Here is a 127689-nt window from a genome sequence, read left to right on the forward strand (position 1 = left end):
GATATTTTCTATTCTATATTTATATAATTGACCTTCTACTTTCCCACTATTTTATATGTACTCTTAATATTTGAATGTTTTCATAAAATATAACACATTCAAAAGTGCGTTACAAAAATGAAAGACATTAAGAAAAAGGCATTTTAAAAAGTCATTAAAAAGCAACACAATTCTTCCTGCATTGCAATTACTCTAAACGTGTAATAACGTGCTTTAACCAGTAGGAGGTTTGGGTTAAAATCATAGGTTAAAAGGCTGTCAAGTTTACAGTGTTAACAAAATAAAATATACTGCTGTTTCCGGTTTAGTTTACGACGAATATTATTTTGTTATTGTTTTGATATTTGTAACACAAAAGCGATGGGAAAAACCCATAGCAACCAAAAAAAGATGGTATTAACATGACCCAGTCGTCTAGTAGTTAATAAAAAACAATAATATCAAAACAAAATATTACTACTAACTTTATTGTGAAATTAAAACAGAACGGTAAAAGAATAGTTTCTGGTCTATAGAGAGGCGAAGTCCCTCCCTTTCCGGGAGCCTCCATGACACCGGAAGCGTAAAATTATACATTGAAGTCAATGGAGAGAGAAAGGTTATCTTTTGATCCCGTTTGAATTGTGCCACGAATGACACATGATGTTTGTCAATTTAAAAGAATATTTGCAAGTCAAAAAAATTAAAATGTGTCGTAAAACTGTGAAGTTACACATTTTTTTGTGTGAAACCGCTGAGTGAACTACAGGTCTCTAGTCTCGCACAATACGCGTCACCATCACAAAGATGGCCGTCACGTTAGCAAATTTAACCTGTTTCTTTCAGAATGAGAATAAAAGTATAAAACGAGGTGACTACAAGTCTGGACACGTTGAGAGCTGTACATACACGAAAGGGGAGTTATTCGGTTCTGTAAGAGCAGCGGGACCGGCTTTACAAGATGTTGGTGAGTAATATGAGTGCAATGTGTAACGTTAATGTCAGCTAGCTAACATTAGCTAACAAGGTACACTAACGTGTTTTGTTTCAGTAACTAGTGTTCTCCTTTAGAACTTCGTGGTCTGTGTGTATGCTGTGGATAACATTAGTGTTCACAAGAACAAGGTAAACTCCCGTGTTTTGTTTTAGTTGCTCTTCAGATTGAAGCGGCCAGTTTTATATCGACTATACTGTATGTGTGATCTCCTTTTACATCTCGTTGTGTCATTTGAGTTTATTTGCTGTGTGTAGATTCAAGGGTTTTGGTTATCTTGTCAATTTGTTTGGGTTATCCAGGCACAGCTGTGCGTGACTCCCTCGGGTACACTGGTATGTGTTTTCCTAAAGTAGAGAGCATTGATTAATTAATAAACTACACACTGAGTCTAGATCCTGACCAAATCCTTTTTTATTGTTGATCAAATGTTTTTCAAAAATGTATTCATACACATTTAGAAAAATACAATGTACAATCACAACCAGTACAACACACATTACAAAAAATACAGAAAAAACAAACAATAACAACAATCAGACAAAACTATGGAAAAATAACCCCTCCCACCCCCAGATCCGGACCATCCTTGTATTATTGCTGATTCAATCTATTATAGCATGCTAACAAACATGGTACTTACTTTATTTGTACAGATCTGCATGGGAGACGATGGCGCGATGCAGAGCGCTGTCTGTGATTGTGCCCGGGGGATGTACAAATGCAGCCACGCTGCAGCATTGGCAATATGTGCCATGTGGCAGATCAGCTCCACAGATGTCGAGTGCCAGTGGAGGAAGCCTGGCACTTCCAAAGTAGTCCAGCCGGTGTCTCAACTTTACCAACAGTGAGAGGAGACATACAACCCACTGGCCAGAGACATCGCCACTCAGGATGTAGACTGGTTCAGGTTTGCACTGTGGGGCGCACAGTGTGGCATGGCATGGCTTTTGTCACCTGAGCCAGAGCCGCGGCCTCAACATCAGGCCATTGTCACCGTGAAGGGGCATGGGGGTCGGTGGCTTGAGGCAATTCTTGCCTCAATGCGACCAGCAAGACCAGCAAGCTGCCATCCAGACAGCCACCGGAGGACAGCGGACAAAGTGGCAGTTACACAGGCGGGGCAGGTTGACAGCCAGCAAGTTTGGTGCTGTGCTGCGGTCGGGACTTTCATCCACTCCATGCGCGTCCCTCATGAAGAGGGTGCTCGGGGGGTACAACTTGGACGGAGTCATGGCTGTCAACTGGGGGGTTGTAACGAGGCCGAAGGGGTGAAGGCTTTTGTGCAGGCCTATCAGGAGACAGTGTTCGAGTCTGGTCTCTTTGTGAGTGAGTCGGTGTTTTGGGAGCATCCCCCGATGGACTTGTGCAGCCATCTGCCCTGCTGGAGGTGAAGTGTCCACCATCATTATATAGGATATATATATATATATTTGTATACATATCTGTAAATTGTATAATTTTATTTGATTTAAAAGTATTTTTGATCTCTGTCTATAAACACAAACTGAGTAAGATTGACAATAAAGTTGACTTTGAAAAATATATATATTCTTTATGAAAATAGTTGACTGTTGGAGAAATGAATCCAAATGAAACGTTGGACTGAACTACAACTACGCCTTTAAATCTCTACGGACTGTTTTTCAGTGGGATGGCAAGTTCCTATCTTTAAACATTTATTAGTTTGTTCTCAGAACAGATTTGATTGAAGTTAATTTAACTTTGCCGACCATGTAAGGTCATTATTAAAAAGGCACAATCAATTTGTTTAGGGTTGACTAAAATAATGATAAACATTTCATTTGGATAATTTACTGACAGAATAAGAAACTCAATAATGCTCTACTCACCTGTTCCTTTTTATAAAGTGAAACAGTTGAAACGATAGATTTTTAGTAAACTTAAAAACAACCTTCTTCAAAAGCTATCAAGGAATATACCGAATACTTATTTTAGAACTTTATTACATATTATTTGTATATAGTTTGAATGATCCATAATTGACAGAAGCTTGTGTTTACACTGACCTGTTACTCATATATTAATGTCTTTGTAACTTCTTTAAACCACTACCTCACTAATTTCTTTCATTCATCACGGTTCAGTAAACTAAGTGACACATGAACCAGTTGAATCATTATAATAACGTAGGATTGCAACTCTTTGAAACTGTAGGTGGCTCTTAAAAGAGCCGTTGTGTTTGGGTGTGATGGTCTCGGGTCAGTCTAAGCCCTCTCTCCGCGGATGCAGCTGGATGTCCTTGGGCATGATGGCGACCCTCTTTGCTTGGTTCATCTTACTGGGGGCAGCTACATGGATGTCGGTGCAGTCCACAGTCATTGTGCAGTTGAAGGCAGAATGAATGTATTATTGACTCCGAATGAAGCACAACTTCATGTCATACAATACATTGACTTTATTTGTAATTGTGTGAAAACATATGAGCATTGATTAGCAAGCAGGACCTGCAGGAACAGAGCATGGTGATGGATGGAGCTCGGAAGAGAGAAGAATAAAGAAAACAGATCAACTTCATTTTCGGATATTAAAAATTCAATTTCAAAACAAGTTGCCGCTCCTACAGTTTTCTAGTGTGTAAAGATGATTTCACTTGACCTATGCACAATATCACACTCAATACATGTGTGTCTCTGGGGGGTGCATTGTGCCTTTGATGTATATAAATAATATACCATAACCAAATACTATTACGTACAGTGGAAATCAGGTTGCCAGAGCAGGTCAGTGTGCATGTTCCTCAGGGTCTCAGCAGTTACAGGTGAGGGAAAGGAAATAAAAGAGAAAAAGGTCAGTAACAACACTTTAAAGTAACACAACAGTAACACTTTGAATAATTATCCCTTCTAATAATTTTCTCTCAGTAATCACTCAACTACAGTCTTTCCAACAAACAGATTGACTCACCCTTACTGTCATCACAATGAAACACGTCCAGAAGAATCTGTCATGCAAAGCTCCCTGCCTGCCTTCGACTCTCCCTGACTGCTTCCTTAGCATCCGGTGGATGGCGCAGTAGGCTACTCTTCAAATGTTTCACGAAATACTTACCATCTACTCCTACTCTTCATGTAATAAAATAATAACTTCATGGTAAGGCTACTAAAAATGACAAGGCTAAGTAATGTAATGCTAACTAACGTGCTCGCTACTCGTCGCTACTAGCTAGGTAGCTAACTTGACTATATGTTCCATGCACAACATGTGTATTACCTGATATGTCTGATCCAGCGACTCCTGGCCCTTTCATCAGACGGCAATCGATAGAACGAGCAAGTGGTTTGATCACTTATGTGATTACAACCTGGTACAAAGCACACATGCATCTTGTAAAAGTGAATTTATTTTTAGCAATCTCTTATTTATTGGAGGGAATAAATCGGTTATGAGATCTTCTTCTTCGCTTTAATTACGAGTCGCAACCACTTGGAGAATTATCGCCTGTGACATCACTTACGCGAGCCAGAATGGGATTTGGGATTTGTAGTCTTTGTAGTCGCGTATTTTTCATAGTCTTATATTTCAACAGTTTTACGACAAAATGTGACTTTTTTGACATGGAACTTATTGTTTAAGATTGACAAACATCATATGTGTAGTTCGTGGCACAATTCAAACGGGATCAAAAGATACGTGTTCTCTCTCCATTGAATTCAATGTTAATTTTTCGCTTCCGGGGTCCCATGAGCCGGAAGTAGATGGGCGTGACTTCGCCTCTCTATTCTGATGCCCGATCTCTGTAGATAAATAAAGAACTAAGACAGATGTGTAATATTTAATGCAGCCAAACCATTTATTACAATGCATTCATGTGATGACTATCAAAGAGTAAAGCAAGCACTGCTGAATAAAGTATGATTTTCTCTTTTACGAAACGTTTTTTTTCATATGGAATGCAGTTGGAGGTCAACCAATCAAAGAGCTTGCGGGCTGATCACGGGGTTCATGGTGTAGTCCCAAACGATAGCTGAGGATTCTGGGTAGTGTAGTGTCTTCTGCCGTCCAAAAACTCCGAAAAAATATTTGTTTCTCCGAATCGAAGGGGGAAAATACAAAAGCATTGCACACAATTCAAACCAATCAATGTTGTGTAATTAAGGACAATTTGGTGTTTTTTAGTCGATGAGTAGTGCAGATATCACTGTAAAATCAATCGACAGTAAGGAGAATAGGCTACTTAATTCCGGGTGTAAAATTCTCTGTTATCCAATGGGAATGGACGCTCGTAATACAAGACATGATCATTATCTTTTAAATAACGTTAACTAAAGGGAACAATCTATTTGACACAGCTGAAGCTCTGGCCTTCCTTAAAAACAAACTAATTTAATAAAATTAACAGTTGCATTACACACAATGCACTGTTTTTTGAGAACACAAATTCGTAACTAATGTAATTTTTACATTCTGACGAAAAATAAAAATAATTATGAATACAAATAAAATAAAATAAGCCTACTGAGTTACTACACGCTATAAAGTAGATTTAAAAAACGTTGTATAGAATAAAAGCTCACTGCGGGACGTTGTAGAAATGCGTGTGTGCACCACGACAAAGGAGCCTCATTCACTTTACATTGGGGTTGTTTGCGTGGTGCCGACACGCAAATGTAACAAAGTTCGTGACTCCACCACGCATTGTGGTGTTAAGGAGTCGTGGTGGAGTCACGCATTCTGGTGAGATCAGGTTGAGTATGCCCGTGTGTCATCTCCAATAAATGTCTTCAACCATCCTTTAAACTCAGGGTGATTCCCACTCCTTTCTGTAGTGTTTTAAATAAAGGCTACAAACAAACACTTCAGGGCCACCAGGGGCCTATACTACGAACCTGGTTCAACCTAACCTGGATATGTTTGAGTTAGCCGGTTGGCCTAATCCAAAACATACGCGCTCTCGCTAAACTGTACTACGACGCTGGTTATCAAGTGGATCGCTCAAGCCAGCCGTGTCCTATCTAGTTAGGTGCGCGTTCACATGAAAGGGGTGGTATCTGGAGCATTCGACCAATCACAAACATGGAGAAGCGCACTGGCGCAGCGTCATACTTCCTGAATGAAAAGTGAACTTTAATACTAGTCAAAAATGAAGAAGTTAAACTTTAAACATCCATGACTTAAACACTTTATCCAGGATAAAAGCCACATAGCTGCACCTGCAAGGTGAATACAGCTGGTAACAGAACAAGTGTTTGAATGCGTACATTAACAGGTTTATGATATCACTGCCCCGTCTAAAACACGATCTGACTTCAATTACATTTGTCTCGAGTGTTTCGTCAACTTAATGTGTTGCTTAAAATAATACTTCTGCATACAGTATGTGACACTGTGAGTGTTGCACGGCCAGATACGGCTCAGCTGACTCAGATAAGGAGATATATGATACATTATGAAGTGATATGCCGCGGACTGTACTTAATGTACTCTGATCCGGTTACTTATGTTGTGACCGATATTTAGGTAAGCTTTCTTAACGCTAATGTTATAATAGTCAGATTGCTCTGAAGATGGAGGTGATATTCTATTCATGTTCACGTTCACACAGTCGGTGATTTTTGCCGGCCGTCTTTCCTGCGACAGCAGTTTTTCTGTATTTCCTTTCTCCTGTAATATGACTTGATCGCTTTAAACTCCGCACACTGAGCTCTGATTGGTCAGCAGGCGGTGCTTTCACTGAGTTGAGCTCTTAGCCTGCAACCTAACCTGGTCCCGACCAGGTTAGCTGCTTAGCATATATTACCATGGAGATCTAGCCTGCTAAAAAGAGAACCAGCTTCGGATGACCGGAAAGCCGGAGTTTTCCCTGAATTTAGCTGGCTAAGCGAAAATCCTGCTTCACAGTATACCCCCCAGGTGCTAAGGGGGCGGGAGGTATAGGCTAACGCCACATTAGCATCGGCGATCTTTTCTACTTAATGCTATCTGCACACATGGTTAACATTGAACATTAAAAGATCAGGCAGTTCAGGGAGAGTCGAAGGAAGGAAGGCAGGCAGGCAGCTTTGCATGACATTCTTCTGGACGTGTTTCATTGTGATGATAGTGAGGGTGAGTCAATCTGTTTGTTGGAAAGACAGTAGTTGAGTGATTACTGAGAGAAAATTATTAAAAGAGATAATTATTCAAAGTGTTGTTACTTTAAAGTGTTGTTACTGACCTTTTTCTCTTTTATTTTCTTTACCTCACCTGTAACTGCTGAGACCCTGAGAAACATGCACACTGGACTGACCTGCTCTGGCAACCTGATTTCCACTGTACGTAATTTGGTTATGGTATATTATTTATATACATCAAAGGCACAATGCACCCCCCAGAGACACACATGTATTGAGTGTGATATTTTGCATAGGTCATGTGAAATCATCTTTACATACTAGAAAACTGTAGGAGCGGCAACTTGTTTTGAAATTGAATTTTTAATATTCGATAATAAAGTTGATCTGTTTTCTTTATTCTTCTCTCTTCCCAGCTCCATCCATCACCGTGCTCTGTTCCTGCAGGTCCTGCTTGCTAATCAATGCTCATATTTTTGTACACAATTACAAATAAAGTCAATGTATTGTATGACATGAAGTTGTGCTTCATTCTGAGTCAATAATAAATTCATTCTGCCTTCATTCATTCTGCCTTCAACTGCACAATGATTGTGGACTGCACCGACATCCATGTAGCTGCCCCCCAGTAAGATGAACAAAGCAAAGAGGGTCACCATCATGCCCAAGGACATCCAGCTGGCCCGGAGAGATGGCTTAGAGTACTGACCTGAGACCAGCACACCCAAACACAACGGCTCTTTTAAGAGCCACCTACAGTTTCAAAGAGTTGCAATCCTATGTTATTATAATGATTAAACTGGTTCATGTATCACTTAGTTTACTGAACCATGATGAATGAAAGAAATTAGTGAGGTAGTGGTTTACTGAAGTTACAAAGACATTAATATATGAGTAACATGTCAGTGTAAACACAAGCTTCTGTCAATTATGGATCATTCAAACTATTTATATAAAAATATGCAATAAAGTTCTAAAACAAGTATTCGGTATATTCCTTGATAGCTTTTGGAGAAGGTTGTTTTTAAGTTTACTAAAATCTATCGTTTCAACTGTTTCACTTCACGTGAGTAGAGCATTATTGAGTTTCTTATTCTGTCAGTAAATTATCCAAATGAATGTTTTTCATTATTTTAGTCAACCCTAAACAAATTGATTACCTTTTTAATAATGACCTTACATGGTCGGCAAAGTTAAATTAACTTCAGAAAATAAAATCTGTTTTGAGAAAAAACTAATAAATGTTTAAAGATAGGAACTTGCCATCCCACTGAAAAACAGTCTGTAGAGATTTAAAGGCGTAGTTGTAGTTCAGTCCAACGTTTCATTTGGATTAATTTCTCCAACAGTCAACTATTTTCATAAAGAATATATATATTTTCAAAGTCAACTTTATTGTCAATCTTACTCAGTTTGTGTTTATAGACAGAGAGATCAAAAAGACGTTTAAATAAAATAAAATGTACAGATATGTATAGAAATATATATATATATCCTATATACACCATCATGTATAATGATGGTGTATGATGTAGAAGGAAGTGTGGTGGATAACAAGTAAATATAGAGTTACATACAGATCCATGTTACAGCAAAAGATGGAATAACTAAGAAGCACGCAGTATAATAATAATTACATGCAACAATTAAATAACTGCTCAGCATCTCCACCACAATCCCAATCTGCTGTGTCCTGTTTTCCTCCCCTCTGCATAACACCCCATCACACATACGAAACACAACACAGAGTCAGAGGGTGTTAAGAGTATGTTTATTTAAATGTCCTCCTCTCTACTGGCCAACACATATATGCTGGGTGTAGAATTTTTCCAGGAGGAGGAGATTTCCATGCCATGCAGGGTCTTTGGGGATGGGGATGATGATCGCCTCCTTCGTGGTTCACACAACAAAGTAGCAGAGACTCCGGTCTGTGATGTGCAGCTGCCCTTGGACCTGGTGCTAGTATGGGTGATTCTCCTTGAGAATATATGACCCATCCTCCTCACGGAGACAGAAGGATGGTAACTGGACTGCCTCCGCGATGGTCATGTTCCTCTGGCTGTGTGGACACTTCACCTCCAGCAGGGCAGATGGCTGCACAAGTCCATCGGGTGATGCTCCCAAAACACCGACTCACTCACAAAGAGACCAGACTCGAACACTGTCATTTGATAGGCCTCCACAAAAGCCTTCACCCCTTCGGCCTCGTTTACAACCCCCAAGCTGACGGCCATGACTCCGTCCAAGTTCTACCCCCCAAGCACCCTCTTCATGAGGGACGCGCATGGAGTGGATGAAAGTCCCGACCGCAGCACACGGTGTCCTACGGTGGCTGTCTGGATGGCAGCTTGCTGGTCTCTGCTCAGTCGCATTGAGGCAAGAATTGCCTCAAGCCCCCGACCCCCATGCCCTTACACCAGCTCCGGCACGGTGACAATGGCCTGATGTTGAGGCTGCGGCTCTGGCTCAGGTGACAAAAGCCATGCCATGCCACACTGTGTGCCCCTCAGTGCAGACCTGAACCAGTCTACATCCTCAGTGGCGATGTCTCTGGCCAGTGGGTTGTATGTCTCCTCTCGCTGTTGGTAAAGTTGAGACACCGGCTGGACTACTTTGGAAGTGCCAGGCTTCCTCCACTGGCACTCAACATCTTTGGAGCTGATCTGCCACATGGCAAATAATGCCAATGCTGCAGCGTAGCTGCATTTGTACATCCCCCGTGCACAATCACAGACAGCACTCTGCATCGCGCCATCGTCTCCCATGCAGATCTTTAAAAATAAAGTAAGTACCATTTGTTAGCAGGCTATAATAGATTGAATGAGCAATAATACAAGGATGGTCCGGATCTGGGGGTGGGAGGGTTTATTTTTCCATAGTTTTGTCCTCTTGTCTGATTGTTGTTATTGTTTGTTTTTCTGTATTTTTTGTAATTTGTGTTGTATTGGTTGTGATTGTACATTGTATTTTTCTAAATGTGTATGAATACATTTTTGAAAAACATTTGATCAACAATAAAAAAGGATTTGGTCAGGATCTAGACTCAGCGTGTAGTTTATTAATTAATCAATGCTCTCTACATTAGGAAAACACATACCAGTGTACCAGAGGGAGTAACACACAGCTGTGCCGAGATAACCAAACAAATTGACAAGATAACCAAAATCCTTGAATCTACACAAAGCAAATAAACTCAAATGACACAACGAGATGTAAAAGGAGATCACACATACAGTATAGTCGATGTAAAACTGGCCGCTTCAATCTGAAGAGCAACTAAAACAAAACACGGGAGTGTACCTTGTTCTTGTGAACACTAATGTTATCCACAGCATACACAGAGACCACAAAGTTCTTAAGGAGAAAACTAGTTACTAAAACAAAACACGTTAGTGTACCTTGTTAGCTAATGTTAGCAAGCTGACACCTCTTAAGCCACACCCGAGCTCAGGTCCGAAAATGCTATATATGTAGCAACATTGCTATATCTGAAGTGTCATTCATGAAACTATTAATATTCCATACCCATCTGACCGGAGGAAACTTGGCTAACTGACGATACGAAAAAAAATCTCACAAGAAGCCTCTAAATGAGCCCATGGCAAAAACGGGCAATTGCTATTTCTGCTCATAACTCATAAAACGATCATTTATAATTCAACACAAACAACACATTTTCTGAAAGCTGAGATCGAGGTGAAGACACCTGTGTACTGCAGGAAGTGTCAGGTCCCTCTGTGCTTCACTACCAAAAAGAACTGTTACAGGGCATGGCATGACTTACTGGAGTAATACTGTAACATTCAGGGTTTGTATAAAGTTTTTTTTTTTTACCCAAAAAATGCTTCTTGTATAGTGTGTTGCTAATTTTTTTTAAATAAATCTGCTCCAGTTGGAGTCAAATGTTTCCTAAGTTTCCTAATTTTTATTGTGCAAGTATACATGCATCTCATGCAAAGAGGGAACTTCCCACACACACACACACACACACTTAATTTATTTAAAAATGTTAACAATAATTTTTTTATTTTTATGGAATGAATACCTATAGTGATAATTAAATGTTATACGATGATTTTTACAGTCTGGTACCTGAAAAAGGTTACATGGCACTGATAGAACCAAATGTGCCCAAAGCTTAGTCCACTTGGACTTTTTTTTGCTAAATCTCTCTAAAAAGGCCAATTCTCACTTGTTTTGCCTCAATCTTGATACAGGGTACTTATTATATGTTATACTTGGGATTGCTAAAGCTTTTAGGCTACTAACCCATCATTCAAGGGTGGTTTTCACTATAAGTAATGGGTTTTATTTGGGCGGAGACAAGAATTTACACTTTTTGACTATGTTCCATCTGGATTTACTCTGACACTGAAACATCTTTATTGATTCTGACACTTCTACATCCAACTCACAGATGTGACCTTGCTTTGATAAAAGAAATTATTCATATAACCCTTTTAGAAGTTAAGTTATAGTCCTTTGTTTTGGGAATGTCATTTTCGAGCCTGAAACCTGAAAAACAGGCTTGGGGCTTAACAGGTTTCGTTAATTGCACTCATATTACTCACCAACATCTTGTAAAGCCGGTCCCGCTGCTCTTACAGAACCGACTAACTCCCCTTTCGTGTATGTACAGACTCAACATGCCCAGACTTGTAGTGATGTGCACCTCGTTTTATACTTTTCGCCTCATTCTGAAAGAATCAGGTGAAATTTGCTAAAGTGACAGCCGTCTTTGTGATGGTGACGCGTATTGTGCGTGACCTGTCATTCGCTGAGCGGTTTCACACAAAAAAATGTGTAACTTCACAGTTTGACGACACATTTTAATTTTTTTGACTTGCAAAATGTTCTTTTAAATTGACAAACTTCATATGTGTCATTCGTGGCACAATTCAAACGGGATCAAAAGATCACTTTTCTCTCTCCATTGACTTCAATGTATAATTTTCCGCTTCCGGGGTCCCATGGAGGCTCTCGGAAGGGGAGGGACTTCGCCTCTATTAACTATGGGTACGTGGTAGGTGACCAAGGGTTTGTTTTCTCACGTATTAACATTAGTTATCCGTCGACTTTAAAAGGCTACGAGGTATTGAACACACCAGCCGGACACACTATGCTTCCTCGCAGGCAGGACTTCGGGATGAAGAAGTCTGGAGGACTGCGAAACAGCTCGGTTATAAACTTAAGGACCACGGTGATCCCGGGCTCGGTCCGCCGGAGCTCCGCGGTGCTTCCTTCGGTCCTTACCTTCCTGGTGATCGTAGCCTCCGGAGGCCTGCTGCTCATGATAGAGAAAGGAATGCTGAGCAGCATGGATACACCTCCACCGCGGGGGGCCGGGAAGCGGCAGGACTTCATGCGGCAGGTCGGGAGGCTCAGCCCGGGTGCTGAGGACGTGGACTCGCAGGTACAGTCATGTAATGCAGTGGCTCCCTAGGTTTATGGACAGAGGCACACTCACAGCATTCAAGTACCCCTCCATCGATTTCTATTGCATGTTCAAAATACACAAAACTCATCAATATATTTAAGTGGTTTTTTTTAGTTACCGGTTTAAACTTCAGTGCTAGCTTGCCTTAATTCGCATTTACATAACTGCCATATAAAGTGTTCAGCTGATTGAATATAGTGTGTTGGTACTTGTGGGTTATCTGTCACCACTTGTTTTGTTTTTTCCAGACTCTAAATACGCACATTTTTCAGTCTCTCTAAATAACCCTACCCCCTAGGATTAATGTTTGTTATTTTGAGAAAAAGTTCATGTGGAGGAGCCAGCTTCCCGCTATTAAAAAGTGGGGACCGATAACCCACAAGTACCAGTTTTTTAAATATTTTTTTATTGTATTAATCAAGCCACTTTTTTCACCTTTTCCAAGTGTGTTGGGTGGAGTGTGTGACGTGTGAATAGGTCTAGTGTTGCCTGAGGCGATTTGATTCGTCTTGTGACTGCACATTGTACAATATCACTGTAGGATTAAGGCTCGACACAGCTTTTTTGTTTGTGATGCCATGGGGGAAAAAAAACTATTTCAGTTGGTGATCAAAGGGAAAACCATAAGACACTTTGCTAAAACGTTATGGTTTGTTATTGTTCTAATCAAAAACACATGTGCTTTTTATGGTGATCTTAAAAAATCCTGCAAGCCATAAAAGGAGGACCAAAAGGCAACAATTTGGTCTGGTGAAACTGCTGATCTTACATGTGTAAAGAAGTGGGTATATTGCTTTTGAACAAGTCTGGCCATTTTCAAACATCTGGTCACTTTAAAAAGGGGTCCAAGATATTCTGTTTTTTTCCCATGATTCAACTTTATAGTCCATATCTTATAAATGCCACATCATAAGCTTGTATGCAGGCTTTGTATTATAACATTTACATTTACAAGCCCAAAATTAGATTACCTTGATGAAATCACGATGACACAATAAGGGGGATTTTTTTCAGATGCCTTGATGTTGTACAGCTCTTTTGACAGGCTGCATAATATGGAATGCCATTTAAAGGTGGGGTAGGTAAGTTTGAGAAACCGGCTCGAGATCGCTAGAATTTGAAAATACACAACCGGAGAAAATCTGCCACTTCCTTAGAATAGTTTTCCATCCAAATGACGACACTTTGAATGTACAAACTTGGAGTATCAAGCTGTAATGTATCTGCACATGACCGGGCAATAGAGCCCCTCCTCCAACACACACGAACGCGCACATGACCAATGAGGGCACGAGATAAGTTTGTGCCCCGATGGAAGGCTGACAGGCAGGTAGGCCATCCAATCCGTTTAGGATTGGTTGTACTTTTTACAGTATTACGGCTATTACAGATGACATTTTTTTATGGATTTTTTGTCAAAGCACTTAAGATATTCATTGCTATCGGGATGTTAAGAGCATTCCATGGAATATAACAAAAAGTGTATCTCGAGCCGGTTTCTGAAACTTACCTACCCCACCTTTAAGCCAAAATTAAATAAATAAATAAATACATAAATAATTATATATATATATAAATATGCCTACGAAATAAATTCTGAAATAAATAAATGAGGCAATAAATATGTATACATGTACATTTAAATACACATTTATTTATTTCAAGAGACTTGTATTTCATAATGACACATTTATTTATTTCAAGAGACTCGTATTTCATAATGACATATTTATTTATTTCAGGTGACTTGTATTTCATAATGACGCATTTATTTATTTCAGGTGACTTGTATTTCATGATGAGACATTTCCATTCCTTATATGCAAATGAACGGGGCGTGGTTAGCTCACAGATCCAGAACAAAGCAACAGCACCACGACACTGACTCAGTAGGCGCATTCACACTGCGGTACTTTTCCCACAAAGGTTCATGCAAACTTAGTTCATGATCGCGTTCACACCAAAAAGAGCCGGTACTAAAATTAGTTAATGCGAACCTTTTTACCCCCTCGAAAGTCCCTGCTCTCTGCCCAGCCAATCAGAAATATAGCTCTTTTCTCAAACCACGCCCCGTAAAACTCCCAAAGAGTTTTGTGAAGCCGCCATTTTATTATCCTCGCATTAGCATTATTAGCATTAGCCCAGCGCAGAAAGGCAGAGAGACTAACTTATGGCAACACAAAATAAAACATGGGAGCGGTGGAGATGAGGAGGTGTCGGCGTTCTGGCGATTTACTCGCTGGGAGTCCCAGCAGCTTCTACTGAAGCCAGTCCCCAACTCCGGGCACTTCCGGCCGGGGACTTTGGGCGGCAGTATACGCCGTGAAGTGGTTTGCGGCCTGCCAGTAAACCCAAAGCAGAAGAAGAACAAGTGACGTCAGCGGCTTCATTTGCCTAATCCACCCCCAGGGACTTTTTCCAGTTCATGCGAACTAAAGAGTTCGCATGAACTAAGTTCGCATGAACCAAGTTCGCATGAACCTTTGTGGGAAAAGTACCGCAGTGTGAATGCGCCTATTAGCTTTTATTTCACACTCCAGTACTCTTAAGTGGTTTGCAAACTGCCAATAAACCAAACCGGTTCAAGAACCATTCTTGTGCTTAACTGGTTCTTCTCTGGGAAACAGCTAAAAGTCCTTCTAGAGCAGGGGTGGGGAACCTCCGGCCTCCGGGCCGTATACGGCCCGCGAGACCATTTGGTACGGCCCTCGAGGTAATTTATAAACACACGCAAAAAAGAAAAGAAATCTAGACCGCAGAAAATTAAACAAGCGAGTGCCTGTTTTTCCTGGCCAAGGTCAGGGTCCTTGAACACAACACGAGCCTAACGTGTCATCACGTGGTATGTGTCTCGTCTGACAGGGGTTTAGTTCTAACGGAGAGCACCAGAACGCGGCTCCGGGCCGGGACTTCACAAATTGCAGTAACCATAAGGAGCCATACACATGCCGCAGTTTTTGCGTGGCTGTGTCTTTAGTTGAGAGCCCAGTGGCGATCTGCTCATCTGTCATACTGATCATACAGTCAATACCTTTGTTGTTATTAGCATCTGGTTAGCTAGCTATGCTAACGAATATAAGAAGCTTTCTCTCCAACCAGTGAGGTGAAGGCACATCTTTATATGACCATTATAGTTATCAAAAAACAAGAGAATAAAGTAAACAGGTATAAAATACTATATGACAGTAAAAAAAACAAGATTATAAAACATTATTAAACAAGAATACAGTTTAAAAGGGGAGTGATTTGTAAAATATCCATAAAGAAAAAGATCTGCTTACAGTTCTGTTTCATGTGGGTGTTGAGAGATGTATCCATAGATCTATTAATTTTACTCTCAAAATGCACCAGATTGATGCTTTTAACTTCAACATTCAAAACAAATCTTCCTGGTGGTGCATGCCCCCAAACCCCCCTAGATGAGATTAGATCCCCCCCCCCCCCCCCACTTAAATCATGTCCACATGGATATGAAACTAAATACATTTGCACACATCTTGTGTCCATATATTTCTGTTTTGGTGGTCATGCCACGGTGCATGCATGCGCGGGTCATGGTCAAATATCTGGATTAAGAGGTTGCTTTTTCTTTGCACAGCATGAAAGAAAGGCAAAATCAATGGGCTGTGATTTTAGTTTTTTAAGCAGACGTTGAGTTCAATAATTTGTACGGCCCTCGAAGGATTTTGTAAAAATTGAAATGGCCCTTGAGAGGAAAAAGGTTCCCCACCCCTGTTCTAGAGGTAAGCAACGCTACACAATTACACCCAGTCTGAGAGTAAAAGATTTCTCGAAGGTTCGTTTTGCTTTCTTACAACGTTAAGTTAATGTTAACGTAACCTTACGTTTGCTAGGAGGCTATTGTTACGAGCTAGCTGTCTTAGCTAACAACAGTTAGCAGCTAACGTTTTCTGCAGTTTGTGTTGCCCCTGAAACACGTGATGTAGTTATTTAAGGGTATGTTAAATTAACGTTATTTTACAAGTTGAGAGAGTTAAGTTGTGTTTAAAATCGTCAATGTAATGCCCGTTAGAGGTTTTTAGTTGGACATGAAGTTAGCTAACGTTAGCTAACTCTACCAGGTTAGCATGTTAAGCTGTACTTTCTGTGGCAGCTAGCTTAATACAAAGAGGGGTTTTGTGCTTCATTGCAAACTTTTCTTTGTTAATCTACCTGAAACTGTAGGGACAGTTTGTTTCTACTCAACTATACAGACCATTGTTGAGGAGATGCAAAACATACTGTACATGAGTTGGGTCCAACATATACCTTGAGTAATGTTACTTTGCTGCTAAAAATGAAACATCATTATCAGATGAGGACATCACCAAAGTGTGTGAGTCTGTCAGGGGATTTGATCTGTTCTCTGCATGTCGTAAACACTGCTCTGGTATTACTTATCTTGTAAAATGTAAGTCTCGCTCTTTTCATCGTTCAGGCTTTGCATTTGAACTCCTATGACTGGTTTGCGGACTTGAAGAGAACGCCTTCCTGACATCCAGGAACAAGGTGAGATTCTAATACATTTGAATGCCAAAAGCAAGTTATTGTTTTTAACTTTTTAAATATGATTGTTTTGGGGCATTTCAGTTTTATTGGACAGAGGCAGTAGATATCTACTGGAAACAGTGGAGAAGGAGGAGATGATATGCAGCAAAAGGCCCAGCCGGATGGTTGCTGCTCCGTGTGGAACGTGTTCTATCAGGTAAAGCACTTTGGTACATGACAGAGACCTCCTCCACCTCTTTGCTGTCTTACTAGTCAATCCTTCTGATCAGGGGCCTCATTTATAACGCCGTGGGTAGGATTCACGTGGGAAGTTTGCTTACGTAGTAGAAATCCAAAAAATAGGTACAGACATTTTCCGACATTTTCCGATTCACCAAACCGGCGAGGAAAGTGCGTACAGCACTTCCTATGCCGGTTTCCCTTTATTTCATTTCATTTCATTTCAAACCTCTATTTAACCAGATTGGTCCCATTGAGATCATAGATCTATTTTTCAAGGGAGACCTGCAGCATATAGGTTCCACATGAAACATAAAACAATAAAGGACATTATACATTATATTTACAGGATACATAGTTATAGACATTTACAAGTGCCCATAGTATCAGCAAGCATTTCATTTAGCCTAGCTTTAAAAACATGCAGAGGAATGAGATTGCTCAGTTTCAATTCTTGCTGAAGATTGTTCCAAGCAAGTGGAGCTGCGCACATAAAAGCTGTCTTACCTAAGACAGTCCTTGCTCTTGGCACATCTAACAAGACTACATCATATGACCTCAGACAATAGCTGCTTGCAACTCTCTGTGTTATCAGAGAGCAGATATAATACGGGAGTTTACCCAACAAAGCTTTATAGATAAACGTGTACCAATGACTGAGCCTCCGTACAGAGAGTGATGGTAAACCTGCCTTGGTATACAGTGTACAGTGATGTGTAAGCGCTTTACAATTTGTGACAAATCTCAGAGCACTGTGATACGCAGCATCCAATTTGCTCAGGTAATTGGCAGGTGCATTCATATACAACAAATCACCATAGTCCAGCACAGGTAAAAAGGTCACAGTGACTAGTTTTTTCCTGGCCTCAAGCGAGAAGCAGGACTTGTTTCTGTAGAAGAAACCTAGCCTAACCCTCAGTTTTTTAAGCAGGTTATTGACATGGAGTTTAAAAGAGAGACAATCATCAAGCCAGATACCAAGGTATTTGTAACAGGCAACAACTTCAAGTTTTATTCCTTGCGTAGTTACAATATCTAAAACAGGCTCTGGTGTCTTTTTAGCTTTTGAAAAGAGCATTACCTTGGTTTTATCCACATTTAAAAGAAGCTTTAATTCAGAGAGCTGAGTCTGAATAGTGTTAAAAACAGCTTGTAATTTAACAACAGCCTCTTTAATGGTGGGACCTGCACAATACATCACAGTATCATCCGCATAAAAATGTAAAGTAGCTTCATCCACATTATCACCTACACTGTTAATATGGCAAATAAAAGTGGTCCTAAAACAGAACCTTGTGGTACACCATTAGAAATGTTTAACCATTCAGAAGACAGTCCATCAAAATGAACACATTGGGACCTTTCAGAGAGGTAGTTTACAAACCACCCCACTGCATGGCTGGATATGCCAATACTGAGTAGCCTCTGCTTTAAAATGCGATGATCAACGGTGTCAAATGCTTTGGAAAGGTCAATAAACAGAGCTGCACAACTCTGCTTATTATCTAAAATACTAGTAATGTCATTCACCACTTTCATTGTCGCAGTGATGGTGCTGTGTTTCTTTCTGAAGCCTGACTGATGTTTAGACAGGATATCATTTATACATAAACTCCTTTACTTGTTCACTCACAAGTCGTTCGAGCACCTTAGCCAGAACTGACAATTTAGAGATTGGCCTATAGTTATTTAAAATAGTTGCCTCCCCTCCTTTCAGTAAAGGCAAGACATAAGCAGACTTCCATACTTTTGGAATTGTGTTCGTGCTGAGGGAGAGGTTAAAAAGAGAAGTAAGAGGTGGAGCAATAAAATCTGCAGCTATCTTTAAAAAGAAAGGTTCTACGTTGTCCGGGCCAGCCGGTTTCCTAGGATCTAACTTGGATAATGCTTCATGAACAATACCAATAGTTAAAGGAGTAAAACTGAAAGGGTTTTCCAGACCACATTGTTCAGAGTCAAGGATTGGAGCGTTCACAGGAGCCACACAGCCAAACAGAGAGCCACAAGACACAAAATGCTCATTAAAGCAATTTAGCATAGTAGCCCTGTCTGATATAATGCCAGATGCTGTGGTGAGGCACGGAGGTAGCTCATTTGGGATATCACCAGTGGAAATCGATTTTATGGCTTTCCAAAATTTCCTAGGATTATTCAGGTTTTCTGTGGTAACCGACAAATAGTACTTTGATTTAGCACTTTTTATTTGAGATGTGAAGCTATTTTTTAGCTGCCTAAAACGTAGCCATTCTACCTCTGAGCCTGATTTCCTAGCCTTAGCCCAAGCATTATTTCTCTCATGAAGGAGACTGGACAGCTTAGCAGAAAACCAGGGATTGTTTCGTCCCTTCACTCTAAATTTACGCAGAGGTGCATGTCTATCTATAATTTTCATAAAACCAAGATAAAAATAAGACCATGCAGTTTCTACATCAGCACACAGATCGATTTTACCCCAATCAAAATCAAACAGATCATGTAAAAAACCCTGCTCCACAAAGTGTTTTTTGTCTCTCTTTGTGATGATACGTGGTTTAACCTTTTGGACCTTAGTGTCCCTAATTGTGGCTACAACACAGTGGTCACTCACATCATTAGCAAATACACCCACAGATGAGTATTTATGTGGAACATTTGTTAAAATTAGATCAATTAAGGAGGATTTATTTGGGGACTTAATATTTGGGCGAGTAGGACTGTCTATAATCTGGGTAAAATTCAAAGAGGTACGCAGGTTTTTAAAATCCTCTGACACAGAAGTTAACCAGTCCCAATTAAAATCACCAAGCAGCACTATTTCCTTGTAGGAAAGTTGCGATAACAGTTTTGCCAATGACGATAAAGAGTCCTTGACAGCCGAAGGGGCCCTGTAGCAGCCCACCACCATGAGCTGTTGACCCTTTGTTACCTCAATATTCACGGCTAAAAATTTTACTAACAGATTTGGAAACCATATTAGTTACACAAAACTTATTTTTCACATAAATGGCAACGTCACCACCTTTTTTAGGCCGGTCAGTACGATATACACTGTAACCATTTATGTATATGTCAGAGGCCAAAATGGATTTATCTAGCTACGTTTCTGATAAGACAATGACATCAGCATCAGTCGAACTCGCCCAAATACGGAGAAAATCTAATTTAGGTAACAGACTACGCACATTTAAATGAATTAAACCTAGCCCAGATCTAGATATAAAATCAGCAGGAGTAGCTATTTGACTAATAGTGCTCGGTGGACCTGGATTTGGCTGTACATTTCCTGATAGTAACAACAATAAAAATACCAAGCACCTTTTCCTCTTAATCACCACACATACATTGTCAGCTGTTCTAGAGTCACCAGCAAACCTCGCGAAAGTGAGATTAGAGTTTAAAAAACAATTCTGAAGGACCATCGTGGCAGGCATGTGAGAAAGACAAACATTTTCCGAAATGAATGTCCGTGACAGTGCAACCAGCAATTGTTTGTGCAACACCTCCGAAACTGTACAGGGGATGTCCACTGCGGGCGGCAGAACATACCCGAATCCAGTAGATTTTTCAGGACGACTAGCGATCTTCTCCTTGTCCAGCACAGCCAAGAAAAGGCACAGCAGAAACACGACACCCGCCATTCTCCCAGATTATAAATCACAATCGACTCGAAATGCGGTGCAGCTTTTGCGGGCTTCACGTAACGCCCATATATTTGCCTATAAATAGTCAAAGAAACGCCCATTAATTCATTCATTCTGACTGACTTTATGAAGAAGATAGCAGGAAATGACGACAGAACAGCTAAAAAAGACATCTCACACCGTGTCAGATTTTGGTTATTTTGGGGAGGTCGAGATAAATCATATTGTTTGGTGGATGCCGTTTGAACCAGAGTAGATGGGATCGTCACCAAAATAAATAAATAAATAAGTGGTCCGAAAAAGGTTCATGACAAAAAAAATACACATAGCCTCAGGCAGTGTGTTTGTACCGGGGACACCCCCTTGATGAGAAACTGTAAGAAGTGATCGGGGAATCCCTCCGGAGTGGAGTCATGACGACTGGATCTGAATTATGTTTTCGTATTTGGTGGCTTGTGTCCCAGTTGTCGATCAGCTGTGCGCAGCGTCTCCACTGCAGCAACTCTATATCCACCAGTTAAAGGATATACAACTAATGTGTTGTGTTTTATTAGCTGTACAATTTACCACATATGGTGTTCTTAGCTTCCATACCTCCTGTGTTTTATGAGCGACTTATCAAGTCTTAGCAAACGGCATAAAACGTGATTAAACGTGGTAGTATATAAAACCATGCTCGTACAACCAAAAGAAAAAAGAAAACCACATCATTTATGAGAAAACATTTCATAACATTAACACAACATATTCGAGGTGGTTTTAAATAACATATCCGTATTTATTTATTTCTCCAAGTTATGTTTTTGTGTGCACTGAGGAGTCTCAAACAGGCGTTTGTTTAATCATTTTAAGATTGGCTTTAATCAATGTTTGAAAATGAATTCTTCATATGATAAATGAGAGGTAACATTTTGTTTATGGTATTATTTCCACATATTTCTCTCCATTCTTCCTTCTGCCAACGGTGTCGCAGTTTCTCGTATCTCCCGTTGTTGTGCTTAGTGCGTACGCATGGGTTAGAGTTTGCGTGGAGGACCGCACGTTTTCCCGTCAAGTTAGTATTTTATAAAACGCAAACATTGCGTAGAAACTGGCATACGCCATTTTCTGAGCGTATATCCCTTTATAAATGAGGCCCCCTGTCCTTTCCTAAATAGTGGTAAGTTTTACAGTTCAGTGTACGTTAATTTAGCAACTTAATGCTTTACCGCTGTTGAATAAATCCTATATTGCTAGTCATTTTTATTAAAACTACGATTTGTAAACTTTTTGATTCCAATTCCAATAATCGTTTTGTTATAATTGTAAAACATATCTTAACATCCATCAGCAATCAATACAACAAATGATCCAACACTAAATAGAAGAAATCTGGACATATTTCTTTTTAAACAGCAGCATGTTTTGGGACTGCTCATTGATGTAATCAAGAGCCATTGAGTCTACCTTTTGTAGTCGGCCTCTTAGAATGTTTATAATTTATTTGTATCTTAACATTCCTATAATAATTACTTTTTTTATTGTTGATATTGTTTTGTTCTTTATTTTTGTTGTGAGAATCACTTTGCAATTATTGTGTAAGTGCTATATAAATAGTTATACTAATATTATTGTTGTTACCATCATTACTATTATTAATAATGTCTTCTTTGTTTTCTTTATTTATCGCTGCAGAAAGGATCATGCCAGCCCACATCAAACACCTGATCAAGAACTTGTTAACCTCACTGCTGCAGACACCTGTGTGATATTCGACTGACTGGAACCCTCAAAATGACCTGCAGGTACGATATATATATATATCGGCTCTGTCCGTCCTAAAGATAGTTCAATAGGGCTACAACAACAACAGTCTTTCCGTTTATTCCCTCGGTTCTTTAAGTGTATATTTTCCCATTTAATGCTTAAAAACGTTGAACAGCAGCTGCACATGATGCTCTTTTGACCCCTCTTTTAATTTTTTATTTCAGGCTCAAGCTCGGTGTCATCGTTTTGGCCAGTCTAAGGCGGTGAAGGTGTACCGTCTGATCACTAGAAACTATGAGAGGGAAATGCTGGATAAAGCTAGTCTGAAGCTCGAGCTGGACCTTGCCGTCCTGCAGAGCATGAGTGGGAACAAAGAAGGCAACAACAACGGGGTGAGAAAAAGAAAATCTGTCATATTTCTAGATGCCAAGTCATTTTTGGGTCAGTCGCTGTTGCAGTACGCTTAGTTTATTTTCAAAAAGAGTTTTCTAAATCCACTTGTGTAAAGGTCTCTCTGCGTCGCCTTTAGCCAGTCCAGCAGTTCTCCAAGAAGGAGATCGAGGACCTGCTGAGGAAAGGAGCCTACGCAGCCATCATGGACGAGAACGACGAAGGCAATCGCTTCTGCTAGGAGGATATCGACCTGATCCTGCAGCGAAGAGCTACCATCATCACCATCACCACCAGGTATGTTCTTAGCAGCATTAGCCACTTGCTCTTTGTGAGATACCAAGTACTTGGTTATTCGAAATGTAATATTGATGATGTAATAATTAAAACTAGGGATGGGTACCGAGCCCCAGTATTAACGGGGCCCCGGGGCTGAATTATTAAAGACCGTGGTACCGTTAACGTCCAATGTTATCGATCTTTTTATCGGTACTGGAGACATTTAAAAAATAGATGTTATATGTATTAGATCTACATACACATTATATCACAGTCTTACTGTCGCCAACTCCGTTTCTAATATGCAATAAGACTACAAAGTGCGTCTATGATTTATTTTCGATCTTTCCAATCCAGACGAGAGATCTCTCCCCTGTCGGTGTGCGAGGGGGTGGGGCAGTTTACACACAGAACCTGCTACATGCAGCAACACACACACACACACACACACACACACACACACACACACATGCGCGCACACAAACACATGGCGGAGAGAACTAAGCACCCCGAGGGTAGTTATGTTACCCGTCTTGAGCATGGATGTATAATAAGAACTGGATACAGCGTCTGAGGAGGGGTCTCGTTCTTTCCTATGAGAGCTGCTCATTGGCGCATGAGGACAAAATGGTCCAACTTTTGAGAGAGCGAAACATCACAGATTACCTGTCATGCCTGGCTGTCAGAGCAGAAGAACCCGTTTGTGCGCTCACAGAGCATGCGCCCCTTAAGCCCCGCCCCCGAGCTCACACTCGGCTCACGAATGGAGAGAATAAATCTAGATTCGGCTTTTACAACTTTAAGGACTTAATGATTCTAGGGCTATACAATAGTTCATACTGGGTAGTTTATTTAGTTTCAAAAAAATTATCCACCGATTTACAGACGTCTCTTTCTCCATGTTAGTCAATGGGAAAAAGTATTTCTGGGCTGGTCGACGTCACAGACTGATAAGGAAATTGTAGTACCTCCGTTTGGACACAACGAATATTTTCCTCAGAGTCCGGTCTTGAGGTGGAAAATGCTTGTTGCCAAAAGTGCAATAAGAATTTAGCATGTAAGGGCGGTAACGGCCCGTCCACACAGTGGCGTGTGTTGAAGCTTACAACGCTTCTGCCCATTCACTTTGAATGGGGTGACGTCACTTTTAGCCGAACTGCATTTTGGGAAGCGACATGGAGCGTTGCTGGCGTTATTCGCTTCAAAAGTTGAGCAATGTTCAACTTTTGGCGCCTCGGCAGAAGCGTCAGCCAATGAAATCCCGTTTATGCAAATCTGCCAGTACAAGCGCAAGCCAATCAAACCGCGTGTATGCTGGGAGAGACTACGCAGGTCATTTCCTCATATTCCAAAAAATGGAGGGAAAATTAATTATAGCGGTAGTGAATCACCCGGTGCTGTATGATCAGTCTCTGTTCATCTACCGGGATACAAACCGGAGGAGCGAGGCATGGAGAGAGGTGGCAGAGACAGTGGGTGAAACTGGTAGGTTTTCGCCTGTTTGGGGATTTTATATCCAGTTTACTTCGCTTTGTATGTCGGGGGCGGGAGATTCATGTGATTGGTTGTTGGTCGCAAAAAATCCCCAAGCTTCAGACACGCCCACCGCCAAGCGTCAATGCACGCTGCTGTGTGGACGCTCCGTAACACAGGCTATTTGTCTAAACATTTAGCAAAAGTGCACCACATTCAGACGGAGGAATGCACCGGGTTCGACTGTCTTTCTAGTAGCTCTGTAGCCCCATCCACGAGTAACGTTTCCACGTCAGGTATATATTATGTATGCTAGCAGCAACACAGTTAACTCAATGATACAAACATGGGTTAATGATTAGAGGTAACTGAGTTATTTATTTTGTTAAAGTTACAGCTATTCTGTTTGCAGTTCTATCATCACATAATTGAATACGATTTGTTAAAACATTGTTGTTTCTTATTTTCAGTTTGCTTCAAGCAGTGGCTGTACGAGAAAGACGTGGAGGACCAAGAAATGCTGGCCAGATTGGCAAAGACCGGAAGATACATAACAGAGAAGATAATGGATATTAACAAGAAAAAGAGAAAAAAAAATTATTTCTTTGTTGCTGTTTACATTTTGAATTATTTGTTATTTTTAAATCAAATGCATCTATTTTAGATGATATATTTATTAAATTAAATAAAAATACTGTTGTGAACACTATACAATGTCTTTATTTTTGATAGTTACCAGAATACATTGTATATTTAATACTAACATAAGCTGGTGATAGATAAATGCTGGTCGCTGGTATGCCAGCAGACAAATATTTATAAAGAAAGAAACAGAAGGGAGGAAATGATGATAGCTAGACTCAGAATAAATCAAACAGCATTGAATGTTACGTTGCATGTCATGGGGAAAAGTAACAGTGACAAGTGTAGGAACTGTGGAGTTAAAGAAAATGTGCAACATCTATAAAGCTGAAAGAGAAAAACTAAAGGATAACGTTTTAGAGGCAGAGAGGGAATGGAGTGTGGTTGGTATTTTGGGAACAAAAGGAGAGGGAGAAAGAGCTACCAGAAAGGCACTGTTTACCTTTAGTGAAACTGGGGTAGGTAAAATGATCTAACATTAAGTCAGGAAAGATCATAGATTGTTGTTTTGTTTTATTTATGTTTTTTTATTTATTTTTGGATTAGATCATAGATATGTCCATGAGTTAAGAGATGGAATGATATGATGATACACACTCGTACAGTAGGTGGCGGTATGCACCTTAAAGTTGTTTGCAATCCACCAAAAAACCGAGAGAAGAAGAAGCCAACTGGTTTGCCAACGGACAATTTACACCGAAGAAGAAGCGAACATTTCTGGCGGGTGAAATTTAGAATATCAGATTACATGCGATGTCTGACTCTGATAATTTAGTAGTTTGCCTTATAGTCCTTCTCCTCCATTTTCTTCCTCTTCTCGAGTAGTCAGTGTGGTGCTTTGGTCTGGGTCTCTGGATCTGTGAGCTAACCACGCCCCGTTCATTTGCATATAAGGAATGGAAATGTCTCATCATGAAATACAAGTCACCTGAAATAAATAAATGCGTCATTATGAAATACGAGTCTCTTGAAATAAATAAATGTGTCATTATGAAAAAAGTCCCATGAAATAAATACATGTATACGTATTTATTGCCTCATTTATTTATTTCAGGATTTATTTCATAGGCATATATATGTATTTATTTAATTTTGGCTTAAATGGCATTCCATAGGATAATACAAACTCTGACTAGTTAACTGCTGTTGATCTGTAAAATAGTCACTGTTTTGTGTTCACGCTTAGATCCTTCAAGAGATCCGTAACCGGACCATCAGGTCTATGTGCAGCCAGAAGAACATGCCGCACAGCATCATGTCCCTCACCCCCCTGCAGAGGAAGACGCTGCTGCAGCACATCCTGGTGAACGATCAGTACCACTTCCTGTACTGCTACGTCCCCAAGGTGGCCTGCTCCAACTGGAAGAGGGTCCTGAAGGTTCTGAACGGGGATCTGGAGAGTGTGGACGTCAACATCAAGATGGACCACCACAGCGACCTGCAGTTTTTGTCCTCTTTTAAACCCGAGCAGATCGAATATCGCCTCAAGCACTACTTCAAGTTCATGTTTGTGCGGGAGCCAATGGAGCGCTTGCTTTCTGCATACAGGAACAAATTTGGAGAGATCGAGTCCTACCAGAAAAAGTACGGCGTGGAGATCGTAAAGCGGTACAGGAAAACTCACGCTAAGGACGCGCCGGTTAAAGGAGATGATGTGACGTTTGCAGAGTTTGTCCGTTACTTGCTGGACACGGACGCAGAGCACATGAATGAGCACTGGATGCCGGTGTACAACTTATGCCAACCCTGTGCCGTGTCCTATGACTTCATCGGCTCCTATGAGCACCTTGAAAGGGATTCTGAGTTTGTGCTCCAGCGCATTGGAGCGCCTCCTCATGTTCGTTTCCCTGAGAGGCAAACGTGGTACAAGCCGGTCACCACGGAGACGTTAAATTATTATCTGTGCACGTTACCACAGAAGCTACTGAGGGAACTCCTGCCCAAATACATTTTAGACTTTTCCCTCTTTGCTTATCATCTCCCCAACACAACCACTGAACACTGCCGGCATTAAATGTGCAATGTTTCATAGTTTTGAGAGAACTTTTTATAGAGCATTATTTTTTACTATTTGTATTACTGGGGAAGAAACAGTATTTTAATAGTTGTTACACATTTTGACTTGAGATGTTCTAATATTATCGCAGTATGCAGATTGTTGGTCTTAACTTCAGAACCACTAAAGCTTGAAATTAGCTGAAGACAAAGAAACATATGAACCGACTTTGTTCCATTTAAACATGTTCCCGTCATGCACTGTTACAGTAAATTAACCAATTCAGTATATATTGATGCAGTTGTAAATAAGGTTGCCAGACCAAACTTGGCTTGTTCTTCTTCTACACTATTGGAGAAGCTAAAGGGTTAACAGCTTCTGTGGGCCTTCAGTGGTTGAGCAGGCTAAAACACAAACTATTTGCTCACTGAGTCGTGGGTTTAAATCAAGCTTTGTGTGTTTTCGTTCTACGTCGACCTTTCCTCCACAATCTGTCCCCCATCTTTACCAACACTTTGGACTGTTTACCCTGTTATTAAACAGAAATTGAAGTTTAGTGATGTTGCACATTTCTGTGATTTTGTATTTCTTTATTTTAGGAATAATTTAAACATTGTGAAAAAAACCACAAATATAACACATAATACACATAACCACAGGGTTGAACAAAAACATATTTTGCTACATGTGTGACGCTGGAGTCGTTGACAACCAAATTGATTTCAGGAAAACAGTTTTGAAGCTAAATCCACATTTTTACCAATGACTGTGTAACATACTGACAGAGATGACTCTGCATCCAGTATTGTAAGTGGAGTCAATCAGTGGTTGGATATTTCCATAGAAAAAAGTAACATACTGTTTGAATGTTATCACAGTCACTAGTTTAAGTTAAATTGAACACTCACTGTAAAGCCGGTACTTACAAAGACCTTCACAATTCATTCACAGCTTCTAGTGGTTTCTAACTCACTCCTCAAGTTGTTTATTTGTCTGTCTCTGTAGTTGTGGAATCTTTGAAGCTCACACTTCTGGAAAGAGAAAGAAAGAGGAATGGTGAAATAAGGAAGAGTTTTTTTTTTTTGATTTGTTATGGCTCATCATTCCTTTTTTATAATCAAAGAACATTGCTTCCTGTCTAACATGGAAAAACACCAGCTTATTAACAGAATCTAACACAAAACAATGAGCCCTATTAAAAGCCATATCATTTTCATTTTCAAGACTCACTTGTCTGCTGACTTGTCGATGGAGCGGCTTAGACTCCGCAGAATGGAGCGCTCTGGAGAGGTGTGGTGAGAGCTGGAGGAGGCGTCGAGGGAGGAGAACGACAAACCCTGCCGGCGCATCTCCTGAACCGCCCGCTCTCTGTTGACACCGCCACAGTTAGGCAATCTTTACATGTTTAATATGTGCCTAGGCTTGTGGTTACATTTTTCAGACCGCAACCTCAGACAACATTTTGAAAACATCGCATCAGGCTCGGACATCATTATTAGTTTCACTTTTATTGCCAGATACTCCAAAAGTAGTATAGTCACCTAACTTGTATCAAGAAATGTTCAGTTTCCAAGAGGACACTTTTTGCTGTTTCACAGATAATGGAAAACCTTCAGTAGTGTCCCCAACATCCTGACAATATCCTTATATGCTGGCTCAGAGATCAACACAATTTGTCTGTGCAGCCTACTCAAAGTAAAAAAAAACGTTGTTGCATCAGTTATGCTATTTATGTAATAGCAAGTCTATAGAATCCATTATTTACTGAAATACACTAAGTCAAAAAGCTAATATAAAAACCCTGATGACAGATCTAATTTGTTTCAAACTTCCAGCTTTGGGTACTCTCCATTAAATATTTAAGTGCTGGCAGTTGAAAATTCAGCTCACCGTTCAAAGCGCTCAGAGGTCAACTGTCTTTTCAGAACGTCCATCTCCGTCTGCAGCTGAGAGACTTTGCTGCGGAGCTGCGCCACCTCCCTGGCATGCTCCGCACTGAGGGCGGACACACACACACACACACACACACACACACACACACACACACACACACACACACACACACACACACACACACACACACACACACACACACACACACACACACACACACACACACACACACACACACACACACACACACACACACACACACACACACACACACACACACACACACACACACACACACACACACACACACACACACCAGAATCAACAGCTTGTAAAATAAAAGAGGCATTGATTCAAGTCTTGGAGTTCAAGTCAACATATTCAAAAGGACTTGTTTACATTTTGCAGTCAGCCAGAGTCAGCCTGTCGCGCAGGACCTTTATATCGGACTCCCTCTCACTGGCTGTCAGGTGGGTTTGGAACTCCTTATGCCGATTGCTGGAGAGAAGAGTCTCAAGGTTACGGACAGTCAGCCTCTCACTGGCCATCTGTTTCCTCAGGACCTCTGCGTCCGACTTAACATCCTCCAGTTCTCCTGTGACCTAGAAAACACACAGGTTTATTTTCAGAAAGCTTAAATATCTGCTACTGCTCACCTTCACGGATAGCCTACACCTGGATGCAACAATAAATCCGCAGCGGGCCTCACCCTCTCCAGGTCCATGCTCCGGGAGGTGAGCTGGCGGGCAGTGAGCTCCTTGCCAGAGTCCAGTTTGACACACAGCTCCCTGACGGACGCCAGGTCAGAGAGGAGCGCGGCCTTCTCCTCCTGTGCTGAGAGCAGCTCCTCCTCTAGCCGGGACATCCCTCGCACCAGCGACGACACTTGGGCCTCGTAAGCCTGCAGGGCCTGCGTGTGCTGGGGAAACGGCAGATGGAAAGGGACATTCATCTTAACATTTGTTCCTGATTCTGTGGTGATATGAAGACTACCACCACTGAATTGTTTACTACCTAGCGTAATATCTTCGTGTGGCAGCGGGGTGTGGTTAGAGCGCCGGCTGCCGGAGTGATGGGAGTGGCTCGGCTCCTTCTGTCCTTTTTAACCTTGGTGTGAGCGGAGGTGCTTACAGTGGCGCCCGAACAAGGACAGGACAGAAGGAGACGGATTCAGGGAATAACTTAAGTTTATTGTCCAACAAAACAAAAACAGCCAGCTCCAAAAAGGGCACGAAGCGGTGCGGTGGCCTAATCAGGTGTGTTCCGCGGCCCAGAAGTCTTCCCAGGACCCAGTCTACTGCAAGAGAGACCAGAACCAGGTTACCAACATGCTTTTATTGAGGGGCTTATTACCTGATTCTGATCAGCTGTCTGGTCTCCGGCCGAGCCACTCCAGCACCCGGCGCTTTAACCACACTTAGCTTGCCTGCCTAATTATATTCCACTTTTCTTCTGATATAATTCATGGGTAAGAGCATTCTTATGACGTGTATACATTGTAAAGAAAATATGTGACCCGCTCTATCGAAATCAGCCGGAAGTCGCAACGGCTCATTTCAAAATAAACGTGGATTTGTGTAAAAAAAATAGTTTTTTGGGGTTCGGGTGTTTTGTTTGATTTTAAATAAACAAAGTGTTGGCTTTCAGAATATGAAACTTTTATTTCCAAAATCACAGGATAAATACATTTTTGAAGCTTGTAAAGGGAAGAAGACGGCTCTCCCTCGCCACTCTGCCACCTCACTATTCCTCAGCGCCGCCCCCCCTCCCTCCGGCTGGAATTATGAATGTAAGCGTATAGTAATCATAGATAACATGGCAGGGCCCGTTACAGTTTGTTTTCATCTGATTTCAATTAAACAAAGTCTTGGCTTTCAGAATATTAAACTTGTTTCGGCAAATTCAGATGATAAATACAACTTTGAAGCTTTTAACGGCACAATTACAACCGGAGAACGGAGTAACTTGACGTTAGGGATGCCAGCGATTATTCGAATATTCGTTACAGTCTCCATAATCGAATATTATTTTTAAAAATCGATTTTATATATTTTTTTTTATTATTTATATATATTTTTTTTATTATTTATGGTTTTGTTTTTTTTCTGGCTTAGTTTCAACCAAAATATATATATAAATATATATATGCTAATAATAGTAATAGTATTAATAATTGTAAATGGCCATTGGTCACACCACCAGTTTGTTTTACTGTAAACTTGGAGGAAGCCTGGTGCAGAGCAGACTGCTGCTGCAGCAGCACGCTACACACCGACCCCACCCCCCCTCTCCCTCACACGTGCGACTAAAGATGAACAAAGCGGCAGCCGGCAGGTAAAAAGAGTTCCTCCTTGTGGAACTACTTCGAACTTACAAGTCCAAAGGAAGTTAAATGCAAGCTCTGTGAAAAGACGTTGGTCTATCACAACTCAACCTCAACAATGCGTTCGCATTTGAGTGCGAAGCACGCCAAAGAGGTTACAGAGAAAAACGCAGCACAGCCGGCCATTACCAACTTCACTTCAAGGCCACGTCGTTGTGATGACGTGCATGTTTGTTGTTTGTACTGTTAAACATGTTCTAGTAAAGAAAACAACGGAATTCCTTTTGTCTGATTATTATTCGCCAGGGCTGCCGAATAATCGATTTTGATCATGGTCAGTTTCTGGCAACCCTACTTGACGTCACAGCAGGCGTAACAACAGCCGGTGTTTCTCGTGAGGGTTTTCTCCGGGAAACAAACACAATACACACAAACACAAAATTACACAAACACACACATACACTCGCGAGCTTCCCCCAGACCAGTGATCCAAACGAAAACATCTTCCCTCCGTAGTATTTTGATCATTTGCAAATAATCAATCAGATCGATGGATTCCAGAGAGGAGGAAACTTTGAAGGCCTTTTTCTCAAAATGAGGACTCGGTGACAGTCATTATATAATGGGACATATTTTCGCTTAATATTTGGAGTACAAAAACAATCCTGATATCATTAGAAAGCTAGGAATCTCCTCTTTCCAACAGTGTATACAACTCAAAATGTGTCTTCAGGTCAATGCGACTGATTTCGATGGAGCAGGTCACATGTGTCTCAATTCCATATATACACATAGAGATTGGAGCATACCTCTTCTTCCCTTTAAGTTGACCTTGCATGGCTGTTGTTATTACGCATGCTATATCTCACCTGCTGGATTTCTCTCCCCTGGTGGCCGACAGTTTCTCGGAGGTGTCTGCGCTCTGTGTCCGAGGAGAGCAGCTCCAGGCGGATGGAGTTGTTTTGGCCTTCAGCATGCTGCAGCTTCTGCTCCCGCTCCTCCACGTCAGAGTGGGCCATCCTGAAGCGATCCAGCAGGTCCCTGTTCTCCTGCTCCTGAGGGTCCGCCAATCACAGTCAATTAGCAGACGGAAGAAGGTGTATACGATGTCACTATAAGGCGTGAATATGCTACAGGAGTGTTGTTTGTACCTTTGCAGCCATCAGCTTTTCTATTCTGGACACCTCAGAGATGTAAGAGTGGACTCTTATCTTCAGCTCATCTTTCTCATGCAGAGCCTCCTCCATCTCCATATGTACAGCCTGCACAAACGCAACAGTGGCTGATGTTATTTCCTTCTTTTCTTCGTATACAAAACAACGTCAGTGTGTTTTCCTACATACTTGGTTCTCCCTGGTCATTGTAGCCAGGTCCTCCTGCAGCCTCCTGTTCTCTCTGATCGTGATTTCTTTGTTTCTCCTGAGTCCATCCAGCTCCTCCTGACAGGCATCCAGCTGTCTCCTCAGGCTGGTTATCTCCCTCTCACGACTGTTTAGCGCCCCCTGCAGCTGACTGCGCCAACATCACATGTTCAATATCAGCTAAATAAAAAGGGACTTGTTTAGTTGTATTTAAAACCAATGCAGAAAGAGACAACAATACTTACGCTAGTGAGTTGTCCATGTTTGTCACTGTGAGTCTCACTTCTTCAAGAGTCTGTTCCTGTGTAAACAACAAAGAATCAAGCCTCTATCTTTTCAAACATTATGTGCATTTGTTTTCAAGTCTATCATCATACAATCCTCCCTAGTCAATATGTGCATTGAAGAAATGACTTTATAATATTTTCTAAGTTCCATACTCGCTGTGAAGAGCTCCTTTAATGCTATCCAATGTAAATGATGGAGGACAAAATCCACAGACTTGGTTTCATGCAAATGATGTATGTCTTAAAAAAGGCTTCAAGATTCAAAGTTGGTCACATGTCATGTATGGTTCATTTGGTGCAAAACGTACTTTCCTTTCGTTTACCTTGCAGGAGCAAAAAGGGTAAACACAGAACTAAGATCCAGCAACTTTGTAAAATACCCACTTGATTTGACAAACTCCGACTAAAGCCTCATATGTAATCATTGTTTGCATAGTAAGAGGACTGTGTATGTTGTCCCCTCCTCCCTTACTGTACATTTGAAATGCTTTAGGGGGAGACCTTTATACAGCCACTTCGAACAGGAGAGATTATTGCCAATATGGGCATGTTTTGATGAGGTTTGTTGGGGGTGGCTACCTTTTTAGAATGCTCCTCCAGGAGAACAACCAGTCTTTCAGTCTTTTGATCCACCTCGTCTTGCAGAGCATCTTTTTCTCTATCCAGAGCAGAGATGGACTTCTGGAGAGTAGCCACTTCCTCTTTGTGCTTGGAGCCCCGCTGACTCAGCTCCCCTGTCAGGCGGAACCAAAATCAAGCAAAACAGTGAAGCAGCCGCAGAAAAAACCAAACAGACATCCAACACCAACTGTGGCAGGCCATTCTGAACCTCATAACACCCACTAATACTCACCTATTGTTTCCTCCAGTTTGTCAATCTGCTCATGGGCAGCATGCAGCTCGTTGATCTTCACAGACAGCCGGTGTTGTGTTTCAGAAAGAGAATGCTCCATCTGCTCCTGCAGCATCCTGCAGACAGACGGCAACCCCTGATCAGTTTCTTTTCAGAATATCATTTAAAAATATATATTTTGGGAGTAGAACGGTGTCATCATAAGACATAAAAAAAGGCTACTGTATCCCGCTTCAGTAAATACAAAGACCATGTGCACACATTCAGGACATGGGTCTGACACAAAGGCCTCTAACATTTGTGGGGGAAATGTTGCCAGTTCAGTAGGTCATGTAGAAAAGGGGAAACAACGTACAGTTTTTTTTCCAGTACAGCAAGATTTAAATGTAATGCCCAGATGCATCCCAGTCTCACATTTCTGGTACAGCAATTTCAATAAAGGACAAACTGTGATTTTTGCATGTAGTTTAATTTCACCACTGCCGCTGCTTTAAGGTTAAAATATGGCATCACGGATAATAGCATAAACACAGCTGGATGTCCTGAACTTGCATTGTGATGTTGTGATGTTCCCGTTTCTGCTTTACATACATAATAATGGCAACATTTCAGCATGTGTCTTTTTACGCACATGTTGTATAAAGCTAATCCAAAAGTAATGGAAAGTATTCAAGATACATTTCCTTATTGTTGTGACACTTTGGACTTCTTTAAAAAAGGTAAAAGTAATTGTATTTGGGTAAACTCTTGATACTTCATATATACCTCATTGTCATAAGAAACTCAACACAAACCTCAGAGCATTAGCCTCCGCCCTCTGATGGGAAACCTCCTCTGCATTCTGGACCAGAGCAGCAGACCGGACCTCCAGCTCCTCCTCAGCAGCCCCCCTGCTCTCCTTCAGCTGACTCACCTGGGAGAGCAGCTCCAGTCTCTCCCGCTCCAACTACACACAATGGGTCAGGTAAACATAAAGCAAATTAAACCCATTTAAGGATCTAAGTTAAAGTTGTAATCATCACCTAATAACTGTTCTGGGACTTTGGTATGTCAGACATTATGAGCATGTGTTTGAAAAGGTTTATCAAAATTCCCATCAGGCTTACACTCTTTACGGCATTCTCCAGATCAAGAATCCTCCTCTCCTCTCCCTGTCGGCCAGTGAGAGCTGAAGTCTGGCTAACCTGCAACAAAAAGAAAATCAGGCTCAACAAACTCCAGTGTCACTAACGTAAAGCTTACAGTGAGCCTGTTAAGTCAGTATTATCTCACCATTACATTGTCCGACCAACAGTTTAAACCCCAATGATATGTAAGTTACTATTACAGAAACAATCGATTTTCTTTTGGATCAAAAAAGACCAATGATCAAGTATCACAATTGTAGCTAAGTAGCTTTCCGTCAATGGACTTATCGATGTATTGACCAATCCTTGCAGCTCTAGCTTCTAGCAAATTAAAACTATGCTTAACTCTGCAACTTGTTAACATCAGAGCAGTCATGCACACCATGCAAGGTATTACTCTGTACTAACCTGTAATCTGTCCATCAGTGTGTCTCTTTCAGAGGTCAGCTGATGGATTCTGATTTCTGCCCGTTGGACCTCCTGAGCCTTCAGTTGTAAGAGATCAGCTGACATACCTGTGCTGTGAACCAGCTTTAGGTCCTCTTGAGCCTGAGTGAACAATACATTAGGTTGTTTAAAAGTGTAAAAGAAAAAGAAATGTCCAGCTTGTGGAATAATAACTTTCTATAACTCACTTGTTTAAACAGCTTTTTGAAGTGGTCTCGTTCAGAGCTGAGGCCCTTCACATTGCTCTGGATGTCCTCCATGTGCCTCTCAAATTCCAGCAGAGCAGCCTTCAGCTCATCTCGTTCCTTTAATAAACGCACAAGTTCTGTCTCGGCAACACCTCCCTGAAAATGTGAGGTTAAAATTCAAGTTTAAAAGAGGATTATCTGAAAAGCATGTTTTTTATTGCCACTGCTTACCCTCGTTGCTTTGGACTGAGGACTCCTGCCCCTGGTTGGACTACGACTGGGGCTTAAATCTGGGCCCCTGGCCCCTCTGGCTCTTTTGTAGCGCTCAGCCTCATGACGATAGTAATCCCGCTCCTCCTCTAGACTTTTGACAAATGCATCTAGCCGTGAGGGCGAGCGTTCCCTTCCACAAACACCATGTTTAGCCCGCATGCTCTCCAGCTCCAGCACCAGGTCTCTGTCTAGAAAACAGCAGCAGGTAGGTAATACACCGATGTCAAGAAATCTATTGCTGCTATAAGCAGTTTCAACAGGTGCTTACCTGCTACCATCATTCTCTCCATCTTGTCCTGCAGCCTGATTTTTTCCTCCTCTAGGAAATTCACCAGTCCCTCCATTTTCTCATTCTGCTCTTTGAGCTCCACCAGCTGGTCTCTGAGACGGCCTTTCTCAAAGTCCCCTTCAGACTGCTCCTAAATGTAATCATTGCCAACACTTTAGCTTGGGTAATAAAACAGGACAGACTTATGGTAACATAGAAACGTTAAGGATCTACTGAAGAATGTCAAATATATATTAAGTATTGCAGAAAATGACCATATTAAGTGTATATACATACCCTTCTTGTTTTTGTTATGACATCCTCCAAGTCTTCAATGATTCTCTGTTGCCTTTGAATGTGTTTCTGTTGAGATAAAGTTTCCAGGTTTTACAAGCAGAATGAAAATCCAACACTTTTATATTATCTCTCCTCCTGGCTGTTCTTACTTTAGTTTCTTGCAGTTCCATGTCAGCAGTTTCCAACACGTGCTCTTTGTCCATCTCCAGGCGCTTTGCCAGGTCGTCAATGTGCGTCAGCTCTTCACACAGTTCCAGGTTCTTTATGGAGAGATTGGCCACTTCGCAGGAGGCATCCTTCTTCCTCTGCTGCAGACCCGCCACCTTTTCCTCTAATGTCATGTTGGTCTCCTGCAGGTATTCAATCTGTAGAACACAACGCAGCAGCTACGAGTCAGCAGAGAGGAGGGTGGGTACGAGCAACCATGCAGACTTCTCTTATAGAGGAAATGTTTTTAAAACCAGGTGAGTTACTTAGAAAACGTCATGTTCTAGTAATATCCTGTATGCATTATACATCAGGGTATCCTGTTTGACTACAATGCTTGCCTGGAGGTTAAGATGGGCAATCAGTTTCTCGTTGCTGAAGTTCTGAGCCTCGAGAGAAACTACATCGTGAGGTCGTCCTCCGTGAAGAGCACGGTTCAAACGCTCAATCTCTTTATTCCTCTCCTCCACCTGAAGGGTTAAGAAAATAAGTCTTGTCATGTCTTTAGTAACATTTGACTTGTCATAGTAGGACATGATTCAGCTTTCTTTATTTCTTACCTGTGTATTTAAGTGTTGGATAAACTCCTGAGCATTTTCCAGGTCCAGTTTGACTTTGATGATGTCTTCTTGTAACTCACTTATTCTAGAAATAAAAATGACCATCAGTCAGGTTGTCGCTAAGAAGCACGCAAGCATATACGAACAACACATCCATTGAGTAGTTCCCCACTCCCTTGATAATACAGCTCAGCTTTAACATAAAAAACTAACCTTCCATCGGCCAAAAGAAGGAGGTCAGCTATATACGGATCATCAGGCTGCGACACAGGATAACCAGATGTAGAGGAGGAAGGTATGAGATCATCAATCTGCATTCTCTGACGTCTGAAAGGGATGCTGCGCTTCTTTCCACCTGTGAGTGTGTGTAAGAGGAAAGAAGGATACAATTCTTCAGTTATGGTTAACTTTAGATTTCCCTTTTAAACCCACGTCATATGTTACTTTCAATGCAATGCATCCAGTTCAGGTCAGATCCCTGATATTACCTGGTGTCTGCACCACAGCTTGCATGTTTTTCTCCTGCAGCTGTTGGATGCGCTCAGCTTTAGCTTTGCTATCCTTCTCCAAACAGCGAACTTTGTGCACATACTGATTATTTAAAAACTTCAGGTCCGATGTCTGATGGTCCAGTTTTCTGATGTGGGTCTTGAGCTCTAAAACAAACAAGATAGTGTCAAATAATGTTGTGTGTCTGTGCTGGTGAAGGATAAGGGAAACTGTTTCAATTTGTACTGAAGAGGGGGACAACTGGTTATCGCAGCTTACCTCTGCTGACACGGTCTTTCTCCTCTTTCAGCTGGAGAAGTTCGAGGTGCAGCTCATTGTTCTCCCTGACTGCCCGGGCATTCTCTGCCCTGTATGGCTCCAGAAGAGCATCAAAGTTTCGAGTTTCTTTTTCAGTTTTCCCCGCTGACAGTTTGGCATTGCGCAGACTTTCAGTTGTGTGGACCAGGTCACTGTAATAACACATGTAACAAACGTCTCATAAACCTCTACAGACTGGCTGATATTAAGGAAAGAGCAAATGCAGGAGGATTAAAGGTATTACCTGAATAGTTTCTCCACTAGAGGCAGTGACTCTATTCCTAGTGGGTGTCTGTAGCCCAGCTGATCCAGACGCTTCCTCATATTGACAAACTTCCTCTCTGCATTGTTGTTCATGGCTGCGATGTGACACTGACGGTTACATTAACTTCAGATAAAGATAAACTTATATTGAACCCAGTTTGGGAATGTATTTCATTACATCAGCATGTAGACAAGCATTGCGGATTTATTCAAAACTAAATAAAGTATAAAATAAAAAGCAAATATGTATAAACTGTAAACAATAAACAAAACGGAACAGTACATATGTATATATTAACAGTGAAATATGTATAGCTCCTAGAGTATCTCTATTGAATATACAATATTAATATAACGATTAACAAATAGAATTGAAGTCGGTGTACTTTGATAGGCCAGCCCATGACTATTATCAGGACTTATATTGTCCCGCCTCAAAACCCACCTCTTCAACTCTGTATCCATAAGAGTGTAAACTAAATGACAGAAGCTCACAAAGTTAGCCAGGTATTTAATGATAGCTAACATTACTTAGCTAGCTTACATGCTAATAAGCTGACATTAGCCTTATGTGTGGTTGACTAGCTATTGAGCTAGCTTGTGCGATAACAACAACATCCACTAACCAGCTCCTTGCTAATGTTAACTAATGAACCTAGCTAGCGTTAGCAGTCACAACTTACCGGGTAGTGGACACCGCTTTGCTGACAGCTAGCTTAACAGACGTTAACGTGTTTCTACATCACCGACTTAAATGTATCTTTGTTTCGATAACTTGCAATAGACTTGTGGTATTTAAGTTACAGTTTGATAATCATCAGCTCTGGTTTTAACATGTTCTCGCGGTAAAGGGGTTTGAAAAGAGCGCCGATGATCTCGTTTGGATTCGTCGCCATGGAAGTTAGTGAAAGCATTTGGGGGAGCTCGTTTTGGGAGCCGGCGTTGTCAGGATGGAGGGCGGAGACAAGGACGTTAATGGGTATTTATTGTAAAAGTCTGACTGTTTGGCACTGAATGGATATGGCTGACTATATATAAAACAATTCTTGCATTAAAATATAAAGTGAGCTGATAAATATTTTAAATGTGCCTTTATTAAACTGAACTACGATTATGATATGCTCTATAATCAAACAATTCTGCAGTAAACTACATTAAAATTATCACAGAAGAACACAGGGATCTTGAACAAGAAAATGTTGGGATTTTCAACGATAGCTATTTTAAATAAGCTAAATGTGCCTCTTTAACATGTATGCATATTGAGTATATACAAAATACTGCAGTAGAAATGATCAGAATTACATTAGGCATCACAAAAATGTCAAATGTCACGTGAACAACAATAAAAAGAATGACACATATTCGATATAGCATTGAATGGGTCAGCAGCAGCGAATTTATTATGTACATATGGCATAATGAAACAATACAAATATAATAAACAATTAAGTATTTAAGAGAAAAGTTGATGAATCTCAGAAGAACAGGCACACACATTGCAGAGATATCTGGACCACTTACCAATGCACCAATCCCTTTCATGAACATACAGACACACTCAAAGGAAATGTTTATCAATAATAAAAAAAACAGTATAGTATATACGGGGAGTTAATGACTAGCTAGTTTATCATCAGTCAATGTCAGGCAGTCGTGAAAGTGCATAGCAGCTAGGCTAATGAGACTGAGCAATGCTGGAGAAGTACTCCAACATGTCCCCGATGGTAAACTCCATAGTGATTCCAGAGCCAGGGTAGCATCTGCCGATTAAGTCTTCAAAGTGCTTGTACTGACGGATGAACTCGTCCTGCATGGAGTGCCACACCACCTGGTGGAGAAATCATCAAGTACAACACTTCAGATTCAGATTAACTTTATTATCCACACATCCTACAGTTAAAACAATAGAATTACATACACATGTAGACCTTTAATTACATAGATTTGATCACACAGTAACAATATGGCGTTTATTGTCTGAATCAAGTTTAAAGTATTTGTGTTATTTTCTATATTTCCCAATTCATTTTTGTGTCTGGCAGTGCGTTTTTTTTTCTTTTTAAATGAATAACCATGAAGATTGTGACACCACTGACAAGATAAGCAATTTCCCATTATAAAACGTTGATTCCTCACCTGTAGCAGACTTTCTTCTTCACACAGATGTTTGTCCACCTTCTTGTAGAGGTTGTCAAGTCCCTTTTTCACCTCTTTGCCAGGATACTCTTTGATAACTTTGCGCAGCTCTTGTTTGTTGAAGGCCAGCTGGTAGCTCACCTCCTCTTCACGAACACCCTGAGCTACACGGGCCTCGACTCCTTCGAAAAAATGCTGCAGGAGGGACATTTAGCACAGTTTCACTATGATGCATCGAATACAACCTCTCTGTAAATGCTCAATTCCAACACATCAGTACTCATGACCAGGCAGATGTAGAAACTTTGTGATAACTCAAAAAGGTATTTTGAATTACATTGAGTTTCTCCAGAGGCTGCCCCAGAGAGTTGATCACATAGGACTGCAGATGGTCTGTGTATTTGTGCTTGGCCTCTCGCCTCTCTGCCTCCAGGCAGGAGATCTTTAGGCGTGACAGAGTTGAGAAGATGTGGTGGAAATTCTCCATCATCACAACGTCCCGTGGGGTTTTCTGGCTTTCATTGGCTACCTTCTCCACTGAAAAGACAATATTCAGAAGTTTGTATCTGAGCATCACCATAAAGAATTACATCATCTATATAAAGCCGATAATTAGGTAATCGGGGGTCTCACCGTTCACGAAGACAGCCCTGATCAGTTTGACGTAAGCTTTATCCAGGTCCCCTCGGCGCTCTGCAACACGGAAGATTGTCTCAGCCAGCTCAGCAAACTCTTCAAACCCAGCTACGAAAAGCAGGATGCCCACTTTGCTTTTCTTTGATATCTTCACCTCCTCCATCTGCCTGATCTGACCAGACTGTGAGAAAAAGACAGATGGTATTAAGCATCATATCTCTGCATTAAGACCTTAACCATTCTTTCAAAAGACTCTACTCACAATGCATTTGTCAAAGTTCCTCTTGACAGTGACCAGCACATTTCCTAAAGTGGTGCTGAGGTAAGAGGCGGGGTCAACGTTCTCAGCCGTCCACACATGGTGACTCATCTTCACCAGCATGTAGAGAGAGTTGAAGCTGTCGATCTTATCGCCCAGAGCGATGAGACTGTTGAGCTCCGTCTCGATGCTCTGGAAGATCTTATTCATCATCAGCCGCACAAGGTCTTTCCTTCAATCACGAATAAGAAGGGAACAAGACAGGAACTTGAGTTAATACACAAGTAAAACCAGAAGAAGGGAGCAATTCATAACAAATATATATAATGTTTTCACCAGTGAAGATGGAAATATGAAACTACTCACTCTGATGACAAAGACTGTCTGTGTTCAGCCTGGGGAGGAATTCTTGACTGCATGCCTCCGTCTGTATCCTCTGTTTCAGGCTGGCAAAAAATACACAAGACATGACAAACCAAGGAAAAAATCCGCTGACACATAAATACGAATGATGCTGCACATGTAATTGCTGTGTTATATCATGCTCAAAGGAAAGAAAACACTCAAATGCCAGGACAGCCGAGTAAAGCTACCAACATAAATTGAAGACAATTTCATGTGTTATTAAAGACCAGACATCAGTAGGTGGTATAATGTATGACCCCTTAGCTATTTGCAATCTTTGATGACATGTTTAAGATAAGATAAGATGGACTTGTATTAATCCCGTGGAGAAATTCAGTAGTTCAAACAGCAACAGGGTTAGATTGAAAAACAGGACAGCACAGATTCACACAGATTAAAGATTAATACAATTAAAGATAAAATAAAAATGATATACAGTTAAGTAACTTTAAAATAAGAAATGAATTCAAATGAACACATATACATATTTGGGTCATATATACATATTATATATATCTACATGTATGTGTGTCGGTAAAAAGTTACTGTGAAAACAGTGTATATTTGATGTCCAGTACTTTACCTGAGCAAGAGGGGGTGTAACGGTCGGGTGCTGCTGCAGCTTGAAGAACTTGCTGATGAAGTCTTGTTCCGCAAGACACAGAGGCTCCAGCTCACTGAGAACCTGCTCAAATATCTGCAGAAAGAAAAGAAAATGTTATCCCTCGATGCAGAACTAATGTACTCACAGCGTTTTAATTGAGTGGTTTGATGAAAATGGCTGAATCTCACCTTGTCAAACTTGGTCCTGTCGGCCACGTCCAGGTCGGAGGCGGACATGTTTCCCATGTCCAGCAGCGAGGAGGACTGGGAGCGCCGGCTGTTGGCGCCCTGCACCGTCAGCTTGTTCAGGCTAGAGGTGGAGCCTGTCAGTTTCCCAGAGCTGCCATGAAGGCCTAACACAGCACAACAAATACAGTGATTCAGTGTCATGTGTTTAGTGAGAGTCAAACAGAAGGATTAGGAAAGTCAATCAAGACACAATTCGATCATTTGCATAGTCAAATGATCAAATAAAACATCAACGGTTAGCTTTTGTAGGCATTTCGCATAGAATTCAGGATATGTCATGAGCTGCATTGTGAAGATTTAGCACAAACCAACCAGGTACATGGACAGATCATGGTTGGCAGAGCATAATGTGGATATACATCAGAGCAGCGAAAGGTTTGAGCCAAAGATTTGTTTTAGTGCAGCTATCCAAGAAGCAGACAGTGGAATAGAGCTATCCAAATGTCATACTTACTTTCTGTTTCCTGTTTGAGTGCACTCTCTTTCCGCGGAAGCGTAGCTGCAGCCAGTTAGAAAGGCAGGCATCAAAGACAGAGACAGGTTAGGCTTACAACATGCAGCATGAGAGGGGGGAAAGATGTTAGACGTGGTACAAAGTCACGTATATGCTGACGTGCACTGCAGTGGCTTAGGTATGCTTGTAGCTCAGACAAACTTTTGGAAAACAATACATTTTTGTTTTCATCAAGAAAAGCTGAAAACACTTCTACCAAAAACTAAAACTCAACCAAGAGTCCTCTTCAGCATTTTCTATTAAAAAGACAACATGTAAGGTCCTTACCTTACATGTTGAAAATAGATTTCATAAGAAGGTAAAACATAATGCAGGACTTCAGCACCTGGAAGCACACATACGTTGGGAAAATATGCTCCTGGTAACAGATGTGGAGCAGCAGAAATGGTCCTTTTTTTATACATTAATATTCCATTAACCTCTGTGAAATAGTACAATGGACAAAATAATCTAAGGATGCTGGGAAATTCTTATTGTAATTGAGTACTTCATGTTGTAATTTTTTTAGAAAGAGGCAAAACAGATGTTACTTGAAAATCCTAAAACACTCATAATAACATCAACTGCAGAAGACAAACATGCTTTATGTCCACGCTCCAACAGGGCAGTGAATCAAAGCTCTTACCAAACTTGCCCTTGGCCTCCTTGGTTGTCCCCGCCATTTTTATCTTGGCCACCTCAAAGAAGTCTTTGATTTCTCGTTCATATAATCTGCTCATGTAGTCAACATAGGTCTACAATTTGTTTAGAAGAAAAACACAAAATATTCAGTTTAAAAGCATAATTCAACATTTTGAAACAACATATTTGCTTTCTTGCTGAAAATTAAATAAAAGATCTGCTCATGTCTTTGTGAGTAAGAACTTGGCTTCGGAGCTAAAGCAAGCAGCTACCTGACTGTACCTGCATATTATAAAATGGTAGTTGTTGCTACCACAGTTTCCAGGGTTGTCACTAAATCAACCAATATACAAATCTAAAGGATTCAAATGAACGCACGTTGTGGTATCAATCGTCTTATCTACTTTCTGATTTAGCGCATGAATGTATCTTCACAATTTCTTAAAACATGTTGTCTGAGAAGAGTACTGACCCTGGACAGGCCCTCGTACTTCTCCCTGTGGGTGTTCTTCAGCCACTCCATGAGCTTGGAGTAGCGCAGCAGGTCCCTGTGGAGCGGGCTGTGTTTGGGCAGGCTCATCTCGGCAGTGTGCTGCGACAGGGTGGAGCTCTGGTCATGGCCCTGGACAACATGCAGAGAGACAATTAGAAATACTTTCAATAAGAGATAGAGTCAGTGGCGGTTCTAGACCAATTTGACTGGGGGGGCCAGGCTGGGGCCAGTTATTTTCTGAGAGGGGCACAATAAATGCTGGACGAAAAAGACAAAGACAGTAGGAAGTAATTGCGCATAAGAAAACAATGCAATACAGTTATTGGTATTTGTTTCAGTACACATATTTATTTCAGATACTTATAGTTACAGTTTTTACGCTCTATAGGTCAGACTAGAAAGACAAATAGCGTTAGTTATGCATATTCCGTCAGCCAAGAAATCGTTTAATCATAAACCTTTTTTTCCCCCTTTTTTTTGGCCCCCCCTGCCCCCCCTAGAACCGCCCCTGGATAGAGTAGACAAACCTTATATTAAGTCCCATTCCATCTGTGCACACGCAAACACACTAATTACTTTCCCTCTACAAACATCTGGGGATTGGATATGTTACCTCAGATTACCACAAAACCAGATGCACTTTCCCAACCTTGAAAACACCACGTCAAATTTCAAGCATTTTCAAGGATTTCAAGCACCCGTACGAACCCTGTAGATAGATGATCACTTGTACAGCTCAATTTATTACAGATTTTAAGAAAGCGCAACTCTTACTGCCATACTGACGTTCCCCTTATTGTTGTGCATGTTTTTCAGTAGCCACTGCTTGTGCTACAAGACATGCACTCAGAGCAGACAGGCACTTTATGATATGAGACCTTTTGCAACAAAGCAAAGTTAGCACCCAAACACAAAAAGAGCCCTCAGGCCGTTGATGAAGGAGGAGAAAAATGACGAGCGGTGCCTCTTCAGCTTTGAGATAAAATGAGACATGTTAAGTAGTTAGAAACACATCCCATGCAGAAAATAATAGGCTATGTTAGGATATGGAAGATGTGAGGTCTCTGGGGTAATGACATGTAAGTGTGAGTCAGTCGTGGTCAAACATTAGCAAAGAGGGGGCGAGTGGGGGTTGCTGTGAAGGTACTCACTGGAAGAGACAGACAGGAGGACCTATAGAACTGAGGGATGGTCATTTTGAAGTGACTGAAGTGGTTGAACTGACACAGAGACAGAGAGCAGAGTGGGATGATTCAAAGTGAGCAAGGAGACAAGAATAGGAGGGACACAACAAGGAAATGACAAGAGGCAGCCCAGGAAGAGAGTCAGAGCTAAACAGGAAGTCAATGTGGGGGAGAGAAAAAGAGTGAGAGAGAAAAGCCTGGGATAGAACGGGAGGCTGGTGCAATGGCAAGTTGTGAAGACGACAAAATGTCGCCTCTTAAATCTGCGGAGAAATCCTGCTTCCTCCATGTGTTGCTCAGAAAAACAAGTCAAATATCTTGAATTGAAGGTATTAAGTCATTTCTTTTGTAGTCTCTGATATCGCCAAAGCAAACAAAAACTTAAAGCAAAAGAACCATAACGTTTTACAAAAGCCTGTTTAATTGCACAGCAGGTATGATCAGCAAAATGTATCTAAAAATAAAAATACTCATTCTGCACTGCAGAGCTTGCAACTGATATATTAGTTATACAAGACATTATAACTATTATAAATACTGATGCAAAAGTATGTATGCAGCTTATTACTGTTATAGATAGACCTAGTTTATACTACTTTATCTTCTTAACTACAAAAACAAAAATCTGATATCCTAATTAAGTTCCCAGTTAATCCTAATATCCTAGTGAGATAACCTACCACCTAAAACTATAACTTGGAAGGACTCAAGCTACACTAAATGCTTTTAAACAGGTTCAGTCCCTTGTCAGTGCAGTGAGCCTGGTTACCTGGTGAACAAACACGTTGTTGAGGTGATTGGTGAGGCGGCGAGCGAAGGTGTCTCTCAGCTCAGCGAACAGGAGCTGCTGCTGGGTAACAGCCATCAGCTTGCCGTGGCCTGTGGAAGGAGAGGAACACTTTCATAAAGCCATTTACAGGCTGGGGAAATGTACCTGCATTTGTAAGGAATCTACATAAAAATCGGCTCGTTACAACACTGAGGATCATTTTACAAATCAAGCTAATTGAAATCTAAGTTTTCAACCACCGAGATTTTCACACCAACAGTGGCAAACAGCTGATTTAGTTGATGAATAAGTGAAGTGTAAACTAACCTGGTCTGAGGGCCACGTTCATGCACTGTGAAAGAGCTTCAGAGGCGTTGATGCAGGCCTCGATGCCTTTAGGGGAGGTCAGGTCTCCCTCCTGCAGCGCTCTGATGTGTCCCTTTGACAGGTCCATGTAGTTCTGCATGAGGAAAGACATTCATTAAAACAGTCAAACAATCTAGCAATTACATATTAATTGAAGTGCATTTTCAAACCTACAAATGTAACAAACGTGATTTTTGTGAAATATTTCGCCCAGTTATTTGAGACTCATATTTGTTAGCTGTAGTTGTTGTTTGTTATCTCTATATCTCCTTATTCACATATTTAAAGACTAAAGTGGTGAATACTTCATGAGAGGATCTCTGCTAAGTGGCAACAAATCAGCTATGGGCTCTAATCAAAGAAGTCAAGTGTTCCTCACCACTAAGAACTGGATCTCGTCCAGCAGCTTGACGTTGTTTGTGTTGCTGATCTGGATGAGGCGGTTGCTCTGTGAGATCTGGTCCATCTGCTCCTTGACGCTCTGAAGCATCTCCTCGTAGCTGCTCAGCTTCCCCTCGATGGTGTCCACCTCCCCCAGCGCCTCGTCCAGCAGCTGCATCAGGATATTGACCTGCTTCTCTGACGCCATGATGGACTGGATATTGGCCTGAAAGTAGAGGACGTTTAATACAATTACACACTTTCTTAAAAGTAAATGTACTTGTCCAAGCTAATAATTAACAACAACTATTTTTATTATTTTCTTTCTGTTTTAATTTGCAGGTGCGTCACTCACCCCGTCTAGAACCTGCAGCTCCCTGGAGAGCTGCTCAGCGAAAGCCTCAGCATTGGAAACGGCGTACTCGCACATCTCCATCATGCCCTCGATGTCCTGCTCTTCCCGGGTGCTCAGCTCCTGGTAGTCGTCCAGAGCGTCCTCATCGCCCCCGGCAACACTCTGACTCTCACCGCTCGGCACAGACTCTAATCCAACAAACAGAGATGGAAATGTATGTTGAAGATCTCATGATCATAAGTTGAAGACATACTGTTATATATATATTTCATCACGTACGGTATTACACACCTCATGAAGAACAACTACAGATGAAAATATATCGGGTGATGGTGAATAGCATTTTTAGAAGAGTCTTTAAACTCCTTTTCAATTAATGGAACTCATTTACCAGCAGCTACTCACTTTTTACTGGGGATGGATGGAGTATACCTGCAATCTGAAATCGCTACTATCATCTTGATAGACTTTTCCATATTTATTTTATATGATAAAACTAGACTGATAGACCTTTGTTAATGAAACAGCAACTTAACAGACAACTGCACTGGATTGTGCTCTTTAAGAGTTACAAATAATATGGAATATACATTTCGGTCAACCTAGATACAGAGTTCATTAAAGAACACATGACAGTGAATAATCCTGTGAATTAAGGTGGAATGGAAACTTAGAAAAAGCTAAAGGTGGAGTAAACATGACTTAGATATGCGTTATGATTATGAAGAATGAAATCATGCCGAACCGTATTTAGTCTCTTATCTTCACACAGAAAGAGCTTTGGGGATGTGAGAGTCTCTAATGAGAATGGTGCTTTAAGGTAATGAGATAACAATGGAGAGGAGTGAGGAAGGGGAAGTTAAGTCCAACCAACCTTCCGCTTTAGGAAGTTCTGGCCAGAGAAAGTTTAAGAGAGAAAAGTGAGAATAAAGAAGAATTTAACACAGAAAGCCATACCACAAACCAAGATACAGAGACGAGGTTGGATACTTTTTTAAAACGTGCCATTAATAAATAAAACAAACCAAAGTCTAAGAAAGATTCTTACTTCTGGGCTAAATTAGAACACCTCAAACAGGAGCAACGCACACAAGGTTTAACACTATTGTTTTAAGAGTCAAGCCTTTAAACAAATATAATCAAATCATGCGCTCACAGGGTTGTCCACAGTAATAAAGGAGTGTTTCCTCACCTTCCAGCAGCTGAGAACTGACATTCACAAACTCCACCTTCTTCCTCAGGTATCGCTGGTTCAGCTTCCAGATGCAGGAGATGAAGGAGTTTTTCTCAGCTGTGCTGCTGGCCACCCACCGGTACACCTTCTCAAAGTGAAGGTCAAACTCAGGATTTTCCTAAACCAAGAATAAAAAGCAAGCATATGATCAACAAATGAGGAAGGAAGGAAACATAATGAGAGCTGAACAAGATAATGGGTGGAAAAAGGACAGATTTAATATTTCTCCGACCTTGCTTGCATCTTTTGCGTCGACTTCTGTCAGATCCCGGAGCTCCCATGTCTGCTGTCGTTTGTAGAAGTCCCCTTTGTCTGATTTCTTCACCTTAACCACTTTAACCTGGACAGGCCTCTCTGTCGTGACTGGAAAAAAATAACAATCATTTAGAAATGTTTACTTTATATCCTAAATTGTCATTTAGAACTGTGTGGTTCATACCTGTCGCACACAAGAAGCAGTTCTTCTTTTTCTTTCCTGCCTTGCAGACATTAACAATGCCGAGGAGACGCTCGTCGTTGGGTGTGAAGATGTCCCTCTGGAGAGCATGCTTGATGGCTGTCATGGTGGATGCTGTCATACAGAAAGTATTAGGTATTTATTATTTTGAACATAAGGAACACACATCCATCATACGAGCATAAACACTTGATAGTGCTGAAGTTACAGGTAGCTTCCGATTCAGCAGTTAAGGGTAAAGTTAAGGGAAACTTAACTTATATTGCTATGCTACCAATTAGGGCTCCACGATATATCGTGTCGTGACAATAATCGCGATATGCGCATGCAAAATGTTTTATTCATTTATTTTTTATTTATTTTTTAGGACTTGCGATATTAAGTAGGCAAATGAACTCAAACACATCATGTTGTTACAATTATTTTGCTGCTTGCTACAAAAAGAAAACTTGCGCAACTCTCATGTCAGGGGTACTTGAGTGAGTGACATGCAGGCTCTGCATGCACAGCAAACCACTAATCACAATCAAATCTCCAAAGCAAACGGACCCGGTGATTAAAGGTAAAAACAGTGAATAAAGTATTTTCATGTGTTTCTCCAGGGCAGTTCGGCGCTGCTAACCGAGCTAGCTCAGCTTGTTGCTCTGATAACTTAAGATCCAGACGTCCGTGACTCAAATCCTTCATCCGGTTAAATATAGTTAAAAAAATACCAATTGTATAGCATTAAAGTTCAAGAAAGCATGGTTTGCGGGGAAAAAAACTGTCTTTTCTTCAATTCCTATATGTTTTCATATTGCAATATATATCGCAGGGGGGGGGAAATCGTAATGTCAGTTTTTTCCAATATCGTGCAGCCCTACTGCCAATCGTTATTTGTTGGGAAAGTATGTGAAGACATTTTAGGTAAAGCCTTAACGCTGTCTGAAACCCACTTTCAAATATTTTAAACTTAAATTCTATTTGTGAAGTTGCAAAAAGGGGAGTTTGTTCACATCTATTCTAGATCAAAGGCTAATCTGGACTAGATTCAACCAAAGACTCTTTAAGATACTGTTATAGGTTTTGCCAAATCTAGACCCGACTCATTCATGTCTATATTGTTTTTCAGGGGTGTAATATAACTAAGTACATTTACTCGGGTACTGTACTTAAGTACAACAATTAGACATTTGTATTTTACTTGAGTATTTTCACAAAGCTACTTTACACTTTTACTCCACTACATTTTGTAGGCAAATGTGGTACTTTTTACTCCACTACATTCATTGTACATATTTAGTTAGTAGTTACTTTGCTGATGTTGGTTATTAATAAAATCAACACACATTATAATATAATAGGATTACCTACCCAGAAGTGTATAAAGTATATCATATAAACCCCACTTTTACCAAGTGCAACATTGAAGTGATTAACACATAAATGCACCAATAATTTTAATAAAATCCTTTAAAATAAATATCTGGTGCTTAAAATTGACATTTTTACAAAACGAAAACTTTTACTTTTGGTACTTGAAGTATTTTTTTTATTGCTGATACTTTTTTTTTTTTTTACTTAGGTACAATTATGAATGCAGGACTTGTACTTGTAACTGAGTTACACTGTAGTATTGTTACTTTTACTTAAGTAAATAATCTGAGTACTTCTTCCAGCTCTGTTATTTTTGTATCTGGTTGTATAAGGTAACCAAAGCCACTTAAGGACAAAAAATAGATTTGTTTACTGTCATTTGGACATTTAAGCGTAGAGCTAGTCCTGCATTATTACAAGATACACATCCAGATACACGAATAACGTGTCCATAATAACAGACGCATAATAAACAACCATTGTGATCTGGTTTGTGACTATGTAAATGTCAAGTTAAAATATGTTCAGATGTAATCATACATCCAGCCCATATAAAGGTTAGCTTACAGGCTACTAGAGGCTCTTGATATTAAACTGTGCAATTACACATTGCAGACCAGTCAGAAAACAGATCAACACAGTGTAACAAATACGTTTAGGCAGTCAGCTATCATCTGGAAATGGTAACTTTATATAATGAAGAAGCAACCACAGGACCACCTTGTTGTCCTCTGTCACTGTTAGCTTGCTGGCTGCTAACGTCCCTGCTAACTTGAGAGAGCTAGCTATTTAGCATCATGTACGCCTGTTACACAGCACAGGCAGACAGTTGTGAACATATAAGCGACATTATGAACTGTGAATTAATTAAATCAAAATGTATTCTATCTGTATTTTGACAGGTAACGGTAAATATATTTATAATAAGCGACTACCTTGTTTTCTCAGCCCACCAGCCCTCTGCAAAGCACCGCCCTCTCTTCCTTGTTCACAGGCGGAGCGGTCATGTGACAGTCACACTGTCAACACACCATAGCTGGGACATGTCCCTACCACTTTTTGAAATGGACAATGTTGTCGCCACCACTTTTTAAAAGTATAACTTATACATGTTCTGCACAAATACATGTAATAAACAAGAACAATGCTTTAGTGTCAAGATGTGCAATTTGGACATGCTAGTAAACTTTTAATAGAAAATGTACTACTCTGCATGCTGACTCTAAAATGACCCAAAAACATGCTTGCGGCAATGTTGTTTGGCCAGTTCGCTTGAATTAAATGTATCTTTTTGTTTTATTTTCTTGTCAGAGAGTACCAGAATGCCTAGTTTACATGTTAAAATAAAAAATAAATCTTCTGTGGGAGACCCCCGCAGGGGTTCGGTTTGCAAACATGTTTTTCACAACATGTTGTACTTCTTGCGCCAAATACATCAATACAAGCAAATCAAAGAGTATTTAATTAGACCAAGATCACAAATTGTACTTTCGTCTCAGGGGGCTTTACAGTTTATACATGAATACGCCGGAAATTCCCGGTGCTGTAAGCTTTTAAAATACGTATTGAAGAGAGAAGAGTCACTGTGTTTCTCCTTGCACCGTGTACAACTTGACACAAAGCTTCCAAATAAAAGTGGGAATGGTCAGAGGAAGTGAAATAAAAATATTACAGCAACTGAAAGATATTGTTAGAGACATGTGCACTTGTTGAAACTTTCAGAGGAATGGAAAACATTTGTTATTTGTTGTCGTATCCACAGAATAGCCAACTATAGGCTATATATTTTTCGACTTTTATTTTTTTATTTATACATACATTTATTTATTTGTTCTTGTTTATTATTTATTACTGTATTTATTTCCACATTTATTTATTTCAGTTTTTTTCACATTTATTTATGCTTGTATTTTCTTATTCCTGTATTTATTAATTTGTTACTTATGTCATGATCTGTCCTCCTTACCTGTGTGCTCATTGTGTGCATACAGGTACAAATTCACTCCAAATCACATCACAGAAAGACCTTTAGTTGGGTGTCTTTATTTTAAAAACACATTGGTGGTCCAGAGGTCTATGCATTGGTTTTTCATGCAGGTGCTCAAGGTTCATCACCCAGGGGAGGGACATCATTTGTCTTCTGCTATGGTGATGTTAAATTGTCCCCACCACTTCTAACAATGATCCACCTACAGAGGCAATGACTAATTCATATATTAATAGACGCTAAAATATTGTATATATTAATACACACGTCTGTTTGAATATATATTTTTATATATACAATTGTATATTCATCCCTTTTATAATACATTTGTTGTGATATATTAAATAAAGGCCACTTTATCCTGGTGATGGTCCTGCTCATGAATTTTTACTAAGTGACAATTTTAGGAGTTGAGGCTTTGAATTATGACTTGTCCTGTGATGTCACATATTTATCAGAATCAGCTGACTTTCCTCCATGCAATTGACTCAAAAATATCATTTAAAACGTGCTTTTAAAGCGCAAACTGCAAGCTGGATGCTATAATATAAGAATTATGCATATTATATACTGACCCTCTCTCTGTTTCTTATCCTATATCTAATAGAACTGCTCGGGTCTTGATAGAATGAGTGGGGAAGTTCATGAGATCTTTCTAGAGGGTTATCAAGAATAACTTTTATCCAATGACCTTTTCCCTCTCTGTCTGTGTATTCTCTTGTTCCGATTAACCCAGCCAAATCTTTTTTCTTGTTTTGTATCTATATCTACGCCGCGATCCGGAGTCGAGGCTGATCCTCTTGCTGTAGTCCTGTGTCTTGGATCCTCTATCCTGAGTTCTGGATTAAGTCGTGGACTTCGGGTCGTGGCTGAACCTGTCTCTGCGGTCCTGCCTTGGGTCTCGTCATGCTGCTTCCCTGATGGCTTCCACAGGATTGTAGCTGACATCCTCGTGGATTCATCTTCTTATTACAGACACATTATCTCTTCGATTTACACACGACATATATTGCACGTCTGTCCGTCCTGGGAGAGGGATCCCTCCTCTGTTGCTCTCCCTGAGGTTTCTCCCATTTCCCCCCTTAAACTGTGGGTTTTCTCTGGAATTTTTTCCTTGTACGATGTGAGGGTCTAAGGATAGAGGGTGTCGTTTTTTCTCATACTGATATTCTGAACAATCTGTGCTGTTGTATTAGCTGTAAAGTGTCTCTACTGTAGGCTATTTTTATATACAGCACTTTGGCTCGACCAAAAATCGTTTATTAATGTGATATATAAATAAAACTAGATTTGATTTGATTGGTTTGACCGTAGAAAGAGGAAAGTCCGTTACCCTATTTCTGTTGTGGCAATAATATCTACTGTCAATAACAACAATATCATTAGCAAATTCGCGACGGGCCGAACCACGCCCCTTAGCTGTGATATAATGAGCATATACCACGGCCTGTCGTGAGCTATTGCTTAAGTATACAGCGGTTGCAGCTGTATGGTGTACATCAATTATAATGAAAATCTTTATAGAACAACAAGGTTGCAAATAAATAAGCGCTTCAACCACATTTTAGAATTTGAGGAACACGTTTTTTTTAACGTAAGCATTTATAAATGAATACATTTGGATTTGGACTTTTGGAGGAAAATAAATATGGATAGCGAAGTGCAACATTAAAATGTAGACTCTAGTGTTCTTTTGAGTTTTGAGGTAAGAAAGTAGGTTTACATTTTTAACATTGGCTATTTCAGATTATGCTTCAACATGCACATATACATGATCTTTTTAAGACACCAGATGGCATTGTTATTCCATAAAATATTTCTAACCACTATATTTTTTCTTCTTTGTGTGTTGTGTTCTTATACACAGTTTTTTAGCTGCATATTTATGTTGTATTGTAGCTATAAAGGTGATAACTATCTACAGCACAGTACAAGCCCATAGAGGCTACTGAGAATGAATGTCAGCCCAGTGAATCAGACATCTGATGAAGAAGAAAGTCACAGATTAACAAGTGATCTGCACACAACGCTTTGGGGTAGCTTACACTGTCAATGTTGAAGTTATTGTGCAAAAATACATTACTTTATTTCCCAGCTGGTGAATGAGACATTGTCTGTCATCAACATTCAAATTCATGGTTTACCGATTCCTGTGACAAAAGCTTCCAAACACAACACAAACAGTAATATCTTCTTTAAACATATGTACATCATTATTCAGGTATATAGCATCAGTGTGTTTGAAATCCCATTGCAGGTCCCTGTGGTGTCTGATAGCAGCTGCTGTCATGTTTGGGTCGAAATGAATTTCCTTGTTCATCACTGTCTTTCCTCCAGTGGTGGGACAAGATTAACATGTTGGGATTGTAGCTCACGGATATTGTAATTCAACATTTTGAATTGTGCTGTATAGATATTGCTTGAATGTGGAAATAAACAAACAATATTATATTTTGCCTCCAGAGATGTTGTAGGAATTTAAAGTGGTCCAGCCAGTAAGTGTCTTATTTGAATAGACATTTTAATAGCTTGATAAATACTTTTTAATGGATATTCACTGCAACCTAAATAAGTTACATCTTTTCAAGGTTTGCATGGCAAAAGTCTGTTTGAAAACAGGCAGAATTATCAAATTTCATTATTAAGAGCTATATAATTTACCATAAATTACTCAATTGGCCTTACCTTCATGTATTTCCATGCAGTTCAATTTAATATTATAACAAATATCTGCATGTTATTCAATTCAACATTTTTATATTTCTTGCTTTCGGCCTATTACGTCAATAAAGATAATATCGTTGGACGCGTGTGTACACCACACGCGTCCATGCACACACTATTATAAAACAGATACACACACACTCTCTATCACAAAGATACACAGGCACGCTCTCTCTCACCCACAGACACAGACAAACACACACAAACACAAACACACGCTACCATTATCTTACTTCAACATTGATGTAGTGTTGTCACGATACCAACATTTTGGTTTCGATACCGATACCAAGTCAAGAATTGCGATTCCGATTCTTTTTCGATACTTTTCTTAAAAAAAGGGAAACTCGGAATATCGGCTTTAAAATTAGGAATAACAGATGATTTTAGCAGTCGGAACAACTAAAGCAGCAGTGTTACTAAGAACAGAAACCCCAAAGAGTCACATCTAATATAAATATATATAAAAGCATTTATTTAATTGTGTAGCAGTGAGTTTAACATTTTGGCAGCACTGTTGAGCATTTTGAAAATGTATTTTCATGCCTCTGTGCAAGGCTTAGTCTTTCTATCTGTATAGCCACTGGTGTAAAGTAACTAAGTTCATAAACTCAAGTACTACTTGGGTACAATTTTGAGATACTTGTACTTTATTTAAGTATTTCAATGTTTCTTTTACTACTTTGTACTTCTAATCCACTACAGTTCAGAGGTACATGGTGTACTTTTACTCCACTACATGTATTAATCCCTTTAGTTACTTCACAGATGTGGATGAATGATGTGAAATATAATCAAGTGTTAAATCAGACTTTAGTTCCACCTGGAGTAAATCCACAAGATTCAAACTAGCTGCACCTTTACCAGCTTTGAGAACACTTTCATGATCAATCATTATAAAACACATCATATATATTATTCTGAAATGGACCAATCTGCACAATGACTACTTTTACTGTCGCTACTTTAATACTTTTACTTGAGGAACATTTTGAATGCAGTACTTTTACTGTAACAGAGTATTCCTACACTCTGGTGCTTCTAGTACAAGACCTGAGTACTTCTACTTTTACTGTCGCTACTTTAACTATATTTTGATGATAATACTTTTGTACTTTTATTTGAGGAACATTTTGATTGCAGGATTGTTCGTACATTCTGGTACTTCTACTTTAACTCAAGTACAAGACCCGGGTACTTCTACTTTTACTCAAGTACAAGATATATACTTATACCACCTCCGTTTATAGCCTATGAAAAAAACGAATAGAAAACGAAGGCTAAAGCTAACGATAGCAGATAGTGATGCTAGTTTGCTAGTTAAGTTTGCTCAACGATAATATTGCGACAAACACTTTTCAGTGCACATCACGCTCTGCCGCTCCCACAGGGAGCTCTGCTCTGAACACCTGAACGGCCCGTTCACAGACTTCTGGCGTCTTTTTTGTCAACAAGCCGAGGCGCAGCGGCAGTTGCACTCCCACTTGCAGCCATGCTTCTCGTTTTCTCACATGCTCTGGCAGCTAGCGCGTGGCCGCGTGCACGAGAGAGGGGAGGGACTTAGAGCGTGCTTGAGAGGAGCGGGACTGCAGGCACGGCTGCAGTGCAGGGAGTGGAAGCAGAGCGCTGAACACACAGCGCTGAACACACACGGCTCTTATTAAAACGGCGCTTTTTCACGGGAGTACTTTTCCCCGTCATTCTGAAAGTACCGATACTAATGAAACGGAGGAATCGTACCGTTTTTAACGAAAGGGTATCGCGGTACCTTTCAAGTATCGGTACACCGTGCAACACTACATTGATGTTATGCCATGTGTTTTCTATGGGCTCAGAACAGTCTCCTAATACACTCATGCACACAGAAGGATTCAAACTTGTATTTCATGATCTGCAAAAGGATTCACACTTGTATTTCCGGATCCACACTTGTGTTTTTCAATGCACACACAAATGTGTTCCGTTTCATATACATGTAAATAAAATCCAAATACAGAAAAAAGTTTTACATTGTAGTGCCGAGAGATGGGAGTCGGAGGCGGGGTATCAAAGTTACAAGCTATACTTTTATTGAGCATCTGAACACACATGTAAACAACTTCATGCCCGGGAAGCGAAGACCGGCGGAAACAGGAAGTCCAGCTCACTCAAATGTCCGTGCGGAACAATACCCCAACCCATAGATCCGTGGGTGAATAATGTCAATCACCACACAAGCCCCCCCAGTATTCACCCATATTCAAAATCCTCGTGCCTGGAAGGAAGTACCACCCGACCCCGGCGCGTACGGACCACAGGGGCCGAGGAGGGCGGGGCTGCAGGCAAGGGCAGGGGCGCCAACGAGGGCGAGGGCATTCCCATAGGGGGCGGGCCATGGGAGGGCAGCCCCGACGTGGGGGCAGAGCCAACTCCAACGTCCTGGAAACGTTCACGTGAGCAGACTTAATCCGATCAACGGACACAGTCTCAGGCCTGCCACCAACGTCCACCACCAGGCTCTTGTCCCCATGACGTATGACCCTGAACGGGGCCGCAGGGGGCCGCGGTGGGCGTTGTGGCGAATAAAAATGAAATCCGCCGACCGTAATCCCGGGGAGACCCGGAAAGCTGGATTGCTGTGCTGCGACGTGGGGACGGGCGTGAATGTCCCGGTGGTCTCCAGCAGGGAGGACCCCCAAACCCACAGCAACAGCGTTCCACAGCTCCGAGGTGAACTGAGAACCGCGGTCAGAGGAGAGATCAGACTGGGTCCCGAAGCGTGCCACCCACGTGCCGATGAAAGCGCGGGCGACGTCGGAAGCTGACGTCAAGGTGAGGGGAACGGCCTCGGGCCAGCGGGTCGTCCTGTCCACCATCGTAAACAGGTAGGTCAAACCGTGAGAGGGGGGAAGCGGACCTATGAGGTCGACATTGACATGGTCAAACCTCCTCTCAGGAACCGCAAAAAGTTCAAAAGGGGCCCTAGTATGGCGGTGGACTTTGGCCCGACAGGCCACGCACGAGTTGACCCAGGACCTCATGTCCTTCTTAAGCCCCTGCCACACGAACTTCTGCGACAACAACTTCACGGACGGCTTCCTACCGGGGTGGGAAAGATTGTGAACCGCCTCAAAAACGGGTTGGCGCCAGTCCGCAGGGACCAGCGGTCGAGGCTGGCCGTGGAGACACACCACAGCTTTGCGCCAGAGTCACCGACCGTGACCTCCTCAGGCGCAATCCCGTGACCGAGGCCTTGAGGGTCTGGACCCCCGTGGTCAGCGCCCATGTCAGCGCCCATGCGGAGGTAATCGAGGCCCAGCTGCACAGCTCCGATGACCGCTCTGGAGAGGCAGTCCGCGACCACGTTAGCCTTTCCAGCGATGTGTCGTATGTCCGTGGTGTACTCGGAGATGTACGAAAGCTGGCGCTGCTGTCGGGAGGACCACGGCTCGGCCACCTTGGACATGCAGAAGGTCAGTGGCTTGTGATCCACGAACGCCGCAAACTCCCGGAAGTGGCGAACCGCCAAATAGAGACCAAGGAGTTCTCTGTCGAAAGCGCTGTACTTGCGCTCCCTGGGAGTCAACTGGGGGCTGAAAAAGGTGAGCGGTTGCCAGGCACCGTCGACCCATTGTTCATGCACAGCGCCCACTGCGTAGTCAGACGCGTCGGTGGTGATAGCGATGGGGGCCCTGTGTGACGGGTGAGCCAACATGGCGGCTTCGCTCAGGGCGGCTTTGGTGGCGTTGAAAGCGACCTCTCTTTCAGCCGTCCAGTCTATGGCCTGGCCGGGGGACTTGTCCCTGAGGGCCTCGTACAGCGGGTGCATGGTGTGGGCCGCCCGGCGGATGAACCAGTGATAAAACGTCACCATCCGAGGAACTCTCGGAGCGCCGAGCTGTAGGCGGTCGTGGAAAGGCAGACACGGCCTCCACTTTCGACGGGAGGGGGGCGGCCCCATCCTTGCTGATAAGGTGCCCGAGGAAATGGATGGAGGACAACCCGAACTGACACTTCGCCGGGTTTATAATCAGGCCATTGAGCCTCGCGAAAAGGACCCGGAGATGTGCCTGGTGCTCTTCGGAGGAGGAGCTGGCGACCAGGATGTCGTCTAAATAGACGAAGATGAATGGCATGTCTCTGAGCGCTGAATCCATCAGCCGCTGAAAGGACTGAGATGCGTTCTTAAGTCCAAACGGCATACTCAGGAACTCGAAAAGCCCAAACGGCGTAATCACCGCAGTTTTGGGGACGTCCGAGGGGTGCACCGGAACCTGGTGGTAGCCCCGCACCAGATCCACTTTGGAGAAAACCAGCTTGCCCGCCAGGTGTGCAGAGAAGTCCTGGATGTGAGGGACCGGGTAGCGGTCTGGCATAGTGGCGTCGTTAAGGCGGCGGTAGTCACCACACGGTTGCCAGCCACCGGCTGATTTAGGGACCATGTGAAGCGGGGAAGCCCAAGGGCTGTCTGAACGTCGGATGATGCCCAGACGCTCCATGTTGACGAACTCCGACTTGGCGACTGCCAGCATGTCAGGGTTGAGCCGCCGGGCCCTAGCGTAGACAGGGGGGCCTTCAGTGTCAATGTGGTGCTCTACCCCGTGTTTGGTAGTGGCAGCGGAAAAGGTGGGAAACTCACTGAGAAGGTGCTGGAACTTGTTGCCCTGTGAGAGTGAGCTGGAGAGCCCGCTGTATGACACCTCGCCGCGGGTACACGTGAACGAGGCAAACGTCAGTGCGTCCACCAGGCGGCTGTTCTTGACGTCCACCAGCAGTCCGTGAGGAGCTGGTTGGATGTGCCCACGCTCACGGCCACTACCGAGCGCAGGTCTTGGCGTTTCCCGTTACCTTGTAGGTGCAGGGGGGACGGCACATCTTCGCTTTCGCCCCGTAGTGTGCATTGTAACAACACAGGCCAGGGCTGGAGTTGCTGCCGACGGCCCCGGAGCTTCTGCTAGGTGGCATGCCTGTACCAGGGAAGGTGCCGCTTGCCGCGTGTCGGGGCCAGCACCTCCGGGGCAAAACGCTGGGTTGCCAGGAAGAACCGGTCGGCTTCTTCAGCCAAAGCGCGGGGCTCAGTAATAGCCGTGTTAGCGAGCGCTGTCTGTACATGCGACGGCATGTGCCGAAGAAACAGTTCTATGAACAATAAATTAGGTTCTTCAAAAGACCTCATGAAAGGAAAAACAAGAAGTGAGGATACCCGGCCCGGAGGAAGCCCGGGGTCCCCTTCTGGAGCCAGGCCCAGAAGGAGGACTCGTCGGCGAGCGTCTGGTGGCCGGGCTTGCCACGGAGCCCGGCCGGGCCCAGCCCGAAAAGGCAACGTGGGCAACACCTCCGCTTCTCTGTCCCGCGGGCCCACCACCTACGGGAAACATCGATGGGGTCGGGTGCGCTGCCAGACGGGTGGCAGTGAAAGCGGAGGGTCTCGACGGACCAGACCCGGGCGGCAGAAGCTGGCTTTGGGGACGTGGAACGTCACCTCTCTGGGGGGGAAGGAGCCGGAGCTTGTGCGGGAGGTGGAGCGGTACCAGTTGGATCTGGTTGGGCTCACCTCTACGCACAGCGTCGGCTCTGGAACCTTACTTCTGGATAGGGGTTGGACTCTATTCTTCTCCGGAGTTGCTCAAGGTGTGAGGCGCCGGGCGGGTGTGGGGATACTCACAAGTCCCCGGTTAGGTGCTTCGTTGTTGGAGTTTACCCCAGTGGACGAGAGGGTCGCCTCCCTACGCCTGCGGGTTATGGGGGGGAAAACTCTGACTGTTGTGTGTGCTTATGCACCCAACAGCAGTTCAGAGTATTCGGCCTTCTTGGAGACCCTGGAAAGAGTCCTGTATGGGGCTCCTGAAGGGGACTCCTTAGTCTTGCTGGGAGACTTCAACGCACATGTGGGCAATGATGGAGACACTTGGAGGGGCGTGATTGGGAGGAACGGCCCCCCTGATCTGAACCGGAGTGGTGGTTTGTTACTGGACTTCTGTGCTAGTCATGGATTGGCCATAACAAACACCATGTTCGAACATAAGGATGCTCATAAGTGTACGTGGTACCAGAGCACCCTAGGCAGAAGGTCCATGATCGATTTCGTTATCGTATCATCGGACCTGAGGCCGTATGTTTTGGACACTCGGGTAAAGAGAGGGGCGGAGTTGTCAACTGATCACCATCTGGTGGTGAGTTGGGTCGAGTGGCGGGGGAAGCCTCTGGATAGACCTGGTAAGCCCAAACGTGTAGTTCGGGTGAACTGGGAACGTCTGGAGGAGGCCCAAGTTCAGGAGGCCTTCAACTCACACCTCCGGCGGAGCTTTTCGGGCATTCCTGTGGAGGTTGGGGACATTGAACCAGAGTGGTCGGTGTTCAAAGCCTCTATTGCCGAAGCCGCGGTGGGGAGCTGTGGTCTCAAGGTCTTAGGTGCCTCAAGGGGCGGTAACCCTCGAACCTCCTGGTGGACACCGGTGGTCAGGGAAGCCGTCCGACTGAAGAAGGAGGCCTTCAGGGATTTGTTATCCCGGGGGACTCCCGAAGCAGTTGCAAGGTACCGACAGGCCCGAAGTGCAGCAGCCTCATCCGTGGCCGAGGCAAAGCAGCGGGTGTGGGAGAAGTTCGGAGAAGACATGGAGAAGGACTTTCGGGCGGCACCAAAGTTGTTCTGGAAAACTGTCCGACACCTCAGGAGGGGGAAGCAGGGAACCATCCAAGCTGTGTACAGTAAGGATGGGACGTTGTTGACCTCAACTGATGGAGTGTTGGGACGTTGGAAGGAACACTTTGAGGAACTCCTGAACCCGACAACTCCGCCCTCTATGTTAGAGGCAGAGCTGGAGTATGACGGGGGATCAACGCCAATCTCCCGGGGGGAGGTCACTGAGGTCGTCAAACAACTCCACAGTGGCAAAGCCCCGGGGGTGGATGAGATCCGCCCGGAAATGCTGAAGGCTCTGGGTGTTGAGGGACTGTCATGGTTGACACGTCTCATCAACGTTGCGTGGAAGTCGGAAACGGTACCGAAGGAGTGGCAGACCGGGGTGGTGGTCCCCCTTTTCAAAAAGGGGGATCAGAGGGTGTGTGCCAATTACAGAGGCATCACACTACTCAGCCTCCCCGGGAAAGTTTACTCCAAGGTACTCGAAAGGAGGGTCAGGCCGATTGTCGAACCTCAGATTGAGGAGGAACAATGCGGATTCCGTCCTGGTCGTGGAACGACGGATCAGCTTTTTACTCTCGCAAGGATCCTGGAGGGGGCCTGGGAGTACGCTTATCCGGTCTACATGTGTTTTGTAGACTTGGAGAAGGCGTATGACCGGGTTCCCAGGGAGTTACTGTGGGAGGTGCTGCGGGAGTATGGGGTGAGGGGGTCTCTACTCAGGGCCATCCAATCTCTGTACTCCCAAAGCGAGAGCTGTGTCCGGGTCCTCGGCAGTAAGTCGGACCCATTTCCGGTGAGGGTTGGCCTCCGCCAGGGCTGCGCTTTGTCACCAATCCTGTTTGTAATATACATGGATCGGATTTCGAGGCGTAGTCGTGGGGGGGGGGGTCTGCAGTTCGGTGGACTAAGGATTGCACCACTGCTTTTTGCAGATGATGTGGTTCTGATGGCTTCATCGGTCTGCGACCTTCAGCACTCACTGGATCGGTTCGCAACCGAGTGTGAAGCGGCTGGGATGAGGATCAGCACCTCCAAATCTGAGGCCATGGTTCTCAGCAGGAAACCGATGGACTGTCCACTCCAAGTAGGGAATGAGTCCTTACCCCAAGTGAAGGAGTTCAAGTATCTCGGGGTCTTGTTCTCGAGTGAGGGATCAATGGAGCGTGAGATGGGCCGGAGAATCGGAGCAGCGGGAGCGGTATTGCAGTCGCTTTACCGCACCGTTGTGACGAAAAGGGAGCTGAGCCGGAAGGCAAAGCTCTCTGTCTACCGGGCCATTTTCGTTCCTACCCTCACCTATGGTCATGAAGGATGGGTCATGACCGAAAGAACGAGATCGCGGATACAAGCGGCCGAGATGGGTTTCCTCCGCCGGGTGGCTGGTGTCTCCCTTAGAGATAAGGTGAGAAGTTCGGTCATCAGGGAGGGACTCGGAGTTGAGCCGCTCCTCCTTCGCGTCGAAAGAAGCCAGTTGAGGTGGTTCGGGCACCTAGTTAGGATGCCACCTGGGCGCCTCCCTAGGGAGGTGTTCCAGGCACGTCCAGCTGGGAAGAGACCAAGGGGTAGACCTAGGACCAGGTGGAGGGATTATATCTCTTCGCTGGCCTGGGAGCGCCTTGGGATCCCCCAGTCAGAGCTGGTTGATGTCGCCAGGGAAAAGAAAGTTTGGGGCTCTCTGCTGGAACTGCTACCCCCGCGACCCGACCACGGATAAGCGGGAGAAGATGGATGGATGGATGGATGTACCCAGCAGGCTGAGCATCATCTCCATGTGGTCAGAAGGCTTGTTGTCCCCCAGGCTATGAATAGCGAGCAGGCGTCGGGCCCGTTCCGACCGTTACAGCTCGAAAGTCTTTAGCAAGAAAGCCTTGAACGCTGCATATTTATCCTGAGCAGGAGGAGATGTAATAAAGCCCACCGTCCGGGTCACAGTGGAGCTCCCCAGCGCCAAAACGACGTGAAAATAGTGTGCTGCGTCGTCAGTCACTCCGCGGAGGGCGAACTGAGCCTCCGCCTGAGTAAACCATGCAGCAGCAGATGTCTCCCAAAACTCCGGCAGTTGAAAAAAACGGCGTTACTTGCCATGCTCGGTTCAATCTCGGATCCTTCAACGAGACTTATGTCGGGGTCACCAAAGTTACAAGCTAGATTTTTATTGAGCATCTGAACACACATGTAAACAACTTCATGCCCGGGAAGCGAAGACCGGCGGAAACAGGAAGTCCGGCTCACTCAAATGTCCGTGCGGAACAATGCCCCAACCCATAGATCCGTGGGTGAATAATGTCAATCACCACACAAGCCCCCCCAGTATTCACCCATAGTCAAAATCCTCGTGCCTGGGAGGAAGTACCACCCGAGTTAAAAGTTAAAAGCATCAATCTGGTGCATTTTGAGAGCAACATTAATTTAAGAGATCTATGGATCTATGTTCTCTTTGCTTGATTCATGCCTTCCCAGTCCCTTATCACGTAGCCATAAGAGCATGGCGCCAGTTGTAGTAGCCAGTTGTAGTAGCCAGTTGTGGTGAAGGCATCTGACTTACTTGAACCGAAATGTCTACATGCATAGCAGAAGATGGCATCTTTTTTACATGAATATTCCAGCCAATCTCTATTTTGAAACCATGAGCTGCAACATGAGTGCCTTACCCCACTGTACAGGCGAGTTGGGTACTTTTTAAATATACCTGGGCAGGCTCTGTTTTGCAGAGGTCCTCTGGCACTTGCGGGCCGCTGAGGGGTGGCGGTGTTTGGGGCAACGAAGACGGCTGCGGCTGCTCCGCCTCCGTGGGCGAGGCGGGCAAAGCCGGCGAGTCGGGCGTTAGTGTCCACGACAGTGGCCGCGGGTAACGTAATGTCCCCATGATCTGAACTGTCATTACCTGCAGTAGATGCAGTGTTATTGCTGGCGATAAGGGCTGGTTGTTTTAACCATTTGCTGATGTCCATCATTGACTGCTGTGTAAGCACCTGGCAGATGACGAACGCGCAGCGGCACAGGTCACGCGCACCTGACATAACGTTACTTACCGTTTAAATTGACCAAATAAATGCAGCAGACAATGTTATTTAACCACAATTACCATTTATTTTATTTAAACTATATTCTTCTTCTTCTTCTTCTTCTTCTTCTTCTTCTTCTTCTTCTTCTTCTTCTTCTTCTTCTTCTTCTTCTTCTTCTTCTTATTATTGTTCAAGTAATATCTTTCACTTTTCTTTTTTTTCACTTTTCATTTTTCAAATGAGGGTGCATAACGACTCAACTGAGGGTGCAATGCACCCTTATGCTCCCCCGTAGAACTGGGCCTGGTCAGACTCAGCAGCTGATCTCTCTCTCGCGTCCGGTTATACTTCACTCGCGTTTATGTCCATATCGATCAGATCCAGCTCTCCTGATCGGCCCTTATAGAGAGCACCGATCAAACTATTACGAGTGAATATCGGCCGATAATGACCGGCGGGGCTCCCCCCCCCGTTGACAGTTCACTGTCTAGCACTGGCTTCGTAATGCACTGATCGATTAGGCTAAACTAACCTGTAGCTGCTCCCTCCACACTCACAACAACTTCATACAGACATAAATAAAGCAGCTGTATTCGCCATACAGGAAACACACATTTAAAACGGTTTTGCCTGCCGTTTTTGTGTACACAAGCATTCATCAATGGTTCGGAAAGTGGCGCTGTACCTTAATAATATAAAGGCTTGTATTTGCGTGCATTTCCTGTTCGGAAAGTGTACTGAGAGTGGAGGTGTCCTGAGATTAGCGCCTGAATATGGAAGCAAACAAGAGACAGAAGTATTTGATTTTGATTAGACACCGAATGTATAGCATTGAAAATAATTACTTTGAAAATCATGTATCTGAATGTTTTTGCTCCGAATTTACCTATGTGAAATAAAAATGTAAAAATTCAAGTGAAAAAAATTTGAATGTTCAAATTCAGATCCCAAAAATTCAAGTGAAAAAAATTCGACGTCAAAAAATTCGATGTATAAAATTCGATGTCCAAAATTGCGATGCAGCATCATCCGGTCTACTCGGGATAGGATAAGCAATTGAGCCCTAATGCAATCAAACCGACTTCTGGCCTATCAGAGCACGGCTTTGTCAGTCATGTGATCACAACAAACCGGGAGAATAATGACGGAGAACAGCGGGGCTCGCCGCTCGGGGCCTCGAGTAAGCAGTCAGTTTGTGCTCTTTATTTTACAAGCAGTGAGGGCTCGACAGCATTTGTATCTTACAGTAGCTAGCTAAATGAGTGAATTAGCCTTGTGCCTTGCTGTTAGCAAGCTCCGTAGTTATCATTAATTGAAGTTAATCACAACGTTACCGTGTCCTTTTGTGTGTGCGTGTTGATGGAGATTTTAATGGACAACTAGTCCGCATTTTCAAATCTCCGCGCGTCCCTAAACAAGCTGATATCTTACAGGAAGGAAATCCAGAGCATACAATTAACCGTTAAACAATAATCCACTTTAATGGTAATATACAATGCAATACAATCAATACATTACCATACAAAACCATATCATTTCATATGCATATGTCAGAAGTGGGCCCACCACTGGCCCCTGCCCACAGGCCGCCACGACGTTCCAGTCCAAGCGGCGCGAGGAGAGAGAGGCAGAACAGAAATCTGGATAGGCTTTCATACCAATGATACAGGAAGGGGTGGAGTTTAAGGACAACTGGTCGTCTTTTCCAGTCATCTCAAACAAACACCTCTGACCCTCACTGTCTCCAGCCTCCACACATACACACATCCCCCCATCACATTCCAGAGACCACAGTGGGGTCTTGCTCCACCTCCCCCACCTTCCTTTGTCCTCAAAAACCACATGTTAGCAGGCCCAAAACCAGCCCACAGTTTTCTACACAAATCATTTTCCCCTTTTAAGCTTCTTCACAGTTTGCATGAATACATACAAATATTTCCTTACAGTGTGTGTGGGGGGGGGGGGGGGGGCGGGTTCGACGGTTTGCACCATGCTACACTATGCGAAAATACTCTTACTCTTAGTAAAAGTATGCTAGTATAATTAGGAAAGTGTTGTTAAAGTATTTAAAGTAGACACAAGTTATACTATTATATTATATCATTTGTTTTATTGTTATTACCGATGCAAGAGTTGACTTAACTGTTGTAGTTGGAGCTCATTTTGAACAATGAGCTAACTAATGATTACTTTCATAATGGTTTAATGTGCAGACTATTTTCTACATTAATAGATCAAGGTCTGGTTTGTTCAAACTCTCAAAATAGTAGGACATGCTGTCCGAAGTGACACCTTTACAATGTTAAAGCTGTTAGATAAATGTAGTGATGTAAAAACTAAAATATTTAAGTGTAGTGGAAAAAAGATAATGTTTTTTAAAAAATGTTACTAAAACAAAATCTCTTGTTTTGGACTGACAGTAATGATTCAAGAAATAGTAGATAAATAAATAAACACATCAATTTGTTGTGGATGGAACACAACACATGGTGCTCTTACCTGTGATGCCTCCTCCAAACATTATAACCAGACTGTATCATTCAAACTATAAGTAACAGTTCTAGCTACTTGACTTTAGACACTGAATTCAAAAGACAAAATCAACACAATTTATTGAAAGACCAATCTTTATTTTACGGTGCCTCTCCTTTTGTTTGTATTATTAAACCCTGTCTATCTAAAGAACTGAGCAACTCAACAGTTAACTTTATATTTCTTATTGTCCAAAGCATCTATTACACTATTTTGTTCCCCTCTCATATTCACAGGATGGATGATTAGAGACTTTGGGGGAAACCTCAGCTTTATAAACGTCCTGTCTGTTGGTTTGGCCAGAGAGGGCTGAGGGTCTTTCCCTGAGAGGAGGACCAGGCCTGAGGGAGGAGGACCAGGCCTGAGGGAGGAGGACCTGTACCAGCTGCACCTACAGAACTTAGCCCATGCTGGGCATAGCTGTTACCACCTGCACAGGCCTGTCACTTTATTTGACAAAATGTGTTTACTTAATCAATTAACATTTTAACATTTAGTGTAACTTATGTATATTATTTCGTTTTTATTTAAAGGAATGGTCCACTCATTAGATAATTAATCAAAACTTCAGTATTTAGTGAAACGTTATGTTTAAACCATACCCTGAAGAAATCAGCGATATTCCCCGGTAAATAATGATTTTATAGCTCTTTTTTATCAAGACCTGTATATTCCGTCTGGCCGCCGCCATGTTTGCCATTTTCAGTAGTCACGTGATGGTCGTGACGTCATCCATGCGTTCACTTTGTCAACACACGGAAACATGGTGGGGTATTTCAGTTCGGACTCGTCAGCAGAGGAACAAGTTTTGACCAATGTGAAGAGATTGGATGGGGGAATTCAGCCATACATATCAGTATGACAATACGACACCCTCTGTCCTAAGACCCTCACATCGTACAAGGAAAAACTTCCGAAGAAAACCCACAGTTTAAAGGGAACATGGGAGAAACCTCAGGGAGAGCAACAGAGGAGGGATCCCTCTCCCAGGACGGACAGACGTGCAATAGATGCCGTGTGTAAATTGAAAAGATAATACATTTGCAACATAGGTAGTCCAAATGTTTGGAAATGCATGTGTGTATAATGGGAAGATGATATAAGATACTATATGTATGCATGTAGTACCACCCTTGCTAGCGATTCCCTCTCTAGTTTAGCATACTCAGCTTCGTTGTCCCTGGCCATAGAATCACGATTTTATGGGGCCGGAAAAACTGGGGGAAATACACACTAGCCGGTCCTACGCTATATGGAAAGGCCACCAAAAACTGTCCTGGCCTGGACGTTAAAACGGGGCTAGCCGCTGCAATGGAAATGCGCTATAAAATACCTTATTCTTACTCCGAGCACTACTTCTGCTCCTCCGTCGCTTCACACTTGCAGAGGGCGATTTCTCTACTGGCCGAACTGGTGTCCTGGTCGGTGATGACATCAGAAAGACCGATGGTACTGCATCTCCATTGAGTAATGGTTGTTCTTTAAATCCCATGTTATGTTTGATCATACTCTCAGAGTAGTCGTCCGGAAATGTGAAATGTTCGCTGCATACATGAGCCTGTAAATCTCTCGGTTCGGGCCGGCCACATTTCGCTAGCCACTGCCTCCGAATGTACTTCTTACGCTTACCTTTTGGCAACAGATGGAACCGAGCATTCCGTGGATTGTTCCTATCCGTTTTTCAATAAATTGTATTTGCACTCCTTTTGTCTGTTATTCTTACTGAAAATGTTAAATTACACATTCACATCTGACTGAAGATTGGCACCATTTATTTGGGTATATCCAGTCTCTGATAGTGTTACGTTATTATGAGAGTGCTCTGTTTGATTCTGAAATTGTATATATTTATATAAATATATACATAGGCTATATATATGTGTGTGTCCGCATCTGTAGCCTGTTATTGTATCATTATACCGCACTGTGAATGAATCAAAGTAAATATATCAGTGGTCATGAACACATCTGTCCATCAGACAGAGGGCTGCTGTGCCTCCTGTCATCATTAATCGACGTCTCTTTAAAATGACCGCTCAGAGGAGAGGAGTTCTCATTTCTCTAAACGCCTGGTGCTTCCCCTCCTCTCTCCTCGGTTCCCCTCCTTGGCTCCTCCGCTCGCATCTCCTGTGGGCGAGACTAAGTCTCGAGGAGGGAAATTAGTGAAATGAGAAAGGGCGTAAGTGTCTCTTAGTGAATGTCCTGCTCTTAAATCTCATCAGCTTCTCCTTTCCCTCTTGGATGTTCTTCTGGACCCTCAGAGAAAGAGAAAATTGTGAAGCAGTCCTGTCTCTTAGGCATGTCCTTTCCTAACAGAAATATCAAAAAACATATTATTGCAGAGCAAGTGTGTTATTTAAGATAGAGGTGTGTTTGTTTGTTCAAGGGCTATACATATAATGATTTTTTTATTTGAATGTGTTTTTTAAATCCAACAGTGTACTACAAAGATAATCAGATTATGAATAAACCGTTCTAAATTCATCAACATTGAAATAAATGTATTATTAAAACAATATTTAACTGTTATCAAAACTTAGTGCAACTGTAGAAGCTTGCTCTTTTCGGTTGTCTCACTGAAAGAATCACTTTTAACATGTTGTTTTACAGTCAGTATGCAGAGACAAAGGGTCGCAGTTCTCACTATGTTCAATAATATTTGTCTTAAATACATTGAAATGTGAAAGTTGAACAAAAAAGTGATGTTGTTTGGTCAAATGTAAATGTAACCTTTTGCTAAGAAAGTACTCAACATCACTGATGTGTAGGTGATCTAGTATTTAGTCATGTTTAATGGCATGTTTCAAAGGTCTTTTATTTTGAAACTCTACATCAGAATATTCTTATTTCCTCTGAGTGACTAGATGGGGTGTCCTGCTATCACCCTGAAGTGAAATGAGTCTTTGATACTGGACAGTTTTTGTTTTATTCTCATCTAAACACAGAGGGATGATAGCTCATATATGAGACTTCAAAGGTCTTTTATTTTGAAACTGTACATCAGAATGTCCTGATTTTTTCTGAGTGACTAGATGGGGTGTCCTGCTATCACCCTGGAGTGAGATGAGTCTTTGATACTGGACAGTTTTTGTTTTATTCTCATCTAAAAACAGGGATGATAGCTCATACAATAGAGATTTCAAAGGTATTTTATTTTGAAACTCTACATCAGAATGGCCTGATGTTTTCTGAGTGACTAGATGGGGTGTCCTGCTATCACCCTGAAGTGAAATGAGTCTTTGATACTGGACAGTTTTTGTTTTATTCTCATCTAAACACAGAGGGATGATAGCTCATATATGAGAGTTCAAAGGTATTTTATTTTGAAACTCTACATCAGAATGTCCTGATGTTTTCTGAGTGACTAGATGGGGTGTCCTGCTATCACCCTGGAGTGAGATGAGTCTTTGATACTGGACAGTTTTTGTTTTATTCTCATCTAAACACAGAGTGATGATAGCTCATATATGAGACTTCAAAGGTCTTTAAAAAAAAAAACTGTACATCAGAATGTCCTGATTTTTTCTAAGTGACTAGATGGGATGTCCTGCTATCACCCTGGAGTGAGATGAGTCTTTGATACTGGACAGTTTTTGTTTTATTTTATCTAAAAACAGAGGGATGATAGCTCATACAATAGATGTTTCAAAGGTCTTTTATTTTGAAACTCCTTAAGTTTTACATTCACTCATTTATAATGTGGTAGTTATACGTAGTTTGTTTTAAATAATTATTGATCACATTATATAGTAGTACATATTTCTTAATTTAATATGTTTGGTATGCAGTGGCGTTTCTATATGTACAAAAGTGGTGGGGCACAAAAAACTCAGATGTCTATATATAAGCTTCTGCAGAGAGGTTCATGGCTGGTGAGGCACTGGCACTGACTCTTCAGGTTTACAAATATATTAAATCAAAATATAATATTATTTTCAAAAGCTTTTTTTGTCTGATGCTTCAATTACTTTTAAACAGACAGTTCAACAGAAGGATACCCAAAAAAATGTAATTTTATCATTTAAATATTGAATTGTTCTCTCTTAGTAAGATCCCATTTTCAATAAAATTGCAGTCTTGACTTGAAGATGAAGTCCATTTGCCTATCCTTCTGGACAAAAATCTCTTACTTTTTTGTAAAAGTCCTCCTTATCTTCTTGTAGTTTCAAAAGTCTATCATAAATCTAATCAATAAATTTTTGATTCGAAAATGATAAAAGTAGGGTAGACATGTGGATATTATCCGGCTGAACAAAACGTACATTTATCTAACAGCTGCGTTTCCCACAGATCTTATTTTGAGCTATTTTCTAAAATCCTATGGAGAAATCTCGTTGCTTTTTTGTGGAGGGAAGCCATGCGCAGCTTACTTCCTGGTTTTAGGACGCCTCACTGCAGCTCTCTCTCCTCCTCTTCACACATCACACTTTTCGCGGCACACGTACTTACGGAGCGTCCACACTACAGCTCCAAAAATAGCTTGGAGCTGGGCGTGTCTGGAGCTTGGGGATTTTATTCAAGCAACACCGCCAACAACCAATCACATGAATCTCCCGCCCCCGACATACAAAGCAAAAACCCCCGGGGATTTTATGCGGGCAATATATATATAAACTCCCCAAACAGGCGAAAACCTACCAGTTTCCCCCACTGTCTCTGCCACCTCCCTCCATGCCTGGTTCCTCCGGTTTGTATCCCGGTAGGTGAAGAGGGTCTGGTCATACAAAACCGGGTGATTCGCTACGGCGATAGTTAGTTTCTCCTCCGACTTTTTTTGAAATATAGAAATGAACGGCGGGATATCTCTCCCAGCTTAGACGCGGTTTGATTGGCTAGCGCTTCAGCTGTCAGATTTTGGGAAATGGGATTTGATTGGCTGGCGCTGGCTACTCCGGCGTCCAGGCGACCAGAAGTTGAACATTGTTCAACTTCTCGCCTGGGTCGCCTGAGACGCCTCGCTCTGCTACCCACAATTCAGTTCGGCGGAAAAGCGCGGCTACGTGACGTCACCCCATTGAAAGTGAATGGGCAGCTTGGAGCAGCTTGGAGCTTTCGACGCTGTCGACGCTGTAGTGTAGACGGGCCGTTACAGCCAATCAGCTCTGAATTATGTGAGATGACGTATGGTGGGGATGGCAGCACTTTGCCCCTATGGTCATTATTTTTTGCCACACACATTAAATAGGAAAATACTCTGAGCATGCGCAGTGTAGTTTTTGCAGTCACCGTTCACTTACGGCCCCTACACACTGCGGCGTGCGTTGCCGCTTCAACGCTTCTGCCCATTCACTTTGAATGGGGTGAGGTCACGATTCGCCGAACTGCATTGCGGGAGCAAAGCGTAGCTTCTCTCGAGGTGCTCGCTGCAAAAGTAGAGCAATGTTCTACTTTTGCCGCCTCGACGGAGGCGTCAGCCAATCAAATCCCTCGTATGTAAATCTGACAGTACAAGCAGTAGCCAATCAAACCGGGTGTATGTTGGGAGAGCCAGACCGCAGTTATTTCCCATATGTCAACAAAAGGAGGAGAAAATGATCGTGGCGGTAGGGAACATACAGGGATACAAACCGGAGGAGCCAGGCATGGGGGGAGGTGGCAAAGACAGTGGGGGAAACTGGTAGGTTTTCGCTTGTTTGGGGAGTTTATATCCAGTGTATTTCGTTTGAATGGACAGCTAGCAAGCATAGACAGTATATTTAGCCAGCATGGATGTAGCATGAATGCTTTGCTTTGTATGTCCGGGGCGGGACATTCATGTGGTTGGTTGTTGGTCGGGCTGCTCGCGTTGATTCCTCAAGCTCAAGACACGCCCACCGCCAAGCGGTAACGCACGCCGCCGTGTGTAGGGGCCGTTAGACCAGGGGTCGGCAACCCGCGGCCCACGCGCCGCATGCGGCCCTTTAAGCCCTCTGCTCTGGCTCCCTTGAGTTTACGGCCCGTCTACACTACAGCGTCGACAGCGTCGAAAGCTCCAAGCTGCTCCAAGCTGCTCCAAGCTGCCCATTCACTTTCAATGGGGTGACGTCACGTAGCCGCGCTTTTTCGCCGAACTGAATTGTGGGTAGCAGAGCGAGGCGTCTCAGGCGACCCAGGCGACCAGAAGTTGAACATTGTTCAACTTCTGGTCGCCTGGACGCCGGAGTAGCCAGCGCCAGCCAATCAAATCCCGTTTCCCAAAATCTGACAGCTGAAGCGCTAGCCAATCAAACCGCGTCTAAGCTGGGAGAGATATCCCGCCGTTCATTTCTATATTTCAAAAAAAGTCGGAGGAAAAACTAACTATCGCCGTAGCGAATCACCCGGTTTTGTATGACCAGACCCTCTTCACCTACCGGGATACAAACCGGAGGAACCAGGCATGGAGGGAGGTGGCAGAGACAGTGGGGGAAACTGGTAGGTTTTCGCCTGTTTGGGGAGTTTATATATATATATATATATTGCTCGCATAAAATCCCCGGGGGTTTTTGCTTTGTATGTCGGGGGCGGGAGATTCATGTGATTGGTTGTTGGCCGTGTTGCTTGAATAAAATCCCCAAGCTCCAGACACGCCCAGCTCCAAGCTATTTTTGGAGCTGTAGTGTGGACGCTCCGTAAGTACGTGTGCCGCGAAAAGTGTGATGTGTGAAGAGGAGGAGAGAGAGCTGCAGTGAGGCGTCCTAAAACCAGGAAGTAAGCTGCGCATGGCTTCCCTCCACAAAAAAGCAACGAGATTTCTCCATAGGATTTTAGAAAATAGCTCAAAATAAGATCTGTGGGAAACGCAGCTGTTAGATAAATGTACGTTTTGTTCAGCCGGATAATATCCACATGTCTACCCTACTTTTATCATTTTCGAATCAAAAATCTATTGATTAGATTTATGATAGACTTTTGAAACTACAAGAAGATAAGGAGGACTTTTACAAAAAAGTAAGAGATTTTTGTCCAGAAGGATAGGCAAATGGACTTCATAATAATAAAATAAAAGTATTTGTAGGACTATTTATATTTTGTTGCATGGTTGAAAATGTTTCGTATCTTGTATTTTGAGGTGATACTGTGACGCATAAATAAAAAACAAAACGGTTTTAATTAGGTCAACTAAAATATGCGTCACATCCTGCTCCGGTCCCGCGCTAGCGCCTTTTCCTGCAGGCGAATAACCTGACCCCGGCTCGATGAGTGAACTATGGATAAATCAAAGAAAATAAATCCTGTGTTCCGGAGGCTTACAGGTATGTTTGATATGTGGAGAGAAGTTGTTAAAGGTGCTGCAGCCTTTACGTATCGAGGAGAAAACAGCTGACGATCTTCAGTCATAATGCAATCAGTTAACTCTTTTTAGGGTGCAGCTATATGTTTTATTTATTTCAAAGTGGGCCCATTTTAATTGTATTTTTTTTCCTTCAAATGTGCAGAGGACTCCCCAAGTGCTGTGTTTAATTTATTTTAAAGTAGGCCTGTGTATTCTTTTTAATTCTCCTTACAAGAGTTCTTTGTTTCTTATTAGAGGTTAACAGTTTTATAAATAATAAATGCAAAAAAACTGTAGTTTTTGTCTATGATATAACAGTAAATACAACTTTATAAGCTATCAAATATGTTTTGCGGCTCCAGACAAAACAAATTGTTGGGCAAAGGGGACAAAATGGTTCTTTTGGTCAAAAAGGTTGCAGACCCCTGACTTGACAGTCAGAGGGAGGGGCAGGATCAGGTTTTGTCCCACATGGCTCTAAACAGCTCAATAGGCACACACTGTAGACACTAATTAGAAGAACACATATTAAAACAGAAATGTACAGACGAATATATTTTATATATTTTTTTATTTATTTTTTGCATTTTGTTGTAATCATTAATCATCAGTAAGTGCTTTTATTTTGAAGGCAGTGTTTCCAGTACTCTACCGTAATGCATAGGATATTCGCGCACCACAATATCATGTGCGGGCTGGCTTGACCGCAGTTGAAATGTGACGTTCATATTTTAAAGATACACACATTTCATTGTGAGGTAAGGTTGATGTAATATACACTAAGCCTCTATTCAACAATACGTTGACGTTAGCTAGTCTATTTTATGCTATAGTAGAGCATATCGAATTTAAATGAACCTTAACAATGCATACAGTAACCTAACTAGCAAACTAACTATCCAACGTACAAGGATGACCTTATTTTAGCAACCTCGCACAGAAGACTTTTGGTATACAGTAGCATTACACTTAATGTTTTACACTCTTGGATGCTACGCATAGCATCGTTAGCACAGATGGAGCTACGATTGCTCAAATGCTAACCCAACTCTAAACATTCATTAACGTTAGCTTAATAAAAGCACCAGTAACATAACATAAAGTATGCAGGGTTGACTAACCGAAGAAACTGCATTAATGGACGGTCTGTTTTAACCGCAGATAAATCCTATATTTGCATGACGAATAGTCCACCAGGAACTAACACAACAAACACGGCCGAGTTCAAGTAGTGTTCTATTTCGTATATGGCTTCGCCCTCTAAGGCTATCGCTATTGGGTTATCCCTCTGCGCCCCCGCGCAGCACTGAAACACTTGTAGTCCACGCCCACCCGCTAGGTGGGCCCCACCCGCTAGGTGGGCCCCACCCTCGGGCCTCCTTCCGGTATAAATAAGGTGGCCCGGCAATCTGCTCCCTCTTTTCTTCAGCAACCAGAACAGTTACTGAAGCACAGAAAACAGTATGTGAATCCTGCCTGGGGTCAGAGCACGCGTACACGGCTCTAAACCAGCAGGTAGCATGCACACACTAGCGCTCGTCTCCCCTCGGGCGACAGGAAGCGGAGAGCGGACGCTCTTGCTGCTGTGGCCGAGGAGGACGATTGGCCCGTTCAGGCTTACGAGCGTGTCCCTGGGGCCGAGTGCCGGGCAGGAGTCCGAAGAAAAACAACTCCTGCCCCGCCTCCCTCCACGGTTCGGTTCTCCCCTCCCTCCTCTCCCCCGGACGGGGGAGACAGAGTCGGAGCAGGGTGCCAGCTTGGCGGCCGAACATGCTTTCCTCCTCTCCGTCACCACAGCGCGGCGGCGAATAACATCGCGGCTCTCCAACTCGGTGGGGACACTGGTAGAGCGGTCCACCACCAAGGCAGAGGAAATCAGCAAGGCGGCAGCACGGCGTCTGTGCGCGTCCGTCGCTGTCTCCCAGGCGAGGATTTCCGCGTGGGTGACACAGATCCAGCGCCACCTCGGGCTGAAATAGGCGTCTGTTACGGAGACGGCCAGAAAAGTGCTACTGGACACTCCAATCAGCCCGGACGGGCTGCTCGGACCCCAGTTCCACGCCATGGTGGAGTCCATGAAGACGGCCGCGGAACAGGGGACGAAATTCACCAGCATGTACAGCTGGCTCCAGCCGGCTGAGCTGCCACAGCGGCATCAACGCCCGCAGCAGCCGCGGCGTCAGCGCCCTTCGGCGACTGCAGGGGCTCCGTCCCACGTCTCCGCTCCCACGCCACCCCAGAGACAGGGTCTCCCGGCGGCGAGTCAAAGGGGAGGGAGGCTCCCCCGCTCCTGGTCTGCTCCGCGAGAGCCTCCGAGGACGCAGAGCCGGTAATTAAGCCGGCTGCCACTAATCTGTTGATTAAGCAGACAGCAGGGCTCGCTGCAGAAGCCTGCCGGTTTTAACTTCGGTTAATAACCTGCAGAGCTTGCGGGATCTCTCTGTCCGAGATACGCCTCCTACACACGGTCATAATAAACCCATGAGCGCCGTTATAACGCTTCATGGGGGCAGCATTGCACACACCTCCATCCATCCCCTGAGCCGGCTGCCACTAATCTGTTGATTAAGTAGACAGCAGGGCTCGCTGCAGACGCCTGCCGGTTTTAACCCCTGTTAATAACCTACAGAGCTCGCAACATTCCTCTGTCCGAGATACGCCTCGTACACACGGCCTTAATAAAGACATGAACGCCGTTATAACGCTTCATGTGGGCAGCACTGCACATACCTCCATCCATCCCTTGAGCGTGTACGCGCCTCATGATGAGAGTCGGAGTGAGACGCAGCGTGTGGAGGCCCCCGCCTTGGGTTGCCTCACGGGCAGCGGCGGCAGGGGCTCTGGCGTGGCTCGTCACCATGACGACCAAAAACACATCTCGAGCACGTGCGCCCGCTCTCAGAGTTTTTCTCAGAGTGGCAGCGCGCGGGTCTGATGGACAGATGGATGAGCAGGCTGATCAGCAGAGGATACGTCCTGCAGTTCGCCTCTCCCCCCCACAGTTAAATGGGATACAGGAAACACTCCTGTCCTCCCAGAAGCTATGTCTTGCGCTCCAATCCGAGCTGCTGGAACCCCTGTTGAAAGAGGATATTTCCAGGGTTCCTCAAAGGGAGGAAAATCAGGGGCTTTCACTCCCGTTATTTTTCTAATCCCGAAAAAGACTGGGGCAATGAGACATCCTCGATCTGTCAGTATTCCACATGCTGAAGATCAAACAGGTGCTGGAATGTGTTCACCAGGACGACTGGTTCACTTCCACCTGAAGGATGCATACTTCCACGTACCCCTCATCCCGAAACACAGGAAAATCCTGCGTTTCTCATTTCAGGGAATATCAGACCAGACAATCGTCTGCCGTCGGATATTTCCTGGCTCCTCCCATTTTTGTGTAGAGAAGGCTGGAGCCACTACACAGAGGAGGGATGAGAGTGTGGTTTCCTCTGGACGACCTGCTATTTGCTGGCTCGCTCCAGGGAGGAAGTCGCTTTACAGACGGTACATCTCGTATCACATCTGTCAAAGCCTGGGTTTCATAAGGAATTGGAAGAAGATAAACTCAGCCAGCAGAGTGCGGCTCTCGCGGCAGCGAGTGGAGAAACTGACAGCTCTCCTCCGGCATGTCACAACCCACACAGCCCTCTCCGTGACGCAGCTGCTCGGCGTTGGCGTCAGCTGGTCACGTGATGATCCCCCAGGGTCTCTTCCAACAGGGGGACACACCAGAGGTGGTTCATTTGCTGCAGAAGCCTGCTGTTTTAAACCTATTGGTTTATAAACTGCAGAGCTCGCGGCATTCCTCTGTCCCAGATATGCCTCCTACACACGGTCATAATAAATCCACGAGCACCGTTATAACGCCTCGTGTGGACAGCATACACACACCTCTCATCCTCTGGGCGTGTACGCGCCGCATGATGAGAGACGGAGTGAAATGCAGCGTGTGGAAACTCCCTCGCAGCCCTTTTGCCTAAAAGTGCACAGACAACAGGCCACGGCTATGGAAGCAGCCTACCTCAATCGCCAGGGAGGAGTACGATCTGTGCAGCTTCTGAACGCAGCCAGGCGGCTGCTGTTCTGGGCGCGCACAAACGTTGCTCTCCATCAGAGCAATGTATATTCCCGGCGAATTGAACCGAGGGGCTCGCAGAACGCAGCAGCTGTTGTATGCGAGGAGTATTGAGACTCAGACCTGTGTCACGCACACTGGCGCCTCAGTGGGATTTGGCTTGGGTGTATACGCACACTAAAGCAAAGCCCGATTTGAACCTGATCAGGTTCCCCTTAAACTGTGTTCAGCCAAAGTAGTACTACTTTTGGCTCTATCAGAGAAAAGGGTGAGTGATTTGTCTGCTCTCTCGGTGGCTCTGTCAGCTCTCCGGATCCAAGGAGATGGCAGTTCAGCCTGGCGCCGTTCTCAGCGCCTGTTTGTGCACTATAGAGAGCTCTCGATCGGGAAACCTCTGTCTGCACAACGGCTGTCACACTGGCTGTGTGGAGCCCCCGGAGAACATTAATGCGCACTCCACCAGAGGAATTCCTCCTCCACGGCTTTGCACGGAGGAATGTCAGTGGAAGATATTTGCACTGCTGCATCTTGGTCTTCCCCCTGTTGATGTATTCATTTTTATTTGTTCCTCTCTGACACACCCTGTACTGGGTGTCCTGTCGGAGTGAGTGACGTCAGGGAACCAGCTGTGCACCTCTCTCCTGCCTCTCGGCACGCGGAGAGCGGCCCTTTTCCCCTCGTATGAGAGGGATGTTCTTTTTACTCTGACACACTTCGTACGGAGTGCCTGATCAGAGTGAGTTACGTCAGGGATCCAGCTGAGCGCTCTCCTACCTGTCTGATACGCAGAGAGCAGCTGTTCCCCCTCTATGATCGCAGGATAAGGTGGGACCTTCGTCTCTACTTTCTCACAGCGGCCGGTATGTATTGTTCCCAGCCTTCACCCCGTCGGGAAGATAGGAATGTTTTGCTATGTTCCAGGGACGGTGATGCGCCATTACGCATGGCACAACAGGCAGGGGGGTGTTATTGAGCAGGTGTGTCTGTGCTTCTAGTGCCGGGCGGACCCAGTGGGGCGCAGACTACATCATGCTTCGCCCTTAACCCAATAGCGATAGCCTTAGAGGGCGAAGCCATATACGAAATAGAACTGAGGTTACCTACTCTAACCCAGCTTCTATGAGTAGTGGCGCAGCCCTCTAAGCGCTGGGCCCCACTGGCTCTACGAATAGCTGAAGAAAAGTTATATTGTATGGGAGCAGATTGCCGGATTCGCATACTGTTTTCTGTGCTTCAGTAACTGTGCTGGTTGCTGAAGAAAAGAGGGAGCAGATTGCCGGGCCACCTTATTTATACCGGAAGGAGGCCCAAGGGTGGGGCCCACCTAGCGGGTGGGCGTGGACTACAAGTGTTTCAGTGCTGCGCGGGGGCGCAGAGGGATAACCCAATAGCGATAGCCTTAGAGGGCTGCGCCATTACTCATAGAAGCTGGGTTACAGTAGGTAACCTTAGTACTCCTCATGAGCTGAGCCGCTGGGTTGCCAACCGTCCCGTATTAGCCGGGACGCCCCGTATTTGAGCCAAAAGGGGCGTGTCCCGTACGGGACTTTGTTTGTCCCGGACTCCTGTGTAAAGGGAAAAATAAAATATATTTTTCTGTTTGCGTGCAATGTAGTGTGTCTGGCTGCGTGCGTGTGTGTTTGTGTGCTGTATGCGAAGGGCGCTAGGACCGCTCAGTTGACAGGGCAGGCACAATGCTCGCACGTGTGTGTGTGTGTGTGTGTGTGTGGTGTGTGAGAGAGTCAGTCAGCTGATTGATGGGAAAATGCTGGGAAAATGGTTGGTTGAAGGATAACATTAAGTATAATAATGATGTACCGTGCATGTTCACATAATGTATACTTTGCATGACTTAATAGCCTACAATTTTTCAAATATTTTATTTTTTAACATTTTGGACAAAATAGCCAATTGTACATCGAGGTGCCCAGATGTCCCTAGTGCCCACCTATCCGATTTGAACATGCTGATGTACAATGTGATATAGTAGCCTAATGCAGGTGTAAGACCATTGTGTTTGTATTGTGTTATAGGTATGCATAGTTTTCTATGCATTTTGGGGGGTTTGACCCCCAAAAACATTTTCGAATCCTAGGGGCTGGCTCCCCCAAAATAATTAAATAACATAACCCTGACCTAACCCTAACCCTACAACCGAAATAAAGTAACAAAAAAAAGTAACTAAATCCGCCAGAAACCCGAAAATCTGGGGCACGTGCATGTGTCCCGTTTCTCCATTTCTGGAAGTTGGCAACCCTAGCTGTAGCATCACAGAGCCAATGGAGCTAACGGAGCTAGCAGAGAGGAGCTAGGAGCAGCAGTCCCGTTGTCAATGAAGGGGGAATCTAACTATATACAGAATATGTTTTTGTGGATCCAGGCTAGATTAAGTTAGCTTAAGTTGGACATTTTAACATAGGGTCTACGGGAATTGCTCCCATCTGCTTCCATCGCCTACAGTTTGCAGCATTGGGCTTCACCGCACTGTCCCGGGGTTTGCAGCTTGGCTCTGATAGGCCAGAAGTCGGTTTGATTGAATTCGGACTCGATTGCTTATCCTGTCTGAGTAGCCCGGATGATGCTGCATCGCAATTTTTGACGTCGAATTGTACATCCAATGTTTTGACATCGAATTTTAAACACCGAAATATTTGACATCGAATTTTTTTCACTTGAATTTTTGGGATCTGAATTTGAACATTCAAATTTTTTTAACTTGAATTTTTACATTTTTATTTCACATAGGTAAATTCAGAGCAAAAAAAATTCAGATACATGATTTTCAAAGTAATTATTTTCAATGCTATAAATTCGGTGTCTGATAAAATTCAAATACCTCTGTCTCTTGTTGGCTTCCATACCTGCAGGCAGACTCCATGGACCTGTCAGCTCCGGACTGCGCAAAATGCGTAGGCCTACATGAAGCGCTACGTCATGAACGCAAGAAATCTACCCTCGTGGGGGCGCACTCATGTGATTGGCTTAGAATTGAGGAGACATCTGATTGGCTATAGATAGAAAAAATTACAAGTACGAATCGGCTGACCGTCAGGGGAGTCTCAAAAAACCCACACACGAATGCACAGCGATCCGTGCACAGAAAGCGGTTTGTGTTTGCAGGTTCAGAGGTTTTAAATGGAAAACAAATATGTGAAGATCAAAAATACATCTGTAAAACCTTTTTCAGTATTTAGATTTACATGTATATGAAACGAAACACATTTGTGTGTGCATTGAAAAACACAAGTGTGAATCCTTTTGCGGATCATGAAATACAAGTGTGAATCCTTCTGTGTGCATGTACTGTAAAATGTTTGGCTGTACAATTACAGTAAATTACTGGCTACTAGTTGCATGGATTTCACAGTAATTTAATGTAAATATTTCACAGTAATTTACTATAGATATTTTACAGTAAATTAGAATAAAAGTACAACTACATACTGTGACTTTACAGTTGCCATGCCCATGGAATTACTGTGATATAGCAGTACAGAGCTGTGGTATTATGGTACCTTGCTGTACATAAATTACAGTAATTACCTGTATTTTCACACTTTTACTGTAAAAGTAATGCAACACAGTAGCCAGTAATTTACTGTAAATATACAAATGTAAATAATACGATAATATATTGTAAATTTGACTAGTTAGCTGGGATTTTACTATAACTACACAATTCAATCAGCTCAATCAACAAAGAAAAACAAAGAAAAACAAAGAAAATGCCCATTTTAACTTTGTATTACTCCATTGAAGTGCAAAGTACATTTCACAGTGTCTTGGACATGTTGTTACGGCCCCAACCTCTACTCCACGGTAGTGGCTCGTGCTGAGACCCGCAACAAGAAAGAATACACGCAATAACCGGTACTTGGTAACGAGCATTTATTGATAATCAGCCGTTTGCTCACACAGCGAAACGGGAAACAAAAAGAGGTCTGGAGGACTGGCCAAAAGGAACAATCAGAAAGAGGGAACCCGAGCCAGCCACACCACGGACCGTAGGACCCAGAGCTTCCCTCCCCTAACCAGAAATCAATTATAAACCCTATGGGAAACAAAATAAAGCCGCGAAAACTGGACTACCAGGTCCTCCAGGCTAAACATAAACACATCTGCAAAAATATGGCTTACAGCTCAAAATGGCAAAGAGGTATTCTAAGGAGAGTGTCTCCCGGCATTAGGATAGGCGAGACATCCGTCTCCTCCAGCTTCTCTTTATATATACACGGCTGAGTGGAATTTGGAACACCTGGGCAGAGGGGGAGCCAAGGGCAGACCAGGTGCACCTGGGCAGAGGCGGAGCCAGGGGCAGACTAGGGCCATTTCTCATTTAACTAATTCCCCTCCTCGACTCCCCTCCTCGACTCCTATCCTCGAGACTTAGTCCCGCCCACAGGAGATACGAGCGGAGGAGCCGAGGAGGGGAGCCGAGGAGAGAGGAGGAGAGAGGAGGGGAAGCAGCAGGCGGTTAGAGAAATGAGAACTCCTCTCCTCTGAGCGGTCATTTTAAAGAGACGTCCATTAATGATGACAGGAGGCACAGCAGCCCTCTGTCTGATGGACAGATGTATTCATGACGACTTATATATTTACTTTTAATTCATTGTCAGTGCAATAACATAGACAATAACAGGCTACAGATGCGGACATATACACACACATTTATATAAATATATACAATTTCAGAATCAAACAAGTATGAGAGCACTCTCATCATAACGTAACACAATCAGAGACTGGATATATCCTCCCCTCTCTCTGGTCGCTGAAATGGGGAATTGAAATTACGGGCCAAAAGTTGTACAAGTATTAAAAGTAAGCATAGGACACCAAACCAACTGAGACCCATCTGTCTGCCGCATCTACACACATTACATTACATTGCATTTAGCTGACGCTTTTATCCAAAGCGACGTACAATAAGTGCGTTCGACCAACAAAATAAAAACTTGAAGAAAACAGAATCATATAAGTACATCAGGTTTCATAGAGCAAAAACATTTCAAGTGCTACTCAACTGGCTTTAGGTAAGCCAGTCCTTTATTAGTATATAAGTGCTTTGTTAATAGTTCTATCGCTCGAAGTGGAGTCGAAAGAGAGTTTTCAGTCTGCGCCGGAAGGTGTGTAAGCTATCTGCTGTCCTGATGTCAATGGGGAGCTCATTCCACCATTTTGGAGCCAGGATAGTAAACCCACGTGTTTTTGCTGATGGGAAATTGGGTTCCCTTCGCAGCGAGGGTGCAGCGAGCCGTTTGGTTGATGCAGAGCGGAGTGCACGTGCTGGGGTGTACGGTTTAACCATGTCCTAGATGTAGGAAGGGCCAGATCCATTCGCAGCATGGTACGCAAGTACCATTGTCTTGAAGTGGATTCTAGCAGTTACCGGAAGCCAGGGGAGGGAGCGGAGGAGCGGCGTGGTGTGGGAGAATTTAGGAAGGTTGAAGACCAGATGAGCCGCTGCATTCTGGATGAGCTGCAGAGGTCGGATGGCACATGCAGGTAGACCAGCCAGCAGTAGTCTAGGCGTGAGATGACGAGAGCCTGGACCAGAACCTGCGTGGCTTTCTGGGTCAGCTGGGGACATATCCTCCTGATGTTGTAAAGCGTGTATCTGCAGCAGCGGGTTGTAGCAGCGATGTTTGCAGTGAAGGATAGGTTGTTATCTAGGATCACACCCAGATTCCTTGCAGTCTGAGTCGGGGAAACAACAGAGGTGCCGATGTTGATTGTTAGGTCAAGAGTGGGACAATCTTTTCCCGGAAGGAAAAGCAGTTCAGTCTTGTCAAGGTTGAGCTTGAGGTGATGAGCAGACATCCACTGAGAGATGTCAGCTAGACAAGCAGAGATGCGTGCGACGACCTGGGTCTCTGAGCGGGGAAAGGACAGAATTAATTGGGTGTCGTCAGCGTAGCAGTGGTATGAAAAACCATACGGGCTAATGACTGATCCGAGCGAGTTTGTGTACAAGGAGAAGAGGAGGGGACCGAGAACAGAGCCCTGAGGGACCCCTGTAGTTAATTGACAAGGGTCGGACTCCGACCCTCTCCAAGTAACCCTGTAGGTGCGGTCTTTGAGGTATGAGGTGATGAGGGAAAGTGCAGAGCCTGAAACTCCAAGTTCTTGGAGAGTGCGAAGGAGGATCTGATGATTCACCGTGTCGAATGCAGCAGACAGGTCCAAAAGGATGATGACAGAGGATAGGGAGGCTGCTTTAGCAGTGTGCAGTTCCTCAGTGACAGTAAGGAGGGCAGTTTCTGTGGAGTGACCTGCCTTGAAACCAGACTGGTGCGGATCCAGAAGGTTGTTCTGATGGAGATAACAGGAGAGTTGTTTAAAGACAGCGCGTTCAAGTGTTTTAGACAGGAACGGGAGGAGAGAGACAGGCCTGTAGTTTATAACATCAGACGGGTTGAGAGTGGGTTTCTTTAGGAGAGGGTTTACTCTTGCCTCCTTGAGACTGTTTGGAAAGTGACCAGAAGTTAGAGAAGTGTTGATGAAATGGGTGAGAAACGGTAGAATATCAGGAGCGATAGTCTGAAGGAGGTTTGAAGGGATAGGGTCCAGAGGACAGGTGGTAGGGCGGGCAGAGCTAATGAGGGTAAGAACCTCACTTGGAGAGAGAGGGGAAAAGGAGGTTAGTGTGTGGGTGGAAGGAGGGTCTGGTGACCCAGCGGTGAGTAAAGGTGAGTCAGAAAAAGAAGAGCGAATATCATCAACCTTTTTTTCAAAGTGGTTAACAAAGTCGCTTGACAGAAGGGAGGAGGGGGAAGGGGCTTTGGGGGGGTCCAGGAGGGAGGAGAAGATGGAAAATAGTTTTTTGGGATTAGAATAGGAAGATTGGATCTTATCTTGAAAGAAAGTGCTTTTTGCCTGAGAGATCGAAGCAGAGAAAGAGGAGAGGAGAGCCTGATAGGTTAGGAGGTCATCATGGTGTTTGGATTTCCACCGTTTCCGCTCTGCTGCCCGAAGGACGGTTCTATTAGCACGCAGTGCGTCATTTAGCCAGGGAGCAGGAGGGGACAGACGAGCCTGCCGAGATGTGAGAGGACAGAGAGAGTCCAGAGAGGATGAGAGAGTAGAGAAGATAGTTTCTGCAGCAGAGTTTGGAGGTAGGAGTTGGAACGAGTCAGAGGAAGAGAGGGCTGAGAACACCGATGAGGCAAAGGTAGAGGGGGAGAGGGAACGAAGGTTACGGCGGACAGGTGCAGGATGAGAAGAGATTAGTTTGTTATGTTTGGAAAGGGGTAGAGAGAATGAAATGAAGAAGTGATCGGATGTGTGGAGCGGGTTTACAGAGAGGTTAGAAGTAGTGCAGTTCCTTGAGAATATGAGATCAAGGACATTGCCAGCTTTATGAGTTGGTGGGGATGGAGACAGTGAGAAAGCAAAGGCGGTTAACAGAGATGTTAGTTTGTCTATCTTCCCCGTCTGGAGGTTGAACTCTCCGAGAAGTACAGCGGGAGGGCCAGTTTCAGGGATGTGTGAGAGGAGATTATCTAATTCCTCCAAGAAGTCCCCCAAGGCGCCTGGTGGACGGTAGAGAACAACAATGGTAAATTGTATAGGATGGGTTACTGTGACGGCATGGAATTCAAAGGTGGAAGGAGTGAAGTTAGGTAGCTTGAAGAGGGAAAAGTTCCATTTGGGAGAGAGCAGGAGATCAGTGCCACCTCCTCTGCCAGTGGGTCTGGATGTATGGGAGAAGGAATATGCTGTGGAGAGAGCTGCTGGGGTGGATGTGTTGGATGGAGTAATCCAGGTCTCAGTGAGAGCAAGGAAATCCAGGGACTGCAGGGAAGCGTAGCCAGAGATGAAGTCGGCCTTAGGAACAGCTGACTGACAGTTCCACAGGCCGCCTGAAACTAGATGTTGGATCTCAGTGGAGCACGTGGGATAGACGAGAGCAGGCCGGTTATATCGATTACGAGACACACAGGGCCAGTGATAATTGCGAGAAGACACATAAACAGGAATGGAGAAAATACACATGATTATAGCATGAGAGGCTAAACAATTAAATAAAACACCAGCGATACTTAGCTCAATCAAAGTAGGATTTGCCTCCTCTTTGCCTCCCTCGTGACTCCGTTGTCTTTGTCAGTCTTACTCCCGCAGGACTCCTTTGTCTTTGTCAGTCTTAGCCTGTCTGACGCTCCAGGAAAGTGCTACCTAAATGGACACCTGATTGCTGAGTTCTCACAGCTGTAGGGCCACGTCCCTTTAATTAGTTCACTCTCTGCAGCTAGTGGCCCTCAAAAGGAAATCTAGACTGGCTCCCTCTTGAGTTGCTATAGTATCTTTTCAGTGGCCCAATGGTTTTACAATTACATTAAACCCTAAGTTATAAAGTTATGAGTTTAACCCTTAATATAGTTACACCTACTCAATAAAGCTCTTAGTATTCTACAAATGTTTAAATCAAAGTTAACCCTAGCAGTCAGTTAGTTCAGTTTAAAGGTTTCAGTCAAATTACTTGTCCCAAGTTTCTGCCTAACAGATACTGTAGCGGTTTTGAGATTTAAAATCACAATTTCAGTCAGATCAACTACAGAGCTCATCACCTCACCATCGATGGCGGCTCCATCCACCCTTCCCCTGAGGTTCGCAGCCTGGGCGTCACTCTGGACTCTAGCCTCACCTTCAACTCCCACATCAGGTCTACTGTCAAAACTGCTTTCTTTCACCTACGAAACATCTCCAGACTCCGGCCCTCTCTCCCCGACCCCATTGCAGAAACATTAATTCATACCTTCATCTCCTCTCGCCTGGACTACTGCAATGGAGTTCTGTTCGGGGTCACCAGCAAAGCCCTGGACAGGCTCCAGTACGTCCAGAACTCTGCAGCCAGGCTCCTCACCCACACTAAGCCCTGGCAACACATCACCCCTACCCTCATCCACCTTCACTGGCTCCCGGTCAAGTCACGCATCCAGTACAAACTCCTCCTGCTAACCTACAAATCTCTCCACTCCCTAGCCCCTCCATACATCTCTGACCTCCTTCAGCCCTACACCCCCTCTCGTCACCTGCGGTCCTCTGACAAAGGGCTGCTCTCCATCCAGCGCTCCAAGCTGAAAACATTTGGCAACAGAGCCTTCAGTGTCGCAGCCCCCACCCTCTGGAATTCTCTGCCCTCTGCAATCAGGAATGCAGACACTCTGGACACCTTCAAACAACACCTCAAACACCATCTGTTCACTCAGGCCTTTGGCCTCATCTAATTTACAGTCACTTATTTCCTGCTATTGCTCTGTATGTTTATTATTACCTTTTGTTTTGTTACTTCCCATTGTAAAGCGTCCTTGGGTTTCGTGAAAGGCGCTATATAAATTGAAATTATTATTATTATTATTATTATTAGAGCATTTAGACAGAGTACACACACTGAAACAGAGAAGTCTAAAAACAGAATGTTACTCACACAATTCTAGAAGTCACCAGTTGTTATCCTGTTAAAATCGAGTTGCACACAATGTACCACACACATACCTACACACTGTACTGAGTCGAGGAGGGGAAATTATTATATAGTATTGAGAAACCTCTAAGGACACACACACACTTAACACATGTCGACACAGAAATCAGAAATCCACTCGAAGTCAAACAATTTCTGGAGAATGTGCTGGGGTTTGAATTGCCATGCCTCTTTTTGGCGTTCGAGCCCGTCTCAGGATTAATGCCCAGGAAGCACCTGAAAACAATAAGCCAAGACAACAATTTCAATTTTACATAGATGTATATGTTGCATCGCTTATTTTAAGGCACATGCAGTGGTGCCGCTTTCAATTTAAGTAAAATCTGCACCAAAGAAAGAAATTAGTAAGCCAAGCAAGAGCAATAAAAGCAAGAAAATCACTTAACCTGTTAAACCCTGAGCCTGTTTTTCAGGTTTCAGGCTCGAAAATGACATTCCCAGAACAAATGACTATAACTTCACTTCTAAAAGGTTTATATGAACAATTGTTGTTGTCAAAGCAAGGTTACATCTGTGAGTTGGATGTAGAAGTGTCAGAATCAATATAGATTTTTCTGTGTTAGAGTAAATTCAGATGGAACATAGCAAAAAAATGTAAATTCCTGTCTCCGCCTAAAGAAAACCCATTACTTATAGTGAAGACTAGGGGTGTAACGGTTCACAAACATTTTGGTTCGGTACGTACCTCGGTTTTTAGGTCACGGTTCGGTTCGGTACGTTTTCGGTACAGCAGAAAAAATTATCACAAAACATAACATATTTCTTTTTAATTATTATTAAACTGTGAATAATGTATTCACTCAAATAAATGCAAAATATAATAAAATAAACATTAAGGTGCAGCATTTCGATGAACTGAAATAATCTGTATTTGAACTTTACTGTACTAGTACTCACAAAACATAAACTATTAGTTTTGGGTTTTTAATTATTATTAAACTATGAATATTCACTCAAATAAATATATAAATAATCTGTATTTGAACTTTACTGTACTAGTACCTAAGCAGCCAGCTTGACATTATGACTTGCTTGTCATTGTATTTTCATGTTTTTTTAAAGAAAAATGTACTTGTCCACATTGCTTGCCGAAAGGGCAGATCTGCTGGCACTAGCAATGTCTCCTGCTGTGGAGCGCTTTGCTAACATGGCAACATAAGGATATTTGCCGTTTGTAATAGCTTTGGCTCGGTCTGAAGTTTTTGCGAGTGGTGGAGGCTTAAATGCTAGCGGGAGTTGGGTTTGCACTTCAGTCTTTTGGTACCGGTGATATTCACGTTCGGGTGATGCCTTTTCAAATGAGTGTGCAAGTTTGATATATTGCCAGCCGCGTAACCAATTTTAGTTGAACAATGCCGACAAACAGCTTTGGTTCGGTCCACCTGTCTTTGTCCGTCATCCTTGTACGTAACTGCGAAACCAAAATGTTCCCAAACCGGAGACTTCAATGATGCTGGAGGATTTTCGAGCTCAACTTTATCTGCGTTCGCCATTTCCTCAAATTACTGACTACATTTGAACGCATCCCTCTGACCAGCTCGTCCAATGAATTGACTTGCTCGCTCTATGCGTTGAACACAATGGGAGCAAATTACTCTGAATGCTGCGACGCAGCACCTGAGATAGGTACGGGTACGTGTACCGTTACACCCATAGTGAAGACCAACCTTGAATGATGGGTTAGTAGCCTAAAAGCTTTAGGAATCCAAAGTATAACATATAATAAGTACCCTGTATCAAGATTGAGGCAAAACAAGTGACATTTGACCTTTTTAGAGAGGTTTATGAAAATAAAGTCCAGGCGGAATAAGCTTTGGGCACATTTGGTTCCATCAGTGCCATTTGACCTTTTTCAGGTACCAGACTATAAAAATCATTGTATTACATTGAATCATCACTATAGGTATTCATTCCACTCAAAAATAATTAAGGTGTGTATGTGTAAGTGTAGCTGTGTGGGTATGTAAGTGTAGCTGTGTGGGTATGTGTAGGTGTGTATGTGTAAGTGTAGCTGTGTGTGTATGTAACTGTACCAACGCACTATACAATAAAACTACACTGTAGGTCATTGTGTGTAGGTGTACTTGCACAATAAAAAAAAACGGAAACATGTAACATTTGACTCCAACTGGGGCAGATTTATTTCAAACATTTTACCAACACACTATAGGCATGTAAAAACAAACATTTTACCAACGTACTATACAATAAAACCACACTGTAGGTTTGTAAAAACAACACATATTTTACCAACACACTATACAATAAAATCACACTAGGTATATAAAAACAACAAGTATTTTTTTTTTAAATAAACACTCGCAAAATGTTATACCTACCTGAACTTTATACCTACCTGAATGTTCCAGTATTTAGGTCGTGCCACTCCCTGAAACAGTTCTTTTTGACAGTGAAGCACAGAGGGACCTGGCACTTCCTGCAGTACCCAGGTGTCTTCACCCTTTTGAGTCCAGCATCTAGGCATCTCCTGTAGTTCTTCCTGACCTTGGTGGCATCTTCCCCATAATACTCGGGCATGCATGTGAGTGGTGGAGGAGGGGGTGGTGGAGGTGCAGGGCCTTCAGCAAATTCCAACAATTCTGCAGCAAGCTGCTCCCTGAAAGTCTTCTGGGTGTGTGGCTTTGTCCTGCTGGGGTCACACCTCATCTAACAAATGTGGAAAAACAAAGAGATTAGATTAATTCACTGGTTTATACTTATAGGATAATATTGGACTATAAATGAATAATATTACACCAAATAAATAAGTAAACACATGTATATTCATTCACTGGCCATTCATTTAGAAAATGTAACTCCAAAAAGACAAGTAACACTATTTAGCATTTTGGCTAATCATTCCTGTTGGCTAAGCTAACACTGTGATGCAGTTCCACCAAACACAAAAGTAATACATAAAAAGGATAATATTGGACAATAAATGTATAATATTACACCAAATAAATAAGTAAACACATATATATATATATTCATTCACTGGCCATTCATTTAGAAAATGTAACTCCAAAAAGACAAGTAACACTATTTAGCATTTTGCCTAATCATTCCTGTAGCTTCTTGGCTAAGCTAGCACTGTGACGCAGTTTCACCAACCACATAATATATAAAAACAGAGAGATTACATACCTTTCCCGTGGTGGAAGTTCAACATCCGAGTCACTACTGTCCGGATCCAGGTCTGGCTGGAGGAGATCTTCATCATCCGACGAAGAGTCATCTGGTATGATCATAGCTATCGTCAGCTAGCATCTCTTGCAGCTGCTCTGTGGTGAGCTCTCCCTTCTGGCTGCGTAATGCGTAATGGAGCCGGAGCAGGCGTAGTTTATACTACGCAGGATCATATCTTTGGAACCCATTGGTCGATTTGGGTGATTGACACCTTTCCTGAACCGTTAGAGCCAATAGAATCGACTGACAGTTAGTAAGTCCAGCTAAACACTTACGTCAAGTAGAGAGAGGTTTGCGTAAAAAGCATGTGAGACAGCATTAGCTCCGGACTGCGAAACTTTATACCTACTCTGCTGCCATGAATGTAATGATAGATTATCAGGAACAATTCTAAAGTGACTAAGAGACATTGGATTAACCTTAAACAGCGTTTTTATTCCCTTGAACAAGAGCTTTGATCACAAAACAGCAACGGTAAGACATAATTATTGTTATGGTTTTGAAAACTGCTGTTTTTTTTCTTCTCTGTTCTGGCTGCTAGCTCAGTAAGTTTGCGTCCTACAGTGATGATACTTATGACAAAAATAATCTGTGGAGTATCAGCTTTCAGATGATATGTAGTTTGTGCAGAAAATATTAAGTTGTAAAGATCGTTTTTGCTAGTTAGCACCGGAAGTAGCATCTGCCCGTTTTAGCTAAAGGCTAATACTAACGCTTCTTGTGAGACTTGTGTTTTGTTTCTGTAAAAATGGTTCGTATTGTCAGTTAGCTGAGATTCTTCTCGTTAATCTGGTATAACACATTAATAGGTTTTTAAATATTAAGATGCCCTGTGGCACAGTGTTGTGAAAAAAAACCCAGGGTCCCCGTCGGCGGGGACCTTCGGGCTTAACAGGTTAATTTGTTGTGTTATTAGGTAGAGGATGGTCTGAATACAGTATTTTACTATGAAATAATACAGTAACATGTTGTGAAATCCTGGTAATCATTTATCCTGTGCATTCACAGTGATTAACTGTGCCTGTATTGATTTCACTGTGAAATTCAAAATTACAGTATTATATTGTGAACATTACAGGTAAAGACTGTAAAGTGGTAAAACAGTAGTTTATTGTAAAATATTATAGCTAAATATTGTGAAATCATGGTAATATTGTACAGTGTGTGTGTATTATGAGACTGTTCTGAGCCCAGCAGTCGTGATTCTGATTCACCCACAGTTTCTGCTATTCTGGCTTTTACTGTCTATACTTTGTGAATGTCAAAGGTCTGTAGGCAGCGCTGACGTTTGTGTTCCTACAACAGATTCATATGTGCACAAAAATATATATCTGCAGAAAAAACTGTTTGATTAACGGCAAAGCGTGAATAAGATATGACGATACAGTATTAATTGCAGGTTAGCAGTGTTCCCACCGGTTCCCACTGAATAAAATGTTTGTGTCAGGAGGGCAATCCGCCCTGAGGGAGCCCCGGTGACATGCACGGCAGGTGTGATTTGCAAACAAAAGGGGGTTTTCACACCGGAGGGGCAGCGTCAGGGGGAGGTGATTACATCTGCGTAATCTACATTTGACATTAACACTGGTGACTAAAGGCTGATAGCATTTTCTATTTTGGTTTGAAATTAGAAACATTTGAGTTGATATCTAGATGGCATTTATGGCAGCCCTTTAAGAAGGCATCATCTGTGTTGTTTTAGAATCATATTTGTTGCACAGTCAGCATGGCAAAAATAAACACAGGAATCAATACATCTGCATATGTACAGGTTGACTTGATAAAGTACTGTAGAATCTTTGACTCATAGTGAGGTCGTCCCTTTTGCAGTTTGGAGCCTTTCAAACAGCCAACAGTAAACACAAAGCCTCTTCACAAAGTAATTGACTTTATTGTCTTTCTGCCGCTGTTATGGAACTTCCTGTTGACTCTTATGACGTGTCTTCCTCAGTGGTACAGTACATTATAGTCATAATGCCTGACAGCATCAATACAAGCAAACACAAACACAGCTGTGGGCAGCTGGGTGAAAACTTTATGTGGACGCTCGACTCACTTTGGTAACCTCATCCCAAGGTAAGGCCTTCCATTACTGCCAAATTACTCGCAAAGAACAACACACCAGCTATCCAAACTGAAGTAAGCATGAAAGCTGCTATTACACAAGCAGCGCTGAGTGTAAAGCTCTTTGCTTGTTAGGAGGGTCGATCATGTGTGCGATTTTGTTTTAAAATAATCATGTAATTTGAAGTGTGCGCATGTATGTACGAGTGCTCTTGCAGGAGTGCTTTCCTGTCTGTTTTAGTAGGGGTAGGGTTAGGTTAGGGTGAGGGCTGGAAATAAATACAGATGACAATTATTAATGCATGATGACCAAAATGATTTGCAAATGTTGATGAAGTCAAATTCAAAAAGAGAAATTACTTGAAATTAGCTGAGAAATAAACTTTAACTGCCGTTGCTGCTCATGGATTCAGTTGACATTAGCAAAAGTGTTCACTTATAATATTTATCTCCATTCCATAATGTAGGGGAAAGGGCTCTTCATCACTTTTTCAGTATATAATGGATTCAATTCAAACATTTGACTGTGTGAAAACTTGCTCCGTAAAGTTGGATAACCAGCTGGGTAAACAGGCTTCAGACCCTCAGAGATGACTAAATGTTCCTGGTTCACCATGAGGCAGTATTTTATGACAATTTAATAAATAGTTTATTGTAAAAACACTGCAGGTGGGATGAAAGGATCTTTGTTAAACATGTTCATTTCATACAGTATTCATAAGAGTAAGAGGTTTTCTTACTGCATGCTTGCCTACATTTAGCAAGAGTCTGTCTTCACAGGAAATTGTAAATGTGCTGGGATATAATCTAATATTGTACAGTGATAATACAATGATACTTACAGTGAAACATCATATGTCAAAATTGCACAATTACTCACGTAATATAATTCAAAGTGCATTCCTGTTACAATCTGCATGAGTAACATGTTATTATCTAGAGATTTTAAGCAGATTCCAAAATGATCAGATTCACAACAGTGATCTCATTGAGGTTTATGTTACCCAATAGCTTCACGATTGAAGTTATTGCGTGATTCCTTATTATTAACAGTGAATATTATATTTTCAAGTTCTGGTTTGCATCCTTCATTTCATGCACAAGATGGAAACATAATTAAGAAATGGATGTAGGATGTGGCCATATGAGCCAAATGCACAACAATTGGTTTTCATGATTTCTACAATGTGGAAAAACAATCAACTCAGAGGCTTGTCATGTTTTATAAGGTTAACTAATGGTCTTTGTTGCAGGATGTGACATTGTAATAGATTACTCTCCCTGCTAATGTTCCTTTGGTTTCCAAACATGAATATCAGTCAAAGCTTGCAGATAAACATTTCTGTAATTTACGACACTGGGCCCAGTTTTTTAAGCCAAAGTTTGACCTTTGACCTCTTCTGAGGTGAGTTTGATGAGAATTTCGAAATGACCATCACATCTGTCATTTAAACTGCTAGCATTAGGTTAACCTAGCTTAGCACAATTTCTTGAAACAGGAGTAAACAGCAAGCCCGGTGTAAACTAGGAATTCATATTTTTACAGTAACATTTTTTAATAGATTAATCAATCAAAAATGTGTGGTAATGTTACCTTTGGACAGAGCCAGGCTGTCAAACCGCAAAATAAATCAAAGCCTTATATTAATTGATTTTGAAAATATCCTCAAATTAAAACACAACAAAGACTTTAATCTGTGTTGTTGCATCAAGGTGCGACAGAGTGTGAATCATGACAGTAACCTTCCCTCAATGCCTTTGGGTTTCCCCTCAAACAAACCAATTAAAGTAGTGCATGCAAATGCAAGTCAGGCTCATATTAAATGACAACTCTTCAAAGGGCACGACATTTCAGTATTTCTAAATAATGTTGGACCAAGGGGAGCTTTCTCTAGAGCTTTTAGGAGACAAGAAAAACATCAGTTACTACATGTGTAAATGATATGTAGGGCCACACACAGAATCCAAGCAAAGGCATCTCCAACACTTGGATTGTGAAGCATTCTGTAGAATCTGTTACAACATGAGTGCTACACATACATCTTACATATAATGAATGAGTTATCTCCTGGATGATGGTTTAGATGTAGGCCTAAATGTGATGAATTAAAGGTATTTGAGCTACAAATAGCCACAGCCATGCATAATGCTAGTGACTGTGCTGTTGCTGTTAGAGAACATTGATAATGCAACACAATTTGTGCAATTGCTTGTTTTTGCAGATTTTCTCATTGACAGGTCTTAAGGGAAGCTGCCATTCGTAGAATCATGTTAACGGATGTTTAAGGGCGTTCCATTATCTATTCAATGCTTCCTTTGGGAGTTGAGATAATGCCAGTGCATGTGTGAGCAGTCGCACAAGGACATACTTTTGTTTCATATCTCACAGTTTAAGTAACTAACTATCATAGATTATTGTGACCATTTCGATCAGTCATCAGTCTTGTTTACATTTGTTACACTGATATCAACACCTCAATTGCCTTAACAATTAGACTAAACTGCAACAACAATAGGCTATCTTGCATTCCTCTTGCTTATTGCCTGATCTCCACTGTTGAGCCTTCATTCATAATAATAAAGAAAAGTGGAAGATTATAGAAGATAGAGAGATTAGTGTAGGAGGATGACATGGGTGGGGATGAGTGTGATGACTCCCAGGAATTGATTGATTATCAATGCGGTCCACTTGTGTTGCTCATGATCTCTCAAACAAAGTATTATCAGAATTCCAAAGACAAAGCAAGACTGTTATTTATTAAAGTTTGTTTTCACAAAAACTACCTAAAACTGTTTAAAATCTGTCTTATGTGCAGTAATAGAATATGATGTTTTTGCTTTCATTGCAGATAATAAAGAATATGAATCAAGATATCTTTTTAAACACATTTTATTTGTGCATAAGCAACAAAATATGCCTTTCCAGGACCACAATGCAATGCGTCACATATTTTTCCGGTAAATCTTTAGCTGAATAAAGCATCAGGGGTTATTATAGTATTATGTCTTCTGGTTTATTGTAACAGATCTAAAGGAATTATAGTGCCTGGTAATATCTAAACCCTCACACAAGCAGCTTCACACAAAGACCAACACATTACCTGATTTTTATGAGCAAATGTAGTTAAATAATTATCCCTAATGAGTGTCTCAAATAAGAAGGGTGATTTAAATTGACATTATAGTCTGAATGCATGGACAAAAGTTGAAATTAAAGTCACATTTCATGAAAAAATAATCAGTACATTCACGTAATTTTCATGATCTGTAATATCCAAAGCTTTGAAAGTTGGAAACATTTTTTTTTCTAAAGTAAGAGCATGATTACAATTAAAAGACACATTTAGGTTTCCATTTTTACATGTAATCTCCTGGTTCGGTAAAGGTAAATACATCATGGCTGTTAATCAGAAACATCATACATCCATTATTGTCTTCATTTTCTTATACGTGCTACAATTAGGCAACCATGGTGGATGACAGCATATTGATGAAGCATTTTGTATATTATTTTGAAATTGAATCTGAATTTGAAGAATTCAGATTCAGAAAGTGTGAGTTTCTAAAAGATTTGCATTTCACCTTGATCATTATAATGTGGCTCAAATGGCTTTGGTATAAATTAAGAATAATTATTGTCCTTAATATGACAATAACCATATCGTTGCACATCTACTTTTGTGATTTCCCACACGTTTCCTGCACTCAGCTCAGAGTAACAGTATAAATGACAGCAGGACATCTTACAGGCAGGGGCGGACTGGCCATTGGGAATACTGGGAGTTTCCTCGGTGGGCCGTTGCTGTGTGTCGGCCGGAGGGCCAAAAAAAAAAAAAAAGTTTCTGAAAAAAAAAAAAAAAAATCTTTTTTTTTTGCCTAAATCCTACCGGCCCACATTTGTAAGTGTTCCGGCCCAGCCCAGCCCAGTTGGGTGTGGCCAGGGTTGGGTTGTAATGGAATACATGTAATGGTGCAACCCTGTCTCCTAAAAATTACGTTCCCACAGAACTAAACTGCATTCTCAATTACGTTTAGCAAGAAACGTATTTTCTCCTACGTTACGTTCGTTATGAACGTATCTCAAATACGTTTATTTTCTACATATCTTCTAGAAGCATATTTTCTCCCACGTTACGTTTCTTATGAACGTATCTTAAATACGTTTATTTTCTACATATCTTTGCCATTTATTGTCTTGCTTATAATAATGATAATAGTCATTTATAAATATCATTTTAGAGCACACATTTGAAATCAGTAGGCGAGGCTGTAATTTCGCCAGCTGTTATGAGCGAGGCAGAAAATAATAGTTTTTAACATGCCAAAAAGCTGCTGTGTTGTTTATTGCACCTCAAACATTAAAACAAATCCAGAGTTACGTGTTTCTGTACCTCCTCTAAGAAGAAAGGACAGTAACAGAAGATCTCTGTGGCTTCAGGCTTGATCGCCGTTCAAATGACAGCGTTGGTTTCCCCAAAAGTGGGCGGGGCTGTAAAGTGAAGTAGATTTTACTCTCATCTATTATTCAAAACCATTCTATTTATTCTAACGTAAATTACATGCCAGTGTTTTATGTTTTTATTCTAAATCGTATAATGTCGGACTTTTTTTCCCCGTCTGTGAGGAAAAGAAATGGGGCTTAGAGCCTCAAAATACTGAAATCTGTATTTTTGAAAATCTTTTTTTCCTTATTTACTCAACAATAACACACAATTATCCTTGTTTTTATTTATTCGTTTAATTCTATAATCTTGATATATAAGGGACATTTTGAGGATACACACAAACCCACTGAACAGATTACCCAAGATCCTCAGCTTGAAGCTCGTTGATTGGATGTTTAGCAGCAATGCATGTTGGGATATGATGTTAATGCGATATGATATCCGAAAAAAATAAAATAATAATACTTTATTCCGAGTGTTCTTGCTTTTCTCTTTGGAAGTCATCACATAACGGCATTGTAATACACGGTTCGGCTGCATTAAATATTACACATCTGCTGTAGTTCTTTATTTATAGAGCCCTGATGAGAAGACTTCTGGAAAAACAGGAGAACTGCTGCCAAAACTGAATATGTGACGTGGATCATAAATATATCAACAATTAAACAACACCTTGCATTTCTTTTCACAAAATACGTCTCCTTGCAGTATCAATAGTAATTCGGCTGACTTTTATATTTGATCCAATTGGTAGATAGGTTACATTTACACCATAACGGTGCACAGCTGATAGAAAAGGACTGATTTTTTTTTAATATAAGAATGTAAATACTGAGTTGAGAGAATAGTCAGGAGATTTGGGTGATGGGAGACACATCTATGGAATCACAATTTCAATAGCTTACCATTAAATGATGGATATGCCTTTCTGTCTGTGATGTTTTACAAATCAGATATTAATGTGTAGAAGTAAAGCATGAGAAATAGTATAGCAATATCCTGTACAATTATGTAAAAACATGAATACAACTACACATCTTCAGATGTTATACATACATAAGTGTCCTAATACAAAGTTATTATTAGTATGCAGTATGTACCTTGTGTGCACCGCCTAGTGGTTAAAGCACATTATTGAATTATTTTTGTTGAATAATGTTATTTTTGTTGAATAATGTTATTTGATGAAAAAAATATTGAGAGTACATACTTTCATAGGGGGAAAGTAGAAGGTCTGTGATAGAAATGTAGAATATAAAAAATCAAGAAGATACTGTAAGTCAGGCCTATTCAAATGGCGGCCCGCGGGCCAGATGCGGCCCAGAGCCAACTCCCGAGTGGCCCAGCCTCCCGTGGCCAAATGTCTACACTAGTACAAACCATGAACGCAACACCCGAGTGGCCCAGCCTCCCGTGGCCAAATTCCTACACTAGTACAGACCATGAACGCAACACTCCGCGTTGCCTAGAAACAACCAAACAACAACTACGGCGCGCTTTTTTTGAAAGTACGTCGAGTGGTCCTATGATAGCAACTCTAAAATATGTCTCTCTCAACTTTGAAGCGTAAACTTGACGATGAAAACCGTCAGTTTAACCCTGCCTGGACCGACAAATACTTGTTTATTCAGCCGTCAAATCCAAACGCCAAGCCGATGTGTTTAATTTGCAATCAGTGCGTTGCGGTACTTAAAGATTACAATGTCCGGAGGCACCACAATGACAAACACCCGACTTTCCGAACAAACTTCCCCGAAGGATCTCAGGAGAGGGCGGTAAAAGTGCAGAGTTTGATTTCATGTTACAACCGGAGCTCTACCACCATTGTGCGAACATTCACAGCCCAAGAAAGAGCTACAGCGGCGTCTCTCCGTGTTGCATGGATCTTGGCAAAAAATAAAAGGCCATTCACAGACTCTGAAACCATGAAAGAGTGTATGCTGGCCGTCGTGGATGAAGTGATACATGACGACAAAATTAAAACGTGTGTGACATCTGCTATTAAAAATCCTTTGTCAGACACGTCAAACATCCGTAGGGTTGAAACTCTTGCTACAGATGTGTTTGAAACGCTGTTGGAAGAACTGAAGAAAGCCGATGTAATGTCCATTGCAGTAGATGAGTCCACAGACAAAAGTGATACCGCACAATTGTGCATATATGTCCGTTTTTTCGACGGCAAATGCTTCCGAGAGGAATTGCTTGGCTTACTGTCGTTAGAAGGACACACAACTGGCGAGATAGTCTTTGAGAGAATTTCAGCCTTTTTCAAAGACAATGGTCTAGATATGGAGCGTGTGTGCATGCTTGTGACAGATGGGGCTCCATCCATGGCAGGGAAAATAAGTGGTTTAGCAGCACGTTGGTCCGCTGTAGCACCCCAGCTAACATCCTTACACTGCATTGTGCATCAGACGGTGTTGTGCACAAAACTCGGTGGGGAGCTCAAAACTACAATGAACAATGTGATGGCTACTATTAATTTTATACGCTGCACATCAAGCCTCCAACACCGCTTATTCCGCAAGCTGCTGTCAGAGATGTCAGCTGAGCACCACGACCTGCTTTTGCACAATGATGTCAGGTGGCTATCCAAAGGCAAAGCACTGGAGCGTTTCTGTGATCTCAGAGAAGAGATTATAACTTTTCTCCGCAGCAGCAAACAAAAGAAGGCAGAAGCAAACTTGCAACGCATACTGGACGACAGCTACATGGCAGATGTCTGCTTTCTGAGCGACATATTCAAACATCTGAATGACCTAAACGTGGGACTGCAAGGCAGAGACAAAACGGTCATTGATCTTGTGGAGCAGATGCGCGCATTCCAAGTCAAGCTGGACCTTTTCGCGACCGACTTGAACACATCACATCCCCGGCACAAATCACGGATGTGATGACACAGTTCATTGCGAGGTTGAAAGAGAACTTTGCCGGTCGATTGGATGGACTTGCTCTGCCCACAGAGGTGATGGGCTTTGTCAGAGACCCCTTCACTGTTGCAATAGAGGGGGGCGTATCCAGCAGAGCAAAGGAAGTGGTCCCCTCCATCGACGAGGGGACATTTATACTGGAGCTTATTGACATGCAGTCATCCGTAACCATGGCACAAGAGCAGCGCAGCAACGGGCCAGCGAAGTTTTGGAGTGATGTCAACAAACAGAAGTTCCCTAACCTTAAGAAAGTAGCGATCTGTGTGCTCAGTATGTATGGATCAACATACAAATGTGAATCAAGCTTTTCACACATGAACTCAATAAAAAGTAGCACTCGCTGCTCCCTGACTGACAGCACTCTTCACCAATGTTTTAGGATTGCATTGACATCCTATGAGCCAAAAATCACTGCTCTTGTTCAAAACAAAAAATGTCACTTCTCCCATTGAGAAAGTCAGCGAGTAGACGTGTTCATTCATATGTTAGTTACCCTTATCCCTTGTTATGGGTTTGTGCACTGAAGGGTTTGACAGTTCTTTTTGTATTCATTTAAATGCACTTTGTAATATGTCTGGGTCAAATGTGACCAACATGTATTATTTTTTGTTAATACTTGAAAAGTGAAAAAATAGTATTGCTACAGTACTACCTCTTTGTGTTACATTGGAGCTCTTTAACTGTTTGTTAATGCACTTTTTGATGTGCATGTGTCATATGTATCCTATTTTGTATGTATGAAGACATTTATTAAGACTGCTATTATTGTATTCGGTTAAATGCACTTTTTGATGTGCATGTGTCATATGTATCCTATTTTGTATGTATGAAGACATTTATTAAGACTGCTATTATTGTATTCGGTTAAATGCACGTTGTGATGTGTGTGGTTCAAAAAAATAACCTGAATATTTTACTTCTAAAGCGAACAAAATGTAATGCTTCAACTGTGCACTTTTTGTTTTGTATGCACTTTGAGAATCCTCAGATTCTGTTAAATTAATGCTAATTTGTTGTGTTTTTATGCACTTTTTGACGTGCCTTTGTTAGATGAAGGATGAATAAAAATTGCATGTTTTTCATCGCAGTAATATGTGTTGGTTTAAAATGTGTCATTACCCGCTTTTTACAGGCCGCTGAATGTCTGGCCCAGCTGAATTGAGTAGTTATAAAATCTGGCCCAACTGAATTTGTAATTGAATAGCCCTGCTGTAAGTGATCTCTACAATAAAACAGTTTAGTGCACGATGTACAAAGATATTAATAGGAGGATGTGCAAAACATACAAACTAATTAACCTCTATTTAAACATTAAATAATACTTTAGGTTAAGGTCTTCTTTCAAATAAGAAAAACACTTTGGGGGTATCTATCTACAGATAAATATTAAGCCTGACAAAGTACTTAACGTCTAATGTATTGCTTTCCTGCAATGTTAACTATGTTGAAGCACTTGTTTTAACTGATATTATACACATTAATTATACTCTTATGTATGTAGATAGTATAAGAAATGTGCATAATTTGACATTTAATGGTGGAGGTACACACATATTGATAGATGTCTTGTAATGAACTATTAGTAGAGAATAACGAGTAATTAATATACTTTATAGAGATCTGCAGATAAATGTTTAGTCTTCTCAAGCACCAACTATCAAATATCTCGCCTGATTGTTGGCATTTGACAATCACCTTTCCCTGAATTTTACTCAGGTGTAACTAAAGTCTGCTTTAAAGGTTGTTTATATTTCACATCATTAATCAGAATCTGCAGAGTTACTAAAGTAAATGTAGTGGAGTAAAAATACCAGGTTAACCTCTGAAATATAGTGGAGTAGAATATATATTAATGCTGCCCATTATGGATACAAGCGATTTTCACCCATGTAGTAATTACACGTTTTAAATGTGTACACACCAATGTGTTTCCTTTCGCCTAAACCTCCAGGGCTGTACACAGTTTAATACGGTCAACTTCTTAATTTTTGGAAAAACGAAAACGTCTTTTAAAACTACAATTCCCAGTAGAGACGTGCCATAGAGAACATGTACATGTACGTGCCATAGAGAACATGTACATGTTTCAGAACACAATAGCCAGCATGTGTAGTTCTGGGGGGGCGTTCGAGTCCAGTTTTGAATAGTCTGTCGTGGTTTCGTTCTATTTCAAAGAGCTTGACGCTCGGCGTAACCTTGGCGCACTGCCACTCCAACATCCAATCACAGAGCTTGAAGATTAATCACGGGGTTTGTCAACGGGACTGTAGTCCCAAACGATAGCTGGGGATTATGGGTAGTGTAGTGTCTTCGGCCATCCTAAACTGAAATGTTTTTCGGATATCATATCGCATTAACAACACCACATCTGGCGTCACAGAGATCTTCTGTTACTGTCCTTTCTTCTTAGAGGAAGTACAGAAACACGTAACTGGATTTATTTTAACGTTTGAGGTGCAATAAACGACAGAGCAGCTTTTTGGCATGTTAAAACTATTATTTTCTGCCTCGCTCATGAGAGGAACAGCTGGCAAAATTACAGCCTCGCCTACTGATTTCAAATGTGTGCTCTAAAATGATATTTATAAATGACTATTATCATTATTATAAGCAAGACAATAAATAGCAAAGATATGTAGAAAATAAACGTATTTAAGATACGTTCATAACAAACGTAACGTGGGAGAAAATATGTTTCTAGAAGATATGTAGAAAATAAACGTATTTGAGATACGTTCATAACGAACGTAACGTAGGAGAAAATACGTTTCTTGCTTAACGTAATTGAGAATGCAGTTTAGTTCTGTGGGAACGTAATATTTAGGAGACAGGGTTGAACGGTGTTATGTAATCAGAATACAAAAATCAAGTAACTGTATTCAGCTCGCGTTACATTTGAAAAACGAGTAATCTGATTACAGTTACTTTCGTAAACCTGAAGTGAATACATTTTGGATTACTTATTGGAATTATTGGTGGAAAGATTTCCTCACAACATTTAATATTCATTACTAAAAGTACAGCCGAATCATCACAGCGCACAAAACCTATTACCGCCGCAGATGGACCAAAAAGGGGGGCGTTTTAAAAAAATGTGCGGGTCCGTTCAGTGAAACAATAACAACGTAACATGGAGGAACAAAAGTCTGCGTTTAAATCGTGTTTGTGTGTGTGTGTGTGTGTGTGTGGTTAAAACACATCAGCCACACCGCTCTTTAGCCTTTCTAATGATTCTGAAGGTAAACACAGTGAAGGCGGTGCTTGAAAGGCACTGCGCGCTCCTCTTCTCAGAGGCTGAGTTAACCCTCCCGCTGCCTCCTGGTGCTGCAGAGATTTCATGAAGTGAAGGAGGTTTTCCTTCTATAAAACAGCTGCGGGCAGCAGATACTGTGAGAGTCACAGACATGAATACATAGATCAAGGCAGACTGGTGCACACACTCTCCTGTTTTGCCAATCCGGTGCCTAAACAAATATAGCTCTACACCCCTGGCCGCAATGTCCTTAAAATGAAGTCCGAGTTCGACATTTTAATTAATGTCCTGCCAACACTGGCAGGACAGAAGGCGACACGCCCTTTCTAAGCCATGTCCTCACATCCCACGCTGCATCCCCAAAAAGTGTATTATGTTGTTACAACAGGGTTCAGGGGGAGTGGCTGTACGGCTGTACCCGTAGGATAGAAAAGGGGGAAGTGATGTCTGACTGAGGTCGCGCGGCTGTGGAGAAGAACGTGTTGCCCACATTCTGTTACTGAGTTTAGGCTAGTTAGCTAGCAGGTTTATTGTTTTGGGTGCAGTCACTTTTGCCTCCACTTGCTGTTCAAATAAATGTTGAAAGTAAATGTTGATCTGTTTACAGTTCTGTTTTATATGGGTGTTGAAGAAGAAGAAGAAGAAGAAGAAGAAGAAGAAGAAGAAGAAGAAGAAGAAGAAGAAGAAGAAGAAGAAGAAGAAGAAGAAGAAGAAGCAATGGGAGTGAGGGGGGAAGGGGGATGTCCGGTGCCTTGCTCAAGGGCACTACGGCAGGAGGTGAAATGGGACCTCTCCAAGTAGAAGTCCACACTCCAAATAGGTCTGGTCGGGACTTGAACCGGCGACCCTACGGCTCACAGTCCAAGCCCCTACTGACTGCCATAGATTTAGTCCCTAATTTTTCTCTCAAAATGGACCAGATTGATGCTTTTAACTTCAACATTTAAAAACAAATCTTCCCGGGGGAGCTTGCCCCCCAGAGGAGGTTAGGTCCACCACCTGCCCACACCCCCTGTTAAATTGTCTCACCCACATTGAGGATGCTTCCTACGCCCATGTTTTATTCCATGTGTTAAGTCAGGCAAATTGGGTCAAAATGTTATTGCATCAATGATCTGTTAACATTAAAATCACTAAATATATGCTGTAACTATTTTGCTCTAGGCAACTCAAGGGCTCAGGTAATGTGATTACTATATGAATAATTGTCCAAAATAACATAAAATGCATAGGGTTTTTTGTTAAGTAACATACTTTCGTCGCCGGCCGGCCGATACATGCCGCGCATTAAGTGGGCCTGTCTGTCAATTAATCCCCGGGCCACTTTTTCCCCCCAGTCCGCCCCTGCCAGGTATGATTGTTGCCCCGCTCTTTACCATTACAACTTAATCAGAAGAATATGGCTTCAGTATGAATCGGAGCCAAAATTGCCCTTCAAGATAGCATGTATAGCTGCTTTTCTGACATGAAGTTGGGGAAATAGCCTCAAATAACATCCATACACTTAAAATACAATGCAATGCAACAAAACAAACCACAGCAACACAGTATTGTATGAACATCTCTCCCAGGTTCAACCACAGCGTAACGAACACAAAAGGAAGTATGTAATAGATTTACATTATATTTTATATAATGAAATTATGTTTCTTGATCATCAAAGCTAAACAATGAAAAAGTGAACATAAGGTGTAAACACAGTCCTAAAAGACAAGGAACAAGCATAACAAACATACCGTTCAATACCACACATTGCATTTATAGCCATAAGTTAAGATAAATCAAAAGTAGTGTAAGCAAATGTGAACAAAGCTAATGGGAAGATATAAACAAGAGAGGGGGCTTTAATGACGCAGCCAAGAGTCAGCACGTGAGGGGGGTGTGTGACCCAAGCCTTCATATTTATCTGACGTGAGATAGAAACTCTCAGAAGAGCAAGAAGTCAAGCGCACACAACCAGAAAAACAGACAACAAAGGCCACGGAGAGAGCGAGATAGAGATAGGAAGAGGGAGATGAGGACCTTCCAGAGCCGGAGCTCTGCCTCCAGCAGCCCGAGCAGCATCAGCAGCACGGCCAGCGGCACGCTCACTGCCCTGCTCATACTCACCATCCTAGTGTGCACGTGTAAGTCATTTATTTCATTATGTATGTATGTATCTATCTATCTAATTGTTTGCCTATTCTTCTCAAATGTAAGTTTGGAATTTTGGAAAACCACAACTACAGAAATAAATCAAATAAGTAATAACATTTTAGTTTGAACAATTACTAAATAATCTAATAATATGGTGTTTTTTAACAAGATGTTTTCAAAAGCTGTTTTGGTCTATAAACCATTGCTGTTGTTGTTTGTCCAGAACCCAAATATATATTTTTTTATATAATATACAATGGAGGCTGTTTAGTGGATTTTTGGCATGAAAAATAACTTATACAGTATATAAATATTTGTAGACATTATTTTTCTATTTAAATCCATGAGTAGACTATTTGTTGCGGATCTAATTGAGATGGGCTTTAACAGAGACGTCATGATGTCAAAGTTGCATACATATAAATATGAGCTTTTTAGATCCAACATCAGTTTTGGCGCAGTGATGCTGTTGACTTATCTTCTTACATGTTTGACTTTAACTCCATCACATATTCTACAGTAACGCTTTTATCGCTGCTAATATGACATCCATTGCAATCATGTCAAAGCAGAAAATTATTCAAGAGATTCTGTTGATCATTCCAGCAAAGCTTCGGCTGTATAGCATCCCTGTTACCTTCAGATGTACATTTACTGTATTGTGTAAGGATCATTCATATACATAGAAGTTTTAGCTGTATAATAATAACTGTATTTTTGTGTAAAAAAAAACCTGAAGGTGCTCCAGCAGAACTTCAGCAAGTAACAGATCAGAGGCAGCTACTCAGCCAGGTACGCAGCATCATTTTATTCTTGTACTTGCTGTCTTGCGAGCCTGTCCATCATCCTCTGTGATGCTCCACAGATAGACGCTGCGTGCTCATCCTACCTCTCTGCAGACATAAAGATTTGGGTGATTCTGTTTTTCTTATTCTTTTATTATTTTGTACATGTATATTACAAGGTTAATGTACTTATTTAAACATTTTCTAACAGCCATTTTTTCTTTCTGGAATCAGGCATCTGGTGTCTTAGAAGAACTCTGTGTCTTGATGCTGTTTCGGAAGTCAAAGGTATACTCAATACTTGATTATCTTTTAATAGGGACAGTATGTCATTATACTTGCAAACATTATTATATATTATTATTATTTTTTAATTCAATACAAAATGGCACATTGAAACAATGATAGTCCATACTGTTTGACTAAAGATACTACAGCACAAGGATTTACATCAACTAAAATACACATATTGTGTCTTTTCAGGAGATGAAAGTGCAAGAAAAAAGTAAAAGGGTATGTAAACAACAAAGCAACACAATTAAACCCTGAAAATGTGTCGGCTTATTTGTGTTTCATGTCATGCACTATGTGTGCAGTTTTTATTTCATTACTCTTTAACAGTGCTTCTCAAAGTGTGGTCTGCGGACCACTGGTGGCCCGTGAGCGCCCCCTAGTGGTCTGTGAGTATATTGGTAAAATTTCACATTTGAAATAAATAAATACATTTAAGTTTTCCGCACTCTCGCGGGAATATCTCCGCAATGGAGCGAGCTTAAGTTTTACTTTCGATTGCATGATATAGCCCAGATAAACACCTTCATCACACATGTGGCCACTTGTTTGTACAATTTTCATGCGATTTTTAAAAAACGATGTGTTTTTGGATATTTGTGGAGTTAGGTGGTCCGCGAGTATTTTTTATTGGTTAAGTAGTTATGGAGTCAGATTTGGGTCAATATTCTAGCGCGTAAAACAAGCTACTCACGAGCAGAAAATGTGCTTTTACACGCGCATAAAATGACCCTCGCGCGCAGATTAAACCCCCGCGAGCGGCTCTGCGCTCGCGGGCGAGAGAGACAGCCTTCTTGCTCGCTCGCGGGAGTGTCAGCCTCGCGGAGTCTGTCTACGCGCGCGTGAAACATTTCTGGGATTTTGGAGCGGAGCCACTGGACTTTGATTGACAGCTGCAAGGAAACCCGGAGTTGCCAGGTTTGATAAATGCCTGCACTACCAAGAGCCGAGGAGTGACGGCAGCAAAATCAGTTGGACGAGATTGAATGGTAAAATTGTCCATAAAAAACTATTATATTCGTAAAGTCTACAGCTAATATATATATATATATATACATTTATTTTATATAAAACAATATATTTTTGAGTGGGCTGTATCTGTCGAAAATTGCTAGCTACTGTCTGCTGTACACTCTTAGAAGGGATGTGTCAAATATGACACAACATGTGTTGAATTTCAACACACCTACAGAGTGTGCTCAGGGACAACACGTGTTGTGTTTATTTATGTGTAAATCATTTTTACACACAAAATGTGTTGCATGCCCCTAACACACAATGTGCACATTTTACACATTGTGTGTCATAAATGTTTAACCAAGATGAACACACTCATTTGTTATTTCTGCACAATTTGTGTTATATTTCTTTAACCAGAATTAACATTTGATTGTGTTACATCTGCACATTGTGTGTCAATGACGATTACTGGAAGTACCAGGTGGTGGATATAGTTTTTATTCAAAAAATCGAATGCAAGAATAAATTCATTGGACATTTATTTACAAGGATTTCATTAGCACAATATGTCATTAAGAAATATATGTCACAAGGACCACCTTTTCAGTGTTGGATGGATAATTAAGGATTATTTTATTATTTATTTTTCAAAAAGAATACAAACATTTCTAGCATACAAATATTACAAATGCGTGATAATAAAGCAATTGGTTATAAAGAATGTCCTTTTGTATCAAGCAAATAAAAAAACAAGTTTTACAACCAATATATCACTTAAATGCAACAATTATACACATATGGACAACTTTACCATTCAATCTCGTCCAACTGATTTTGCTGCCGTCACTCCTCGGCTCTTGGTAGTTCAGGCATTTATCAAACCTGGCAACTCCGGGTTTCCTTGCAGCTCAATCAATCAATCAATGTTTATTTATATAGCCCAATATCACAAATGTTACATTTGTCTCAGTGGTCTTCACAGTGTGTACAGAATATCAGTATGACAATACGACACCCTCTGTCCTTAGACCCTCACATCGTACAAGGAAAAACTTCCAAAGAAAACCCAGTTTAAAGGGAAAAATGGGAGAAACCTCAGGGAGAGCAACAGAGCAACAGAGCAGCTGTCAATCAAAGTCCAGTGGCTCCGCCCCAAAGTGCCAGAAACTTTTCACGCGCGCGTAGACAGACTCCGCGAGGCTGACACTCCCGCGAGCGAGCAAGAAGGCTGTCTCAGAGCCGCTCGCGGGCGCAGAGCCGCACGCGGGGGTTTCATCTGCGCGCGAGGGTCATTTTATGCGCGTGTAAAAGCACATTTTCCGCTCGTGAGTAGCTTGTTTTACGCGCTAGAATATTGACCCAAATCTGACTCCATAGTAGTCCTTGGTATGAAAACGTCTGAGAAACACTGCTCTATAACAAGGCCCTGCCTTGTCAGAGGGCGCGGTAAGTAAGTTAATAGACAAATCCCCACCGTCACAGTATGTTGCCTGACTTAGGAAAGTGCCTCAGATTGTTTTACAAATATATTTCCTGCATTTTTTGTGTGCCAAGTACTTTTCAAATACCCACAGCGCAGAGCTATTGTAAGACATGAGCACACCATTCCACAAATCACATTGCATGATGGAGGTAAACATTTACCTCTAAAGCACCAATGCATGCAGACAAATACTGCAACATGGATATCCCCACACAGGGGCGCCACCAGGGATTTTGGGCCCCATGAAAATATATCACATTGGGCCCCACCACCAGGCACAGGCCACTTTGTTTATAAATTACCTCGAGGGCCGTACCAAATGTTCTATACGGCCCGGGGGCCGGAGGTTCCCCACCTCTGCTTTAATATAATAACATTAGTATTAATATCATAACCAAAATGTCGCTGATTAACATTTTGTTTACAGACTGATCACTCAATGCTTCAAACGGTCCATCATCCTAAATAGACTAAAAGCAGTTTTTTGTTTTATATAGATCATTGGCTATGTGGGAAAATACTGTGTTTGAAATGTATAATTTAAATTAGATGTTTGTTATATATATATTGTATTCCAGTTTCCCTTCAGATATGTTAAGTGGCATTCAACACAATGCTGCTCACCTCCTTCAGTTTGGAGAAAAGCTGGTTCAGGTTCAGCCTTATGGGGGGACAGGGCTGCTGAGCCTAAAGATGGATCTGTTGGACCTGGCACCAGGGGGAGGGACAACTGATTTAGTATGAATTGGCGCTAAAAATGTGCCTGCATTTATTAAAGGTAGGTAGGTACTGTAGGTAAGAATGGAGAAACCAGCTCGAGTGCGCTAGAATTTGAAAGTACACAACCGAAAAAAATCTGCCCCTTCCTTCAGACTTCCTTAGAGCCCCTCCTCCAACACACACAAACGCGCACATAACCAATGAGGGCACGAGATAAGTTTGTGCACAGATGGAAGGCTGACAGGCAGGTAGGCCATCCAGTTATTTTAGCTGGGCCGGCTCAGATGATTGGTCGTGCTTTTTACAGCGCCACGGCTTCCACAGATGAATTTTTTTGTAATTATTGTCAAAGCATTTAATATATTCATTTCTATTGGGATGTTAAGAGCATTCCATGGAATATAACACAAATGGCTTCTGAAGTGAATTACCTACCATACCTTTAAATGTCAGCTAAAAGAGCAGTGAATTTGCTGTAAAGATATTAACAGTACTTAATGTCAGTTTAGTAAACAAAAAAACATTAGCTAACAGACTAATTTCCACCACTCATGGACCACACCCACCTTTTCTTGTGAAAAACTGGGTGACATACTGTCGCCCTTTAGTCCCTCTCTCTTGTCTTTCTCTCCTTTCTCTTCTTTTCTTAGAGCCCGACTTTGTTGGTCGTTGAAACATGGTACAACACACGTATGTAGGCTAGCATCCCTCCTCACATGCTTTCACTCTCTGCAAGTGCCGGTGCCGCACCTCGTTTGGAGGCAGGACCAAACCATTACACGTAAATAGAAGGGGTGTACAAAGGCTTTGGGTAATTAACTTTTGGTAGAAAATAAGTTAAATGAATCGTAAGTTTAGTGAGTAATTTATCAATATAACGTTCTATTAATGTTAATTATTGAGAATTGATGAAAGGTTACTTACATATTTTTTCTTAATGTTCTGAACATTTTTGGGCCCCTGTCAGTCACGGGCCCTTAGAATCGTCCTAACTTTTCACCCCCTTACGGCGCCCCTGTCCCCACATAAACTGTCCTCAGCTAATAAATGAAAAATATTCTCACGTGATCTGTGCTCTGCATGTTTAGTTAAATAAGGTCTGGATACCTCTGGCTGTTCACACTGGACAACAGAAATGTCAAGAAAACATCAAGAAACAAAGGAACACAGCATAAACATAATATCAACACTTCAAAATGTGGTAGCAGTTGTTTACTTTCAGAATAAGTATTTAAGTTCCCTAACGATTAAGGTAATTAGATATATTATGTACATTTTGACAATTGAAAAGTATCCTTCTTGCCATTTTTATTTGTCAGTAGTATCTGTTTGTGAAGTGAAAGCAGAGATTATGCATATAAATGGTTAAACATTTTTGGATTATATACATGCATTGTTTTAATTTTTCTTTATGTGCATCAAGATAAAAAAAAAACAGGATCCACATTGACTTGCCACAAACCATATTTCTTAAATGAAATGTGAATCCATTTTGTCTTATGCTGCTCCATGGCTGGTTTACGAATAATGCAGAATGTGATGCTGAGGCTGCATTGGAAAGCATTTTGTATTTTTGTACTTTTGAGTTGCATGTTTTCCTGTGTTTACTGGAGATGAAACAGAGATCATCTCTTAGCCTCTTTCGACTCCATACGGAGCTGTCTGGCTCTATCTGTGTTTGTGTGTTTGTCAGACCCCTGTGTTGCACCCTCTCCTGCGTCTAGTTTCTCAACTCCATATCAGAAGAGAGAGAGGACTCTCAATGCACGTATGTACCACCCACGTCAGTTCACTTTCCATTACTCGTTTTGTTGCTTTTCAAATTAAGTCACTGATTAGCACACAAAAAAATGTATGCAAATAGTGCTATCCCTTACAATTTCTGGTTTGATTCAGACCTCTTTATAGGTTCCTTGGTTGAAAATACAGAGAGATCAGATCAATCGAAATTATAAAATGGTAACATCCACATTGGAACTGCATTGTTCTTGTTTATAGCAAATATTGCCATTGAAGTGTGTTTGTTACATGTTTTCCCCTTCCTGCTTACAAGTCAATAATGCTGTGTTATGGCGGGCAGCTCTACTCACCCTCTGTACGACTACAGTCTACATTAGTTGTTCTTTCCCAAGCTGCGAGCGATTATGGTCTAAAATGAGTGCATCTAACAGGAGAACATATTCGTCATTGCTATCAAGCGCTGACATTCACCAATTGGACACACAGGAAATGTGAGTGAGAAACGTGGACAGTGTATGTTTTGGATGTGAGTGTTTTATGTGTAATGTTTACGTTGTAGGGAGAACATTGAGGTAACGCGGAAAAAAAGTTGAAACTAAAGTTGAACTAATTCCAGTTCAATTATTTGGGTTTTGTGTCTATACAGGGTGAAGTCCAGGGACCTGGAGTAATCCAGAGCAGAGGTTACTTTCTCTATCGGGTATGAACTTGTTAATGTCAGGAGATAAATAAAAAAAAAACGAATTCCCAGAGGATAATGTGATGAAATTCAATACAATTTTGTTATTCATTTCCAGCCACGAAATGGAAGACGATCATTGGAGTATGAGTAAAATTAAAGGTAATACATCGTTTTTGGCAACTTAACCATGCTGACTGAAATATACATGTTACAATGACATTTGATCACTTAAAAATAAATAAGCTTGAAAATGACAATGAAATAGTTTATAACAGATAACTTCCAGGTGGGATTGAGTCTATGCAAAGGACAGCACTGCAGTATCCATTTTAATTCACTCCCATCATCAACTAGTAGCTAATATAAAGTAGCTACTGTCCCAGTTTTAATAAAACATGGCATACACATTGACTTTTAAATGTTTTCGTGATTAAACAAATCCACTAAAACAGCCTGTCAATTTTAAGAAAGGAAAGAAAATAATAATGTTAGGGTGGATCTTTTTTTTTAAAAAACACTAAGTTTATGACCCCTAACCACCCAGTAACTTTCAGACAATCCCTTAATGCCATCGATATCCTGTTATTATCTCAATGGCAGTAGTGATCCGATATATACATAGAGACTTCTAACTATTAAATGATGTGACTAAAATATTAGGGAAGTGTGTTTATTCTTGTAATCTAACCATGTGTGTTAATGTGTGTTAAAGTCTGAAGCATAATGTACAGAGACAACAAACCTGAGACCCGAGCTGCTGCACCACGACTGACAGATCCAGACCTTACCCACAGCCATCCGCCACTGATGTATAGTGATGTCTAAATGTACACCAAGAAAATGAGTAAAGTACTATTCATTTGTCCAGATCATTTTTTGTGTTTCATGTGTCATTTGCATTACAACTGCTACAATGTGGTCAGGTGTTGTTGTGTACCATGTCCGTTACACATTATGAATATGAATGTTTCACTGCATTTGTGCAACAGGAACTTTGCATAAATTAAGATACAAGCATAAACGCTTGCATATTGTCAAATAAACACATATTGCAAAGAAAAATAAAGCATTTTATTTTAAATGACATGTTATATTTACTGAAGTAATACAAACAGTTATTTTATGAACACATGTTTTAATGATCATAATCAATATAAAATAAAAACGCCACCTTTTTTATTCCTTTTTTTGTGTCACACTTGTGTCCTTCATAATAAATAAATGTAAGCAAGAATATAAGAACTATTTGGAATATAATATTATTTGACACTGTTTTAAATGAGACGTAATACGAAACGAAGAGCCTTAATGACCAATCACACATATTTATCATTTTCTTTTTGTTTCCTTCTCCTTGCAAAAAGGAAATGATGAACCTTTTAATATTTGTTATTTTCTACCCCGAATATGTAATTAATTTCATTAACAGTAGATACACATTTTTTTAAGAATTAAAATCCAAGGCAGGTTCAGACATATTGACATATAGGACAAGCTTCACATGTATGAACAGTTGTATTTTCCCTTTAGATAATGTATCACATTAACAGGCATGATAAGAAGATGAAGCCCAAAGGGTGTGGATTTGTTGAGGTCATGCTGAGGCAAAAGTAGATTTCTCAAGTGATCGGTTAAATACAATATTTAAACAGTAAACCAAACACCACACTGCATATGAACATTTTACAGAACAGACACATTTTTTTATTTAGCTGTTTCTCAATGCCCCCTCTAGGTGGAGTTATTGCATTTCCACTTTCCAGCCATACATTTTGGTTTTGCCACAAATAACAATGCCTATAAGAGTTTTCAGAGTAGGCCAGGCCTACATTTAAATTCCTTTGAGGGCCTTTTTTTCTCCAACAGAATGAGCTAAAATCATGGGTCCTCTGGCCAACTAAGTAAAATAAAACAACGCTGCCTGGCCTGCAACACTTCATGTTGGACTTGATTCAACAAAGTTAGGCTATCTTCCAAATTGTTTCCATGAGCAATCATGTGCCTTATATCACCTGAAAACAACGTTAAGATTGTTGACTGAGACATATAGTGTTACAACTGGGTAATAGAAAAATATGTCTGTCACTGTCAATTTGGTATCCTTACAGGGTGAGATCACTATAAAACACTATACAATCGTATCATTATTTGAGGGCTTTATATTTAACAACATACCATTTTGATTGCTAACAAAAGTAAAAAAAGTGTGCTTTGCTGCCCCAAAAGTAGGCTACTTTTAATAATTTGCTGCAATTGTAAAAAGAGGCTTGCAGCAGGAGTAAAACTAGATGCATTCAAATCATTTAACACCACATAGGCCTACACAAAGGTGCTAAGAAAAACCTGGGGTCAGATCTGGAAAGAATGAACTGAAAACTCAACAATAGTATACTTTGTAACAGATAATAAGGGCATTACATTTGCATTGTATGTGCCACTTTTTCCATTCACTGCAAAAACAATTTCAGCCTTTTAATCTCTCCCTGCATCCATGTGGTCAATACATAGTACTGCCGTTTTAGCTATTTATGCTGTTGCTATGGTAATGAGCACCACGCTGGAGATGAGGAAAATACAAAAACAATCTGATGGTTAATCCATAGACACTCATCTGAACACAGCAGAGAGAACACATACACCATTAAAAGGCTAACAGAAAACAAACCACCAATAAATACATTAAAAAATCACAACTTTATGCAAAAATCCAAAATCTGCCTTCCCTGTTAAACCCCAAGGTCCCCGTCGGCGGGGACCCTGTTTTTTTTTTTTCACAACACTGTGTCTCAGGGGATCTTAACATTTAAGAACCTATTAATGTGTTATACCAGATTAACGGGAATAATCTCAGCTAACATGACGATTAGGGATGCACGATATTGGTTTTTTGAAACCGATACCGATAACTTCCTGCTTCTCAAGACCGATACCGATAACCGATAATAAAAACTATTTTTACGCCACTAATTATTTTAACGCATGTGTATTTTTTTTCCTTGGTCGCCCCGTAGTTTCAGAGCGCATCGAATTTAAAATACCATCTACAAGCTGATGCTGACAGCCCCGCTCCTGCCGCCCGCTTGTGGCAGACCACACTTCCACGCTCACCGGCAGGCACCGACTGGCCATCTGGAGGACCGGGAGGGTGTGTGTACGTGTGGCCCGAGAGAGCGAGAGAGAGACCTTACTTGCATTGTTGTTGTTAGCATCTGGTGCTAGCTAGCTGCGCTAACGGATATAAGGAGCTGTTTAAATGAAAACAGAGGAGCGACATTTCGCCACAACTGCACACACACACACACACACACACACACACACACACACACACACACACACACACACACACACACACACACACACACACACACACACACACACACACACACACACACACACACACACACACACACACACACACACACACACACACACACACACACACACACACACACACACACACACACACACACACACACACACACACACACACTTTGTATTGTATTATTGTCTTCGTACGCTTTTAACACACCATCGTAGCGATGGCGATGTTTCAGGTGACTGATCAGGTTCGAAGTATTAGGGAGCGCTGGATTTGTGAAAAACTCCCCTCTTCCTAAACCACTAATACCACAGTACTGGCAAAACGGGAGGAGCCGGGTGAAAAACAAGCGCCCCTCATCCCAATCCACCCACACCGCAGTATTTTTTTCTTTTTTTTACCCAAAAAATATATTGTATATTATCGGGGCTATTAATACTGGTATCGGGTTTATCGGGATGACGTCATAATTCCTAATATCGGACCGATAATTATCGTGCATCCCTAATGACGATACAAACCATTTTTACCAAAACAAAACACAAGTCTCATAAGAAGCATCTAATGGCGCATTTCCACTGCAGCGGGTAGCCCCGTTTAAGCGTCCTGGACCGTCCTCAAGCGGCCAGGCCAGTTTTTGGTGGCATTTCCATATAGCCTAGTACCGGCTAGCGGGTACTTTTTCTCTCTTTTTCCGGCCCCATAAAATCGTGGTTCTATCAGACCAGGCCAGGGCTGTGACGTCAACACTCGACTGCTGATTGGTCAGAGAGAATCGTCACAAGATCGCGCGCGAGATCATCCCTCGCGTCACATATATATCAAGAAGCAAGCTTGCAGCATTTTGTAAACGGAGGAGCTACAAAAATGGCAAAGTCGAAGAAAAGCACACCGTGGTCGACCGAGGAGGTGACGACGTTCCTACATCTCATTGGGGATGATAAAATCCAGCGGGAGCTCGACGGAACAACGCGAAATGTGAAAGTGTTCCAGGATGTCTCTGCACAGATGTCCGAGCGCGGATTTTCGAGGACTTTCCTGCGATGTAGGGTAAACGGAACGGCTTTACTGGAGTCCCTGCAAGGTACGCTCACTTCTAACAAAGAAGTCTATTTTATCCTTACATTAATGTTCGACAACCCATGCTTTTATGGAGCCCCAAAGAGCTACATAGCTAGCTAAGGCAGATAGCCTAGGCAGATAGCCTTAGCTAGAGCTATTGTTTGCTAACACCATATGTGCCATTGTTTACGTTCAGTTTTTCTTTTCTATAGTTGCTGTTGCTATTTAGTATTGTGCTGCAGTAGTTTGTGGAATTAACAAGTCATTTTGCTGTTCTAGATGATTACATTGGGACTCGTGAGGAGGAACATTCCCGAACAACGGGTGATGGCAGTGTTCCGTCCACATCGTCAGTGAATCCAGAACGGACCCGAGCCGAAGAATCGACACCGACTCAACCACCAACACCGAGTGCCATCACGACACCGCAGCGTGTGGTTCTAGGTAAGAAATAGAAATGGCAAAACGACTGGAATTGTTTTTTTGTTTTTTTAAACCGTGGATCATCCATCGTCAGTAATTAAAATAAGCTATATCACTGTGTGGAAATGCTCTGTTACAAGTAAAGTCTTAGCTAGTAAGCAGCTAGTACAGTTGTGTGTGACATCCTATCATATACATATATTTATATTCATTATCAACAGGCTGGACATAATGTAATTCACTTTCACAATCATTACAACCTTACTGTTGTTCTGTTTATACATGTTATTCTTATATCCTTGTGTGACCTGTACCTGTACTGTGTGTTTTCCTTATTGCTAATTATTATCTTATTGTCACCCAGGCAAGAGGAAACGAGGAGGAGAGGATCGGGCCCAGCAGGAACGGCACCATGACTGGGCAGCGTCTCCTCCATGATACTTCAAAAAACCTTGATAGTTATTGTACATATTATATATTTTTTATCTAGTTAATTTTTAAATGCAACATTTGTACTTCCTTGTTTATTTATTTTCTTTAAAATGTTCATTTTATATTTACAATTCCATGTATATTTATGCTGGCTGCAATTCAGTTTTACATTTTTTATTTGTATTGTTTAATGGCATGCCTTTGATACAACATTTGTATTTTTATACTGCCATCAATAAAGTACTTCTTTGACTTATCTTATCTCTTGTTGATAATGAATGGCACCCAACATAAAAAAAAATCATAAACATACATGAATTTATAAAGCAATAACAAACACCATCAGTTAGGAAAAAGCCCCTTACTTTTAAGAGATTTAAAGCAAGAAATTGAGTTTGCTAGCTAGAGGTCCTACTCTAAAACATTATTACATGTTTATTTTGTAATGGTATTAAGAATACATGATAAATACATGTAGAAATTGCTCAATTGTAATACCCTCGTTCTACTAGACTCAAACAACACATTCCTTATATATTTTAAAGACCAAAATAAACCTATAACCCATTCAAGCAAGCTTTTAACATGTCTAGAAGAAAGATTGAGGTTATATTTAATATATTATTTTATGTTGTGGATACTTTAGTCTCCATCCATGTTTACAATTGTCCACACTATTTTACACTTGCATTTATGAATATAGTTTTGCTGTGTTTTACACTTTAGTATTTATGTTTATAGTCAGCTTTGATATTTGCTTAATTGATTAGAAAGATTTTCTTTCCATGATCTGATATTTCCTCAAATGTTATTATGGGGCAGTACTTACTGGTGCTTGAATTTCAAATATTCAATTCAGATAATATTTGTTTAAAACATTTGACAAACACATGTATATGAAAAAAAAAAAGGATTTATTTATGTTCAATACAATGAATACAATGCAATGCTTGCTGTGATCACTTTCCTTCTTGCTGTGATAACAAGCCACACACCAAGAAACAAGTAAACGATCGCTTCCACATCCTCCATTGTTGTGTGTGTTTTGTGAGTTGTGTCGCATTGAAGATGACGCCACTGCAGTTTTACCCAGCGTCGCTCCGCCCAAAAAGCTGATCGCCCCGCCTACACTGCGTTGCTACCCCAGGTCCTAAAGTGTAATGGAAATGCGCCACGGCCTCGGACGGCCAGCGAGGCAGCCCGAGGCCTGAGCGAGGACGCTTAGGGACGCTTAAACGGGGCTACCCCGTTGCAGTGGAAATGCGCCATAAATGACCCCTTAGCGAAAAATGCTAACGGACATTGGCACAGAACTGAAGATAAAAGTACCCTTATTACCCTTATTACTTAATATCCGATTAAAGCTGAGGTTCCACAGATTATTTAGGTATATAGTATCATCACTGAGTGATCCGAACTCGCGACAGGGGAAGCAAACACAGACATCACAACACGTACCTTTACGGAGCTTCTAGGGCAGGGGTGTCAAACTCAAGGCCCGGGGGCCAAATCCGGCCTGCGACTTCATTTCATGTGGCCCCACAAGAGCTTGCAAAAAATATGATATGTTTATTATGCGGTTACATGCTACTTTACAGAAGCACGTTGCCAATAAACTACATGTCCCACAATGCATCTCAGAATTTGACTTTTCTTTTTTTAAATGTAACTTTTCTTTCAAAATGTCATTTAATGTCATTTAAATCATTTTGTGACATTCTCACTGAAGAGACTTGCAATTATTTGCCCTAGACTTCTGCTTTCAGACGTAGTTAATTATGAAGTTATTACCCTATCCGATAATAATCCAATGCCAGTGGCGAGCCGTCAGGGCCCTCTAGGCCCTCTGTGAGGGCCTAAGATATTCTAAAAAATAATATTTGAAAACATTAAAAAAAACGTTTTTTTTTAAATATTATTTTTTATATTTTTTTGTTGTTACATTTTTCATTAGTTTTACCAAAATAACTTGATTTAATTGTATTTAAAATAATATTTCCAAAGAAATAAATCCTTCGAATCTGCCTGTTCAGTTTCTGTTGGAATGTGAAGGGTTAAATGCCGTCTCTGCGAGTTATGTGAAGACCGGAGGGCTTGTTGGTCCCTCTGTAGATTCACAGAGGGCCCGCCATAGTAACTCAATGAGAGAGTAATGTCAAATGACAGTACAATTGACCAATCATATCTTCCCTCTAAATGGGCGGGCTTTATTTTCGCGGACTTTATGACAGGTTCCGCCCGCTGTGAGGTCTATGCAAGTGGTCCAGTGACGCGTCCTAAAACCCGGAAGTAAGCTTCGCTCGGATTCCCTCGACAGAAAGCAGTGGGATTTCTCCATAAGGTTTTGGAAAATAGCTCGAAATAAGGTCTGTGGAAAACGAACTTGTTAGATAAATGCACGTTTTGTTCAGCCGGATAATATCCACATGTCTACCCTACTTTTATTATTTTCGAATCATAAATCTAATCGATAGATTTATGATCGATAGATTTATAATTAGCATAAGTTCGTTCTTGATGGCTCACTTCAGTGATAGTGAGGACATCTTTGCGAAATTATTAACCGAGTCATTTTAAAGATTGAGTTACAATGATAAATTGGAGTGGCAAAGGATCAGCTGAATGACCCCGCCATGAAGTGCTTCATCCAAAAGAACAGAAGGATGGACTTTGTGTTTCAGTGATTTGATCATCAAAGGTAGGCCTAAGTCATTTTCAATGCGGGCCGCCGTGCCGACTTAATTCATTTGTAATTGCTACTTGGCTGTGTGTGCCCTGTCATGATGACAGATTATCTTCTATTGGTATCACTGACACATCCCACACCTGGTTTAGATCTTTCCTCTCCGGCCGTACTCACTTTGTCCAACTCAAACACTTCAAATCACAGTCCCATCCAGTCTTCACTGGTGTTCCTCAGGGTTCTGTCTTGGGCCCCCTCCTATTTATCATCTACCTCCTACCTCTCGGCCATATCTTCAGAAAATACGCAATCCAATTTCACTGCTACGCGGATGACACCCAGCTCTATTTTTCCACCAAACCCACCTCCACTCTCCCCCCCACTGCCCTTTCCGACTGCTTACTGGAAATCAAATCCTGGTTCTCATCCAACTTCTTAAAACTCAACAGTGATAAAACCGAGTTTCTCCTAGTTGGCTCCAAGTCCACTCTGGCTAAAACTGACAAATTCTTCCTCACTATTGACAATTCCACAGTCTCACCCTCCCCCCAAGTTAAGAGTCTGGGTGTCATCCTTGACAGCACCTTATCATTTGAAGCTCACATCAACAACATCACTCGATCTGCCTACTTCCACCTCCGCAATATTAACCGCCTCCGCCCGTCACTCACACCCAACAGCACCGCCATCCTCGTCCACGCCCTTGTTACGTCCCGTATCGATTATTGCAACTCCATCCTCTCTGGTCTTCCTCAGAAATCCCTACGTAAGCTCCAACAGGTCCAAAACTCAGCCGCCCGTATCATCACCAGAACTCCTTTCATTAATCATATCACTCCGGTTCTCCAACAACTCCATTGGCTCCCCGTTAAGCAGCGCATAGACTTCAAAGTGCTGCTCCTCACCTTCAAGGCCCTTCACACTCTTGCACCTCCATATCTCTCTGAGCTCCTTCACACCTACACTCCCTCTTGTACTCTCCGATCCTCCTCTGCCTTCCAACTCATTGTACCTTCTGCACGCCTGATCACCATGGGGTCACGAGCCTTCAGCCACTCTGCCCCCCGTCTCTGGAACTCTCTCCCACAAGACATCCGCAATATGGACTCACTCCCAACCTTCAAATCCAGCCTGAAAACACACCTTTTTAAACTGGCATATTCAATTTCTTAATCTCTGCTAAACTGATTGTTGTTTTTAATTTTTTAAGTCTTGTACTGTGTGCTCTTCTTTAATTATGCTCTGTAAGGTGTCCTTGAGAGTTTTGAAAGGCGCCCATAAATAAAATGCATTATTATTATTATGATAGGTGTATAAATGATGTTATTTTGTGTGGTAGAGGGTCGCTGTCATTGATGCGTTTCACCCCAGACCGCTGTTTTGATATTCCGCTGAAGTATACGTTGAGACGTAATATCTCCTTTTTTTTCGAGGGAAGGGGGGGTCAGAGGGCCTAGGTATAAAAGTCACGGCTCGCCACTGTCCAATGCAGAGGCAATAATGTAATATAATACATTATTTTATATATATTAAATATTCATATATGCATTTTTATATAGTCTTAAAGTTACAACCGGCCCTTTGAGTGCAACCATAATGCTGATGTGGCCTGCAATGAAAATTGAGTTTGACCCCCCTGTTCTAGGGAGATCGTCTCACCGTAGCTGTCAATCTGATCAAAAGACGTGTTCAATGGCATTAAAACGAGAAAAAACGTGGCTGAATCGGTTAATCCATGGGTTTTTAACGTCTCTGTAAAAAAAAATGATTTAATTTATAATCCATAATTCCATTTGTATGTAAACATTTCAGAGCAAAAGTTAGCTGCTAATGGTAGCCACCAGAGTGGCTGCTGCTTCCGGTCTTGGCTATGCGGCAGTCTACCACACACACATTACCAAATAAGGACTATGTGGGAGTTCCCCTTGATTCCATTGGCGGTTAGAAAGATATGTCACATGTCAAAAATATTTTTTTTATACAGAGACGTTAAAAACCTATGGATTAACCGATTCAGCCGCGTTTTTTCTCGTTTTAATGCCATTGAACACGTCTTTTGATCAGATTGACAGCTACGGTGAGACGATCTCCCTAGAAGCTCCGTAAAGGTATACGTGTTGTGATGTCTGTGTTTGCTTCCCCTGTCGCGAGTTCGGATCACTCAGTGATGATACTATATAATAATCTGTGGAACCTCAGCTTTAATCGGATATCTTGTATGTGCAGCTACGATAAGTAATAAGGGTACTTTTATCTTGAGTTCTGTGCCAATGTCCGTTAGCATTTTTCGCTAAGGGGTCATTTAGATGCTTCTTATGAGGACTTGTGTTTTGTTTTGGTTAAAAATGGTTTGTATCGTCAATTAGCTGAGATCATTTCCGTTAATCTGGTATAACACATTAATAGGTTCTTAAATATTAAGATCCCCTGAGACAAAGTGTTGTGGAAAAAAAAAACAGGGTCCTCGACGACGGGGACTTTGGGGTTTAACAGGTTTTTAAAAGGTATGGTAGGTAAGAATGGAGAAATCAGCTCGAGTAAACTAGAATTTGAGCACAACCGAAAAAAATCTGCCCCTTCTTTCAGACTTCCTCACATAGCCTCTCCTCCAACACACACGAACCCGCACATGACCAATGAGGGCACGAGATAAATTTGTGCACAGATGGAAGGCTGACAGGCAGGTAGGCCATCCAATTATCTGCCGCGGGCCGAGGCAGATAATTGGTCTTGCTTTTTACAGCGCCACGGCTTCCACAGATGAAATATTTGTATATATTTATTGTCAAAGCATATCATTTATTCATTTCTATCGGGATGTTAAAGGAATGGTATGCTCATGACACTCATTTTTAAATAATTATCATCCGATAAAACAGACCAGTCTCTGCCAGTCTTTCTTTTTTTTTTTTTAATCCGATGACATTATCAGTGATTTTAAACTGATTATATACTGAAATAACATCAACACTGTGGGCTCCGCCATTTTCCGGACGTGACGTAAACCATGCGTTTGGTTTTCGAGGACACGTTGATCTCCATGTTATTTACTGTAGTTTCTCTCTTCAAATATGCCTCACTGTATCGCGAAATATTGCCACAATTCTGATAGGAACAATCCACGGAATGCTTAGTTCCATCTGTTGCCAAAAGGTAAGCGTAAGAAGTACATTCAGAGGCAGTGGCTAGCGAAATGTGGCCGGCCCGAACCGAAAGATTCACAGGCTCATGTATGCAGCGAACATTTCAAATTTCCGGACGACTACTCTGAGAGTATGATAAAACATAACATGGGATTTATGGAACAACCATTACTTAATGGAGATGCAGTACCATTGGTCTTTCTGATGTCATCACCGACCAGGACACCAGTTCGGCCAGTTGAGAAATCGCCCTCTGCAAGTGTGAAGCGACGGAGGAGCAGAAGTAGTGCTCGGAGTAAGAATAAGGTATGTTATAGCGCATTTCCATTGCAGCGGCTAGTCCCGTTTTAACGTCCTTTAGCGTCCAGGCCAGGCCAGTTTTTGGTGGCCTTTCCATATAGCGTAGTACCGGCTAGTGTGTATTTTCCCCCAGTTTTTTCCGGCCCCATAAAATCGTGATTCTATGGCCAGGGACAACGAAGCTGAGTATGCTAAACTAGAGAGGGAATCGCTAGCAAGGGTGGTACTACATGCATACATATAGTATCTTATATCATCTTCCTATTATACACACATGCATTTCCAAACATCTGGACTACCTATGTTGCAAATGTATTATCTCTTCAATTTACACACGGCATCTATTGCACGTCTGTCCGTCCTGGGAGAGGGATCCCTCCTTTGTTGCTCTCCCTGAGGTTTCTCCCATGTTCCCTTTAAACTGGGGGTTTTCTTCGGAAGTTTTTCCTTGTACGATGTGAGGGTCTACGGACAGAGGGGTGTCGTATTGTCATACTGATAAAACATCAAAAACTTCTTCCTCTGCTGACGAGTCCGAACTCAAATATTCAGCCATGTTTCCGTGTGTTGACAAAGTGAACGCATGGATGACGTCACGACCATCACGTGACTACTGAAAATGGTATAAAAATGGCGGCGGCCAGACGGAATATAAAGGTTTTGATAAAAAAGAGCTATAAAATCATTATTTACCGGGGAATATCGCTGATTTCTTCAGGGTATGGTTTAACATAATGTTTCACTAAATACTGAAGTTTGATTAATTATCTAATGAGTGGACCATTCCTTTAAGGGCATTCTATGGAATATAACAAAAAGTGTTTCTGAAGTGAATTACCTACCTATACCTTTAAGTGCCTCTTCTAATCATAAACATGTTTCCAAAGGGATTTAGAAAGTAGATGTGGTATTTTCACAATCGTTTTAATTATAAAAAGTGAGAAATTACATTTAAAAAGAAAACTAGAGTTTTCAATTGTTTTTCAGCTGAGGGCCAAGCTTACACAATATAACCGAGAGGGCCCCCTCATGTCTGGCCCTTAGAATAACTTGAAAGTCTATTTTAACACTTTTTCAACAAAATCAGAAGTGCATTTCAAAACATAATCATGGCCTACAAATCACACACATTTTATAAAATGTATAGCATTGATTGTAATGTAAAATTGAAGAATCAAGTAGCATGTATAATACAGACCTGAATAAGGGGTATTCAATTAATACATTTTCCTTTCCACATGTGGACTCAATTTGATGAAACACATTTAAAGCTTTACTATATCAAATAAAAACAGACTACACTTAAAAGTTCACTGAGTCCAATCCAGGTAATGTACCTGTCGCCCAGCTCTCTCTAAACGGGCATGTGATGTGTGATTCTCGGGGAGTGTGGACCGTAGGTCCGGCCCTTTTGGCTCCAGCTCCAGCCCGGTGCGCTGACACCCTGCACAGTTAGCGCCACTGTGGTGCAGGGATATCCCGATGAAGGGGGAGACTGTTCGGGGTAAGTGTGACATCTCTACCGGCGAACTCCGCTGCGTATTTTAAATAATTATCATATCTGCAGCCAAATCTGTGTAGGCCTATTGTGGACACACAACAGCTGCCACAGGGAACAGCTTTGCGTGTGTGTGTTTAGTGACAGAGTCTGGCCAGAGGCCCGGTGACCCACATTATTATCTAACGTTGCATGTTAGCTAGCTAGCTCCAGCTAAAAGTGGGTTAGAGTCATAGACTGTTGCAGACGAGTTGAAAGCCCGCTACGTTAGACCTGAAAAACGGGAGAAAGACTGCGGCTGTCCAATGTGTCACGGATACAGGTGCCATGTCAGTGTGTGTCTCATGTCGCAGTAAGTTTGTTCAAATGTATTAAGCTGTTGTTATGTTTCTGTAATAAACGTAAGTCAGAATGCTAGGCGGAGTTAGCTTTCTAGCAATCACTGCCCGGTTTACCGACCGGTGTTACCTGGCAGCAGCGGGGCGGTAGACGTGCTGAACCCACCTCTGTCACTTCAAGGCTGGCTTTAGTTCAGGTGACTTTACATACTGGAAAACCGTTCACATCTCACCGGCAAAATATTTTTCTACATCTAATGCCTTTTTTGAATGTTTTCCCCCCGGTGTTAATTACAAACTCTGTGGCAGCTGCGTTTCTCTCAAACCAAGTCTGGTTTCGCATGGATCTATTCTGCTGCTTCCCATTCAACGGACATGAAATCGATCACAATGTCACTAAATCCGCTCAGTCGCTGATCTACATGTCAGGCAGCTGAATTGTTCCTGGATCATACATGTGAACATGACAGGAAATAGATGGTTATGCAGCCTGATTTATTGGTTTTTATTTCTGAACCTGCCATTCTTTTATTATTATTATTATTATTATTATTATTATTATTATTATTATTATTTTATTTTTTTCATACACAAGAGGTGTATGAAAAAATAATGGCGGCTTCTTGTTTCCCCAAATTGTCAGTAAAATAGGTGTACAGGACAATATTTTGTTTATTTTCAATTATTTGTCACAGTCATTTATTGAAACTTGAGATGTTGAATGTCTAGTTTTGTGTCAAATAAATTATGTTTTTATAATTTACTCAAGACATCAACTGTATTGCTCTCTATGGGTAAATTAAAGCAAGTACTAGGGAAAAGTTTCTTCTGACACTTTTACACATTAGAAAATAGCTTGAATGATAGCTGGGTCAGTGACAAATAAGGGTTGGTATGATGTCCAAATCAAAAATATGCTTTAAACTTATTAAAACAACATGTTAGATGTTTGTAAATGTATAGTTTGCATTTCTGTTGGTGTCATAGTGTTTATATGACATTTCTACCATTTTTAATCAATTAAAGAATCACAGTCCCATTCAATTGTCAAATGGTGTAACCACAAAACATGACGAGTATTACATAATTCACCCTCATGGAAGTTATGTAAGTATACTGATGAAAATAATTCACAAGGATTACCCATCCTGGCTTTGAGTCTGGAATTTTTTCCAGTCTTCTGTTGTAAGTTGGGAATGGCGGGAGTTGACAGGCTCTGGCTCGGAGATCATGAAGAGCACATCAGATTCATAGGAGGTCGGGTGGATGGGGCCAGGTGAAAACATTCTTTGCACTCAGTTGTTTCATGCAGCTCACCTCTATCTCATCGCCCACAACCTGAACGATTTGCCCCACAAAAGGCTTACCCTCATAATTCACAACAATGAATTTGCCTCTCTGATTCAGCCTGGGTGGTTCTGGGACTTCTGACACATTTCTGAAGTCTACTGTCGACGGATTGTAACATTTGCAAATGGCTGCTGGTCTTGAACAGAAGTATGAAATGTCTCTGTACAGAATTGTGGCTGGCTTTGTGGAGATGACTTGATGCAGCTTCATGGTGCCCTTTACAGCTGGCACGACCTCTGGCACTTTTTCATCAAACTTTACAATATCCT

At 42.0% G+C, this 127689-nt stretch overlaps 4 protein-coding genes across 14 annotated transcripts; 2 read left to right on the forward strand and 2 right to left on the reverse strand.

Moving 5' to 3' along the window:
• The first annotated feature begins 12066 nt into the window (after positions 1-12066).
• On the forward strand, positions 12067-27914 carry chst14 (carbohydrate (N-acetylgalactosamine 4-0) sulfotransferase 14). Its single transcript, XM_034081172.1, has 2 exons — positions 12067-12460; positions 26549-27914. The coding sequence occupies exons 1-2, from the start codon at positions 12167-12169 to the stop codon at positions 27374-27376; spliced, it is 1122 nt and encodes a 373-aa protein (XP_033937063.1). The 5' UTR covers positions 12067-12166; the 3' UTR covers positions 27377-27914.
• Positions 27915-27925: 11 nt separating this feature from the next.
• cep135 (centrosomal protein 135) lies at positions 27926-39455 on the reverse strand. Of its 6 annotated transcripts, none has more exons than XM_034081167.2 (26): positions 39197-39455; positions 38494-38637; positions 38211-38401; positions 37931-38098; positions 37656-37797; positions 37443-37527; positions 37224-37352; positions 36825-37040; positions 36676-36741; positions 36379-36529; positions 36069-36298; positions 35838-35993; positions 35611-35751; positions 35182-35259; positions 34870-35021; positions 34076-34191; positions 33802-33956; positions 33181-33236; positions 32918-33086; positions 32726-32836; positions 32444-32629; positions 29961-30170; positions 29651-29853; positions 29249-29353; positions 28589-28726; positions 27926-28389 (listed from the first exon to the last, which is right to left on the reverse strand). In XM_034081167.2, the coding sequence occupies exons 2-26, from the start codon at positions 38604-38606 to the stop codon at positions 28344-28346; spliced, it is 3513 nt and encodes a 1170-aa protein (XP_033937058.1). In that variant the 5' UTR covers positions 38607-38637; positions 39197-39455; the 3' UTR covers positions 27926-28343. The 6 variants fall into 6 exon arrangements, with proteins under 6 accessions (XP_033937058.1, XP_033937059.1, XP_033937057.1 ...); XM_034081168.2 differs by having other exon boundaries at positions 27927-28389; positions 38494-38608; XM_034081166.2 differs by having other exon boundaries at positions 27928-28389; positions 38494-38621.
• A 429-nt stretch (positions 39456-39884) lies between these two features.
• Positions 39885-51559, reverse strand: exoc1 (exocyst complex component 1). 6 transcript variants are annotated; one of them, XM_034081105.1, is made up of 21 exons: positions 51470-51559; positions 49161-49292; positions 48954-49084; positions 48680-48839; positions 48362-48379; positions 47488-47675; positions 47131-47358; positions 46713-46845; positions 46386-46495; positions 45584-45652; positions 44412-44561; positions 43944-44052; positions 43259-43303; positions 42745-42908; positions 42536-42649; positions 41914-41993; positions 41551-41779; positions 41286-41469; positions 40990-41189; positions 40653-40847; positions 39885-40344 (listed from the first exon to the last, which is right to left on the reverse strand). In XM_034081105.1, the coding sequence occupies exons 2-21, from the start codon at positions 49282-49284 to the stop codon at positions 40192-40194; spliced, it is 2784 nt and encodes a 927-aa protein (XP_033936996.1). In that variant the 5' UTR covers positions 49285-49292; positions 51470-51559; the 3' UTR covers positions 39885-40191. The 6 variants fall into 6 exon arrangements, with proteins under 6 accessions (XP_033936996.1, XP_033936997.1, XP_033936999.1 ...); XM_034081106.1 differs by lacking the exon at positions 48362-48379; XM_034081108.1 differs by lacking the exon at positions 45584-45652.
• Positions 51560-106055: 54496 nt separating this feature from the next.
• nmu (neuromedin U) lies at positions 106056-113812 on the forward strand. The gene is made up of 8 exons (XM_034080469.2): positions 106056-106201; positions 106951-107003; positions 107077-107124; positions 107231-107284; positions 107480-107509; positions 112837-112890; positions 112988-113031; positions 113585-113812. Exons 1-7 carry the CDS (start codon positions 106090-106092, stop codon positions 113021-113023), a joined length of 387 nt encoding a protein of 128 aa, XP_033936360.1. The 5' UTR covers positions 106056-106089; the 3' UTR covers positions 113024-113031; positions 113585-113812.
• Positions 113813-127689: the final 13877 nt, after the last annotated feature.

The sequence above is a fragment of the Pseudochaenichthys georgianus genome, chromosome 4 (assembly GCF_902827115.2).
Source record: "Pseudochaenichthys georgianus chromosome 4, fPseGeo1.2, whole genome shotgun sequence".
NCBI classification, from domain to species: Eukaryota; Metazoa; Chordata; class Actinopteri; order Perciformes; family Channichthyidae; genus Pseudochaenichthys; species Pseudochaenichthys georgianus.

What these genes read in the sequence shown, in the direction of transcription:
- nmu (XM_034080469.2), top strand. Translation starts at nt 106,090, where the DNA reads ATGAGGACCTTCCAGAGCCGGAGCTCTGCCTCCAGCAGCCCGAGCAGC. An exon ending in CACCATCCTAGTGTGCACGT is followed by an intron (nt 106,202 to 106,950) that starts GTAAGTCATTTA and finishes AAAAACCTGAAG; the next exon opens with GTGCTCCAGCAGAACTTCAG. An exon ending in TGCTGTTTCGGAAGTCAAAG is followed by an intron (nt 107,285 to 107,479) that starts GTATACTCAATA and finishes GTGTCTTTTCAG; the next exon opens with GAGATGAAAGTGCAAGAAAA.
- chst14 (XM_034081172.1), top strand. Translation starts at nt 12,167, where the DNA reads ATGCTTCCTCGCAGGCAGGACTTCGGGATGAAGAAGTCTGGAGGACTG. An exon ending in CTGAGGACGTGGACTCGCAG is followed by an intron (nt 12,461 to 26,548) that starts GTACAGTCATGT and finishes GTTCACGCTTAG; the next exon opens with ATCCTTCAAGAGATCCGTAA.
- exoc1 (XM_034081105.1), bottom strand. Translation starts at nt 49,284, where the DNA reads ATGACAGCCATCAAGCATGCTCTCCAGAGGGACATCTTCACACCCAAC. An exon ending in ACAACGTGTTTGTTCACCAG is followed by an intron (nt 45,653 to 46,385) that starts GTAACCAGGCTC and finishes TCTCTGTGTCAG; the next exon opens with TTCAACCACTTCAGTCACTT. An exon ending in ACAGGACCAAGTTTGACAAG is followed by an intron (nt 42,650 to 42,744) that starts GTGAGATTCAGC and finishes TTCTTTCTGCAG; the next exon opens with ATATTTGAGCAGGTTCTCAG.
- cep135 (XM_034081167.2), bottom strand. Translation starts at nt 38,606, where the DNA reads ATGAACAACAATGCAGAGAGGAAGTTTGTCAATATGAGGAAGCGTCTG. An exon ending in GGAGAGAATGATGGTAGCAG is followed by an intron (nt 36,299 to 36,378) that starts GTAAGCACCTGT and finishes GCTGTTTTCTAG; the next exon opens with ACAGAGACCTGGTGCTGGAG. An exon ending in AACATGGACAACTCACTAGC is followed by an intron (nt 33,087 to 33,180) that starts GTAAGTATTGTT and finishes ATGTTGGCGCAG; the next exon opens with TCAGCTGCAGGGGGCGCTAA.